General features: G+C 36.4%; 5 protein-coding genes and 1 long non-coding RNA gene across 6 annotated transcripts; 3 read left to right on the top strand and 3 right to left on the bottom strand.

Annotated features, from left to right (window-relative positions):
- Nucleotides 1-2453: 2453 nt before the first annotated feature.
- On the bottom strand, nt 2454-6024 carry LOC126824178 (sodium-dependent glucose transporter 1-like; the record flags this gene model as incomplete). Its single annotated transcript, XM_050553362.2, has 2 exons — nt 2454-2510; nt 5008-6024. Coding segments are annotated over 2 exons (1074 nt in total), but the record flags the coding sequence as incomplete, so codon positions are not given.
- Nucleotides 6025-17622: 11598 nt separating this feature from the next.
- Nucleotides 17623-20354, top strand: LOC126824177 (toll-like receptor 13; the record flags this gene model as incomplete). Its single annotated transcript, XM_050553361.2, has 1 exon — nt 17623-20354. A coding segment is annotated over one exon (1839 nt), but the record flags the coding sequence as incomplete, so codon positions are not given.
- Nucleotides 20355-28896: 8542 nt separating this feature from the next.
- On the top strand, nt 28897-31394 carry LOC126824838 (uncharacterized). The gene is made up of 3 exons (XR_007681647.2): nt 28897-29303; nt 29859-30137; nt 31069-31394. It is a non-coding gene; the product is annotated as an uncharacterized LOC126824838 (long non-coding RNA).
- A 6372-nt stretch (nt 31395-37766) lies between these two features.
- LOC126824821 (uncharacterized) lies at nt 37767-40625 on the bottom strand. Its single transcript, XM_056101664.1, has 4 exons — nt 40591-40625; nt 39757-39896; nt 37974-38123; nt 37767-37777 (listed from the first exon to the last, which is right to left on the bottom strand). Exons 1-4 carry the CDS (start codon nt 40623-40625, stop codon nt 37767-37769), a joined length of 336 nt encoding a protein of 111 aa, XP_055957639.1.
- A 12926-nt stretch (nt 40626-53551) lies between these two features.
- Nucleotides 53552-57651, top strand: LOC126824824 (coadhesin). Its single transcript, XM_050554227.2, has 4 exons — nt 53552-53824; nt 55078-55254; nt 56177-56551; nt 57388-57651. The coding sequence occupies exons 1-4, from the start codon at nt 53611-53613 to the stop codon at nt 57603-57605; spliced, it is 984 nt and encodes a 327-aa protein (XP_050410184.1). The 5' UTR covers nt 53552-53610; the 3' UTR covers nt 57606-57651.
- Nucleotides 57652-70797: 13146 nt separating this feature from the next.
- Nucleotides 70798-76341, bottom strand: LOC126824176 (uncharacterized). Its single transcript, XM_050553360.1, has 6 exons — nt 76337-76341; nt 75131-75348; nt 73804-74036; nt 73331-73484; nt 72512-72690; nt 70798-70827 (listed from the first exon to the last, which is right to left on the bottom strand). Exons 1-6 carry the CDS (start codon nt 76339-76341, stop codon nt 70798-70800), a joined length of 819 nt encoding a protein of 272 aa, XP_050409317.1.
- Between the last annotated feature and the right edge of the window lie 36146 nt (nt 76342-112487).

Raw genomic sequence — 112487 nt, 5'->3', positions numbered from 1 at the left:
TGTCAAAACAACCCAGCGGCACAATAAAATATGCAGTGGGTTCCTTTAATGTTTTATTGTATGTTAATGCTTGTCTTTAATGTTTTATTGTATGTTAATGCTTGTCTTTAATGTTTTATGTATTGTTTAATGGTCGAGAGCGAGACATTGCGTAATATATTGTAACAACAAGAGGACCGTCAGGTCCGAGTGTTTTTACAATATATTACGCAATGTCTCAGCTCGAGACCATTAAACATCTTAAAATACAGACACTCCGCACGTGCGTTTACAGTGAAATACGTCACTCGAGTCTAATATTTGACAAGGTACGATTGGCAAGTTGCCCGTACGATTATTTGAAATAATGGTACGCCAACATCAAAGGGTGACGTCACATCTGTATTTTAAGTATTGTTTAATGGTCGAGAGCGAGACATTAAGTAATATATTCTAACAACATGAGGGCCATAGGCCCTCATGTTTTTACAATATATTACGCAATGTCGTAAGCTCGAGACCATTAAACATCTTAAAATACTGACACTCAGCACGAGCTTTTACGTCACATTAGTCCAATATCTCACTGGTTTGAATAAAGTACTATTGGCAAGTTGCCCGTACGATTATTTGAAATAATGGTACGCCAACATCAAAGGGTGACGTTACATCTGTATTTTAATGCATGTTAATGCTTGTCTTTAATGTTTATTGTATGTTAATGCTTGTATTCCATTCGGTATAAAACGTTAACGAGAAAGCATTTGTAACATTCATCCGTAAACTGTATAGTGTAAGCAACTGTTATGCGCGTGTTCTCGTCCTGTTGGTAGTCTATCACCACGAACGACAAGTAATTTTCATGGAGATGTGTCTAGTGCTGAATGGGTTTAACATCAGACCTGAGCTGAAAGGGTTCTACAAAACCCCTACAAGAACCTGCTCTCAACCTGCAGGAAAGATAATATCCAAAATAGATTAGTGTCAAAACTATACAAATATCAGACCCATTAGCTTGTACCAGTATTGTAGACAATGATTCCCAATTAGGATATCAGACCTGTTAGCTTGTACCAGTATTGTAGACAATGATTCCCAATTAGGATATCATCGAACCCAAAGTAGTTCGCCATGTTTGATTAGTGCAATTATTTGTTTGTGAGATAAAAAAAAATAAAATCATTTCCAGGAATTATACCTAAGCCCCGATCATATCTATTGGACTAGATAATGTGCTTGTAACGACCTCTGGTACCAGTTTCTTTAACCAATGTTTCCCTAGTAGCTCAGTTGATCTGGCATTGGCTTTTAATACTACACATTTCTTATCAAAGTAAGTGATGTTTAACAATACTGCTCCAAATATTTTCTGTACGCTTTCTATGTAATATTGCTATACACAAGCAATGTGTCGATTAATATATTGATAAGGAAGTACATGTTTATATAATATAGGGAGAGGGTGTAAACAACTAATACAAGGAGGGAGTTAAGTACCCTTTCATTCTGTCTTGTCCTAATCTCGATCCTTATTGCCTTCGCGTCGCTACGAGTAACACAGCGAAGTCAAGAAGGCAAGAGTAGTGATAACCGGAAGACGAGGTGAAATAATTTCTTGGCATCGCCTTGTCATTCCTTGCCTTCTTGGTCTCGCGCTGTTAACTCCTAGCGAGAATTGTCTTGCCTTATTGCCGTCGCTTCGCTATGAGTCTATAACCGAAAGGCGAAGGGAAGAAACCGTTAAGTAATTTTACCTTGCCGATTATGACAACTGGGACCAAAGAAACTAATTTGATACTAATGATTTCCTTTTTTTAAAGTTTATAAAGATATGTCTATGTCTATATCTTCAGACCACTTCCTCTGTCTGACCATGTGTATCGATTCTTCCCTGGAAATCAGGAAGAAAGGGAGGCTATTACAAAACAAGCAGCCGATGATTGGTTGGTGTTCCTCAAACACAGAGCAAATGAATTAAAACAAGGTATTAGTTTTAGGGTATAATAATTTATCCATCATTTTGTATCTTTCAACAATAATAATGAATATAATGAATTTGTATAATCACGTCTATAAATTGTTTATGATCTTTTTTGTCATAACTTAAACTTTTCTTACGGTATACTGTGACTGTAAATATATTTAGTTGTCATTATGAAGTAATAACTCATGACAATCCATACAATACTAGATCTATGATACAGGAGGTTGGGGAGTTTTCTCAACAATTGGAGAGACGGAAGCTACATCAGATAAACCAGCCATGATGGGTCCTCACGATGTATTTGCTATTATGGATGACATTTGGAAAGGTTTCGTTTCTAAGGGCCTGATAACTAAGGTTAATAATGTTAATCCAGTTTTACAATATCAGTCTTTAAATCCAAGCATACTGGCTGTCAATCACATGGCATTTGCTGTTGGGGTGGTTACATCGGTGGGTCAATACAGAATACAGTCGTTGCTCATTTGTTTCAGTAAGAATACAGCCGTTGTACATCTGTTTCAGTAAGAATACAGTCGTTGTACATCTGTTTCAGTAAGAATACAGTCGGTGCTCATTTGTTTCAGTAAGAATACAGGAAGTGCTCATTTGTTTCAGGAAGAATACAGACGATGTTCATTTGCTGCATGTTTTAGAAACGCACGTGAGTTACAGGAACCATTTAACTCTGAAGAATTACGGAAAACTGGTTTGAGATTTGATGACGTTAAATTTGCTATTCTCCCTTGCTTCTACACCACAGAAAAAGGTAATTATCATTTTGTTATTGCCCGTCATCATTAGCCCAATCGGAGCAGAATAGTAGGACGTTAACCCCCATTCATTTTATGTGTTTTCTATTGGTAGCCATCATCGGTATGTTTTAACATCACCATGACCGCCGTTCAAGGTGATCTCCTTCCCGCCGTCCTTGTAATTGTAATTTAATAATCCCCATAGCTGTAATAAGAGGGTTTGAACATCCCCTCTACACAGTAGGATCAGATCGGGTCTAACACGAGGCATACCTTTATTTCCTTCAGATTTCAAACATTTGTCTAGTTGATTAAGAACTAGGTATAAAGTCTTAACCTAGACACTGGAGCCGCCCCTTGGAACTATAAACTTATTCTATAATATGACACAAGATTGATGGGTACAGAGTTGGCAATTAATAATTGGTCATCAACATTATTAAATAAAATAAATAAATAAATAAACCCGGATTATGCAATGGATCATTTAGAGATTACAAGAGATCACCATATACATGGTACTCTTTTTGACTTTATACTGTTCTAAATTCTTTCAGAACAGAAATAAAATGAAATGGGGTTTAAAGCCCTATTGTTCTGCTCCGGCTGGGCTAATGACGATGGACATACGCCATACAGTGAGCTATGGGACACCGCGGCCTACTCGTAATTTGAATTCCAACTGTCACAGGACCTCGGTTTTCATTCCATTCGATCGACTATAATTTGTCAATTGCCACGTCCCCGTCCTGCACCACGGATAATGGAAAACCGCACTGAAAAATTCCGATAAACCTTCCCAGCTAACATCGGGATGGAACAGAGGACCCCCAACGTATGAAAGACGCCAAGAGTTAATTATATCCTGGGATAGTTTACCACCCAATACGGGTAACTTGTCCAGCTTTCGACACGGTTGATCCTTCTATTCTTTTTCGTAGACTATATTTTAAAATCGGTATTAGTGACTCTGCACTTTAGCTTTAGAAAGCAATCTTGTGGGTAGTAAATAAAGGATTTTAGTTAAGTGTTGTCTGAATCTACTTTATCATCTGTGGTTCCTCAAGGTTCTGTTCTTGGTCCGATTTTATTTACTCTTTATGCGTCACCATTAGATGATATGGTCAGAAAATAAGCTTTCATTTGTATGAAGATGATACCTAATTATATACTTCATTTACACCTAATTGTCAGTCTTTTTTGAATTTATCAAAACTGCAACTTGCAAACTTATTAGTAAAATAAGAAAAGGGAAGCCAAAGAACGCCCCAAAAATAAATAATGATAAAGCTCATAGATAAATTACAAAAAAGTACAGAGCACTGCAGCTAGACTTGTTACTTTTACTAAGAAATGTGATCACATAACGCCTTTTTTTTTTATATAATTTACACTGGTTATCGGTTAAATATCGAACTGATTTTAAGATTATACTATCACGATATCCCGCTTTGCCCGGGGCCCAAGATCTGCTTGCACACTCACCTGCTAGCTTATATCATACGTTACTATTATTAAACTTAATTAGCATAATAAACAGAGTTACCTCCCCGTTAACCATTAATTGCAACTAATAAATGATCTTGACCTACAGCATTCACGGGATCATACTGATTAATTTGATACCAGATATGTGGGAGTGGAGCACCGTGATGAAGCGTGATGGGCGAACATACAAACATACGCACCCCCACGCACACACACCATCATACACACTTTGATTTTATGTATATAGACGAGATAAATATTACTCTCAAATTCCTTCCTTTCACTGCCCGTTAAGGTGACCCGAGGGTCTGCAGCTGTTGGCAATATCACATCGAGGTGGACGCGGGCTTTAAATTAATCTGTATTACACACGTTGTAATTAAAAGTGACTGATAATATGTTTTCGAGTTATAATAAAAATAGTTTAAATCTCGTAAAAATCGTATACGTATTTCCTTTCATTATCCATTCAGCAGGAAGGAAAAGTCCGTCCCCAGATAAAGCTGGAAATATTAATACTCACAACAAGACAAACAAAACGTCTTAAGGATCCATATGATCCAAAATATATTTAATAATAAACATTCCTTATCTGTAATTTGAGGTTTATAAAATCATAACCAAACAATTACAATTACTAAAATTATTTAATATGATATTTCACAATTCAGATGATATATTATTTGATATGAAATGTGTGCAATTGTTAATAGATTCTGCATGCGGAGAACCAACTTCTATTGTGGTAGTTGTGATGATACGTTTGTGTACTAAAACAAATTTAGCCACGAATAACAAAACGACAAATATTGCAAGACATAAAATACTCTCACCGACTAATAGATAACAGTACCATATGGGAGTTAAATCTTCCATCAAATGCCCCATAATAATAGGATTGATCATGGTGCCGGTTGACGCACCTATTAATATAATAGATGTTACTTTACCATTTACGTTGAGGAGGTTTTCTTGTGCCCAGGTAAACCCGGTTGGATATATAACAGACATTGAAAGCCCGATACAAATGGCAAAAATCCAAATTCCTACGTGTATTTGATAATGCGAACAGAGTAAAAAGCCAGTCAAGCTTAAAATTAAACTTGCTAGGAATACAAATATTAATACAGCCGGTCGAAAACAACGTATGACACCAATTCCTGAAAATCGCCCTACAGCAAAAGAGGCCCAAAATACGGCATTGACCTGCGTTCCCTTTGCCTTACTCCAGTTCAGTTGCATTACCACAAAAGTCATTAAGTAAGCTGTAAATGTGTCCTCTACAGCACAATACGTTAAATAGAACAGATTTAAAAGGACAACGGCCATTATACAAAATTTCCAAGGAAGATCTCTTGGTAGTCCGTCTTCATCCTGCTTCTTTGGCTGATTCCTTTTCATCTTCTGTGACTTGTAACGACAATATATCACCATGAAAGGAATGGCGGATAGTAAGGTTACAATACCAGATATTATATAAGCATAGATTAATTTAGTTTCAATAGGTTCAGCAATGGTGGTGATATTGTTTTCTAGAGTTGAGTTATCATTGGTGATGTTATACTCTAATAGCGCAGTATTCAGCACAAGAGTAGAAGGTAGGGTCGTCCCGGCTGTAAAACCTATTGACGAGGAGTTGGTTGATATCTCTTCCGGTTTAGGTGCAAGGAATGGTGCTGTCAATAAGGGGGAGATCACTCCACCAAATGCAAACGCAAACGACGCGGCCTGCATGTATGGCCTACCTTCCTTTTCTCCCCAAAGAGAAATAAGTCGAGCGTTTCCAGCTGCAAAACAAATTAAATACAGGATTATGTAATTCCGGTGATGGTGGTAACATTATTAACCTCGACTATTCCAGAATATAGTCTCTACTTCGACTACAACGATAATAGTTTGAACAAAATATAAAATGTCAAGGGTCATTCGGAGATCCGGGTCCTCAGAGTCTTACAATTTGTTGACCTGCATCTTGTATTCCAAATATGCAGACTGCATTGTCAACTGATGAAATAAAACATATCCCATAAGTAATGACCCGAACTGTAAACCCAATTCATCCGCCAGGCATTCGGTTACCATATAAACAACGGTTTTTATTCCGTCCAGACAAAGACTATATAGGCCTAGGTGATCGAGACACATGTAATCCGTGATTTTACTATGATAAAAACAATAATAGACATGATGAACATAAACAGGACAGTTAAATTCGATGATAGCTTCTGCCTTTATGGCGCCCAGAAGTCACCGATGTACTCACTGATTCTTCTGATCTCGTCGCGTTTACCCCAGGAGAACAAAGAACGAACGGTGTTTTAACCTTTCTTGTATGGATAGACATATCGACCAAAATATGTATTATTGTTTTATTAATACAACATATTTTTACTATTTGTCGGGCGTAAGCTACCAAATTTATTAATGAGGCCATTTCTTAGTGCAAAATGATAGGTGTAGCAGTTCGGGCGATAAATATGAAATTTAATAAATCCAATTCCATCGATTTAAAAACAGTTTGACGAACATCAATTATTATTCCTGTATCTGATTAATCTACCTGCTTCCTACCTGTATCCAATCCGCTCATAAAACACGAATTAGCCCAGAAGATCACCATCATCAGACCATATGATGAACACAGTGGTAGTGCGGCGACCGTGACAGCCATGAATACTAAAATCAAACACAGTAGAAGCGTCTTGTTAAATCTGTCATACAGCACGCCACCTAGTAAGGAACCACACAGATAGCCTACAGAAGCAGCAGTAAAAAACGTGGAAGCTTTCTCCACATTAGTATTAGTGATGAGTTGGATATCCAAGAATGATGGACCCCTCTGACCAATTTGAATACCCTAAACCAAAAGAAACAGTATGGGCTATACGAATATAGAAGTGTGCTAGACAAAATAAAAAGTTAAAGAGAGATTTGTTAAGAACAAATAAAGTATTTAAACTTCTTTGATGTCGGTTTAATAAACTAATGAATTGAGTGTGTTGTATGGATTAGTGGCGTGGTAAGTATACACTTTAGATCCTAGTATAAGAATAAACTGTAGATCCTAGCATAAGCAAGCTGTAGATCTTAGTACGCGCATAAACTGTAGATCCTAGTATTAGTTGCAGATCCTAGTATACGCATAAGCTGTAAATCCTAGTATAAGCATAAGCTGTAGAAGCATATGTTGTAGATAACAGTATAAGCTGTAAATCCTAGTATAAGCATAAACTGTAGATCCTAGTATAAGCATGAGCTGTAAATCCTAGTATAAGCATAAACTGTAGATCCTAGTATAAGCATAAGCTGTAAATCTTAGTATAAGCATAAGCTGTAGATCCTAATATAAGCATAATCTGTAGATCCTAGTATAAGCATAAACTGTAGATTCTAGTATATGCAACTAAAATACTTGGTGGCAATAATTGATATTCAACCTAATAAAGTCAAATTAGACCTAAAAAATGAAATGGGGTAGAAAGATTAGGAAATCTTTGTCATCCTATGTATATTTCTATGTTCCTTTATATTTGTTCTAACATGTTTAGCGTAACATGAAAATGAATGCTTTTATCGATATTCCGTAATGCTAATGGACGCTGAATATCGATCGGGTTAAAAACTTTATTTTCTAGTATGTTCACAAGGCATCTTATAAGGTTCGTCCTTTCACCACCATGATGTGTCGTATCAATTTAAAAATAATCTGAAAGATGGAAACGGTGGCGGGATATTATATCGTGGATACAAAAAAATTAAAATGACTTCCGGTCAATAATCACACGTGACTGCCAAGGACAACCCATGCAGTGACAGCACCTACTACTCAAAATCACTGAGTTAACATATACTACTATAGCTAGAGTCGCAAATACTACTATGGTCAGAGACGCATATAGACTACTATGGCTAGAGCTTACTCAAGTTACTCAAGCATCAATGGGGAACGTCAACAAGAAGAGAAGAGACGAACAACGGCATGCACCAAGGAAGGGCTTCTTACTTGTAAGATATGATTTCATTTTCTCATGATGTCAAGAACAGTTGATTCCAGTAACAAGTCAAATTGTGGTCATAAACGTTTCATTCTGTTGGCAAGTCATGTTGGTGTCATAAACAGTTGATTCCAGTAACATTTGAGTCAAGTTATGGTCATGAACAGTTGATTCCAGTGACAAGTCTCATTGGTGTCCTGAACATTTGCGTCCGGTGTCCACAAGAAAAGAAAAATGGTTGCCGCGATTTGACCCCGTATGGTGCTTAAGGCATTAGATAAATCTTATTGGGTTTTGCTCTGCTACGATCGTTACCCATCGCATCAGTACGCGTCAGACCAGTGAGGGGCACTTTACTGACATTTATAAGTCCATATCAAATAAAGATTAATAGTACTTACTAAACACCAGAACGCAAAAGAAAGTGAAAGACTCTGAATAAATTTGGATCTGTATGACGTCTGTCTAAGTTTCTGTATGAAAGACTTCGTTTTAGATTCAGCTTGTGCAGCTTGAGCTGTCGCTTTACCAACACTGATAGGTGATGCCATAGTATTAGTTTCCAATACCGACTCGGACTTAGTAGTGTAGAAAATACCTAAGTAAAGATAAATGCAAGCTACGGATTTTAGTATCGCCGGGCTCTTAATTACCGAATCGGAATCAAAGTAACAAATCAACCAAAATAAACCCCTCTCCTCTTCTGGTATACGTGTCCGAGATTGTTTACTTCAATTTGCCACGAAATACATTGAAGTAGTGGTCAAAAGATGTGTAATTCGGACAGTGGATATCCGGACAGACTGGCACGAGGGGTAACCTTTCCCAGGCATGGACGAACAAGCAATCTGGGCCCTCTGGACACTTGGGCACGCTGGGCAGTTGGACGACAATTTGGGGGGGGGGGGGCAAAGAGCATATATTTGTTTATACAATTGACTTTTACAACTTTGATAATGGTGCAAATTTCAACTGAAGCTTGGGTTGCGGATATTTCAAGTTTAGCCATTGTACCGTGTTAGGAGACAAAAATACGCGTACAAACCCTTCCTTTAATACAATATTTCAATCGAACTATTTGAAAGAAAAGGATCGCTTATTGTACTGTGATTTTTTGTCAAAGATTTTTACTAAAGAAGAAGAAAATTTAGGACCACGAGGCCACACGGCATAGATAATGTTTTCTGTAATTCAATGTTAAATGAATTGTTCGTAATCCCGGGCAGTTTCAATATATTTACATCAAGAAGTTAACAAAACGACAGAATCATTCTCTTGTTATTGAGAAGATACTCTTGTAGTCTCGAACACTCAGAACTCATTATTTTCAACGTACGGAGGGTCTGGGCCATATGTCCACATTTGACGAAATTTTAATGGATAAGCAACCGCATAAAAAAAAGAAACTCTCTGTTACGCATAGGCAATGAAACAGTTCTTTTAGCTAAAGTCAAGAAAGAGTTACGCCCCCTCCCCACCGAAATAAATCCCACCATTCATGAATTGTTATAAACAAACATGTGACAACGAATTAGGATTGATAACAATAAGTTTTATAATAAAAAGATTAGGAGTGTTGTATGTTTAACGGACAAAGCAAATATACTTTTCTAAAATAGCATTTCTTAATCACGTTACTTCCATTATGACTAAAGCTTACATCAAGACATTGTTCATTCCGCTTGTATATTTCTTACCTTGTTCTCCATTTTTACGTTCGGGATCAAAGGCCAGATTATCCATTGCTACAGTATGATTTGATTCCATGTCTAACTAATAAAACAACAGTTGAGACTAATGTCGACCAAGATAGTTTAATATATAGGCATAACATTCATCTATATTATAGTCTGTCTGTGTACTGGCATAAATTCATCTTATTATTGTAATTATCTTATGATGTAATACACTGAAAATACACTAGGAGAGTTGCTTATCTACGTTTCGCCTGTTTACACATTCAAATTTGTATTACCTAAATGGATGCAATACAAACAATAGTGGTATTTATTTATGTATTATAAAGATAACATCATTGGCTTTAAACTATTTATTCGTCATTCGACGTACGAGATAGAGAAACCAGACATACTCTTCAAAAAAAGTAGGGGATATTGAAATGCAAATACCTATGGAGGTTGTGATATGATAAATAGTCATGGACACTTGACAAGCTTTGAGAGTATATTCACAGAAGAACTTATCGCCCCAACAGAACCACTAAGCTTTACGTACGACACGCAATAGCGCCATACACGTGGGAGGGGTTCATTGTCAAATTGGACACTTCAAGGAAAGGTTGATGAAAACTGCCGCGTGCTGGTTTATCCTATCCATGTTTGCTTTCTTATCGGTTCTTGCATAAGATTTAGCGTATCTTTGCTTTAGTGTGTTACGTTTAATTTGCAATAGGATGTCTTCAGCACGATGGACGTCTACATGCACTACACAAGCCCAAGATCGATACATTCGTACACAGGTCCTGCGAACCCCCACCCGATTAGAATTTATTACATATTTCGAGAAGGTATTTGTTGAGTAATAAAACCTTCTAGTAGTTTATCGAGGGCTGGCCGTCCTTACCGCATGTTCAAAACATGCATGTTCAAAACATCATGTTCAAAACAAACGCCAAGGCTCTGCGATCTAACCTGGAAAGTTGTAATGCCCCGCCACACCGGAGTGGCGTCCTTACTGCGCTGCAAAGACCGTACGGCGAGTAGAAAATGCACAAGGTCGCCGGCAAATGTGAACACAATGTACGAAAATGTCCCAAAATTTTACAAACTTGAAAAAGAAAAAAGGTTTCACATGTTCCAGGGCAGATCGCAAAACCTTGGAGTTTGTTTTGAACATGCTCAAAACAAACGCCGTGACTCGGCGATCATTTGCGACCATCGGGACCACAGCGCGATATCTGGCGTTTCCACCACGCTTTTACCACGCTTATGGCGATCTTGACGCGCTCTGAGGCCATGTGCCGTCGCCGTAGCAGCGCAGTAAAGGCGCCACCCCGGTCTGACGGGGTAAAGAACGCGATTTTTTTGAAGTTTGTAAATTTTTTTGGACATCTTCGCGCGTTGTGTTTACGTTTGCCGGCGACACTGTGCATTTTCTAGTCGCTGTACGATCGCAGCAGCGCAGTAAGGACGCCACCCCGGTCTGACGGGGGCTTTAGGGGCATGCCATGACGAATTGCTGAATGTCTGAGTATTGGTGGAGCAAGTATTCATTATTCAGACAAAAACGTCCATTTTCACTTTTGACAGTTTATCTCTTTGTGAGTGAAATGGGTCAGACAAGCCGCCCATATGAACTGTTTATGTTCGTGTCTAGGCAATTGGTCTGTTATTATCATACACTGGTTACCTCTAATAAAAACAGCAGTGCATTTCCGCAGTTTTGGATTGTTTTTGAATATCCCCTACTTTTTATGAAGAGTATATATTGTAAAGTGGTGCCTTTTATATTATTGTATTCATTGTAGATTTCAACACCAAGATTGTGAGCCTAATTAGTTTAGAAGCTGAAATATTTGTAGATAGTAGGAATAGGTTTTTACATAACGGAAGTCTTGGAGAAATTGTTGCTTATTAAAAATAAGAAAGCTAGGGTAATCGGAACGTCTACGTCAACTTTCTAAGCTGCTTTTACATAGCGCAAGTCTTGGAGAAAGTGGTGCTTATGAAAAATTGGAAAGCTGGGGTAATCGGAACGTCCACGTCAACTTATTAAGTTGCCTGACTAAATAGTTTTAACAATCAAGACGACATTTATCTCGTTTTTTTAAAAATGTATTTAGAGCCCCTTGATCTTACTGTAGCTAAGTGAGTAAGACGCTAGCTTGCTAGTCCGGAGGTCGAGGTTTCGATCTAGGTGTTGGCCGAGAAAGTTCATCGTGATTATCCGACATGGTATCCCCTTGTCAGTGGTGCATGACGGAGATCTAGTCGTTTGGATGGAACGAAAAACCGAGAATATTTGTCTGAATGATAGAAACCGTCTTCATTTAGTCCAGTCGGAGCAGCACAGTAGGATTTATGTATTAAATCTATTATTTACATATGCAATAAGAGCCCCCCCCCCCCAATTTGAGAATGCAACACGGTCCACCCATTTTCCTCTGTATTCATAGGCGTCAGGCCAGCACATTCACTTCCCTCGGTATTTCACAGGGTGTCTAACTAGTACATTCACTTCCTTCAGTATTTCACAGGGTGTCTAACTAGTACACTCATTACCCCCAGTATTTCACTGGGTGTCTAACTAGTACACTCATTACCCTCGGTATTTCACAGGGTGTCTAACTAGTAGACTCATTACCCTCGGTATTTCACAGGGTGTCTAACTAGTACACTCATTACCCCCAGTATTTCACTGGGTGTCTAACTAGTACACTCATTACCCTCGGTATTTCACAGGGTGTCTAACTAGTACACTCATTACCCCCAGTATTTCACTGGGTGTCAAGCTAGTACACTCATTACCCCCAGTATTTCACTGGGCGTCTAACTAGTACACTCATTACCCCCAGTATTTCACTGGGTGTCAAGCTAGTACACTCATTTCCCTCCGTATTTGACGTGGCATCAAGCTAGTACACCCATTTCCCTCAGTATTTCACTGGATATCAAGCTAGTACACCCATTCTCATTAGTATTTTACTTTGTGTCAAGCGAATGCATTCATTTCCATGCGTCAAAAATAAATCCCGTAGTTTTACGTAGTTGGTGTTTATTTCTGAATTACCATCACAATTATGCAATATTCAAAAATGTCGAATGGCTAGTGAGTTGTTTCCCGACTGACCCGTGCTACAGAACAGAAAACGCAAAACCCGACCCATGTTATTTCCAAAATGATGCCATCGTTAGCTAAATATGGGTGGTTTTATTACCGTACTGAATCACAGAGGTTCGTTGTTACGAAGAGAGGGAGAAATTGGGTTTAACGTCCACTCGACACAAACTAGGTCATTTCGGGACTAACATATAGTTTAATTTTATTTACATAATTCGCTTGCGCGTAGGGAGTTTAGCAGTGGGAGGAAACCGGAGGACCCGGAGAAAACCAACGAGATTGGACAGGCGACCCTACTCATTATCATGTACAACCGAACCGGGGATTCGAAACTACACCGGATGACTCAAAGACAGGCCTTGTGATACAGCGCGCACGTGCTAACTATTCGGCCATCCACCCCCCCTCGTTGTTACAAAGATAAGCACTAACATAGTGCATGAGGAAAGATTAAAGATGTAGATAAAGCGCTGTTAGTTTCGATTATCCATTAATTATTAAATGGCGATTGTTTTTCAATCTGTTTAGAATCACTCCCACCCGGAGATCTAGAGAGTTGATTATGGGCTTGTCATGTGACCAAACGAAAGATCTTTAATAGGCCGATTTAACTCTTACGTAATGCATCTTTAATATGCAGGTCATTCGCGAAGTTTTCAGGAAAAATCAGCAGGTGATGAATCACCAATAAGGATGAATTTAAACTTTCCTAGTTTCGATTAGTTGTAAAGGTTTATAAATTATGCGTAACAACTTACCTGGAAGATTTTAAATACATTCATCGGGAGACGTGGTGACTTAGTTAGTGAGTAGTTGAATCACTAACATTATGGCCCGGTGTCCGATCCCGGTGTGGGCCGAGAAAGTTCATAGAGAATTTAAGTAAGAAAACAAGATCAAAAGACCAATACTAGATAATTTTTCAGCTTGGAGTCAATCATTTTTATAACAGGCATATCATTACATTGTCGTGCAAAAACAAAATTGAACCACATTCCTATTATAGATTCATCTTTTATAATACATTAGTTTACAGGTGATTTATAGTGCTGTTTAAAATGACACATCATGACTTTAAAGATACTTTATTGCTTATTACAGACCATTTTATTTAAGAGCTAAGTTTACCTATTGCAGGCCTTTATTTTAGGCTCAAATGGTATATATACATTATTAAAATACAGATGTGACGTCATCCATTAATGATGGCGTACCATTATTTCAAATAATCGTACAGACAATGTGCCAAGTGTAACTAGTTAAAATATTGAACCAGAGTGACGTATTTCATTGCAAAGCACGTGCAAGTGTCTGTATTTTAAGTTGTTTAATGGTTTCGACCTTAAGACATTAAGTAATATATTGTAAAAACACTCGGGCCTCATGGCCCTCTTGTTGTTACAATATATTACTTAATGTCTCGCGACCATTAAACAATACTTAGACATTGATTCACATGACAAAAAACCATAATCAGCTCTCTAGTTCTTCGGATATGTGATTGTAATGAATTGAAACACAATCTCCATTATGTTTGAATTAAAATTCGGAAATCGGGGCTTATTGCCATAGCAATGATAGCAATGGTAACCCAGACTACACTAGTCTAATCAACATCCATAACTACGTTGGACTCGTGTTCTTTGGAATCATTTTCAAGTTTCATTATAGTCCTTTTTCATTATCTATTTTACAATTATTATAGCGAGAACTGTCAGCTATTTATCCAAATCGTACATAGCCCACTGCACCTTTAAAGTACTTTAAAAAAACAAATACTGTTTATCTTCTATTCCGGTTACTCATCTCAGTTATGTTGTGGTTGTGTTAGCGAACGGGCACCTGTTATATGTTGAAAGGTAAGTGAAATATATAAATATCTCATAATATGGCAAGATATGGGACAAATATTATCATTTCGGCAAAAGTAAAATTGGTTATTTCCTTGGATTTCATGTTTTGAATTGAGAGAGAAATGTGGTTTAACGTCAACTCGCCACAAACAAGGACAATATTGTTTCAATAAATTTGTCACCCACAAGCGGGAAATCGAAACCACTTCACTTGACTCAACGACAGACCTTTTTTCCTTGTGAGATAAAAAAAATTGTTTGTTGTAACATAATATGAGGTCTGTAGATAAAACCAGTATTATACAATGTAAATAATACAAATGTCATTGCAAACAAACTACAACTTGGTTCAATTGTAAATTATACCCCTGTGTTAACTCACCGACACTAACTTTTGGCATTGTTACAGGGATTAACTTGTCATGAAAGTATGTTTAATCCTTATGGTGGTACAGTGCACGCACAATATCCCCTTGCAGATATAGTTCGGTGAAGTGTAATGCCACAATAAAATTCCCCCACTCTCATTTCGTTTCAATTCTCAAATGAACCCTGTCGGAGCTGAACAGTTGGACATCAAACCACATTTCATTTAATTTCTCAAATGAACCCTGTCGGATCTGAAGAGTTGGACGTTAAACCCCATTTCATTTCATTTCTCAAATGAAACCTGTCGAAGCTGAACCGTAGGACGTTAAACCTCATTTCATTTCATTTAATTATAAAATACTGACGAGACGTTTTACCCCTTTTCATTATTTAGTTGGCAAACAGTTAAAGGTGTATTATTCAAAAGCTAAATCTGTCTATTGCAGGCCTTTCTCTATCCCTTAAACATTATATAAATCATATAGACATTTATTTACTGAACAAGACCATAATCAACTCTGGATGCCATTGGATATTCCAGATTTTCAACAGATCTAAATACCAATGACGGTTAATAATTCAATATAAAATGGATATTCGAGACTTTGTGTATTACCGTAACAACTGTATGTAGCAATGCCAATCGTTTATTAACTGGCCAAGACCATAACCAACTCTTGATGCTATAGAATATTTCAGATTTTCAACAAATTTAAAAATGGATAATTGAGACTTGTAACAATTTGTGTAGCAATGACAGTCGAGCTGTTATTCTAACGCGAATAATGTTTCACTATTTTAGTGATAACAGATATCAGTTTAGTAAATACAACAGGAACATAATATTAAACAGAAACTAAACTACACCAGGGACATAAATAATGACGTCAACACGGTACATTAATATAGTATATGACTATATTTCAACCATTCCGCCCTTCTGCCTCGGCAGTGGCTGAAATCGGATGAGCCCATTCGCCGGTCAATGTTTCTCTTCGCTCCCCGCTCGTCTCTCATCTGCGTCTCTTCTAACTATAGGAAGCACAGGGTCGTGTATTCCCTCGTATAGCTAACTATGCAAATTCTATATAATCAAGAACATTGTCACTACAATTATTATGTACGTAATTAAAAACGTGTATATATGTATTTGACGTGTAGTGGACAGTATATCTTATATCGTAGATCTATACCGTATGGGGTTCAATGGGTTCGCACATGTGGAGTTCAAATTGGTTCTATGCATTTAAATAAATACTTTACAAAATATAATCTTAATATGATACGAGTTATGGAGCACTTTGTCACAATAACTCGGCTCAGAATTACGTTATTGGACTGCAATATTCAATATATTCATTTGTCATTAACTGTAATCTCTGTATCTAAATCTTACATAATGCCCTTTAAATTAGCCATTGGCTAAAAGCGTCTCCTAATAGTAAATGTAGGAGGACCACATCACCTACACGCAAACTAACCCGCAAAACTTCACAGATTTCACTCGGAATGACAAAACAAATAAAAGTTTCCAAAACGCAGCTTATCCGAAAGACAGCATGGATGTTGATCATATTTGATAAGGGGGGTCCGGTCCTTCAAAGAATTTGATTTCTATCATGTTCACAAGCTTGACAATAACTCGAATAACGAACAACACACTAGCTCGTTGTTCGTTACTATTCTATATAAAACAACTAGTTATTTAGGCAGGTGGAAAGACAGTTTGTTAGAATCTTTTTCTCAAGACGTTGACGTGTTATAAACCGATTAGGCTCATACAAAACACTCCCGATATCAGGTCAATAACGAACAACAAACGAACCACAAGTTAACGTCACGCCATTGCGTTAAAGCCCATTTTATTTCAACCGTCTAAAACAAAATATATTTCTTTTCAGGAAATTGTTTTAATGGTAGATCCATGTAAGATGTTGGCTGTTATCCTTGCTCTTTGTTTGCCATCTGTGGCAGGTCAGGATGCGTGTTCAACCGGATTATGCAGGTGTGCACACCAGATTGTTCACTGTTATAATACAAACCTTACCTATATTCCAAAATTTCCCAGTAACACCAAATCAGTCTACTTTAGATATAACCATTTACCCCAGCTAGGTCCAACTACAGTTTTAAACATTACCAACACAAACATATCAATCCTTGATCTACGCCATAATGAAATTCAGAATATTGACGAAAATGTGTTTCAAAATCTATCGCAGGTTCGCATATTGGATATAGCTGATAATCTACTCACTTCAGATTCGTTGAGGAACTTATTCTCTAGTTTCCAAAGAAATAGCGAACTTTTCAAGATATGTCTCAAAAGAAATCGCTTAGAAGATATTCCACATAATGTTTTTGTTAACTTTAAATCCCCGGAAAGGATAACATTGGATTTATCTCAGAATAGTATCAAGCTACTTAATATGACATCATTTAACTCTATAGAAAAATTGCAACAATTGGACGTTTCGAATAACAAAATATCTACCGTCATCCTGGGTGTTAGCCACTACCTGCATTACCTCTGTATATCCAATAATAATTTGTCTGCTTTACCAAACTTTTGTCTTCGTCGAAACTCCTTTCCAGAGTTAACAACATTGCAACTACAACGTAACAAGATTAGTAATTTAGTTCCGGAATATTTAAACTGCTTGGAAAAGCTACAAAACCTCGCTATTTCTAGAAATAGTTTAGTTGCTTTACCAAACTTTTGTCTTCGTCGCAACTCCTTCCAAGAGTTAACAACATTGAATCTCGAAAGCAACAGGATTGGTTATTTCGTCCCGAAATATCTAAACTGCTTGGAAAAGCTAAAGTTCCTCTCCCTTTCTGGAAATAGTTTGGCTGCTTTACCAAACTTTTGTCTTCGTCGAAACTCCTTCTCAGAGTTAACAACATTGCTTCTAGGAAGCAACAAGATTGGTCATTTCGATCCGGAATATTTAAACTGCTTGGAAAAGCTAAATCACCTGGATGTGAGTTTAAACTACATTGACTCATTAAAAACAGATTATTTTCATTCTTTCAAGTCTCTTAGCTCGCTGTCTATCTCCGAACAGAGTAGAACATTTTATATAGAGGAATGTGCGTTCAACAACAGCAATCTTCTAACTCTAAGTCTATCAAGTAACAAATTGACTACTAAACGTCTGCATGAACGTGCATTTTGTGGATTGGATCGGTTAGTAAAACTAGATCTGGCTAAAAATAGTTTCATTAAAATGGAGGATAAACTAAGTAAAATTTTAGCCCCTCTGAAATCTCTTGAAGAATTATTGCTGCCGGAATGTAAATTACAGAAAATACCTACTGTCATCAGACATTATCATAATCTCACGTATTTACATGTTGGCATAAATCTGATTAAATCCTGGCCAAATAATTTCTTTGAAAGAAACAAAAAGTTGACGGACTTAAATGCAGGATATAATTTAATTCAGACCGTTACAAGTAAAATGTTGCCCGAGGTGTTGAGGACAAGATTGAAAACAATAGCTTTAAATGATAACCCGTTTGTATGTAAGTGTGAATTGGTTTGGTTAATTCAATGGATTCATAGCGAACCACAGAAGTTTTGGCATTATCCAAACGGCTATATATGTCTAAATATTACGGAGAGAATTTGTCTGAATAACACTGGAGCGTTTATCTCTGTGACAACAGTAACGTGTGTTTTTATCTGTATTATTTTGATCACATCTGTTATCAACAAATATATCTGGCATATTAAATATCATATTTATATGTGGAGACACAGACCTAAACAGCTGTTGGATATTGCGGAGAAACACTTTGTTCATGACGCCTTTGTTGCTTACTGTGTAGAAGATGGAGACTGGGTTTTACATGATCTTCTACCTATCGTGGAAGAAGGTGAAAACATTAAGTTATGTATCCACGAAAGAGATTTTCTTGGTGGACAACTGATCATTGATAATATTGTACAACACATGGAGAACAGTCGTAAAGTTCTTGTTGTTTTGTCCAATGATTTTGCTAAAAGTAAATGGTGTCAATTTGAAATGAGTTTAGCTCAGAAATTGGTTATAGATAGGAGTATAGAGTCTATAGTAGTAGTATTATTAGAGGATATAGCGGCAGTTAATATGAGTAAATCACTGAACGCTCTATTGAAAACTACTACTTATATCAAATGGCAAGTTAATGACAACAAAGATATATTTTGGAAAATGGTAAACACATCGCTGAAACGTCAATATGAATTATAATAAAATTAAACAACATGAATCTGTTTATCACAGTCGTTTCATGGTCCGTGGTTCAATCGCCACAAGACCCCCCCCCCCGCACACACACACACACACACAATCTGTGACTGTATCCATTCCTCACGTTCCGTTCGAGTACAGAAATGGATCCAGCTTACCAATTATTATTTCTACACCGTCACCCACGAAACAAGTGTTAAAGCTAGTTTTAGCCCCCCCCCCCTTTTGCATTGCGATCTTTGTTGATTTTTTGGTGTAGAATTGAAGAAAGGGGTTTGAATATACATTTTCTGCGAGGTTTGGTGAATATTCATGATTTTGAGGATACAGGAGTTAAGTGGTTGGATAGGTAGAAATGTAGGGCGGAAAATTGCACGTCTCTACTTCCAGTTTGTGTATCTCGAGTTTTTCATGATGAACCTCATACGTGCTTTTGAGCAATCTGTGGTAGAAAGCGTTCTACCCAACGAAAATTTGGGAAAAGTTAGAGCCGGTCTAAGAGACAAGAATTAACATTAAAGTCAATGGGGAATTCATTGGTGATCTGTGGCCATATTATTGAGTATTATTAGCTCTCTTTACTTAAATAGCTGAATTTGAATATAAAGCATGCGATTATAATTTATATGCATATTCTACGACACATTTAAGGTAACTAACATGTACGTTTTGTGTGTCAACTTTATCATAAATCAAATTGTGCCCATCTGTTAAATAATCGTGAATTTATGTTGTTGACAATGCATACTTTGTTTACTTAAGGCGCGTATACTTTATAATTTTGCATGACCTGGGAAAGAAAACTCAAATCCATTGCCATCCTGTCGAGTCAGCCAGGCAAACGTGGGTCAGTTGTTCTTACTGGGATATCCGTCTCCAGGGAATCCTCGGTTTGCCCACTATACCCTGGATTACCAAAGGGTTTCCACGATTTCAAATTATCTTCCCTGGCCTTTATTGTAGCATGAGTCTACATTAAACGGCCTTTGTTTCGCGTTCGTTTTTATAAGGGTAGATAACCCTATTCATATCTATTTACTGAATGATTTATGTATCTTATATATATATTTGTAATTCATTTATATTTTATTGTATTAACAAAATCTGTAGTATGTTTCGCTGATTCATATATATATAAAGTGTATATGTTTCACCTTTTTATAATTATTACTATTCGTTCTTTGTCTGAAATATTTCTAAACTGTTACCATTCTGTTACGCTTATTTTTTTTTAACACATTTTTGGTAATTTTATTACCTTTAGTGTAATGGTGTTTTAACCCTACCCTTTTCCGAAAAGAGTGAACCACCAATACCATTCGGGACTATTCGTTTAAATCGTGTGGTTAATGTGTACAGTCCAGGTTAAATGTATTTAAGTTTTTGTAGATATATTAGACCAATCTATTTATATTGGCTGTATACCCATAGGCATATATGTCTATTTATATGTGAATGTGCCTTTCTAAATTTATATTTGATGTCCCGTTTAAGAAATAATGTTCGGAAGTATATTTATTGACGAAAAGTTTCATGGAATAATTAGAGTATTAAATAAATAATGACAGAATGACAATCAATGACAGAATCAATCTGAATGACAAACTAATATGCAATAGCTGATCAAATTATGTACAGATTTGAGATGTACCTGAAATTTTGAAGTTGGGTTTGAATAAGTGAATACAAACTAGACGATACATAATTAAGAACAAAATCAAACTCGGGAGGACGTTCCTTCTCGTATGATAGCATTTACACAAGAATAAATGTGCTGATTATATTAATATGTATTTCCTATACCTTTATAAGGACTGAAAGCGATCGATAACATTAACAAAAACACAACTCATCTTGACCAACGTCCTCTAAGTCAACATGCCTGTATGCTAGATCTTCTTTCGTAACGGTATGTCTTCTATTACAACACCCTTAAATCATGTACATTTATATGTACAGTATAACATCCGTCTATTTTCGCCTTACCTGGCCATCACCATGATTTGGACTTGGACTAGAGTCTCAAAGTCATATTAGCTCTACTTAGCTAAATGAACGATACAAACACGAATTTTAACGAATCAAAGTAGAAACACCCCAACTTTATCCTTAACTCTGCCGTCCTTCCACTCTGATCCGGAGACACCATTAATTCTTTATTTTATTCCCTATTCCATATTATTGGTATTCCTGATATACCTAAAATTTGGTAACCTACTAACTATAGGCTCACTTTAAAATTAGATAACTCTAATTTGACATTCCTAAAGGTAATCATATTACATAAATATTTAACCTACTTGTCCCACTTCATTATGTATCCTAAAGTTATAACCCTTATTTTATAATTTAAATGTTACTGAGCATGATCTGGTCTGTTTTTCAATTTATCGGAAAATACATTTACACAATTGAGAATATTTCCACCAATTTTTCCACCAGATTTCTCTTCCACCAAATTTATTTTCTTCCCTGGATTTTCTTCTAGACAAATTCTTCCAGGGGACTCGATCCTGAGGCACTGCAAACAAATCAAATAAGTTTTCATCTAGATTCCCTTGAAGGTTGATTCTGGTCACGAAAACCAAATCAAATATATAGCACCATGGGTCTTTTGTCAGACGTGGAGAGCGGGCGTATAACCCATGGATCGTTTCTTACTACGTATTTTAGAACAGCCCATGATCGTCTAGTATTGTCTGGTCCGTGCTACAGAACAGAAAAACGCAAATCCAACAGTGTTTCCACCAGTGTAAATCCAGTAATATATCTTGGTTTAATACTATTAATGCGAATCAAAATTCGTCGGATGAATACACTCCCGCGACGAACCACGCCTGATGCCCAATTTACAATGCCAGACAGCGACTGCAATTGTTTCTTCGATAAGCGCTTTTTAGTTAAACCCGACTCAATTTTGTACTTTAAAGATTCTAATTTTTCCGAAGGTAAGCATAGCGACATAGCATTTGAGTCAATGTCGATGCCGAGGAATGTAAGGTGTTGGTAAGGATCAGTTACCTTAGACCAGTTAATAGAGACTTTTGCCAAGCGTAATTTTTTTCCCATCCGTATCACGTATCCGGATCTTCACGGGATACGTTGCGTCAATGTAAATGTAGAGTTTTAGTAGATATTCGTGCCGCGTACGTATGAGTAGCTGAGCTGAGCTTAGTTCAATTACAGCATGGTGGCAGTTATTTATCAAGATCAACACCAGCACCAGTCAAATGCCTAGCCTACAAATTCCTGAAGGGAGTAAAGTCGCTTGACAGTTGCTGAGCTATTTAAATTTAAAAAACAAATTGTGTCGAATCTTATTAAAAATCTCGGACCTCGACTCGACAGCAATTTTTGGTTTCACTAATATATCATTTCAGAAAATATATACCCCTTTTACCGATTTACAAGGCCCCACCTCCCTACATTTAGCACAAGCATGCAGACAGGATACACACAGATTCATAAAAACGCTATGTGAAACAATTCAGTGTCTAAAAGTAGCAAAACATACGATAAAAAGACAACCTTTTCCGTATGAAAACTGTTCGAAACGTGCTGCCGTATCCGTGTGCTGTATCACATATGAGAAATACACACTCATTGATGACGTCACACGCAAAATCGATACGCGATACGGACCAGGAATTTACGCTTGTCAAATGTCTCTAATGATAGATAACGTAAAACCTCAATAAGATTAAGTATACTACTGCTGAACATTGATCCATAGTGGGATAACAAAGGAAGAAATCACCAAGATATACAACAGTATTTTCATAGTCTTGGCGCATCATCAATCGGCGAACGGCCTGTATTAGTCGATGGAATATTTCGGGTGCGAGTTTAAAACCGAATGGGAGTTTTGTGTCAATAAGGTGCCTCCATACACCGTAAAAATTCCACTTTAAACCCGTTACAGTTTGACTATGTTTACTAATTGGTACAGACCGATGCGCCGACTTCAGATCTACTTTGGCCTTGAAGTAACCCCTTCTTTGCAAATCTAGCAGCATCATCCACTGTCTGATAACGATGCTTATTTATATCACTTACATAGTCGTTTATAGCTTTACTAGAAGAATAACTACAGTCGTGAATTAGCCTAATGCCATCGTTGGATTCTGGTATTATACCCATGGGACTTGTAATTAGAGGTTTACAAGAAACTGCTAAATAATTCCCATTAATAATTTCTTTTGTGATTTCTTTGGTGACATTTTCGTAGTACTCACTACTCAATCAGGCAGCTTTATGATAATGACTTTCACAAAATTTAGGACTCGATTTTGAATCATTTATATCAAATCCATTTGAAACGCCATTTAAGATAAAAAGAAAACCCTGCCCGGTGATGGTTGCTGGGTACAGCGTCGATGGTTGAGTTGAGTTCCTATACGTTGTTTGAGTGTATCTTCCTTGTGGATAGTATTTTGGCATAAAATGAATCGTTCGCAAGTGCGTCACAGACATGTCCCAACAAAAGCCGAACTGGCTCTGCAGAATGCAGTATTCCTTGTCATAACGGAGTACAGGTACGTGTTCGTATCGCGTGAAAACTTAGAGTGTTCGAGTTGTATAGGCGAAAAAAATCTCTGATCTCACTAATGGTCATCACCCCTTTTTTCAAAAAGACATTTAAGTATTGCGATGTTGGCGAGGGACCACTATTCGAGGGATATTGACTCAAACTTTGGTTTTAAAACTCCTGGTCTGAACACTATGCCCTGTCCCCAATTTGACTTCAATACAACGTGCTCTTTAGTGTCGTATATATTAGTTCTAGGTATATAATCTACAATATAGAAAAAAGTCCGTGCATTACCATGTTTTTATTAAGTATAGAATGATTAAACACACGTGAATGTACGGACTGTTTCTATTTTTCTCGTGTTTCCTTATCTAGTGACATTTAATTACTTTTTTGAATTATCAGATAACCTCTCATGGGCTCACATAACAACTTTTGGTCTTCGAGGAAATTGTTAGTGAGCAGAAATTTGCCCGTGTATCCGTTATCACTCGTCACTTCAGTCAGTTATATAGAAGGATAACTCCAGTTTTCCTTTTACGTTCGCCACTTCCTTTTATAGAAACTTTCATTACGCATCTATCGTAGCAATGGTCTCTGTGTTAAAATTACATCTGGAACGTGTTTAACTAGTTCTATGACATATATGATAATGACTGACACCAATATTGCCCTTATTGAAGGTTGAGTTCGAATTTCGTGAAAATCGAAACAAAACTGCCCGTAAGATTGGCCGCTCCTTGTAAGCATTTGTTTAAAAGTATGTAATACGAAGGTTGTGGATCCTCTAGAGGTCACAATTTTTGTTCGAATTTGATGAGACGTAAAATATTTCTTTATATCCGAAAGATCTCACCCCCTGTCAATATTCGCGCATTTCAGACCATAACGTCCTGGATTATGGTCTCTGATTATACGAAAAATCGCATTTTTATTAGTTTGTTCTCTATCCATTTCTTGCAAAATCTGGGCCTATCTTTTAAGGCAACCGTTTGTTAATATCATCTTTTAGCACATGATTGACGATTGACGATTTAATAAACTGTTTTTTGTTTCCTAAGATTACTATAGTAAGTGCTGTAGGACTACCCTACGTAAACGCAAACAAACCCCACAAGTCACACCAACCAAGCTACATAGGCTTCACTCAAAATGAAAAACAAATAAAAAGACGGCAATGTAAAAAGGGGCACAAAATTGAGCTTATCCGACAGGCACTATGGATGTTGATCAAATTTGATAAGGGGGTCCTTCAAGTTATCTGATCTCTATCGTCTTCACAAGCTTGCAAATCCTTTAGAAACCGTAGCGTCTAAAACTTTACAGGGTTCATGAAACAGAAAGTCGCAGACCACTCAATATTTGGAGTGATCGTCATCTCAAGACCATAATTGTTACACCATATTTTAACCTAACCTATTCAAGGCACCTTTATCATGTTCATAAAGTTTTTGGAAAAAAGAGCCTAACATTGGAAAGCTGAATATCAATAGGGCCCATCCAGTGATGGCCTCAATTCTTTGTTAAAAGGGGGGGGGGGTTGGATGGCTGACTGGTTGGTTAGCACGTGCGCGCTGTATCATACGGTCTGTCATTGAGTCAACTGGCGGGGTTTCGATTCCCTGGTTGTACGTGACAAGGAGTGGGGTCGCCTGTCCAACCTCGTGGGTTTTCTCCGGGACTCCCGGTTTCCTCCCACTGCTAAGTACCTCTACGCGCATACGATTTATTGAAATAAAATTGAACCATGTGTTAGTCCCTAAATGATCTAGTTTGTGTCGCGTGGACGTTAAACCCCATTTCTCTCTCTTTGTTAAAATATGTCAAAAGTTGCTCTCTTGAAATATAATGAGCGGCGTGCTGTGCTGGTACATACACTATCGACCACTCCTTAACTGGATCTTATGTATAGTGTAATCATTTGTTAAAATTTACAATATGTTCAAAGTAGTTTTATTGAAATATAATAACAATTGCACTGTAAACATCATAAAGTGGATAAAGGTAACAATTTATCACAAGTCCACTTATTTACGCTAGAGTAGCAGATTATGTCTTTATTAATTATTATCGTCACGAGTAACAGATTGTATGTTAGTTTAAAGAGAGCTTCACAAGTATCAGATTATATCTCAGTTTAAAGAGAGCTTCACTAGTATAAGATTGTATGATAGTTCAAAGGGGACTTCACAAGTAACATATTGTATGATAGTTTAAAGGGGAAGTCACGAGTATCAGATTGCATGTTAGTTTAAAGGGGAAGTCACGATTATCAGATTGCATGATAGTTTAAAGGGGAAGTCACGAGTATCAGATTGCATGATAGTTTAAAGGGGAAGTCACGAGTATCATTTTGCATGCTCCCTTAAAGGAAACGTCACGAGTACCAGATTGCATGCTAAGGGGAATTACACCCGAAAATCTCCATGCTAGTAAAAAGTCACACAATGGTAGTCCCGGGTAGCCCACACTTGAGAGTGGCGTTATTGACTACAGGAACGTATGAAGGGGTTATTGGCTACAGACACGTATAATGGGGTTATTGGTTATAGGAACATATATGGGGGTTATTGACTACAGGAAGGTATATTGGGGTTATTGACTACAGGAACGTATAATGAAATTATTGACTACAGGGACGTAAAATGGGGTTATTGGCTACAGGAACGTATGAAGGGTTATTGGTTACCGGCGAAGCTTGTAAGTATTAAAATAAAACAAACATCCGAGGCTGTAAGTAAGTCGGATCAAGTAAATATGATTTTACGTACAAACTGAAAGCTTCTGTAATTATCAATGAGGAATATAGTGAAAGAAACAAACATATTTCGTTCGTATAGCCCACACATTACAGAAGATATAATAGAAATATACAGAATTGCCATATGCTAACGAATGCATTAAACTATTTTAATATTTAGCTATCACCTGACCAGTCTTCAAGTAGACTGTTTGATGAAGGCTTGGGCCTATGTCGTACTCACGTACTAAGGTGCAAATTCCGACAGGTTTTATATACCCTTCTCGCCAGTATTAATACACTCTGAAATAATCAGTTTATCAGATTGTGTAACATGTTTGATAATAAGATATGAGACGGACAAGACGGGGGTTAAATAATATGTTTCAATAGTTATTGCAAGTTTGCGATAAAGAAAAGTTGGGGGATATTTATAGTAGCAGTGTAATTATTGTTTGAACTATTACCAGCGGTGACCAGTATATACCTAGAGATATTTATAGTAACAGTGTAAGTATCCACCAATCATTATATAGGACAGTTTTTAAAACACGCCCTATTTATATTACGAATATATATAGATGTTTAAAATGTTACTAGCGGTGATCAGTATATACCTAGGACTGGACCAAGAGACAGTAAAAAGCAGAAATAAGACAAATAAAGAAACAGGTAGAAATGATATTATTTCATATAACTTATTGTATATCTTTATATAGCAGACAAGCTTTCATATATGTATTTCATATCTTTATAATAACTCCATTAATATTTCATATCTTTATATAGCAGACAAGGTTTCATATATTTATTTCATATCTTTATAATAACTCCATTAATATTTCATATCTTTATATAGTAGGAAATCCTTCTGGTATATGTTTAAATAGTAGGACATCCGTCATAATAATGAGCACCTGAGGGACGTGTCCAGCAATTTGAACATCGTGTCTGGGTGGCAAGTTAAAGTTTGTCTGTACATTTAGTTAAGATTGAAGTGAACCGTTTGAATCCTAGCCTAGAATTTATCTACCCTTGATATTGGGATATCGTTTACTTTCAAATACAATATGCAAGAGCTAAATCTGCCTATTGTAGGTCTTTCTTTATCCCTGAAATGTCATATAAATTAATCTATGAATTAGATATTGATTAACGTATCCAGACCATAATCAACTCTCAATGTCAACACTAGCCTGCGATATTTGTTGGATTATGATCCGATTTGCTGCATAACTTTCCTTCTCGATTTAACGATTAGGTGGATAATCGAGACTATGATTTTTGTCGTATGAACTTTAGTAATGATGAACGAGGCTATGCGGAACTTTTGATCGCTTATTTCTCGGTTCATGGTGGTTCAATTTGACTGAAACTTTCAGCAAATTGCCTTTACATTATCTAGTTTTTAACTATTATAGTGATAACTGCCAACTCGTTATCTAATCTCCCATAGTGTATCTTTAATTAAATGTTTTGTAAACTATTTTGGATTAAGCCGTAGAAAGTTTGATATTTGATAGATGCCATTCAAACTCGTTTATATTTGTAATTGAATATTCACAATAACCACCTATAAAATCGCACTGTTTTTTTTAATTATTCCTGTTAACTGACTTCATTACCAGGGTATGTTCTGAGACCCTTCTCCCATTACAGTGTACTATTAATAGTTCACTTCGTTTCGCAATACACTTCTTGAAATAGACTGTAGACCTGTTAACCTTGACCCTTCTCCCATTACAGTGTACTATTAATAGTTCACTACGCTTCGCAATACACTTCTTGAAATAGAATGTAGACCTGTTAACCTTGACCCTTCTCCCATTACAGTGTACTATTAATAGTTCACTACGCTTCGCAATACACTTCCTGAAATAGAATGTAGACCTGTTAACCTTGACCCTGTCAAAATATTTTGAGACTAACATATGGTATCAATTTACTTCAATTATATGTCACTTCCGATCAGTGGCATTTTTATAAGGGAGCAAATGTCCGTCTAAAACCACCTAGCTGCTTTAAACTGATTTTCATAATTAATTTGACTTTAATATGTAAATAACAAAGTCCTCAATTCGCCAACCAGCAACTCTGAAATCCCTAAACTTAGATGCGGCCAATAGAATTTTTAACCTTAATACAAGACCACACAGATCATGTCTCTACCACACAGATCAGGTCTACACCACAGGCCAGGTCTCTACCACACAGGTCATTTCTCTATCACACCGACCAGGTCTTTACCACACAGGCCAGGTCTCTATCACACAGGTCAGGTCTCTATCGCAAAGGTTAGGTCTTCACCACACATCAAGGTGTCCACCACAGAGGTCCGGTCGGTATCACCCATGTCAGGTCTATACCACAGAGGCCAGGTCTCTACCACCTTACTCCCAGAACACATAGATCAGTTTATAGAAAAAAATCACAACTAAATGAAATCTAATTTCAATTACATATTAGTCAACGTGACTTGTTTCTTGTTTTCTAGAATTTGAGATCAGGTGATACCTATCTAAGTCCAGTATAGAAAATATAAATCTATAATCAAGATGTCGAGCAATCAAGGTAAGTTGAATCACATGATATTAATATTCTACCTACTTTATTCTCAAATTCACAGTGATGCAATTTAATATATTGCTTTCAGACGGCCAAATGGCTTTTGTCATGATTTTTGTTTTTTAACTGTCCTTATTTCAAGTGAGTCTTCGGAATCACTAATTGTTGGGTATAAATATGGACCCTGACAAGGAAAAACCTATATTCGTTCGCATGGGACGAAAAAACCGAGGCCCTGTGTACACATTGGATTGAACGTAAAAGATCCCCCTGACAATTGGAATTCGATATAAGAGTAGGCCGTAGTGCCGCTGTCCGGGCAAAATTGCACTCACAGCAAACTGAATGGCGTCTGACCGTCTTCATTAGCCCAGTCGGAGCAGAACAGTAGGACGTTACACCCCATTTCATTTGTCCATGTATATTGTGTTATGTCCGTGGGTTTGTCTTGTGTAATTGTGTATTATATTATATCATACAGGTAATAGTATTGAATTGTAAATAATTTTATCATACAGGTAAAAATAAAACCAATCTGTTGTAAATAATTTTATCATACAGGTAAAAATAAAACCAATCTGATGACAGAACAAAACAAGACAAGACATCAGCTAGAAGACTTACATAAAGATCATGACCTTATTAAACAGGAATTAGAGAACCTGAAGAAACAGATGGAAACATTAAAAACAAGGCAAGATGGAGATTCCAAACAGATGTTGAAGAAAGTCGAAAAACTTGAAACATACAAAAAGCAAACTGAAGAGAAAGAAGCTCTGACAAAGAAGAGAATTGATGAGTTGGAGACATGTTTTAAAATTCTAACCCTAAATGAGGAAGGTAGGTTGATATTTATTTCAAATATATTACGTTATACACTCATTCTCAAGAAAGCCTTATAAAGTTACGACAGCTCATTTACAGGCGCCATTTTGGGACCCAACTAACTCCTCTCCCTGGACACAGATTTTGGAACACCACAGGACCCACTCTCTGCTTCAGGCCGATTTCACCCCAAACCATTATTCTTGGACCTCCCCACGAGTCTCGTTCCATGACACATTGGTTAGAATAACGCTGGCAACGTCGACGCCATCTTCTGGTCCTGCCATCCACCTGTGGATGATACGCAATACCGACTCTTATTTGTGAACAAAACAGCTCTACATTGCCTGTGTCGCCAGTTCTGGTGTTGTTGGGCAAACTGTAGACGTTCACGACGATGGCGAGAGAGGAGGATCGGTCCAGGGTAAGGTCTACGACAATGGATGTTCTCGCTGGTGAGACGTCGGCGCACTCTATCGGTACTGATGGGCCTTCCGTGTGTTCCCACTGTCTGTGACGTGCTGTCTCAGATGCCTATGTGGGGGGGTTCTGCTAGTGCTGTCGCACAACTTTACCTGGAAATGATTGGCAACTGCTTTGGCAGTGTGACCAGCGTCGAGTCTTCCGAGCGACTGGATCCTCTGAACTATCGTCAGTCGCGGCCTGCTGCTGACGTTGTAGTGCAAATGATTCAACCAGGTATGGGAGTGCATTTTATAGGGCTGGACCCGGTGAACAGCATATGCAGCATGAGCTACATGAAAATCATGTAGAACACATTACCATCTCAGAAGTCAGATTGCGTTTTTGAGAACATTTCCTGGGTTCAATTCTGTGCTTGGGAAGGAACGTTATTGCTCAGGTAAAGTTGGAGATTTTGTCACAAATATACAATAAAAACGTTTATTTTGCTGCTTAGTATAGTTTAACGTGTTATATATTACAGATACACGTCAACAACAACAACAATTATTTGATGCCTGTCTACATGGTACTTTGAATGATATAAAAAAGATAGCAAACATAGATGTTAACGTCAGAAACAGTGACGACCTGACACCGTTATTTAAATGTTGTGAATCAAGTGTAAGTCCTGTAGATAAAATACAATTTCTAGCCAGTCATCAGGCCGATATTAACGCTAGAGACCGTAATAAGCATACCATCTTACACTGGGCATGTTGGTTTGGTACTTTATCTACAGTAGAACATCTTGTTGATGATTTAAACATGAATGTTAATATAGAAGCTTGGCTATATCATACGCCGTTATTTAAATGTTGTGAATCAAGTGTAAGTCCTGTAGATAAAATAAAATATCTAGTCAGTCATCAGGCTGATATTAACGCCAGAGACTGGAATAATGATACTATACTACACTGGGCATGTTGCTATAGTACTTTATCTACAGTAAAATATCTCGTTGATGATTTACACATTAATGTTAATACAACAGGTGGTTATAACCCTACACCATTATTTGCATGTTGTAGATCAAGTGTAAGTCCTGTAGATAAAATAAAATATCTAGTCAGTCATCAGGCCGATATTAACGCTAGAGACAATGCTGATGATACAATCCTACACATTGCATGTTTACATGGTACTTTATCTACAGTACAATATCTTGTGGATGATTTACACATGGATGTTAATGCAACAGGTGTGTTCAATCGGACACCGTCATTTGACTGTTGTAGATCAAGTGTAAGTCCTGTAGATAAAGTAAAATATCTATTCAGTTATCAGGCTGATATTAACGCTAGAAACAGTAGTAATAATACCATATTACACGCGGCATGTGGCGAAGGTACTTTATCTACAGTACAATATCTTGTTGATGATTTACACATGGATGTTAACACCAGAGGCGGTATAGACCTGTCGCCGTTATTTGACTGTTCTACATCAGATGTAAGTCCTGTAGATAAAATAAAATATCTAGTCAGTCATCAGGCCGATATTAACGCCAAAAATAACAGGAATGATACCATCTTACACTGGGCATGTCATTATGGTACTTTATTTGCAGTACAATATATCGTTGATGATTTACACATGAATGTTAATACAGTAGGTTCTAACAACCGTACACCGTTATTTGACTGTTGTGAATCATACGAAAGTCCTTTAGATAAAATGAAATATCTAGTCAGTCATCAGGCTGATATTAACGCTAGAGACAGGTTTAATAATACCATCTTACACTGGGCATGTAAGCGGAGTAATTTATCTACAGTACAATACCTAGTTGATGATTTACACATGAATGTTCATACAACAGGTTATAACAACCGTACACCGTTATTTGACTGTTGTGAATCGAGTGTAAGTACTGTAGATAAAATACAATATCTAGTCAGTCATCAGGCTGATATTAACACTAGAGACAGTGATAATGATACCATCTTACACCTGGCATGTAGGTATGGTACTTTATCTACAGTACAATATCTAGTTGATTGTTTACATCTAGATGTACATGTTAAGGATAAAGATGATAAAACACCTCTAGATTATTGTGTGGGATCAGAATCAGAAGAAATGATAAAATATTTAACAGATCAAATGAAATTAAAATAAATAATTCATGTAAACTAGTCAAAATAATGTTATTGTCTCTTAGTCATACAATTTACAGTTTTATTGTCTCTTGTCAACAGTTAAAACTACTGATGACGTATTACACTGTCTCTAGTCAACAGTTAAAACTACTGATGACGTATCATACTGTCTCTAGTCAACAGTTAAAACTACTGATGACGTATTACACTGCCTCTAGTCAACAGTTAAAACTACTGATGGCGTATTACACTGTCTCTATTCAACAGTTAAAACTACTGATGACGTATTATACTGTCTGTAGTCAACAGTTAAAACTACTGATGACGTATTATACTGTCTCTAGTCAACAGTTAAAACTACTGATGACGTATTATACTGTCTGTAGTCAACAGGTAAAACTACTGATGACGTATTTGTACTTTATCTACAGGACATATACTGTGTATATATTTATTGTTTATGGTGTTTAATTTATTCAAAATGTCTTCAATATTTTATTGTAAATATATATAGTTTTTATGAATCATAATGTTGATATATATTTATATATTTAATTTTAATGTATGACACCGTTGATAAAAACTTATTTTCTTATTTATATTCTTTGATAATAAATGGTCATTACCCAGATAACAACAAGCTTTAGGTATCAAGATTTGTAGGACATGATTGATCAATCCCAATGAATTGTTGTTCCTTATTCCTTTTCAAACAAAATATTTGGAAACTAGAATCTTGTGAAATTTAAGCATAATACAAATGTCTAAATGATCGATAACAAGGAATCCCGGTTTCGATCGAGAAATTTCTCAGAGATTTGCCGTGTGGTTTCTAACCTTTCTCTCTCGTTGCTGCAGGATGGAGGGCATTGTCGGATCGGGTGGGATAAAAACCGAGGTCCCAGGAACATGTTAGCACGCCCGTAAAAGAAACCCTTGGCAGTTTGAATTCCGAAAAAGTGTACGAATCAACGCTACTGTCTAGCAACAAGTTAGAAGAATTTTACCAGGGTGGGTTCTAGTTGTTACTTGTTAATGACGGAGGGAAGGACAGGCACGGGGGGCATGGCAAGAACGGAGGGGATGGCAAGGACGGAGGGTATGCATAGTCATCTAATATTTTGGCAGTAGCGTCGCTGTCCGGGAAAAGATTTTCCTTATACCACACCTTATAGCGTATGCCCGTTTTCATTTGCACAATCGATCAGCTGCCATGATCTCACAGGGAAAGTCGGCTTTGATACACAAAACCTCGTCACTACCGTCGACACACAAAAGAGCTACAAACGGCTGCGATGTGTGTCTATCAATCTTACCTCTTCAGACTCTGTTTGTACAATGTTGCCAAGCAACTTAGCATGCTTCTCTCCCCGCTAGGCAAGGTCGCGTCTTCATTCATTACAGATTACACCATGGTTTGCGAAAAGATTAGAAATATAAGCGACCCAGGAAAATTGGTATCGCATGACTTATTCACCAATATTCCCAGGAATGAAACCTGTGACAGTATTGGTTCTTTAATCAGGTTCGGATGACAAGACTAGTTTAACATCTTAAAATACTTTTATTCTCTGCTTCTTCTAACATATTATATACAAAACTTAAAGACTCCATAACTAACTTGTATTGAGGGAGCCATGTCCTAGCTCGGCTAGGCACGAGTGTGCCAACTCCAAACTCTTACATTACATGGCCTTAACTCCAAACCTGCGTGGCCTGTCCTGGCCGGACCTCTCTTGTCTATTTGTTTCTTAATCTGGGTTTATAAACCCTTCCAAACAAAGGATCTTATTAGGCATCTGGCTAATGTATCATATCAAGTTTAACATTCCATACATGCTAATCAGACAAAGAAAGTTTAAATAAAACATGCCAGCAAGTTAACGTTTACATAATCATTACATAATCACATAGACCAAGAACTCCAGGCATGTCGATAACGAACAGGTGTCAAGTTGGCAAGAAGCGTCTTTAACATCAGATAATCTGATTATGTAAGATTAGAAGAACCGTTGGAAACCAATTTGTCAGCAGAGAATATAGTTAGTCTAGTCAGTATGTGCATTAACTCTACCTACTTCACCTGGGGAGACGAAACTTATCAACATATCAATGGGCTACCAATAGCAAGTACTCTATCACCACTCATCTCAGAAATCTACGTAACAAGAACTGAAGAACGTCCCTTAAAATCATGTCCTATAACCCCTGTATTTTATTTATGCACGGTGGACGACACTTTCGTCATCCTGGAGGAAGAAGATGACGCAGCAGCTTTCTTTGACCACCTCAACAACCAGCACCCGAAGATAAAATTCACTATGGAGATAAAAGTTGAACAACCACGCCCCTTCCTAGATGTGCATGTCCACAGAGTAAATAACACCATCAAAACCAACATGTAGCGCAAATCAATATATCAACTTGAACTCCACACACCCCAATTATACATAGGAGAAACGAAAGTACCACTAGACGAACAGATTGTTGAACACATGTCTAGTGCCAAAACCAATGTATCCGCAATAACAGAACACATCAGCAAGAACCAGGGCCAAAAACCTGATTGGAACAATGTCCAAATCATAGCCGTCCGCAAACACCAGATCCCTGCATTGGCCGAGAAAGTTCATCCAGATTTTCCGGCGTGGTTCTCCCTTGTCAGTGATGCAGGACGGAGGGGCTGACAAGGAAAGCTGTCTAGTCGTTCGGATGGGACGAAAAACCGAGGTACCGTGTACACATTGGCGTGCACGTAAAAGATCCCTTGGCAGTTGGAATTCGATATAAGAGTAGGCCGTAGTGCCGCTGTCCGGGCAAAATTTCCCTCATAGCACACTGTATGGCGTATGCCTGTCTTCATTAGCCTAGGTTAGGAGCAGAAAAGTAGGACGTTAAACTCCATTTCATTTCATTTCATTTATACATTCCAAAGATGGAGAAATCACAATATAGTTACGCACATAATTAACTATTTTGATAGCTTAATTTTTAATTACATTTCTTTCATTTTACCCCTCTCTCAATCAGTCCAAAGATGTACATTCAATATTATTATAAGTCTATATATCTTGGTGAAACCCTAATCCTTACACTAAAATTAATATTGTGTTAGCCCCAATCATAATCCTCTCATAAATTGTCATCATGTTAAACTAACAACAATTAAGGTTATATATTCTAGTATTATAGTTATCTTAATCAACAGGGTTTCACCAGTTGTGTTTATTCATGTCTTTCCTTACGTACGCTTTGATTATTTGTTAATTATTTATTTAAGTGTTAACAATGTCAATTGAACCATTTATTTTTCAGTCCAATGGGTTTGTTTTGTATAACTATAAATGTTACCTTTTAGTTTGCTAATTATCATTTGTACTTGAAAACGATAAGATAATAATTGTCGAAACGTCGTGCTATATGTCTATAAACCAGTGATTGGTTTTACATATAAATTGTGTTGTGTTTTTCTTACTAAGAAAGAAGCCTTCGCTACACCTCTGTCATAATCACTTGTGCCATGTTTTCAGAGTCAATCATTTCAAGCAAATCGAAAGTAGACAATAGAATTATGTTTACCCAAGGTTGATAGATGGGTCATTCTTGTAATATATGCTACAGTACGTACATGTTAAAAATCATGAATTTTCTATGTTTTTGATATTGAATCATAAATTAACGGTACCGCCACGATCTGATATTGATGCATAATTGATAACTACGCACAAACTATCTTTAGAAGGTTTGGTTTCATGATGATCAGGTAACCAGATGTATTCTAATTAGTCTGTTTAAATCGGCAAAAAATGACGAAAAATATTAAAGATGGGCAATTGACAGATACGCGTACATGCAACATTTTCCCAAAGTGGACGGCTCTTATACATGATTAGCTTTTGAAGAAGAGATTTTAGCTATTTTCCTGTGTGAGTCGATTTTTTAAAGCTAATTTTACAAGAAACCAACAAAGATGTGGCTTTTAATAATTTTTGTTCAAAACAATAAGCATTGATATATTATACATATGATAAGTAACAATTTCTACTATAATTTATATTCATTCATACGTTTATAATAAGAACATATATAAAATACATTCTACATTCAAATTGTCTACTCTAGTATTGTATAATTTATCATTTTAATGCCACGTAGAACGGAATGGGACCACTAGGGATAGAGAGAGCGAGAGAGATAGGGAGAGAAATGGGGCTTAACGTCCACAAACTAGGGCATTTCGGGACAACCATATGGTTCAATTTGATTTCAATAATTCGCTTGCGTGTAGGGGTTTTTAGCAGTGGAAGGCGACTCCACTCATTGTCACGTAGAGCAAGGGAATGGAAAGCACGCCAGTTGACTCAATGACAGACCTTATGATACACGGCACACGCGCTAACCATTCGGCCATCCAACCCCCACCACTGGGGATACCGACGATGATTACATTTACTATAGCACAATAAAAAACAACTTAAACACATTTATTTAAACGGAAACTGTATATATACAACGTTTAACATGTCCATAATCTTGATCTTATATTTGAAACGTGATGAAAATATGCTGTAATAATAATAATAATTTGTTCGGGTATCATTGGAGCTGTACATGCCTGTTCCCAAAATCAAGTATTGTTAAGATTCGCTCAATAATCAAACAATTCATGTCATATTAACGGGTTAATACAAATGAAATGAAACGGGGTTTAACGTCCTACGCCAACTGGGCGAATGATATTAATTAAAATATCTGCAAATACAATGAGTTTATTATAGTGCTTAATTAAACACCCAGATACAGAAATGGATGAGCCAGTATGTCTTGTTCGATCAGTCTAGGTTGCATAAGATGACATCTTAACTATACACACGGCTACCCGTGGAGGTGAATGGGTCAGCTTATGATTAGTTCAGGTTTCTGTAACAACAATAAAATGGGGTGAAACGTGTTACTTTTTCTATCGCTGATGCAGATGGGGATTCGAAACAAGTGTAACTTTGCCTCCAACACGATAAGACGAACATTCTCAGATGATATACTGTATTTAAAATAATAAATAGAATCTATATCACATTATTTAATAACCAACTAAAATTATTTTATAGGGAATTTCAAAGTTCAGATGATACATTATTTGGTACGAAAGGTGTGCCATTATTAATAGATTTTGCTTGCGGTGACTCAACCTCTATTGTAGGAGTTGGAACAATACGTTTGGGTCCTGATAAAAACTTAGCCACGAATAGCAAAACGAGAAATATCGTCAAACACAATAAACTCTCACATACTAATAAATAACAGTACCACATGGGAGTTAACTCTTCCATCAAGTATCCAATAATAATAGGATTGATCACGGTGCCGACTGATGCTGCAACTAAAATTAAAGATGTGACTTTGCCAGTTATGTTGAGGAGATTTTCGTGGGCCCAGGTAAACCCAGTAGGAAATATAACCGACATTGAAAGCCCGATTAAAACGGCGAAAATCCAAATTCCTATGTGGATTTGAAAATGTGAACAAAGTAGAAAACCAGTGAAGCTTAAAATTAAACGTGTTAGACATATTATTAACATTACAACTGGTCGTAAACAACGTATAACAAAAATTCCTGAAAATCTCGAAACGGTAAAAGCTGCCCAATATACCGAAGTAATTTGAGTACCTTTCGCCTTGCTCCATTTGAGTTCCATTACCACAAACGTCATTAGGTAAGCTGCAAAGGTGTTGTCCACAACACAATATGTAACATAGAACAGATTTAAAAGAACAACGGCGATTATGAAATATTTCCAAGGAAGATCCCTTGTGAGACCGTTCTTGGGCTGGTTCCTTTTCATCTTCTGTGACTTGTAACGACAATATATCACCATGAAAGGAATGGCGGATAGTAAGGTGACAATACCAGATATTATATAAGCATAGATTAATTTAGTTTCAACAGGTTCAGCAATGGTGGTGATATTGTTTCCTAGAGTTGAGTTATCATTGGTGATGTTATAATCTAATAGCGTATTATTGAGTACAACAGAAGAAGTTAGGTTTGTTGACCAGGAGTGGGTTGATACATCTTCAGCTTTAGGTGCAAGAAAAGGTGCTGTCACTAAGGGGGAGCTAACTCCACCAAATGCGAACGCAAACTGAGCGGCCTGCATATATGGTCTACCTTCCTCTTCTCCCCATATGGAAACAAGACGAGCGTTTCCAGCTGTAAAAGAAGTTATATAATTGTAGGCATGGATTAAGAATAAGGTTTTGGTTCCTGTGATAGTGACAAAATTATTTATTTCGAATCATTCCAGCATATATTTTCCCTACTTGTTGACCATCACCCTTTATTGTCAACTGATAGAATGAAACATATCCTATAAGTCATTAGGCGAACTGTGTACCCAATCCGTCAGTCCACAGCGGCTTCTATTCTGTCCAAAGATTAGTTGTAGCCGAAGCGTAGACTATATAGGCCTGGGTGATCGAGACATATCGTTAAATTCTTCAGATTAGACACATTTCATCCATGATATTACTCTGATAAAAATAATAATAGACACGAACATAAACAAGATGACAAACATATAACAACTTTTGCATTTAAGGCATCCTTTTAGTGGGTCCACGAGTTCAGAGTAGGATGATCTCTACACGTGTCCCCAAGAGAAAGAACGCGGCCGTTACAACTTTTGTTGTATGGATAGATATATTTACAAAAATATGTATTATTCGTATACAACATTGTGACAATTTGTCGTATGTTTTATACCATAATTTCTTAAAAATGGCTATTTACATTGAATTCGCGCGATATATCTCACACTTTTTGAAATCAAGTAATTTGCAATATTATGTTGTAGTATTGGGTAGTATGTGGTGAAATCGGGTGGTATTGGGTAGTATTCGATGGGGGTATTGGGTGGAATTAGGTAAATCACCCCGCCGGCCATAGATGATGGAACGTCAATTAAACAAAATATAAATTCTATGTCCAAATCCATCGAATACACATTAAACAAATTCTAATCAATTTCAATTTGGATTTCCTGTCTTTGATTAATATATCGGTTTCTTACCTGTATCCAATCCGCCAATAAAACACGCATTAGCCAATAAGATCGCCAGCATCAGTTCATATGGTGAACACAGTGGTAGTACGGCGACCGTGATAGCCATGAATACTAAACTCAAGAACAGTAGAAGGGTCTTGTTAAATCTGTCATACAGCACACCACTGATAAAGGAACCACACAGATAACCCACAGAACCAGCAGTAAAAAACGTGGAAGCTTTCTCCACATTAGTGTTAGTTATTAGTTGGATATCCAAGAATGATGGACCTCTCTGACCAACTTGAAATCCCTAAACCAAAAGAAACAATATGTGCTATACAAATATACAAGTGTGCTAGACAAATTAAAAATGATTAAAAAAGATAGATTTTTAAGAACAAATAAATGGTTAAAGCTATTTGATATCGTTAAAATAAAGTAGTGTTTGATATCGTTAAAATAAAGTAATGTAACATTGTGAATTCAATGTTCGATAATTTTGGGCCAAGAAATAATATATACATGTACATGTATAACAATACCTCGAATCAGAAAATAGCTTAATATACTTTTAAATAAATAGCTTCACCTCAAGACCTTGGTCATAAAATCGCAATAAATGACTTGTTAGGTTTTGTTACGATCGTCAAGTAATGACACACATTCCATACCAAATACAGATTAATAGTACTTACAAAACACCAGAAAGCAAAAGAAAGTGAAAGACTCTGGACAAATTTGGATCTGTATGATGACTGTCTAATTTTCTGAAGAAAAGTTTCCGTTTTGGTATCATTTTGTGTTACATCTTTACCAGCATTTGGTAGCGCTTCGCCTGCAGTGACAGGTGATTCCAACAGGGTACCATTCGGTATGATGGCGTCTTTATCCATGGCTTGGGCTTCCGATATCGATTTTGACATCGGAGTATAGAAAATACCTAAAATACGAAGAGAAAAAACTACGCCTACCGTTGGGTTCTTGACAATCAATGTAAATCTACCTATCAGAACCGTTCACACCCACACCCCCTCCCCTTGTCATTGATGCAGGACGGAGGGTCTGACAAGGATAGCTATTCAGTTGTTCGGACGGGAGGGAAAACCGAGGTACCGTGTACACATTGGAGTGCACATAAAAGATCCCTTGACAGTTGGAATTCGATGAGAGTAGGCCGTAGTGCAGCTATCCGGGCAAAATTTCTCTCATAGCACACTGTATGGCGTATGTCCGTCTTCATTAGCCCAGTATAGGAGCAGTACAATAGGGTGTTAAACCCCATTTCATTTCATTTCATTTCCGTCTACGAGAGCAGTTTATATGTATCCGTAAATTTGGCAAGACAGACGTAAATAACCCGAACCCTACCTGGACAGACTGACAGAAGGGGTAATCTCTCCGAGTCATGGACAATTACGCGGTCATGGTCCAATAATTTTGTGGTTTCCATCTATTTACACCAATAAAGAGAGAGAGAGAGAAATGGGGTTTAACGTCCACTCGACACAAACTAGATCATTTCGGGACTAAAATATGGTTTTAATCTTATTTCAATAATTCGCTTGCGCGTAGGGGTCTTTAGCAGTGGGAGGAAACCGGAGGACCCGGAGAAAACCCACGAGGTTGGACAGGCGACCCTACTCCTTGTCACGTACAACCGGGGATTCGAAACCACGCCAGTCGACTCAATGACAGACTTCATGATACAGCGCGCGCACGCTAACCATTCAGCCATCCCCCCCCCCAATTTACACCAAGAAGAAGTTAACAGAACGAAATGCTTGATCGGAATAATTCTGTTGTTTTTCTTGGGATATTCTTGCAGTGAAATGGGGTTTAATGTCCCACGTATCTGCACTATACGCCCTACAATATGCTATGAGGGAAATTTTGAACAGACCGTGGCGCTACATTTATATAGAATTACAACTGTCAATGGTTCTTGTACGTGCGTGCACGCCAATGAGTACACGGGACCTTGTGTTCTCCCTATATGATCAGCTAGACACAGCTGCAAAATTACCAGATAATTTTTCCGCCAACACGATGGCGTGATGTCAACCCTTTTCTAAATGGCCTTCAAGATTGTGATTTAAACAGTTCGAATTGTCACATATTGTCAATTAAGACAGGGGGGACGCCTTCTCAACCTCCAGGGTTTATTCAACCTTCGGTGGAAGCGGAGCTTAAACAAACAACAACCACACATATTGTCAATTGAGAGATATGGATTGAACTGAATCAAAAACACTAAAGCCAAATACCACCACTAGCGGCTATGATTTCCCGTTTCTGTACAGTTAGATGACCAATGGTCCCATTAAACGATTAGTCACTGAGTAAAACTTACATCAAAACAGTGGCCATTCACGTGAGGAGGGCTATTAAACTATTGGCCATTCCGCATATAAATTTCGTACCTTTGTCTCCATGTTTAATACCCGGATCAAAGGCCAGATTATCCAGTCCTGTTGTATGATTTGATTCCATTTCTGCTGTATGATTTGATTCCATGTCCAACTAGTAAAACAACAGTTGAATCCGTCCTAGATGTAGTATTTACAATCAGATAAATGCGGGCAAACTTACAGGGTTTATAGTATAATTCATAGTTTATAGTCTGTCTGTGTACTGGCATACATTCATCTTATTATTGTAATTATCTTATGTTGCAACACAGTGAAATACATCTGGAGAGTTGATTGCTTATCTACGTTTCGCCTGTTTCCATATTCAAATTTTTATTACCTTAATGGATGCAATGCAAGCAATAGTGGTATGTATTTATTTAAAAATATAACATCAGTGCTATTGAAATATTTACTCGTCACAAAATGTAAAGGAAATAATGTTCTGTAAATACTATTAATATGTCACAATTAACATAATGTTTTGTAAGTACTATATCTCACAATTAACATAATGTTTTGAACTAGTATTAATATCTCACAATTAACATAATGTTTTGTAAATACTATTAATATCTCATAATAAATATAATGTTCTGTAATACTATTAATATCTCACAATTAACATAATGTTTTGTAATATTATTAATATCTCACAATTAACACAATGTTTTGTAATACTATTAATATCTCACAATTAACACAATGTTTTGTAATACTATTAATATCTCACAATTAACATAATGTTTTGTAATACTATTAATATCTCACAATTAACATAATGTTTTGTAATATTATTAATATCTCACAATTAACATATTGTTTTGTAATACTATTAATATCCCTTAATAAATATAATGTGCTCCCATTGTGTGGACATGGTTGTCGTGGGTAGCCGCCATCGGTAAATTTTACGATTCAATGTATCCCGACGCTATTTGTATCGCCAATGGCGTCATCAGGACCGGATTAAGTTTGCATGAGGTCATTGACTGATAATGTGACTCGTGTTCTTGTATATCAACAGTGAACAGGGAGCATATTCTGGTTATTCTCCGTCACACCTTCACAAATACAATTTGTATGTCATTATGATAGATAGATGTATTTGTATGCTAGTATGACAGATATATAGATTTATTCGTATGTCAGTATGGTAGATAGATTCATATCGCATAAACATATACACAACATAATAAATGACAGATTTATTTATGGTACAAACTTTTTTTTATAATTAATTTGGGGTATCCCCTGACGCAGCCTATTCCCCCCCCCCAGCTTTTTTACATCGGAAAATGAATTTCTCCTGTAATACAGTTTGATAACCAGTATCAGTTTGAATAAGACACATTAAACAATAGAAACTACAAATCAACATTGTGTCTGGAAAATGGAGTGAAATTGTGATAATGACTCGTGAACACAGCAAATCCGTCATTTGGAGACACGGGCTATTTTGCCTTATTACACTATTTTGTCTATACCGTTTTTTTAGGACTTCGAATTTTGTCTAATGGTTTGGATTGTTTATTTAAACAATTCTAGTGAGACAGACGGACGGACGGACGAACGCAGCCATTTTAATAGTCCCCTACTTTCGTTGAAGAAACAATGGGAAATACACGTCACCACTGTGTGTGTAAAATGGAATACAATTGAGTTCAAGGACAATGTTTGTGTCCGCCATTATTATATATGTGACAGAACTGGTTAAGCACATTCCTAATAATCCAAATAATTATCATTTTAACACAGAGATGCGTAACGAATATTTGTACGAACAATCACGTTTTTAGCTTGTGGACCCTATAGAGGTCACAATTTTTATCCGATTTTGTTGAAACTTGAAATGTAAGTTTATAACCCAAAGATCTCAGTTCCTTTCGATATTTGCGCATATCCGACCGTAACTTCCTGAATTATGGCCCCTGATTGTACGAAAAATCACGTTTTTAGCTTCTGGACCCTATAGAAGTCATAATTTTCATCCGATTTAAAAAACCGTTCTGTTATATCACCGTTACATCCTAAGGATGACTGAGTTCGAATTTCGTGAAAATCGGCCGCCATTCGTTCCCAAATAGCGTAAGAATATGGTATATCAAGGTTGTGGACCCTATAGGGGTCACAATTTTTATCCGATTTTGTTGAGACTTGAAATGTAAGTTTATAACCCAAAGATCTCGGTTCCTTTCGATATTCGTTCATATCGGATCGTAACTTCCTGAATTATGACCCCTGATTGTACGAAAAATCACGTTTTTAGCTTGTGGACCCTATAGAAGTCATAATTTTTACCCGATTTTAAAAAACGTATTATTATATCACCGTTACACCCTAGGGACGACTCAATTCGAATTTCGTGAAAATCGGCCCAAAATTGACAGACAAAATGGCCGCCGTTCGTTCTCAAATAGCGTAAGAAAATGGTATATCAAGGTTGTGGACCCTATAGAGGTCACAATTTTTATCCGATTTTGTTGAAACTTGAAATGTAAGTCTATAACCCAAAGATCTCGGTGCCTGTCGATATTCGCGCATATCGGACCGTAATTTCCTGAAATATGGCCCCTGATTGTACGAAAAATCGCGTTTTTAGCTTGTGGACCCTATAGAGGTCATAAATTTTATCCGATTTAAAAAAACGTATTATTATATCACCGTTACACCCTAAGGACGACTGAGTTTGAATTTCATGAAAATCGGCCAAAAATTGACAGACAAAATGGCCGCCGTTCATTCTCAAATAGCGTAAAAATATGGTACATCAAGGTTGTGGACCCTATAGAGGTCACAATTTTTATCCGATTTTGTTGAAACTTGAAATATAAGTTTATAACCCAAAGATCTCGGTTCCTTTCAATATTTGCCCATATTGGACCGTAACTTCCTGAATTATGGCCCCTGATTGTACGAAAAATCATGTTTTTAGCTTGTGGACCCATTAGAGGTCATAATTTTTATCCGATTTAAAAAACCGTATTATTATATTACCGTTCCACCTTAAGGACAGTTGAGTTTGAATTTTGTGAAAATCGCCCCAAAATTGACAGACAGAATGGCCGCTGTTCGTTCTCAAATAGCGTAAAAATATGGTATATCAAGGTTGTGGACCCTACAGAGGTCACAATTTTTATCCGATTTTGTTGAAACTTGAAATGTAAGTTTATAACACAAAGATCCCAGTTCCTTTCGATATATGCGCATATCGAATTGTAATTTCCTGAATTATGGCCCTTGATTGTAGGAAAAATCACTTTCTTGTTAGCTTGTTCTCTATCCATCTCTCGAAAATGTGGGCGTATCCTGCCTGGCAGCCGCTGGTTTCTTCAATCTAGTCGTTTTGATTTGCATAAATACTCCCACAAAACGATATCAGAGCCACTTGTTTCCAATATTTACATATTTTCGTCCATTTTCATTCTGCCACAGACTCCGTGCGCTGACGTCACACAAAACGATCCGCAGTGAATTTTAAAAATCATAACAAATCAAATTAGCCACAAATAAAATTCAAAATAAGATTAAAGTGTGTGTTTTGCATTTTTAAATGCATAATACAAAACTTCACACAGTGGTTAAATAGCAATTATGAACAAGCACTATCAGGGGAGGATAACTCGCTGTCATCGCCTGTCTAATTATGGAAAAAATATTTGACACCGTTGTTTATTAAATACATTAAAATTAATATTTCTGATATTCATATTTTTTCTTCGGCATTTTGACGGGCCTATACCGGCTTTTAAATTTATTATTTTTTCTAAAACATTGTGTGGAAAATCAGATGAATTATTTTTTCTGATTTGTTTGTAAACTTTTAATTTATGAAGCGTCAATACTCGAATATGTGCAGGATATACATATATACATATAAAGTTTTTTTCTTTTTTAAAAATGCTGTTGGGTAAATGGAACAAACTACAAATGGTTTTGTTGAGGCCCTTAAAAACTGAATGGACGATTTATTTATTATATTTTTTTTATTAAATAGTACTTAGTAGGCCTATGCAGAATTGAAATTTTTACATCTGTTTTATTTTTTTCTAAAATACGAAATGTTAAATCAGATGAACTTAACTACAAATTATATTGGTATCACATAATATTGTATTTATAAATATTTTTTCAGTTAAAAGACCTGTCACAGCTTGTGTTACACTGCCAAAGCCCTATCAAGTGGATTTTTAAAAAAAAAAACCCACAAAATTAAGCAAATTTTATCCTTTAGCCCCCATTTTAAAATTGCTTACATGAAAAGCTACTAAAATGGCCGAATGGTTAACACATAATAAGGAGTAGCGTCTACTGTCCAACCTTGTGGATTTTCCCTGGGTCCTCAGGTTTCCTCCCACTGCTAAACATCCCTACCAACAAGCTAATTATTGAAATAAAATTGAACCATATGTTGAATGATATAGTTTGTGTTGAGTGGACGTTAAATCCCACCCCCTCTCTCTCGAGACCTAGCTGTTTGTGTCAAGAGGATGTTTTAACACACAACTCGTTTCTCTCCCACATCAGATGACTGATTATCTAAAAATAACAGAGCAGAATGCCGAACAAATTTTTTCATCTTATACATGAAAACCAGTGACTAAATAGTATAAAATAAATGGCTATTGAAGAGCCTTTTCCAAACTTTTATACTAAATACTGTTTTACCAAAATTATTTTGAATTTTTTGCTCTACCCTTGCTCTTGCTTTTACCTTTTCCAGAACATATCAGACAGTGCCATCTGGAGTTTTTACGAAAAAAAGAAATGGCGCACCCCCTTTTAATTTTACACAGTGGTAATGAAACCAATAATTAATATATCACATGCAATGTTCTCATCTAATATGTCAGCTGGTTCCCATAGTTTATTACATTGTTTGCATATGGTTGTATCAGTGCCAATAGTAGAACTAGATGATGTTGGGGGTAACAGAGATAACCGATGTATTGGCTGACGGTTCTGTTTTTTTCTGCTTTTCCCCAAGCGCCGTCACCTTTGATCTCAAGGCTTGTCTTTTGTTTACAGTGAATATTTTGTTTGAATTCTTTAATAGCATCAACAAGTGCAATTTTAATAAAGTCTTCAGTAAGTGCCCTAAACAAATCGAAAAGCAGCGAAATGAACACTTCATCATCGTCACTAAATTCCCCGAATAATCCTATCCAAAGGTCAATTACTTCATTTTCATTAACTACTAAATTTCGATATTTCTTATGTATGTTTTCAAGGTTGAGATGTGAGTCTCCGTTTTCAGGCATTTTTGTGGAACTGAAATAAGTTTAACAAAAACAATTGAACACAGGTTCACTAACAATAAATAAACCCCTAGTTGGACCTTGCTTGTGTTGAATTTCAAGCATAGTGTCATCATAGGTACAACTCACGTTTCTCTTCAGGAATTCTAAGTTGCTTTAGAATAAATTGTTTTTTGTAATTTTATAAATTGTTTCAAAGACTTTGGAGTATAAAAATTTAAGATGATCCCTCAAAGGTTGCCCTTGCATAACATTTTCTGGGATATGTTCCATAAACTCTCTATCCAAGTTTCCAGGGACATTCTAGTCGAGGAAGATTAATTTCTGCATTTGTTATACTGGTGGTGTTGTCTAAAGGAACGCCTATTGATTATAATGTATATTGTGATTCCGGGTGCTTCAAGTTAGCAGCTTTCATATTGAAATTCACAATTCGTTGCCCTTTCTTATTTGTACATCTATCTATAGCTGTAAGGGCCATCTGTGTAAGGGCCAAAAATAAGAAGCAGTCAAACTCAACACACAGTAATGTTTGCCCATGTACTTTATGCACTACAAGTGCAAATGCTAATTTAATATGGTACTGTAATCTTGCAGCCAAAGTCTTTTGCTGTCTTGCATCAAATATGTCAAATCTGAATTTTCCTATAGGAATCGTTTTACTGGATCTCTTTCGTTTTGCATGTTATGAACAGTTTTTTGCATACCATTGTATACTCCAGCAATATTCGTTGTTATCATTATAAGAGCCCCTTCCTTCAATATCAATGTTTTAGAAGCATCACAGTGTTTGAGGAATCTCCTACCAATATGTATATTCTGGATAATCAATCATGTAACATTTCTACTACACTGCAGCATTCATGTAGAAGTGTAATTTTACATATACAGTGCCTTTACCCTAATAGTACACACTTCTTAACAGGTTAGATAGAATTTTAAATGTGTTTAACTTGTTTTTTAAAAATGTGACATCACACCAGTTTGAGAAATTAAGTCAACTGGAAAGTAATGTGATATCATAGATGAACCAATAAGTTTGCGGGTGAATATTGTGTTTTATGTGCCTGCTAACTTTTAAAGGATGAAGGAATGAACTTGGAAGTTTTTAAAGAGGAATTATGTAAGATTTAGATAAAGAGCTGGCCGTTCTCTCTTTAATATTTCTAAAATAGATAATGCAAAATGAAAATATTGAAAATTTCATTCACATTAGCTTATTTTGAGCGACGTTATCAATGGTTGTCATATTTAAATTAAATCATTAAATGGCCAAACCATTCTAATCTACTGAAACTCAGAGACAGCTGATGGCATGATTATGGTCTTGCCCTCTTCATAAATGTTTTATGAATAACTTACAATGTATATAACATTTAAGGCCTCAAAAAGACATGCAATAGGCAGATTTAGCTCTTACATAATGCCTGATTAATATGTAACAATAGATGTGTTTTATTCTTGGTCTGAGAATTTTTCAAATTTACCTGCACTAAATTAATATGATACGAGAGTGCCAATACACATTTTTCACTCTAAAAGCAATATGCATCATCATTATCAAATCTGTAGTTTGGAACAGTAGGTAATTGCTTAAAGTCACCACTTGCAATGATCTGATAAAAAGAACAAAATAACCTAATATATTTATATAATTATCCAAAAGCAAATATATACAATAACACAATAAATTCGAATCACTTTTCGATCCTATTGTCATGCTTTTCGTCGATGACTGTCTCTTGATTTTAAATTGCAGAGACATGAAAAGACAATTTATATGTACAAACCTGGAGTCCACCAACAACAGTCAGTTTCTTTCACAAATCTGCAACAGATTCAACCATTTAAAATGTCCTCTTAGACAGCATCCTAATCTCATCTATATCCTAATCTCATCTATGACTAAAACGCTTGCTTTCTTTATTCTTTCCTTTGCAGCCACAAATCTGTCGTCATTTTTAAATAGTTCTTTTAGTTTTTCTATACTACACCAGTTGTGTATTGTCAATCCTCCAAAACCAAATGAAAACTGACTAGTCCGGTTGTAGCACATCCATTTCTGGATCCGTCTATGGTTTCAGAGAACAGATAGTATTAAAATATCATAATTCTATCTTAATTCCAAGTTATCACTACAAATATTGCAAAAAGGGACCCATTATTAAATAAAATGACATATATGACAAAATCAGGAATTTCTTTGAAAAAATTACAAAACAGGAAGCAACCACTATGTGTGGACGTATAAGAATTAATACTGTTTCCACTTTCAAGCCTGCATGTTAGTCCCAAAATGACCTAGTTTGTGTCAAGTGGCAGTTAAACCCCATATCTCTAAATACGACCAAACTTTGTGTGGGCGTATAAAAATTAATATTTTTCCGCTTTCCAGACCAAACCGGCATGTAATTCTTTGTGCAATTTTATTTATTTATTACCATTTTCCAACAAAGAATGTTAAAGCCAGATTTGGTATTCTATATAATACTTGTAAAAACAAATGTTAAATACCGACCAACCCTATAAGACATTTAATAAGAATTATTTCAGGTGGCCTGTAGCTTATTTTAGTGCATATCCAGCAACGGCTCATCAATTGTATAACACTTTCTGGGAATGTGTTGACCTAATAGGAGAAATGGGGTTTCCAAATGCTTATTATGGGCATCTACAAATAGAACATTCACCAACATGCTTTTTGACGGTAGCCCTAAAGATTTTAACTTTCAGTTCAGAGATTTCTTCTACAGAGAACATTTCATTTTTACCATACAAGATAGTATGCACTGTTTGAAAAAGGACCGTAATAATCTTGAATCCAGCAAGAAAGCACACAAGTCCTCAGCTGGTACATGTAGGTATCTTGTTCTTAATGGCAAGGTTATTGTATGGGATCACTGGATGGAGTGTTATGAATATAACTTTCAAATTGGATTCAAAATCCCCCGACATTTGACACGGGAACATATCTTATGAAAGCATACCAACGAAGAATTGAAACTTCAGAAAGATTTGCATCATCAATTGAGATATTGGAGCAACAACTGTGTTAGTCGACATATTTTGTGATAAAACAGACCAATTTCAGACTTATGTGATGGAAGATTTAAGTGCTTAAGGAAAGTTAATGGTTGTTTTCTGTCATGGGAAAAGGATGTAACAGATTCAGTTACTTTAGATGTCAGAAAAAACTTATTTACACGTGAAACAAGAGAAGACTTACAGTCATCAATAACTGGGTTCATATCTCTTTGTGAACGAGTGTTAATCCATGGAAACAGCATCAATCCTGGATATCTGAACTCGGATATTGTAGAAAACCTGTTTTGTCAACAACGAGGCATAAGAAATGGGATGAACACTAATCTAACACTGGCACAATATGGACCATCAAATTCTGCAATAATCCTTGGACAAACACCTGCATCAAATAAAAGTAATTCTGAAATCCTGCGACATTTTTTTTTACAGCCACGAGACTACGTGCCCTTAATCCAAACCAAAATAAAACTGTGTAATGAAAAGTTAATTATAACTTGATAAGAAATTCATGCAAGCACCATTAAATATGTGTTTGCCAGTCCCACACCGTGACCGGTTACAATCACACCGTCGCCCTTTTCACACAAATCCTTCGCCTTCTGAGTTTCCACCATCTGTTTGCTTTTAAAGTTTTGCACGATTCCATTTAACTTCGTCCATGGTTTATTTACACATAATAAATATTAGTACTTCCTATCATTCGGCAATTATTGGGTAATCCGGTAACCCCGCTACAAAAACACCAAGGTCTGCCGAATGCGTCTAATCAATGCGGATCGTTTTGTGTGACAAAAACGCATGGAGTCTGTGACAGAATGGAAATGGACGAAAACGTTGGAAACAGGTGGCTCTGATACCGTTTTGTGGGAGTATTTATGCAAATCAAAACGACTAGATTGAAGAAAAAACATATACGAGTGAATCGGCAGAGGTTAAATTCCCTGACATTACGAATTGTTGAATAAAACCGAGCTGAAGCGAGAGCAGGTAAAAATGAGTCTTAAACAGGCATTCCATATATTTTTATTATATATTGTCTGGTTGGACATGGTGTATGCATATATATATATGCGGATAGAAGGTCAGACCCCTGTGTATAGAGTTAGTCCAATCCTTATATTACCCCCCACCCCCCAAGTAACAATTATAATACGACAATTGCGCATCGATGGAGGGACTTCGAATTTTTACATGACGTCACATGGTGGGTTCCTCGCCAAATATAGCACACTAGTCCTTAGGTAAACCATTTTCTAAACTGAGCAGCTCTCTTTCTATTATTGTGGCACGCACTATGTTGAAGTGTCATTCATTAATTTCTAGCTATTTACCCAGCGTTGCTCGGTGGAGTTAAGTAACGGTTCATGTCGGATTTGAAGTTTTGTGAAACAGGAAGTAGTAGTGTAACTCAGAAACAGGAAGCGGAAGTGCAACGCCACCAGGTTTATGTCACTGCCCGACTCGAGCCAATGATGGATACGCCTGGATCATCTAGACAGTCGTCTGACACAAGTATTTTGTATACGAAAACATTACTTTCTCTAGTAAAGGAGGATCTCTGAGCATTCATTATTCATCAATATCCATCCTTAAATTTGCTTTTTTTTTAAACATTCAAGTCTGAATAACGAAAAATGGGTTGCTCGTCTGGTAAATTCTGTGAATCCACTGCTCTGACATCTTCATACATGATTATGTTAGATTATTATTTGATTTAATTAAATTTCTTCCTGTGTGTTTTCTGCCATTTTGCGATCTATGATAGGCTAAACGGCAGTTACAAAATATTTTATTTGTCGAATGAAGTCATGATTTGTACGACAACCCCAACACTATCTTTCGCTGAATCTAATCGATGGGCATGATTGTAGCCTAGGAATTATCTATCGTGGGTATTTTGATTATATTGACTTTTAAACATGTTAACTAATATTAACCAATCAGAGTTCATGACACAAAACATTTTAACTAATATTAACCAATCAGAGTTCATGGCACAAATTCAAATTATGAACAGTTAAATGAAAAAAGAAATGCGATCATGACTTCCAGGATTATTGTGACATTTGATGTGTATGACGTCATAAGTGACATATCTTCATGCGGCTTCTCTTTGTTTAAGTTTTATTGCTTATGTTATGAATTTATTGCAGCAATAGATTTCTTTCATTTATTGATTTATTCGCATGACTGCCATGGTGCATATCATAATCAAATTTTATACATAAAATGGTGGATTAAGTTACCAGGAAACATAATAGGAAAATATAATTTATTTAAACATACATTATGCAAGAGTTAAATATGCCTTTTAGGCCTGAAATGTTATCTAAATTATTAATTAGGCATTAATGATCTTATCCAGACCATAATCAACCCTCGATGGCCTAGCTAGTCTGCGATGTTTATTGGATTACGTTTCGATTTGCTGTTCGACTTCCATTCATAATTAAATCAAAAAATGGATAATCGAGACTTGTTTTTTATCCTATCGACTTTAGTAATGATTATCGAGGCTAGCCCCAATATTAAATCGCTAATATCACGGTTCAGAGTGGATCAATTTGACTGACATTTTCAACAAATTCCCTTTAGCCTAAGTTATCCTTTTTTAACTATTATAGTGAGAACTGTCAGCTCTGTATTTAATATCCTATGATGTATCTTTAAGTTATCTATTTTTTAACTATTATAGTGAGAACTCCCAGCTCTTTATCTTATCTCCCATAATGTATCTTTAAGTTCTGGAAATGTTTAATTTGTTGATTTATTTGCATGGCTGTCAATGCTGGATACGCCTGGATAATCAAGGATGACCAAAGCATTTAGGTCATATTTCCGAGAGGGGCACTATTTGAGGGGTGGTTCCGTGGTTTTTGGGCCAGACACTAGTAGACCACATGTCGCCCGACACAAGTATTTGTTCCACGAAAAAATTGTTTACGTTATGGGGGTATGTAACAACACAAATAATTTAATTTCTACTTGATACTTCCTCACATGAAAATAAAAGTAATATTAAAACACGGAAACTCAATTTAATTTTACCGGGAAACAAGAACATCTGTCAACATCTGAAATCTGTTTAAAAGACGAGGTATTCCCAATGTTCAACAGTCGTCTTCCAGTTGGTTGTACACGTTGATACAACTAGAAGATACATCAAGATGCGGTTTATATTGGCCGCAACTCTGGTTCTTGTCATTATTATAACGGTTGTTGATGCGGGTAGAAGACACAGGGTACGAAATGGAATCCGTCTCAGATATTCTTATGGACGTCAACTGTCTATGTGGAGACGGTACCACCAACGTCGGACACTGAAACAGATAAGTTGCGACCAAATTAGAAGATCGCAAATTTGCAGCAGATGCTTTGCTGGTGAGTTCTTTTGTTATTTTTATTATTGATGCATCCGCGAACATTTGAAACGAATTCATGCAAGAGGGGAAAGAGATGAGACGAACGGCAACCCTTGTAACGACTTCATTCAAGTGTGGAAGAAGATGGAATCATGAAATATATGTAGTATATCTCGACGAAGGTTGCAGCCATAGTCTCATTAAAATGTAAAAATGACACAAAGTATGCAAAGTTTTATAAAGATTATTAAAATAACAAATTGTGGATGATATTAGAAAAGGTTTTGAAAATTATTTTATAGTATTAACGTGAAATTATCATTGGGTGTGTGTGTGGGGGGGGGGGCGAAATACACCAAGAATTGTGAAAGCCGAGTTTCGAATGCCGATTACAGTGGGTCATCATTAACCAATACTAACTCATGCTGTCGAGATCTTTGCCCTAGGATTACATAGATATTTGTAATTTGTCAATCATCTATTTACAATAGATATATTAATAAAGCTGGTAGTCTCACTTGAAATAAACTTTACGGTTTAACGACATAGAATGACATCGGGATTTTTATAATCATCCAAATCAATATCATACTCTTCTGAACATAATGTCCATTTATTGGATTTAATCTTTTTCTGAACATAATGTCCATTTATTGGATTTAATCTTTTTCTGAACATAATGGCCATTTATTGGATTTAATCTTTTTCTGAGCATGATATCAATTTATTAGATTTTATCGTTTATATAAACAAATGTCAATAAATTGAGAACCATAATTATATTTTAGCCGCCAGTAGATGTTTCGGGTGTGAACTTGTCTACTTGTATTGCTGAAACGATGGCCGTCAAACTTACGGAAATAATTATTCGGTGCCTGTGTTTTTTGGACAGTGAATTACATGGTGACCTCTCTTTATTCTTAATCTGAATGCACCTATCATATTTCCAAATACATTTCATTGAAGGTCAAATGTGCGTATTTGAAAATTTAGCCTGACAACCAACCTTACTAACGAAAAGCAAAATATTACTTTACAAATTTATTGACAGGATCACGGACAATTGATATTAAACTGATGTCTAAATTTTAAATGACGTTTAAGTTCGGACATAAGCCTGATTATCAACTTGTATATGATATTTCCAGTAGGTAGTCACTAGGGATAAAACAAATATTATTAATGTTTTCAGTTAGTCTTGACTTGGGATAATACGATATGATTGAAGTATATGTCCTCTGTGTCCTATAAAAAAGATTTACAGTTTTTCAGTTGACGGTAATTGGGGAACATGGTCTGAGTTTAGTACATGTTGTTCTGTATGTGGCGTTGTTGAACAGAAAAGGAGTAGAGTATGTGACAACCCTCCCCCGGAGTTTGGTGGAGCTGACTGTCCTGGTGATCCTGGTGAAACAAAGAGCTGTAACAGTAATGCTTGTTTGGATAATGGTAATGATCTTAAGACTGTTGTATCGCCCGAAATAGGGTATCTATGATAATAGGGACTTTTCGCATCGACACGAAAACGTAAACATGTGTTCTCTAACGATAATAGCTAGATGGCGTTAATTTCACCCACGTACGGGTTTACGTCACAATTGCACATGAAACGATGACGTTTTCGTATTCGTTTTCTTACCGAATCGATGACGTTATCGTACTGATGCTAATGGTCCCTATTAGGTCTCTCCACCTGTTTTGCTCAGGCAATAGACATGTACTATAGCTATATGATCATAAGTCTCGCACTCCTTTATTCCCAAGCAAGATACGTTTAGTAGCAAACGTGGCATCTACGAAATATTAGTTCTGTCAATCGAACCCCTACCACTTATCTCAATGACAGACCTTATGGTTTCACACCACGCGTTAAACCACTAGACCACCCAATCTCTGGTACTGCACATCGCGAAAGACTTATGAACCTGGTGTGGAAGGGTCTAGTGATGGAAATCCAATCAGATTCGAAGTGCATCCTCTTTCGTAGTAATAAGGAAGACCCTGGATACGAAGAGTGGAACAGATAGGGCTCGGTATCTCATGATCCCAATATTTAACACCAATTAATGACAAAGCAGTATACTCTTCCAAGTTTATCAGACTTTGGAATGGGGGGGGGGGATACGCATGAACTATAAATCGATAGGATCCACCATTTCGTGACTCCTAGTGTTTCTCACTAAGGATTTCAACAACAGTCTCGTAGAGATGAAAATCAAACGGGGAAGTTCCACCAATGACCACTATGCTTCACACCAAATTTGAACACAATCCGCTAAAACTGTAACCCATCCCTCTCTCTCTCTCTCTCTCTCTCTCTCTCTCATGTACAATATAAATGTTTTTATATGTTGTTTTTTTGTAATTACAGTAACGAGACCTATATGTGCGAACCAGTCTTTTGAAGTCATGGTTCTCGTTGACAGTTCGGCCAATATAACTGTTGAGGCGTTCGGACAAGAAAGGGATTTATTACAGAATCTTTATACTGAACTGAGCATCGATGGTGATGCTAGGCGCTTCGGGTTCATCGCTCATGGTGGTGCATCTCCTATTATAGATTCCCAAAGTCTTTTCTTAAGAGAGACGAACAATATCGCAGCACATCAGGCTCGCATCAATGATCTTGAAAAGATAGGAGGCTTGCCATTTCTCGATGTGGCAATAAACGCGTTGTTAAATGTTTTTGAAATTAGTGAAAGGTTCAGATTGCCAGATATTCGAAGAATTGGTATCTTGATAACAGGTAAATATATTATATTTAATCTGATGTAGCACAAGGCATAATCTAAGACACCTGATATATTTAGCTAATCCCATGTAGGTTTGCTGGTACCATAGTAAGTCTAATAGCCAATCGCGTTCTCGTATTCAGAATCATGATCAGAATCATGACGTATCTAATCTGAAACGATTTTAGTATAATTAATATCGGCCCCCATGAAGTACATTGTTTAAAATTATAGTTATATAAAGAGATTGATAATTATAAAGCTATAAATGTATATTGTCAATAAACAGTTTAGAAGTACTAATACGACTACTATCGTTAGGTAGAGCCGTTTCTCAGCCCATCACTAGCGCCCTCTGTCGTCAATAATATTCAATTAAGATGAATAGAAAGAAATGTATCTGATAAAGGTTTTGCAAGATTGGTATTTGGAAATTTGTTGGTCTGCGAAATCTGATGAAATCTTATCATTATATTAAAATACAAGTAAATTATAAACAAAGAAACAATTTACAAATTTGATATGACAAATTTCTGATTTAAAAAACAAATATTGATTTTATGATACAAATGTTAATTTTAGTATACAAATGTTGAAATACAACAACAAATGAAGAACTATGAATTAAGAACTATGAATTAAGAAGTGTTTGGTCTTCCAAACGAAGCAGGTTATGCTCACCCTTTGTTTGAAATGGGATTAGTCTTTTTAGACGAGTGTCCTGTGCAATAAGGGCTATTTGGTTGTGTCTTTAGATACGAGATAAGGGCTTGCAAATCTTTTAGGTGACAAGTAACCTTCAGAAAAGGTTTATACAACTCTGCTGAAATTTATTTCTTTGTATTTTCAGCTGCTGGGGAAACCCCAATAAACGAAACAACCATTTTGGCCAATGATGCGAAGGCGCAGAATATAACTATGTACGCTATTGGTATAAGTGATCGAGTAAGTGAAGAATTTGTACAAGCAATTGCCTCCGATCCATCAGGCGCCATTAACACGGGATACAGTCTACTGAACGAAACAGCTACCCGATTGAAGCAACTGATCTGCTTCTGTGATAAATAAAATAAAATAGAGTCTCATTTACTGTGGCTCAGTCAGTAAGACGTTGGATCAGTGTTTTTTTCCTGTGTTGATCGAGAAAGTTCATTGGGGTGTAACACGGGGGCGGGTGGGGGGCTGGCAAGGGACAACATAGCCGTCCGTATACACACTGGAGTTCGATATAAGAGTGAGCCGTAGCCTCGCTATCCGGGCAAAATGTCCCTCGCAGCAAACTGTATGGGGTATGCTTGTCTTTATTAGCCGAATCGATGCAGACCAGTAGGACGTTAAACGCCTTGTTATTCCATTTTCCATCATAATTCCGGTCCCTAAAAGGTGCTTGTCAACACACTACAGGTCTAAACGTAATACATCGAAATGAATCAGAAAACTAATATTGGGATTATTCAATAATTATAAAAAATCAAAGAGAGAGAAAGAGAGGGAGATTGGGTTTAGCGTCCACGCGACACAAATTAGGTCATTCTGGACCAACATATGGTTTAATTTTATTTCAAAATTTCGCTTGCGCGTAGGGGTCTTTAGCAGTAGGAGGAAACCGGAGGACCCGGAGAAAACCCACGAGATTTGACAGGCGACCCTTCTCCTTTTCACGTACAACCAGAGAATCTAATAAAGAATCAATTGGAAATTGGGATAGTCCTTTGTGGGTCTCGGTCATGTGTTCGTTTCCGGTGTTGGTTTAGAAAGTTCATCGTGATTCTCCAGTGTAGTTTTCCCCTTGTCAGTAGTACAGGACGAAGGGTCTGAGAAGGAGAGCTGTCTAGTCTTACGGATGGTACCATCAATGGAGGTCCCGTGTACTCATTAGCCGAGTCGAGCAGAACAATAGGACGTTATACCCCACGGGTCTCGCGTTTATAAATCAATTAAAATTACCCAAAGGAATAGAATATTGTAACATTATATTTCTCTTAACGTTTAGTCTTTGAAATGATCTAGTTTAATATAATGCCGGACGGGGTACCTGGCAAGGGACAATAAAATATAGTCATTCAGGTGGGACGCAAAACATGGGAGAGAGAGAGAAATGGAGTTTAAAGTCCACTCGACACAAACTAGGTCATTTCGGGACTAACATATGTTTAATTTTATTTCAATAATTCGCTTGCGCGTAGGGGTCTTTAGCAGTGGGAGGAAACCGGAGGACCCGAGGAAAACCCACGAGGTTGGACAGGCGACCCTACTCCTTGTCACGTACAACCGAGGATTCGAAACCACGCCAGTTGACTCAATGACAGGCCTTATGATACAGCACGCACGTACTAACCATTCGGCCATCCAACCCCCCAGGAAAACATGGGTCACGTGTACATATTGTTATGCACGCCAAAGATACCTTGACAGTTGAAATTCGATACATAAATAAATACGCCGTAGTGACAGGACAATCCCATCACCCCCTCCCATAGCACACTGTATGGTGTATGCCCGTCTCCATTAGCCCAGTCGGTGCCGAACAGTAGGACGTTAAATCCCATTTGATTTGATTTGAAGGAAACTCAAATGTTATCACGCTCTTTTAAATAGGGACCCCTCCCCGGAATCGAACCTTGATTCCGCGTTACATATCAACACCATGGTATGTAGGTCACCGACCATGCCCAATTGATTAGACAGACATTTCATGGCAAAGTCGTCGGTGGCCCTGAAAGGCTCCCCGGTCGGCAGGGGGCATAACTCCGACACCGTTATTCGAGATATATCTCGTGGCTGTCACATTCCGCGACTACGGTCCCGCAGAGATGGTAGCCGGGACACGCTGATTTAACAACCGACCGAGTCGGTCTGTTCCATCATGTGATTTGATCGTGTCTTCACGGGAGCCCTGAAGTGAATATCCGCACACTGCCGGTTCTGGTCCGAACGTAGAAGGCCAGAAGTTTTGAATTTGATCTGTATTGAGCTTGTGGTCTTGTGGACACTCTTTCTGGTGGTAGCATTTTTTCTTTTTTTTCTTAACGAAACAAAACGTTCACATATTTCTTGTGTGAGTTTAAATTTCGTGAAAATCCGTCAAAATGGTTGCCCACTGTATGCAAATAGTGTAAAAGCATATAATACGTATATACCACAGTTATGTATCCTCCAGAGACGATTTAGATGAAACTGAACATATGTGTGATAAGGATCAACAGTTCTTGGATAAGGTCGATTTTGGTCCGCATCGGACCTTCCGTGTCTGATTTATACCCCTGCCGTTTACGCAAAATGCAAAACTTGAAATATGTGTTAAGGACGAGCCGTTCTTGATTGAACCCAATTTTTGTGCGCATCGGAAGTTTCGTGCCAGAGTTATGCCCCCTTCCTTTCATGCAAAATGCGAAATATGGAAACAAAAATGGCAAACCCTTCAGAGGCTACAACTGTTGTCTGATTCGGATGAAACTAAAGATCACGTCTTAATTTAATTTCAGTTGACAACGGACCTTCCCTGCTGGAGTTATTTCCCTTTACCCGAAAACTTTGTGAATGCAAAACAGGATATATTTGTTAACATACGTTCTTCATATTTAGTTTGAAGCTTTCTGGTTATTTGAGGCGAAACCGATTGATAATCAGTGACCCGTAACCGTTTGTTTCCAGAGTTATGACCCCTTACCTAAAAACACCGTGAATACGATAGATGTCACAGATCTATACTTGGTTTTTTTTTTTTTAGATTTGGTGTGAATCATTGTATTCATCAAAGGACAAAACCAATATCGATATTTAGCGATCCATGACATTGCGTTCTGAATTCACCCGACGGGAATTGATCGTTTCCGAGACTCCCTGTCGGCCGAGAGGACATGGCGGTATAGTACCTGTCTCAAAACGTTCGAAATTGTCGAGTCCTTTCTATGCGCAAAAGATCAATTTTTAAAAGATAGCGATGGAAAGCGATGGAGTCTGTACATTGTATATTTCAAATTTGGTGTGACGCATTCCGTTGTGACACCCCTTTTTCCAAAAACTTGGGTACCCCAGGAGTAGGAAAGCCAACAATGAAACAGAAATTAGCAAACAAGCCGATCATTAAAAGGAAATAATTATACAAGTAAGACCCGTATACAATTTTGAACACCATCTGTCAAAACCACCAGAATGAAATGTATTAAAATTAAAAATACGACATCCTATAGGTTATAGTAAACGCCCACATTGAAGTGTGGGCGTATTATGTTGTCACCTATGACCGTCGGTCCATACGCCCACAATTGTCCTGTTTTTTTTTATTATTATTTTATTTATCACAGTTAAAATATAAAACAAAATATAATGATAAAATCAACGACTAAAAGAATAAAAATATTACATATAATAATAAAATAAATATATGATTATGATATTCTACTAATTAAATTTCACGAGGATTTTATCATCAACAATTTCTATATATGGATTTAATTGATATAAAAGTTGAAACTTGTGTAATAATCCATGATGTTTCATATAAATATAAACATTATTCATATGAGCTGTTAAAATTGATTTAAATACGGCACGTATTTCTAACTTATGATTTTGCTTTAAGAAATACAACCTTCTCTTTAAAACTGCCAACCTAGCAGCCGAGAAAAAAATACTAAAAATAAATTATCAGCTTCCTTTCTGATAGGATATCCAAACATGAACCAAACCACATAATCATCTCTGCTAAACCCTTTGCTTTGAAAATTCACCTGAATCATGTCATATATGAGCTCGTGTCATGATTTGACATATTTACAGTCTAGTAAGATATGCCGCAAAGTTTCAACGCATTCATCTTTATTTAACATACAAAAAGGATCAGGAACTAATTTGATAGACTACTCTACAGCCATTAACGGATTTGGTGTGAAAAATTGTGGTCATAAGAGGTTGCACTCTGCCGACTTTCAACGCCCCGCAACGTGTAGTTCCCGATCTATCTGAGGATCATTATGTTCAGTTGCTGGTTCATATAGTACGTTGTATTTCGGTAAACACTGACTATGGTTGGTCGAGACATTTCATGATGTAGGGTCACCCGCCCAACCTAGTGGGCTTTCGCCGGGTTCGTTCTCCTACACTTTAGGGTCCCGACGCACAAGCGAATTATTTTAATAAATAAAATTGAACCATTTGTTAGTGACGAAATCACCTAGTTTGTGTCGAGTGGACGTTGTATAGACTATGTACATTGTATTCAGAATAATTACCTGTAAATGTAACCATATATGAAAAGACCGTTTAAACCTAGATCTCGCAAGCAGCAGTGATCGTAAGCGATCATGTGTTGTAAAAAGGGTAAAACCTCGACGGCTTACATCGGAAAACGTTGATATCTTTGATATCTCAGAGACAACTCATATCATTTCTGAAGAAAAATGGTAACTACACGTCACCATTGTGTTTGTAAAATGGAGTGAAATTGGGCGAAAGTAAGTCGGTCATCAGGCGACAGATTACGATATTTATCTATGGGTATACCTACAATGCGAGACTTTCCATGGACAGTGTTGTGTCGTCGTCGAGATATATAACTTAACATTGCTTGTTACATACGACGTTACGAGAATTTCTACGAACAGGGACGGTTGTTAGTCGAGAGATATAACTTAACATTGCTTCTTACATATGACTTTACAAGATTCAAAACAACAATGCAATGATTTAACTCTTACTCTCTTGTTGGTTTATATAAGTTCAATATAATTTACTTATTGTGCCACCAAGAAAGGCTTTTCTATATGGTTCAAAATAAATTTAATAATCAACATTATTTAATATTTATGACATTTCTAGCTAATGAATGTATAAACAAACAATAAAATTGTTTTAATACGGAATTTTACAGTCCAGATTATATATTATTTGGTATGAAATCTGTGCCATTATTAACAGATTCTGCTTGTGGCGACGCAAATTTAGCCACGGATATCAAAACAAGAAATATCGTCAAACACAATAACGTCGGTGAACTATCATAAGATTGAATCCCGGGGAAATTAGTCAAATACACTTTTTTGCAATTTTAAAATCCCCCAATTAATATGCACATTTCTGTCTAAGCTGTGTATCTCTACGCCAATTAGAACTGTTCTGGGTATCATGTGTCCAAATATTGTATCTTGATTTGTGGATATTTTGAAGTGCAGAAGTTTCTTTTTCTTAATCACAAGAAATTCTTAGATACACCCTTTTGACACTTCACCGACGATAAACTCTCACATACTAATACATAACAGTGCCATATGGGAGTTAACTCTTCCATCAAGTATCCAATAATAAAAGGATTGATCATGATCATGAAAACACACCCCTGATTTATGTTGGCACAGAATTTCTAAACTTCTTTTTCTTCAACAGCCCAAGACGGGCATGCCTTACAGGCATGTAGGTGATATGTTGCTTGCTCGGCGGACAACAATAACACGACAAACCTCACACACCGTGGAGAGATACAAACAACCACACGGGTAATACCATACTGAATTGAAAGTGTGACTTTTTCAAGATTGGACAAATATAAAAATTAATTATTGTATTTAATATGTACTAAGAGGTGTCCAAATCAAAAGTCCATTACATAGTATAATGCAAAATCGAGATAGGAAGGATTGGGACCCTATTATCGATTATCGAAGTATTATCAGCTGTTCCGGCAATGAGCATACTCTGCCTTGGGCTATAGCGAAGTTGATCTAATTTGGTGTCATTCGTCTTTAAAAAATATAATGCTTAGTTCGCCTGACTTCATTTATGATTGTATTAACATAATAGTAGCTAGTCTTATTAGATGCTAGGTGGTGTTTTATCGCTGTTGTTCATTAAACGATAGTATGTGAATGTCGCACAAATAGTCCACATGGGTCTATGGCCGTTACTGTTAAAAATAGTTGTCGTGTTTTACTTGTATCTGGTAGTCGAATGGAAATGGAAGTTTCTCTCGTCTCTTGCCATTGTATTACGTTAGCCGAACCGGATATAGTCCCCAGACTGACTTCATAATACATATTCTTCCATGATGTATCGAACACACCTTTCCAGGAGATTTCCATAGTTTTGTCATCTGTAGAAGCAACGGTCTGTATTCTAGACGAATCTAAAATGAATAAAATACATATCAATATAATAAAATTACAGACTGACCTATTCCATAGTTTTTATTAACATGATCCAAAAACAGCGACAAGTGTGGTGTCCATTTCAGACAAAAACAAAGAACGAAGTCTATGATATGATATATGGTTTCAGAGAAATCATTTCTAGCCCAAATCATAACAGCGGACAAATATCGGATAGTGGTCTAATGATACTAACCTTTTAATACAGGTGGTTGTCCTATGGTAAATATTTTTCTACATATAAAGTTGCCCTGTATGTCCAACATGTTGATGGTAGAAAAACTGATATTATAATGTGTTTCAGGTTGTAGTGATATACCTAGTATTATGGCTCGATCATAGTCCAGATCTGTTAGACTAATGTTATTATATAGTGCTGTTGTTTCTCCAGTAACATGAATCTAAATAAAACAATAAATACATTTAAACAACAGTGGCCAAAGTATCAGCAGTTATTACAGCAACATAAATATAATATAATGCAAATGCTGGCCGGACTGATAACATATTCATGGACACATATAGACACGTGAAATCCCCAAATGATGGGTGGCCATGGTATCAGGTATTCTAGAAACAGTAAGAAAACCCTGCCCCATGCACGACAAATGTCACTACTTATAGCCAAATTTAGCAATGATTTGGCCATGATCACAAGATCAGTGATTTAAATACAAGAGTACAACACATTTGTTAGCCATTTGAACTCTTCAAATGAGAGGTAACATCAGGTGTTTTATACCTGTTCTACACCTGTTGTCACTTATAGCCAACTAGACAGGTCCTGGGTAGATGATAATCTTTAAGGACAAGGCCATCAGAACAGCGGTTAAAACATTACAACTGTCACCTATTATCATTGTTCGGATTAGCGTTGTGACCTGTCTGGCGATCCACATTAGTTAACAGCGCCTGAAACCTGGGCTAACTTTCATATATCACAGTGCGTAAAACGTATACGTAAAATTTCAGAAGGGCGTCGCCCATGACGGCATGACAAAATAAAATTTTCATTAAGTATCATGGTCAGCAGTACGACCACAGATGAATGCCTGCAATTATAAATAGTGACGGGTGTTGTGCATAAGACAGCATATCTTACTCTTTCTAGAACAACTGATGACACATCTAAAACTGTATTGTCTGTACTGATTATACCTGTATAGTCTTGATGTCCACTTGATTGTCTGATAAATCCCAATGTAATCGTAAAGAATTGGTCAACACTTGGCACTCATCACGAACAGGGTATACTGATACATAATCTTTAAATATAATTATTTGTCCAGTTGAATTTGACGCCATCTTGTCTAGTATCAGTACGCCATCTGTGGAAGCTATGGTTGGTAGACCTGCTTTATTAAAGCATCTAACAGTTGAATAAATATGTCTTGAATTTTGAAAACCAATTTCATTTATAACCGTTTCAGCAAACGACTGACCATGATCTACCCGTTTGAATGATTGGATGTCAAAACTCCCCACAGTTGTACCTAGAAACCAAAAGCAATATTCTGTTAAAATAATCATCCAGGCACTCAATAGTCGTATTTACGGGTCTCCAGCGTATAAAATTCAGCCCATTTTCTACCGTACGTAAATAATGATACCTTCATAGGTTTATGACATTTTGAGTATTTCAATTCGTTTATAAATTATTCTGACATAGTTTGATACAAATAACTCTACAAATAATTGGTGAAACAAGTTCAAATACGAGCTTGTCCGCGCATAATTGGTGAAACAAGTTCAAATACGAACTCGTCTACAAATGAAATGAAATAGGGTTTAACGGGTATAGGCCACGCAGTACACGGGACCCCAGTTTATGGCCCCATCCGTATGACTAGACGAATTCATTGTTCAGGTTATATGAATATACAATATCCTACCTATAGCCCACATACAGTAATCTATTCCACTGTCGTGATCTTCGATCTTCCAGTTGACTGATACATGCAGACTTGATTGAAAGTCCACATCAGGACCTAAAGCAAACAGTCATGAGATAAAAACAATTTTGATGTACTTGGATAAATCCAGTATTATCCTAAAATATTACGTCAGTTTATTAAACTGCCTAAAGTTTGAGAAAGCGAGAAGAAGAATCGCATTTGTTCAACTGGAGAATTTAATGATAATTAGGATCATAAACTATATAGTGGAATACTAATTAATTTTGAAGAGGGTGAATTAGCATAACCTGTTATAGAAGATCATTAAGCTCCCGAGCATTCAATTATATTATATTCATACCTAAGCCATCGTTTATCTCGAATATTATAGGTGGAGTCATATCAACAATTATACTCTGTGATTGGCTAACAGCTGACAGCCCCGCAGCATTCGATGACATCACTGTGACGTACAGTTTAGTATTATGAATAAGCTTCAGGTCCGATATGGTTACATGGTGACGTGAACCTACACTTGTAAAACTTTTAATCTGTGTCCCACCTTCTACAGTTCCTAGAAATATACCAAGAATATCCTTTATTGTAGGTCATTAAATAAAATCGAACAGAGAGCAATCTGAACCCGAGTTATCTCGTTCCATGTGCTTTTAATACATAATTCTATAGTGATAAATCTCTTAGTTAAATATAGTGGTTTAGACAAAAACATGCATCTAATCTTGTTAAAGGGCATTAATAGGTTTATCATTGTTTAATTTGCTTCAATTCATTTTCAAGATTTACAGACATCCATATATATTTGACTATTATTAACGCTATTGTAATTCAACACGCCCAATACATAATCTGATATGTACGTTTGTTGTTTGTGATGTCGGTATAGATTTGTCTTGTTTGTGTGTGGTGCGGTCCTCCTGCACTTTCTATAAAATGTATTATTTATAATGTACATCGGAAAAAAACTTATGATTTCACTCTCAGTGAAACTGTTTTGAGCAAAATAAATATGTTTAAACTAAAACCTTTTTATGACTGCATAGAATCTTAGAAGAGAAGATAAACTACTACCTTTAGAGATAAAAAACATTTACCTAGTGCCCATTTATTTTCAATAATAGGAATCTCATTATCTTCAAAATGCCACGCAAGGTGTATTGATGACCAATATGGTGTGAAGACTGTGTGATGTATTAAATGATTCGATTCACTCCGTATATCTACATAATCAACTTCAAACAAATACAGATCATCTATCGCTAACTCCATATCTAAATTAACTGTACCAATTATAATGTCTTCTGTAGTAGCTGTAGGATGGACAACGTACATATATCTACTCCATAAAATTAAAGACAACGACTGAACTTCATCTACTCCTTTAGATAACTGTGGGTCAAGGTTGAATGTCTGCCGTTCTTTCCCAAACTGGACGAAGCCTTCCAGAACATGATCCCGTATACTGACGTCATGAGGATATCCAACATGGACGATCAAATGATAGACATTGCCTCGATGTAAATTTGAAACGGTCTGTTCAATTCGTCCTTTCACTTTGACGTAACTGTTACCATCTTTCGACGAGTGTGATTGGACCGTTTTAATACAAAATGTTGGATCAATCTTCCAATTGACTGGTGCTTGTTCATCACATGTCGTGGGCTTGCTCTGTAGTCCTTGTTCAAAAGATGGATTAAGGATAAGATTATCGCCGATGTATTCGACATCAACAGGATAAGGTGGTGTAATATCAATAGTTATGCCATTAGATACCACTACATCAGATGTTAATCCAATTCCATCTACAGCATAAACCCTGTGATAGATTGTTCTACCTTCTAAGTCTGTAACATAAAAACATACCCTGTGCTTTCTATTTGATGTAGACACAATTATTCAAATCAATATTAAATGATGTTGTTAAAATGAAGATTATGAAATGAATCCGAATAGTATTAGCGAAACACATTTATGATATACTCACAAGAGAAACACAAATGAGTTACCTAAAGTTCGTTTCTGAAGTTGTGAGGAACATACGGCCTGAGATCATGTTGTTGATATCAAAAATACAACTAAATAGTATTATAATGGTGTGATAATCTGCCAGTCGCTAAGATAATTAATGTTTGAAGATCAACTGCAGCTAGTAAGTCGTTAACCTGTCATCCATTTCAAGCCGTCATTAGGTAACGACGTTAATCCCATCTATTGTTTTTGTTGATTTATTATATTTATTATGCATTGTTCATTTATCGACCTATCAGTTTTAATTACAACATTTACCTTTATCCTATTATCTGATTGTCCTTAAATATTACAAAATATGTACATTGAATGCAGTCACTAGTTAGGATCCCTAACTAAGTGCAGTAACTGGCCTGTCAGTACTGTATGAAGATATATGTATATTTATGTTCCGGTATATTAAAGAATTGAAGAATCATTCGAAATCTGTTATATCCGAAGAGAGAATCTTACACCTCTAAAGTATTCAATAATTTAATTAACCACAGTTGTCTTTGGTATTCGAGATAAACATGGTACCATAATAAGATTCTAACCTTGTTTTAATAATGTAGATATATTTCGATAACCTCTCGTATATAATCCCATATTTTCCCAGGGTTTAATACTACAATCAGTAGTACTATCATCTGTACCAATACACCAATAATAACTCTCTATACCAGATCCACTATCAGTAAAACCATACCATGATGCTGATACACTTGTTATACAGCTTGAATAGTCTGTATCATATACAGCTGAAATAAACGTTGGTAACTGTATAAAATATTAAATCACAAAAACTATGTGCCCGAATGGGGTAAATATGTATTCTAGTGGTACAATCCTACCTGAGACAGACAACTAGAAACGTTTTGAAAGCTTAAATTATGATATCTTTAACCCAGTGTTCGATTCCGGTTTCGGGATATCCAGCGTGGTTCCTCCTTGTCAGTAGTGAATTACGCAGGGCATGACAAGGAACAGCTATAGTCAATCATTCGAATGGGGCGAAAGCCCGCGGTATATTAGAATTCGAAATAAGAGTAGTCTGTAACGCACATGCATGGCGTATGTGCCTAGTCGGAGCAGAAACGTAGGGCGTTAAACCCCATTTCATTTCATTTTCCTTATTTTGAATGGTGTATCACCAATATATGTCAAAATATTTGAAAGGAATGATCCCCATCAAAAATAGATTGATTTATACCATAAAGATATCTCAACAGTAAGCGCAGGAGAACCGCACTATACGCACAAAGACAAAACAGCGGACAAGACAAACTGTATAGACACCGCAAGAAATAAACAACAAATATCAAATCATGTGAATGGATCCTGGAATTCAGCTATAAGCTGTACAATCCCGGGCATGTAATTCACTCAAATTGAAACAAAAGTGATTTACAAGAACGACGCAACAGAAACACTAACAATACATGTTTAAGCAATACTCACAGTCACCATCGTGAACCAGTCCAGATGAAGGTTGTTGATTATCTAATATGATACCATCACTACTCGCCCAACTAATTAAACCTACTTTATTATAAGCTATAATTATCGTATAATATTCTCTGTTTTCTTCTAGCTTTAAACTATTAGCTATGTACATATTTTCAGATCCAGCTACATCGATTACTGATCGATGGATATTGTGCCCTGAAATAAAGAATCATTTATCAACACAAGCATCGTGAACTGCACATGGTGGTGGTAACATTTGCCGAAGTTCGCCACAGATTAACTGGATACGGAAACAAAGATCTCCCCAAATTAACGAAAAAAAAACTTGTTAACCTACCCTATTCGTAAGTGCCCGTGATCAAAATTAGCTTATGATCGCCTTGATGAGGAAGCGTGTCCAATTGCTAAGATGCCCCTGCATATGTGGTGTAATTCTTAAACTTACCCATAGGATGTGTACTAATATATATCCTATAATAATCCAGACCATGGGCTCCTTCTCTGAATTTATTTTTCCAGTTAATGATCATGGTATCAGTTGAAGCTTGATAATCTATATCTTTACTGCTTGAAATATCTCGTAATTCCTTTACCTTAATAAAAATAATCAAAACTTAAAATCATAATTAATTAACTGTTTCTTCGGGAATTTTATTGATCGAGTTTCCAGCAATAATAATATACGTAAAATAAATTATTCTTTTCTTAAAAGTTTCATTCCTGGCGCTCAGTAAGGTGGGATATCGGCCAATAAAACAGTTTGACCCAACATATATTGGATAAATGATTTATAACTCACCGCAGCAGAGGCTAAATAACTAACACTGGGCGCCGACGTCAGTACAATTATACCAGGTGATTTAAATATAGCATATTGTTCAGAAGTATACCAGGCTTTTACAAATATACAATATGACACCGACTCCTGCAGTACATCTCCTGGAAGAACAGAGATATCGGAAAAACAATAAAGAAAAACAAATAAAAATACACTCTCCGTATTCTGTAATTCGAAGTTGGATAATCGACACTTTGTTATTATCTTAATAACGGTAGCAATGCCAATCAAGGCTACACCGTTCTTCTAACGACGATAACTCGGCTCAGGGTGAATTAATTTGACTGAAATTTCCGAAATATTCTCTTTTCATTATCTATTTTATCTATAGCGAGAACTGTCAGCTGTGTACCAATCTTTCATAATACCCCTTTAAGAAGTTGATGATTTCGCGTTTTACTGACGTCGGTTACAGCAAATGACGCAGATGAAAGAAAACAGGCGGTTTGACCTAAGTAGTAAACGGTATAGTCTTAGCAGTAACTAGAGTTTGGTTCGTGTGATCTGTTCGGGTTAGCCAACCTTTGTTTAATTAATCACGTTATTTGTACATACTGACCAATACTAACCAACTGACTTACATGTAAATACTCACTTTATGAATATTACTGACCAATTATAGGAAGACGGATAACCCGTATTCTTCTCACGCGTTTACAGGTTCTATAGTGATATCAGGGCTTGTCACAAAATACCCAAGTTAATAAATACTGTAGGATCGATTATCCATAATATGATTTTTATCATTTTACAAGAGGCAAATTTAATTAGGCAAGAACTAATATATAAATTGTTTACCTTTAGCTAAAGTAAGAATAACTTCTGTAGTTTGACCAACATCAAACCAGGCGCGTTCTGTGTGTGTTTTATAGATACCAATGGGTTTTGATTCATTTAAATAGCCAGCACTCACTTCGTATCTACAGACAAATAACAAACACGATAAAGTTAGTATGGAGTTTTGGAAATTGGGCATTTAACCCAAAAACAATACTATTCTAACTGTTGACATATAACTCATTTTACTGTTACGTGTATAGGGTTTAAGTTTAAGCAGTTTGTGGTTAACAGAGATCAGAACAAAATGAAATATATATATATATATATACCAAGGAAGATATAATCAAATATTATCTGTTTATTTTTATTTCGCGTATCCTTCATTATCAACAAATATGTTTTATCAATAAATACCTTATAACCGATAGACCTTGACCACTTATTGTTCTCCAACTAGCAGCCAAAAACGTTTCAGCTGAAGTGAATCTTTTCGAAACTGACGACGACAGCCATAAATCGGTAACAGCGACTACCTGGATGATATTATTTGTATTTCCTGTATAGAAACGAAAGACACATAATGTGTAGTTTGTTTAAAAGAAAAATAAATTTATGTACTCATAATGTCAAAATAAATAATTAGGCATAAATAACAGGATTTGCATTAATGATCATTACTGTACATTTGATGACGAGTTGCCTTTAAGACATTTAAATAAAAATACAAAATACCTGATGTTATATCTTTACATCTGAGTTCATCTAATGTTGGTTTTGGACATTGTCTATCTTGTGGAGCACAAACACATAGTCCATTACAATTATAAGTTACATTACATCGTCGGACTAAATCCAGAATCCCTCCCTCCATTAGCACAAATTCTGAATGAATTGGTTGACTTTTTAACCCAACCTGTTAAAAAAAATTAACACAAGTAAAGCAAATCTACAAATAAAATCATGTAACATAACCATAAGCGGTAACGTCCATTCTAACATGTTATTGAATCAACATTAATATACGTAAAAAAAACATATTAGTCATCATTATCTATATTATAGACGTGTATTGCGTTATTGGTTCCTCTATCTCATTGTTTATATTTACGAGCAAGTTTATATAAACAACACTAAGCTTTAAGTACATATCATTTTGTTCTGATCATTTTGTGTGATATCAACATTTTATTTATTAGGGATTACATGAAGATTAGTTTAACCTGATAGATTTCATGTTCCCGATCGTTTAGTTCATTACTTACCCCATTGACTGCCCAAACAGACATAAACACGGATTTAACGGACTGTAAATTAACACTTTCTACAGTAACCATTTGTACCACACCCTCATCATCAAAGCTGTCTCCTGGTACGTGCCGAAACGTTGATTCTGTTTTATGCTATGAATAGAACAAACAAATAATAAACAACACTGCATGTAAGGGTTAACTTGAGTTCTTTTACAACTTTGGAAAATCTATGTAATGATTTTTATTTAAGGACACGGTCAGTCGTTGACGATTCTTTATCTGGTACACAGTTGGTTTGCTCAACCTGAAGTACAAGGGTTTGGATGTGTGGTGGTATGGGAGGAACTGTCAGTCAATGTTTATCAACAAATCAGTTCAATGGCTTCTTAGTTTTAAAGCGGGCGACAGTTCGACCCATAACGTCACGGTCAGTATGTTCTTTAAAGATGTGCCGACTTTAATTTTTCTTGGTAAATATCCGCAACTACTGTATCTAGTCACGGTCAGTAGGTTGTTTGTAGATAATGTTTCTTGATAAGTATCCCCACCTATTGTATCTAGTGTTATATATTACCTTTTGAAGATCACAAAAGAATGGCTGAGTTCCCAAATTAACAATATATTCTTTAATACCAGTATGTAGATCCGAGAATCCCAGCCATGATATATTGATAGCATTAGTTGACCATCTCATCCAATTATCTCGGTGACGATTTAAATTAGCAGCATGATCAGTAGAGATAGCAAACATTCCTAGGAAGAAGAGTTTAAACTATCATCAATCCGTTTAAAGACAACCTTCCATCATACATGTTTCTATTGTAGTTATTAGTAAGTGTACGGCGACTGCACCACACAAATAATTACACAAGACAAACCTACGGACAGGACACATTATACAGACACCACGAATAACAAACACATATATCAGATAAGGCAAATGGTTCCGGTGGTTAGTGATACAAAATTCATTCAAGATGAAACCAAACTAGATGGGGTTTTCTGCACGAGACAAATTAGGTAATTTCGTGAATTACGTATGGTTCAATTCTGCGGCGGACCAGGAGAAAACCCACGAGGCTGGACATGCGACCCATCACCTTGTTACGTACAGGCGGGGAATCGCAACCACGCCGCTTGGTTCAGTGACAGACTTTATGCTTTCAAGCGCACGCGTTAACGATTCGCCCCCCCCACCTCTCCTAATGAAGACAGTTCGAGAAAACAAGTGGACTGTAAAAAAATGATACTCAGCAGCATGTCCAAAGAGTTCAACAAAAGTTGATGGCACTTTCTTGACAACATTGATAAATTTCGGTGTGTACAGCCAATAAAGCTGAGAAAAATGAAAACACTAATGCCATTTAGTAAAAGTCTTTTATATAACTAATACCTCTGGTTGGTGGTGATGAATCGACAGTAATATCATCAATAACAGCTGACTGACACAAACCAGCTAAATTACATCCAATAAGTTTCACTTTATATTTACTGCCATCATGTAAATCCAGATTTGAAAACTGAAACTCAGTTAAAACACTGGGAATCTGACATAAAAAAACAACAAACATATTTAGTTAAAGTCCATTTCATTATATGGGTAACAACCACGCTATTTCATCACTATATCAAATTCATCGATAACCTAAACAAATGTAGCCGAAAATGTTACTTTGGTTAAGCATATCTGAACTCTACGATTTTGGTATTTAGACATTGCTGTACGGCTAACGTTGGTAATTTGGTGGACCCGAGGTTGTAGGTATTTCTGGGTAAAACAGTATATATAATATTAAATTCCTGTACAAAGCTACACGACAGATTTTACAACTTCCCTGGAAGTGATAACTAATTATTGTATCTTACCATCATTGCTGAAGCGTTGAAGTCACCCAAAACATGTGGAGAAATAGATATGTATTGTCGTTCTATATCCGAATCATCATCAGTAAATTCCCATTCAACTTTAATACTGGTTCTACTAATGGTTGTATACGGTAAAATACTACCGAACGTTGGTGCAAGTATGGGCTTCTTTCTTAGAACAGGAACCGTTACATCAATAGTAAAACCATTAGAGGTTGATTCGGTATATAAGCCTAAATATATAGAATAACACACAATCATCAACATACTCTCGTACAGTGAGACCAATTCTTGATACAATCTGATCGAGGTATTGGTGTGTCAATGACTCCTCCCCATAATTGTGTCAATGATTACTCGACATAGTTATGTCAATGATTCCTCGCCATAGTTGTCAATGATTACTCGTCATAATTGTTCCAATGTTTACTCGCCAAAATTGTGTCAATGATTCCTCGCTATAATTGTGTCAATGTTTACTCGCCATAATTATGTCACCGATTCCTCGAATTGCAGTGGCCCACGATGTGCTTGATATACATATTTTGAAATATTTTCTCAATTAAAAGAATGGCTATCATATAAGAAGTGATGAAATACAGTGACATGATACACATTCAATAATTAGCTTTCGATTTCAATTTTCGATCAATGCCAATTTATTTTTATATATTTCTATTGGAAGTCCAATACGATATGGGAGGCCGCGGTGGCTCAGTGAATAAGACGTTGGTTTGGTAACCTAAAAATTCCGTGTTCGATCCGTTGGACAGGATGGGACAAAAACAAAGGTCCCGTGTACACATTGGCGTGAACATAAAAGATCTTTTGGCAGTTGGAATTCGATATAAGACAACAAAATTTCCCCCATAGCACACTGTTTGCCGTATACTCGTCTTCAGTTGGAGCAGAACAGTAGGATGTTAAACACCCATTCCATTTCACTTCACCATAACGATATTAAAGAAGGCACCCGTAACACCATTTTCCGGAGTCAAAACAATTCAATTATACATTTCCTTTCAATCGGGGACAATTGTCAATTAAAACAGCCAGTTTTATCGTGCAATATCGGGATGTTAAATTGTAAATATAAATCGATGATTTCAAGTAACCCATTGGTGACAAAGAGGCTGTAAATGGCCGAAAATATAACACTGCCATCAGTAAGATTATTTATCATACAGCAAACTAGTAACAGGATAAATATGATAATAAAGAGACGAGATTTTACCTGGCCACTATCAATACGATAAAGAGCTAGATTTTACATGGCCACTCCCAGTCACCATATAAATATGATAAAGTACATGCATTGTAATCTTACCAGCTTTATTATAACATCTAACGGTTATATACATTCTTATACCAAGTGGCAATAGTTTATTATTCGGTAGGTTCGATATATAAGTTAGTTGTACAACAGGCAAAGCTTTGGGTGGTAATATATCGTCTCCCCCAACCGTTGTACCAACTCTCCATTCATATCTTTCTATACCAGATTCGGCATCTTTAAAACCATACCATTTGGCACCTATATAATCTCTGTATCGGAAAATGCATATGTATATTAAAAAATTACGAAATGGTTTTATTTCTGGGTATATAAATCAACCCAATAAAAAAAACATTCCAGAAAATGGATAAAATAAAAAAAACACCCCAAAATGTAAAGAAAATGTTGAACTTGAAAACTAAAGTTAAGTTAAGGGCATTAGTCATTGTATTGGTTTCAGATTACTATTTCTGTTTCAGATATTTGTTTTTGGTTTTAATTTATTGAAATAAAGATAATACTTTACGAAACTACCTGGAAACTTGAAAATCTATATCTAAATCCTTCGTGCCATCTAAAACCCTGCCACTTATAGGTGGGGTGACATCAACAATGACACCATCAGAAGAAGCATGCGCACACATGTTGACCATATTGCATGCGGTTACCGTGGTAATATATTTTCTACCGGGTATAATGTTGTATTGTTGAAAGGTAAAAACTGAAATACGAAATCAATACAAATATTTGTGACGGTCGTGTGTTTGTCTGTTGTTTGTCTGTTTGCCTGTCTGTTCAGAGTTGACTCTACACTAGGGTTGTCCCGGGACTGATATTTGGCGTATAGGGTAGCTCGAACCGGGTAGTAACATAAGCCGTGCAGCACCGGTTAATAAATTAAGATTTTTGTTTGTATTTATTTGGTGTTTGTTTTTATAAATAGTGTATAAATCAAACCTATAATTATTATGAACAGCATTGAAGATATAAACTCTTACATGGGTATGCTCCAGTTTCGATTTCTTGTATGACGTCATCACAATTTGGGCATCTACCCAATTTCAGTTTATAGTATTTTATTGATGAATGCGGATCGTGGAAACCCTGCCATCTAACGGAGAATGTTGATTGGTTAGTTATATAATCTACGTCAATTCCTGTAGAATTGGAATGAAGAACTTCAATGACGTGTCCCGTTACAGGTGGTGACGTATCTACTGTTATCGGCCGCGAAATCAATGTGGATGATAAACCAACTCCATTCGTGGCCTGTAAAATATTTCAGACATTAAAATTTGCTTCTAATGGATGTATGAAAGAAGCGAACACATTTCATACAATATTTAACACTGTCATCTCTAAAACATCCCAGACGATTGACGCCATGGCTTCACAAATTTCTTACAATGAACTGAACTTACCTCTACCGTCACATAATACGCATGACCATCCCGTAAAGTGGTTTCCAAGGTAACCTCATCACAATCAGTAGACGTTATAATATGTTTTATTATGTCATGATGTCCTGGTCTACTACCAAACGACCATTTGTATTGAGTAATACCACTTTCGCCATCTTTGAATGAGCCGCTCCAACTAAGAAATGATGTTTTGATCAGTATTTTTCACTACTACATAAGGCCATTTGATTTCACGAAAATAGTTATATTTGAAATAGTTTATCTCTACATTGAGATTTCTTGCAGCACATAACCAATCACGAATCCATTAGTGTGTCATATTCATTTATTCTTAACCCTTCTTCTTTAGCATAGTCGCGGAAGTACAGACTGGAAAAAGGCGAGGATCATCTTTGTTGGCGCGAAGACAACGCAATAAATAAACAGTTGGCCACCAAAATGTTACACGATAACCCATAGCAAAACGGAGCCGGATGGGGCTTTCTTACCTTCCCTTCGTCGTGTGTCTATACCAGGAATGCGACGACAAGAATAAACGTAGTAAGGCCACACCGCTGTCCGACCTGAATCTGTATCGATGTCATATCACTCCCAACAATATATTACGCAAGAAAAAGCGCTTAAAATACAGATGTGACGTCATCCCTTGATGTTTGCGCACCATTATTTCAAATTATGTAGAGGCAATTTGCCAATCGTACATGTTTTATACTAGATGAAATATTTCACTGAAATGTACCCGATGATGTCTGTATTTTAAGTTTTTAAGGGTCTCGTACAAGATCTTGCGTAATATTTAGATATAGTCCTCGGACTTTTGTCCTCGTGGAATATCAATATATTACTTTATGTCTCGCCTTGGCCCATCAAATCTCACGTACATAACTAGAGCAAATGACTTTGCGCCAGCGTCCCCTAAAACCCAGGCAAGCCACTAGCACGTAAACACACACCATACAGTCAAATCACGGCAAAACCTGTTTTACTGACCATGGTAGGTCTCCGCTTATAGTGACATTATAAATTCTAGAAAAAATTAAACATACTTTGCTTCGTCAATATTAGCAGATATACTTTGTATTTAACTTACCAGACAGAAACTATATTAGTAGACTGCAGATATGTATCAGTAAACTGAATTGGTTTAGACGTTACAAGTGGTGGACTGTTATCTACTATAAAACCTTCCGAATAAACGGTATGCGACCTATTCACAAAATCCAAAGCTAAAAGATAAAGATTTATACTTATTAGTATCATTTCATTACAGGAATGTATGTGCATCTGGGAAGATGAAGATACTATTAATTTAATGCAAATGCTGAAGAAAACTTTGATCAAAAGGCAATCTTTTCCGATAATTCTGGCAGTCAACCGTGATGGTTTTCGGTATATTCAGAGAAGGATCTGGCCGACTGTGTTAAGTGGGCTGTACCAAAAAATACTCTACAGAGGACCTCTTGGGCTATAAATACTTTCAAGTCTTGGAGTGCGTGGAGAAATAATCGAATTGTGGACGATAAGAAAATTCTGAAAGATATCTTAGACATCGATAACCGATCTAAATATGCCAGTAAGTACGTCGTCTATTTCGGTTCTGAATGCTACAAAATGTACCATACACATTGTTAATTGTCAAAAGAATAAAACATTATTTCTGTGTTCTTTGTTTTATGTCGATCATCAACATCATCAGCGGTTGATATGAACCATATCCATAGCTTATTGGGCAACAAAAACTATGAACGGCTTTCGCATGGGTCCCAGGACATCGTTCAAAATATTCGCGCAACACCGGTTCTTTCAAATATAGTTACAGACGACGTATGAAACAAAATTGTGCCTGATTGGAGACACAAATTAGAAAATTACATTCCATACGCGCGATGAGTCGCAACTAACAGCAATTCGCACCACATTCGTGCAATATGAGTGCGACAAAGTTTCGCAAGTGTAAATTCGATGAGATTAGAAGTGAACAGTGCCGCTAATTCGCGTATTATCTCACAATTTTACTTTGGAACTATTATGTTTAATCCCATCGTTCATTCTGTAATATATATCTTACCTACCTTCTACAGTGATGTAATAGGTGTGGCCATCTTGTAGTGGGATATTATTGATTACTTTATGATTTATTAATCCAACATTATGTTTCGTTATTACGTCTTCTCCTCCTTCTATAGAACCTGCAGCAAAATAGCACTTTATCAACAAGGTACAATAGAGGGGATTCTGTTTAGTAAAGTAAAATAAAGATATTTAGGAATATAATAGAAACCGAAGTGTCCGAAATGTAATTAAAATTTAGGAAGCACATTAAAATACTTTTAATTGAATAAATAAACACAAAACCAATACTATACCACATTGTCATGTGAAATGATGCAAACTCGCGTACAACGAAATACAGTAGTTGCAAAACAAAATCAATTTCAATCATAGGTATATTTAAATGCGCGATGTATTATCAATAAAAACTCTAGATTCAGTGAGTATACCAATTTAAGGGACAGATAGAACACATAACGCCGAACGCATATTTTATTACATAAGTGTCTTTTGAAAAAGAAAACAACCCGTGAGTTTATGATCCTGTGAATAATATCAAAATTTTACCAAGGGCTATATTATACTGGGATATTCCACTAGGATGAACTGCAAACCCGCCATCATCTTCAACATCGATAAAACTATCCCAATAAATTGATACTTCGCTATTAGATGACTGAAGAATAATGAATTAATGTATAAATTCTTCAAATACATTTATAATCCCCATCAATAAATTAATTGATGATACAGCTTCGTATGTCTAACGGTATTGAGTTACAATTGCATGCGTTATAGATTTTCCATAATTCCAGACTGAAGGTGGGACCACCTTAGACTTTTGTATTAATCCAGTTATGATCTTCACAAGTATATTAAAATGAATGTATGCACCATGTTATAGCGGCACTAGTATTACTCAGTATATATTATTATAAAACTACCTGATATTTTGAATTTCTTAAATGTTCAACCCAAACTCTACCACCAGTAGGGGGTGTTAAATCGATAGTAACACCATTACTACATACACTAATCTCTGGTAACTCTTCTCGCCATTTTTCATGGTCAATGGATACATACATTATATCGTAGGCCATGGATCAGTGCTTTCATCGGTGAAACATTGATGAAGTTATTTTCTATGAAATAAATATATAAATACAACATGACACAAGTTGTCATAATAGTTGTAAATACTAATCCTTTGTCAAAAATAAGGGGATTGGGAATGGGATCGATCTGTTTAATGAATTTGCTGTAGACCTACGATCTAGTGTGAATCAAAGTTCCATCTCAGCTTTGTACTTCGACACCTTTGTCAGTTAGCAAATTATTAATGATCTGGATAATAATTGGACAAAAGAAAAACGCGATTGGTCCCAAAGTTGCCATTTCTTAGATTTGTTTTGAACAACGATCCTAAACCCTTGGACCGTATGGCATAAACGACCTCCTAGTCGCTTACAACTACTATACTATTTCTTGTGTATATAATAATCAAATGCGATTTACTGTACGCCAGTGTGTTAATTAAGTACAAATCGAAGTATATCTTACTGGTCACTCCACAGGTCACAACAGCAGGATCTGAACAAGGATCTCGTAGACCAAATCTGTCCTCTATAAAGTGTGCTACTGTCGTGGCTGATTGATGTTGTATTAAACCCCACGTGTATTTACTGTATTTTAAGGTTGGCCAAACAGCTGATATGATATTTACGTAAGGGGTATAATCAATGTCTGTTTTATACCACCATGCATTATCATCTAATGAAATTGGACTTCCTTGTTGATTTGTGTTCCGGTCTGCAAAATATAATTCGTTTTTCTCTGATGTAGTAACAATTTGTTGTAATGCATAATTTTTTTATGTTAAACCAAACACTGTCTTTAAAGCATAATTATAATACCTATTACGTATCCCTATCGAGCACATATTGATATAAAATGATGGTCGCCATGTTGTCTCTCACGGCGCCTTAGGCCTACATATTTTTACAATATATCTGCACCATTAAAGTCAGTTCGTTGATACCAACTCTATTGTAACAAGCAGGACATAAGAGAACTGTACGTACCTTTATCAACCGGTTCTCCCAAGACATCTATAACCACTGGTGGTATTATTAATCGTGGATCGATAGCTGAACAGTTTTTAATATCAGTTGATACTGTTGTAGATAATCCAACTTTGTTAAATATCCTTACCACTAATCTTCTACATTTACTGAAATCCACCTCCCCAGCCATATCAATATGAAACTGAAGCTAAGAGTATAAATTATGTACACTTGGGCTGACAATAAGGTTCTTGTCAACACAGTACTTTTGTCTGATTTGTAAAACAAATATTGATTTTAAGAACTAAATGTTAATTTTAGTGTACAAATGTCGAAATACGACAACGAATAAAGAAATAAGAATTAAGGACTATGAATTTTAAAATAAGGACTAAGAACACTGAATAATAAAGGGCTGGTTGGTCTTACATAGTAATCCATTTAAACGATGCTATTTCTACAATTTAAAATGATATGAAACCGAGGGGTATTTTACCTTTTGTTTAGTGATGCCTTGCATATTTTCGACAAGATTCCATTTACTAGATAATTGGCTATCCTCTTTGTTATCTGTTATAGCCCACATATATTTATCTACAGATTTAACATACGAGCATAATCCATCATTTTCATCGTCTGTATATGCCAATATTACCTCCAACTGTAAAACATAAAATCTTCACTGCGGAGTTAAATATTTATATCCGGATTTTGCCAAATTGGAAATAAAATGGGGTATAACGTTTTACTGTTCTTCAACGACTGGGTTAATGAAGGCGGTCATGTACACGGGACATCGACTTTTCTTCTGATCCGAACGACTTTAGGGTGTACCTGGCCAGGCCCTCCCTCCTGCACCACTGACAAGGAGAAACCACACTGGAAAATCCAGATGAACACAAGACCTCCTGTTAGCGAGCCAACATCTTACTAACGGAGCCACTATGGCTCCTTGCCAAATTGGACATCAAATACAAAAATAGCATATCGGTTAAGAATCATATCGTAACAGACTATAAAACAATATGGGCTGCTTTCGGTGTGCTTGGGGCTTCTGAACAAAGTTTAATATTTCATAAAGGTAATATTAACCACTGTACTAAGCCTAAGACCTTAAGGTAATGCGATTAGGTGAACACTCATAGATGTACCTTTGAATTGTGATCATTACTTCACATAGCCTACATATCCCTTTATTGTGTAAATATAACATTACCTTAGAAACATGGGTAAACGTATAAGATATTTTCATGTCGGGTCTAGTAGGTGAACGTAACACTGTAACCCCGTCACTAACTACAGGCTGGGTGCAAACATTGTCTGAACAAAACCTAATACTACTTCTGTAGGTTTTACATTCCTCCAACAATACAGACTCAATGATTTGATCCGGGTTATTAACAATTGACCTCTCTTCTACGTCACTCCATAAATCAACTGTGGAATATATGAAAACATTTAAATAATATAAATTTAATATAAATTAAATTTATATAAAATCGTCTTTGATAATATGCAACAATGAAAAGGAAAATACCTTACAATTATGCCTAATGAATTAATTTTATCTTTGCTTTGTTATCAAAGCTTGATACTGAAAATTGAATCGATTAATAATAAGAAACGATTTTAACATTCCTACATTGACACAACGCCTCAAAATAATCATGCTATGGCCTTTGTTTGTTCATGATTACATATTTATTATAGAAACATTTGAGCATTATCAAACGTATATTATGAGAATTAGAATTTAAACCTGGTTGATTTTTATTTTGTTTTAATTGAATTCGTACCTGTATGTTGTAGTTTAACTTGTAACAACCATCTAATATCGGGATAAATATGTTGATATATAGGTGGCAATATCCAGTGGGCAGTATATATAGATGTAGATAATTGATAGTCAATATCTGATTCACAATCATCAGTATTATTCTAGTAAAACATTTACAATAACATATTTATATCTACGTCATTTACTACATTCAGTATAATACCAACTTGAATTTGAAATCAAACTTAAACAGCGAAACTTAATCTGTGAACCGATTTGAATATAACAGAAGACATGCGGATTTTAAACCATCATACAATAAAGAATTCTGAAGATCAGATTAAAATGTACCTGTTGATTATGATGATTGGGACTCCATATCAAACCATCGTCTGCCAAATCAATAAACAAAATTTAAATAAACAAGGCTGCGACAGGAAGTGAAATAGGGTTTAACATCCTACTGTTCTGTTTCTGTACTAACAGAGCTAATAAAGAGCGAGGGAGGGGGGTGAGGGAGGGGGGTAAGGGATGAGGGGATGTAGGCCATGCAAGTTGAATAAGTGGAATTTTAGATTGCCACTGCCTAGGAATATTTTACGTGTATGTACTGAGCCAGTGCCATATTTGTTAAGCAACCATGACTTCCAAAGTATAAATTATAAAGCGAGTGTTAAAACTATAAATTTTAAAATGAAACTGTTAGGTTTCTCACAGTGAGAATTACTAATACTTATCAGCTGTTTAATGGTGACATTAAAAATACAGAAACGTTAATAATTATATTTGGGATTTTAGAATAAGATATAACTTTGAATTAAATGTAATACTTTACTTTTCAGCTGACAAGGTAGTCCGTCCATCAATTGGACTTCATCTTGAAGATTAAACCCTTCCTTAACTATCGTCACACCATTGGATGAGACTGAGGTAACTCCACCATTACTTCTAGCAGTAACCATGGTGTAATATGTCTACAAATAATCAATTGTATTAATAGTCCAAAGTATTAATAAATACTAGGTTTATACACTGTTTACATTTATTTTAGCTTGGATAAAAATAGCAGATATATGACACATCTTACCTCGTGAAGTGTAAGATTTAGTCCCCGAAAAGTGTGTTTTGTTTTGTCTCCAACACTAACTGCAGTAAGATCTGTTGTACCTGGACTTGAACCTATACCAACACGGTATGTTACATGTTTCAGCAAATCATCTGACTCAAAACCATACCACCTCACTGTCAACTGTTTGGTTGATATTTGAAAACTGCTATCTTCCAATACCTTTAAAAGAACATAGAAAAATATATTTCATTTGACTACGTAGATGAAGGTGGTCAATTTAAAATTAGTTGAATAGCTCTAACGAAATTAAACAAACTATGCCTTATTACCGCCTTAGAAATATATCCATGCGGCCTAAATGTTTACCTACCAGGTGGTCAAAGCTAAAACTCCCTGTAACCGAAATGTTTACCTACTAGGGGTCAAAGTTTAAACTGCCTGTAACCTAATTGTTTACCTACCAGGAGGTCAAAGTTCAAACTGCCTGTAACCTAAATGTTTACCCACCAGGAAGTCAAAGTTCAACCCCTCATAATATTTTCCTTTAAAATGAAACGTAGCCCACTAATATATAAAGATCCCCTACATTGGACTTACACTAATATTAAAATCACCAACTTCATCAGATTGAACAACTTCAAAGACAACACCAGTGGATGGTTTCCTAATGTTGTGGACATATGGTCTAGATATGAAGACACTGTGTAATCCTACAATATTCTCAACTTTGATAGACACGTAGTAGGTGAAATTATGATGCAGATCCCAATGAAGAGTGTCGACAGTAAACGCTGTACAGGTAGGCGGATTTGTTATAATACATCCTCCAGCAGCAAATAACGGCGAATACGCCATTACATCTTGAGCACCTGGTGAGCTACCTAGAATTCAACGACATTATAATTATACATTCAACATGAATTGTGTTCGTACTCTGTATTTAAAGGTTCAATACCACTCTTGTTGTAACAGAATATGTCCCAATCTTTATTCTGGTCAACAAATTGTACTATTTTACAGTATTCCAATTAATTGATGATACAAATATCATCTTAACACATCTAATTTTAAAAATTGGAAAAATTCAACTAAATGATTTGAAAAGCTTAACGTAAACCTTTTCAAATGTGACTTGGATTTAAAAATATTTTCGAACCCTCTGGACAAGTAAAATAGGATGTAATGGATACTTTACACAACAGGTAGGACACTTAAACATCTAATACTTAGAATAAGGCTAATATTTATTTACAGGAGCTGTCAAGCCAGCAAGTGTGTTATTGTCCCTTTAAAATGTTTACAAAACGTACCCACGGCAGTGTCAAATTTCAGGTTCGTATCATCTACATCAGAAAACGTTCCATTCAACCAGTTGGCTATTAAGGTCCGATTGTAATATTTAACTAATATCTCGCCATCGAAAGTTGGTGGTCTTTGGTGAACAACAAAAGGTCCCAGATCCTGTAGAACGTAAAGATAAACATCAACAACTACCGTAAATTATGAAACACAAGCATTATGTTTAACATTTCAACTTGATTTCACAAATATAATAAAGGATATACCACCAATATACATAGACAGGATTGGTAACACTTGACCATCATAAAGGATATACCAACAGTAAATGGACAGATTTGGTAACATTTGACCATCCTAATCTTGATAGCCATAATATGTTGAAAAATGTGTTAATCAGGTTTTTAAAGATTAAAGGAAGGTGTTTTATATACTGTTGAAAATAGTCATGTTTGCTTTGTTGCTCATTCTGTGATTATCTTAAAGAAGAAGTGTGGGGATTGCGAAATAATTGTAAGATAACAGTGTCGACTGGAGGGTGGAATGATATGAATAATAAACCTGTTGGATTAACAGAAATAAGCATGGGACATATATAATGGATAAAATCTCTTTTCGTGTTACGAATCTCGTTGATAGAGAAAGAGATGGGGTTTAACGTCCACTCGACACAAACTAGGTCATTTCGGAGAAAACCCAGGAGACTGGACAGGCGACCCTACTCCTTGTCACGTATAACCGGGGATCCGAAACCACGACAGTTGACTCAATGACAGGCCTTATGATACAGCGCGCGCGTGCTAACCATTCGGCCATCCAACCCCCCGAATCTCGTTGATATTAATTGAATTTATGTGGCATGTTCAACTGTACCTGTGTTTAGTTAAACAGCTTTCCTGCCTTTTCGAATATTAAAAAAACAAAACCTTACCTGTATCATTGATACGCCAGCCTTGTTTATAGCTTTAATGGCGATGAAGAATTCAGTACCATCACCGAGTTGTGGATGATAAGCACTGTACCATGAATGGTGGTGAGTTGAAGTAAAAGGCAAATAGTCAGGAGCAGAAATTGAACTTTTAGTAGATGCCAGACCAATCTCATAATCATATATTCCCGATTCAAAATCAGACCCAGTCCAATTCATATATATCTGAAATACACAGAAACGTCTAATGTAAACCTACCAAGTACAGGTTTAAATTAAAGAGGGAAAAATGAACAACTCTCGATTCGTCTATTTAGAGCAATTCTCTCTAATTGTGTGAAGGAATTAATGGTGGTCTGCATCCTATGACATTCAAATCTAAACCCGATAATTTTAGTGTTGTGACGGTATTATTCACCTTTTCATACAATTATCTAGTTACTTTGACCATCTTTTATTTATGAACACGGATCTAGAGATAATAATTGTACTTACATGCGAATGCATTGCTAGATAGGTCTTTAATAAGTAAGCGGTTGATATCGGTTCCTTATAACAAAACTTGTGTGCAGACATCGAATGAATGGAACCATTGGAAAATCTTTCCAGAGGAAATAAATACAAATCGGTATAATGTACAACGGTTGCTTTATTTCTGAAATGAAGACACGGGTTTAAATATAGTTATTTGCTGTAATGCTGAATGAAAAATGTGTTTGTATGTTGAAACACTGTGTTAAAACATATACTTCACATACGGCCAGTGAATGTGACTGTAGTGCTGTCACTCGGATTTATACTCCATATGACCAGTCGAACTATTCGGTAAATTATCAGTTAACACTATACCAATATAGCGAATACATTGGAACCAGTCCACGAAGATGTTATATGCAGTTTGTACGGATTTGTATATTTATAAGGTAAATGGTTGAAATTAAATGATTTTTTTTTTGCCACACCCGGAGTTATGAAGACGAGCATATCCCATGCAGTGTACCATGAGGTAAATTTTGTCTTAAGACTTTCTCTTATTTCGAATGAGAATTCTGAAGGGTTGGTTCAGGTGCACGTAATGTGCACATGGGACCTTCGTATGTCGTACCATTGGAATGTCGAAGCGCTATTCCTTACACGTGGGGTAATCACGCCGTAAAATACCGACAAATGTCTCAGTCAACACCAGGTTGACAACGAGGTTACTCACCGTGCCCCCACCCCCTACCCATGTTAATTGGTACTTACACACAATTTATATCCTGACAACGAGGTTACTCACCGTGCCCCCACCCCCTACCCATGTTAATTGGTACTTACACACAATTTATATCCGGGTCTTTGATGATATATCTACGTCGTGAATCTGATATATAAAACACGGTGCTATTTACTCTAACCAGACCACCAATAATCCTGCTACCGACCACATCTATTTCACTTACAATTGGTGGTGTAATATCTATAGTAACACCATCAGAACAAACTGGTTTAGATGCTTCTAAAGCACGATTATACGCTACTACAGTGATGAAATATTTAGAATCATAAGGAGCCGTCCACGAAGCATGGGTAGCAGTTGTTCGCATAATGTCCTAAATAAAAATAACATACCAAATACAATCATTATTATTAATTTATTGTTGGTGATGCAATATTTGATATCCATGGTAAGGAATTCGTTTTTTTTTTGTTTTTTACGAGCCAAATTGATCATTGTTTGAGACATGTTAGGGAACAGGTATCACAAATGTCTAAAACAAACCTCAAATTAAACACGTTTCTTCCGAATATGATTAAACATCATGGGAAAGGGTAAGGACGTGGTAAAACAAATATTGATTTTAAGATACAAATGTTAATTTTAGTGTACAAATGTCGAAATACGACAACAAATGAAGAAATAAGAATTAGTACTATGAATTAAGAACTAAGAATTTTTACTAAGAACTAAGAATTAAGTGGGCTGTCTGGTCTTCCATATGATATTACGTATATATATGTTTTGACAATTTTGGAGGGACTTCTGGAAGATTAGTTGTTGCAAACTAAATAAGTTGCCTCATTAAATAAAGTTTGTTTTTATTATTAGTAGTATTGGTCCCCAGACAAGTAAGCCAACAGTAATTTCAAACGTTGAAGCCAATTTGTATTCAGGGACCTCTAACTATACCTTTGTCTTACGTTGGTCTAAAGCGAAGTGAATGCTATCCAAACAACGGGACGCGAATGCATATTGGTAAAATTTCACACCACTCTCTCTATCAAAGAACCCTTCCCAGTGTCCAAAGAGTTGCAAATCTTCTTGAAAATCAACTTCCGGTGTTCCATAAATCCCATCATTCACCACACCTTCATGGGGCGGACTAGTGTCAATGGTAATCTGGACAAACAAATGTGTAAACAGAAAGATATTATTACTCTCAAAAAGAAAATATATTATATTATATATTAAAATCCATGAACGCCGCCAAATCATGCATACGACTCGACAGTGTATACCCTGACGATAGCACACAATCTGGACATTGCCAATGTAAACCGAAATTACGTTTTACTTACCAAAAATCCCCCACAGTTCAAGTACATTTTTAGCATACACTTTAATTGTCGCCATTAAAATGTTTTTGATTTCATAAATTTAGCATAAGTTTACCTTTTTCGTTACCGTTGTGGTTAGTTTAGCATTGTTTGTAACAGTCACATCTATATGGTAATCATGGTCGTGACCGCCTAGATTCAAATCACTAAATATTCCATGACCCGCTTTCATTGTAGTGGCTGGTTTTATTTGAAAGCTTCTATGGAAACAATATCCAGATGGAATACAGTAGCACTTAGCCCCCCTTGACATATTCCTGTTTAAAAATATACACTCTTCTATCGACTGAAATAAACATTTTGTAATGTTGAAGCATTCAATGTGATATGTGTTTACATTTGCTAGGCAGTCTCCAAGACAACACCCAGTCAATATCCTCGGGATGTAACCTGTCAAATTCCTTAATGCTATTACATTAAGCATGTCTTCACCAAGGAGGATATCAAGATACTTTGCTAGAAGACAGCGTTTACTAACTTTTAAACATAAAAGTAAAATAAATCAACAATATCAGATTGGCCATTGAATTGTTATTGGGGTGGTGTAACTACTTACTTCAGCCTCCCCTTGTGGTGGTATTTTCTGCGACCCGTGGGTTATCTGAGTTATATTATCATATATTTTCCATTCTACTGCCACTAATCCGCTATGGTCATCATACGCTTCCCATTCAATACTGTTAATAGAACAAATTAAATTTAAACAAGACAAAATATAATACATTGTAAACAATGTACACGTCTCAAGTTAGAAGATATATTTCGTGTTCTAGAATTCGGCCATAACTTGAATGTGCTTCTGCTGATATACTATGGGGGTTAGCGCGTGCGCGCAAAATCATAAGGTCTGTCATTCAGTCAGATCGTGGGGTTTCGATTCCCCGGCTGTACGTGGCAAGGAGTGGGGTCGCCTGTCCAACCGCATTGATTTTCTCCGGGTCTTCCCTAGTCCTCCGGTTTCCTTCGACTGCTAAAGACCCCTACGCGCAAGCGATTTATTGAAATAAAATTGAACCATATGTTAATTCCAAAATGACCTAGTTTGTGTTGAGTAGACGTTAAACCCGATCTCTTTCTCTCTCTCTTTTTCTGGAAATGTGTCCCAAATGCGTTTGAAAGACCAAATTGTCTCTGAAATCAGTTTGTATTTGTAAACAGTGTGAATGAAAAGGGTATGAACATGGTATCGTCAATTGTATATATTACAGTAGCATACTTACACCATCTTGTCTAATTCTTCAACTCCATGAACAGAGATGTTGACTTCATCACCTTTAGTCAGCCACAGATTCTCAATAACGGGTGGAGAATTATCAAAATGGATTGTAACCAATTCTTGGCGATAATTTAACACTACGTCATAGGCCCTAATAAAATATTGTAACGTATCGCCATCTTTTAAATCAAGTTCAAGTGTGATCGTCTCATTCAATCCTATATCATCAAATTCCTCATCTGTTGGTTGCGTTACAAAGCTTTTACCAAGATTCGTCACATTAAAAGCCGTTTTAAATCCGATGATACCTTTAAATAAATAAACATAGGACCTAAAATTATCTTACTTCCGTGAATTGCAAGTGCAGGGACAATAAGGGGTTATGATTATCGTATTCCCCCAAATCCCAAGTAAAAGCACAGCAACGGACTATTTTAAAGCTTATTTTGAAAATAGAGCAGTAAATCAGCAGAACAGTAATGTTTGCTGTAAATAAACAGGAATATGATATGACATACCTCTAATATTGTTGATAGCTTTAATGGTTCGTAGTCCAAAATGATCATCATATTCATCATCCACTTGTGGATTGGATTTTACTTCAGCTAGAAACTGTCCACTTTGATGAAGTACGTTTTCATATCTACCAGCCCAGTGTATAGTAACGGAGTTCAGATCGCGTTGCCATTTATAATTAGTAGAAGGTAGAGCAGATGTAGCTCTTAGAAAACTGTTGTGGATTGCGGTTACGTTGGTCGAATCATCAAACACCACTATTCGTCGAGCACTTTTATGATTACCGGCTTTATCTAAAGCTGATAGAACAACAGAATAGACACCAGGGCGAGATGGTAACGTTATGTTAATAACACTCTGAAATATTTCATAGATAGGGTTAAATACCGTTAAAATATATCGCCGTGAACAAATTTTCGAGAAATATCTTAGTGGCGAAATGAAATCACAACTTCTCAGCATTAAAATAAAATAAATGATTCTGTGTTTTCACTCCTTTTTATTTATTTTATATTACAAGATTATTTGGAGTTTGGTTACCTGAATTGTTGTATTGACCCCCATAGTTATCCTTTATAAGTATTTTAAAAATGTTGTCCACAGTGGGTCGTTTCATAACCTTGATGCACCTTCATATTTTATACAATATACATATTTTCAAACATTTTCATATTTATATATTGACATTGTTCAAATATACACACATATAGTTGATGAGGTAAAATATTGGACTACTGAAACTAACCGTAATCTTTTATACCCCTCCCCCACCCCATTTCGTTTTATATTCCCTTTTTGATTGCACTCTGGGTTATTTGACAAGTCATGTACTGTAGAAAATCAGAACGACAAAAATGAAACTGAATGGTTTGTGTAAATGATGTTAGCTCCTCCACGTGAATAACAGGAACTTCTTACCAGACTTATTTTACTGTCCATCACACTTCTCTTTGGTGCCAGAACATTATCTGTATAATGTAACTCGAATATTTGATATTCATATTCACCAATACCACCATCATCATCTAACCATCCATCCCAAGATAAACTTATACTTGACTAGAAAAGAGAATCAGTTTAGATAAAATAACAATCCTGAAAAAATAATATGTACATTAGGGATAACGGGAACTTCCACATTTAGAATAACTCCTCGTTTCACACGGAGTCTCGCTATGTTGCAGTTATAAACGGTTGATTCAGAAGAAGCGGGAGAGGACGAGAGCAGCGATTACACTCCATGTGGCTACCACCACCGGATACGTTCTTTATCATTCCCATTAGAACACGTCATGTCCGTGTTATATAACCTTATATCTTGGTTCCTGTTCTCCCTGCCATTAACCTATGTTTTGTTCCTGTAAAGTCAACTGTATTGTCATTTCTTCTGTTCCCCAACAATACATGTTACCAGTCCCTGTATCAATATTATACAACTTGCTCGACCTTTTTTTCAGACTAGTCGTAAGGAGAAACATTGTATAAATTCAGAGTTACATAGCGTGGGTATATGACTCGTTGACAACCATTGCTATGACAAATGGTATTGTTTACCTTTCGTGTAGAATCAACAACAGATAGCATATCCTTGGTACAGTTTAATACAGGATTACAATGATATGGTTCCTGTGTATCAAACCCAAGAAGAAATCTATGGGTTCGAGTGGCACTTTTTAAATATTTCGTTATGTTAAGTTTTCGTTCTTTGTCTTCAATCAGTAAATAGCCACCATTGGATACAGAAATGGAGAATTCTAGCCTGAAATCGTTAAGAAAAGCATCCTCAAAATATTCAACAATCACCCGTGTTTCTGTTGCGAGATATGGCTACAATTGTCATTGAAACACACATTTGGGGTCATTATAGTATTTCTATAATACTATAATGGTACATATCTCCCTGTCGTACTGAGACACCTTAATTATGTTGCATGTAACGTCACTTTTTGTTGGTAACGTTTGTTGCTGACCCAGAAGCCATCCAGGTAGATAATTCGATTTTGAAAAGCGCACCAATAAGATCAATCGATGTAAAATGGTTCTGTATCTACCAAGAAACATTGACGTGCGAGGATCTTAAAGCCATTAAAATGGCGTCATGACACGTACCGAATAATTCTAAATTCATTATACATTTCTATTTTGTTTTTTTTAAAAAAAAATACGGTTTGTTGATATCGCATAAGTAAAGTACTTATTGTTGAATATCCCCACCCCCGTCATCCGCTATAAACGCCATTAAAACTTTAAAACTTACGTATCTTGGTGATAAAATGGTGCAGATAATTCTGATAAATTTGTAAGGGTGTTTTTACAAGTGATGATGTTCTGTATTGGGTTAAATTTACTTGCGTTCACAAAACAGGGATAGTTGATAATATACGTATCATACTCGGCTACAGAAAAATAACATTCAAACATTATTCATACTGTATGATTAACCAATTATTTTTGTTTTATATATATTAGGTATTTATAGATATTACAATAAATATCTGGAAGAAAAAATATATGCATTTAAGAGATTATTACATTGGCGTGTTCTCCCAATAAAATCCGTCTGCCATTACACCCATTTGTATTTTTGTGTTCACATGTGACACTATTGCGGTATTTTTTTAAAAAAAAAATAGTTAGAATGAATATTTATTTTATAAAAGGATGTGCTGATTGTAATTACACTTACGGATCAATCGTTCAGTAGAGTTTGATGAGTTATATTGACTATTAATTTCCGCCGTAGTCGTGGACTCATTATAACCTGTTTCGTTATATACACCATACGATTGTTCAGTAGTGACTAATTCATGGGCGCTGTTTGAAACTTCAGATGTAGGAATGGATGTAGTATTTGTAAAGTTGCCATTAACGTCTGTCACATTTCCACTTGTGAGATTTGTATAGCTCAGTCTCAGAGTCTCTGTAATAGATGACAGCTTAAACAATATGTTAATGTCTCAATGCGCCATTTTTGTTCTCTAGGAATAGCAACAATATAATGAAAAATGAATCTCCAATATAAATATCAGTCCATTTACGCCTCAATTCTGATCAGTATTCACAAATTGTATAGAATTGAAATTTCATCGATATACACTGATCGCTATGCAATACACCTGTCGCCATTTTGTTGTGAGCTAAAATTAATTGACAGGCCTTTTCAAATCCGTTTGAATCCATGTCGGGACAGTATATTTATTTTGTTTTTTAATTTAATATTAAATAATCAAACTGACTACATATTAGCGTGATGAATCTCAAAATACAAGACTTGCTAGTACTGACATTTCCTTTTTTGTTTATTCAGGATCACATCATATCCTATCTGTATTCGGAGCTAAGTTGCAAGAACATTTTCATGTTTATCACTAAATAATGAAATTAGTATCTTGGTTCTTCCAAGTTAGTTATGGATACCATGCATATATCTGGTATATTTTTATCAATCAAATAATTAATCGCTCAGTCCAGAAACCATAGAGATGAATGAGACCAGGGACCAAGAGAGATATTTCGGAGGTTAGCCGCTAGAGTAGGTTGAGAGAGACCGAAAGATATTTATTTTTTTACTAATAATATTTGGAAACAACTTATTTCCTATATTCACAATAACTCACCAGTACAAGAGTATGAACATATAGCCAAAGAACGCCGTTGTTGGTTACGTTTTTGTTATTGTATCTCTCTACTGAATATATACTATTCAAAAAAAGTAGGGGATATTTGATTTTTAAGTGTTATTAAAGTCACCTAATGAAACTGACGAAGAAACAAATGACAAAATGAAATGAAGTTCACATTCATCGATTTATTCCAAATGATCGTTAGACTAAGTAAGGCACAGACTGACCATTATAAGGGTAAAATGATACCCGGGGTCAAACAGCAAAGTTACCACAGCATCACAACCAAGTCAGTAACGGGTAAATCCTCCTCTGTTTGCCAAACAACCATTGATCCGACGTGGCATACTCCTAATGAGACGTCTAAGGTCATTTTGGTCCAGATTGTCCCATTCCTGTTGCAACGCAGCAGCAAGTTCTTGGACATTGGCAGGACGTTGTTGACGTTGACGTAACCTCTGTCCAAGCATGTCCCAGGCATGCTCGATGGGGGAGAGGTCGGGACTCAGTGCTGGCCAAGGTAATGTGGTGATGTTCTGTTGTTGGAGGTAACCTGTAACGATCCTGGCCCTGTGACATCTTGCGTTGTCATCCTGGAAGATGAAACGGCGGCCATGACGTCGTGCGAACGGCACAACATGGACTGCCAAGATGTTGTCCCGGTAGTACTGGCCTGTAACACGCCCTGCAACAACATGTAAAGCCGTTCTTCCAGCAACAGTGATGCCTCCCCACACCATAACAGAACCACCCCCAAATCGATCATGTCTGATGACGTTAACGTCTTGGAAGCGCTCGTTTCGACGACGCCACACCCTCCTACGTCTGTCCAAAAAATCAACAGTGAACCTTGACTCATCTGAAAACATCACATTGCTCCAGCGTCGATTATCCCAGTGTTGACGATCCCTACACCAACGACGTCTTGCCTGAATGTGATGATCTCTCAAACAAGGGATCACGCAAGGACGTCGGGCGCGAAGGTGACCCCTATGCAGTCGATTCCGAATCGTCTGGCCACTCACTCTCACACCAGTGTCTGTTTGAAGACGAGCGCTGATCTGATTTGCTGTGATGACACGATTTCTCAAGGCCAAGGTACGGATAAATCGATCCTGGGCTTGAGTTGTCGCCCTTGGTCGACCTGAGCGTGGTCTGTCCTGTACAGATTGTGTATCACGGTATCTGGACCATAGCCTGCTTATGACAGACTGAGAAACATTCATCGTCCGCGCCACAACCGCCTGTGTTGTGCCGATCTGTAGCATGCCAAGGGCACGTAACCTTTCATTTTGGGTAAGCCGACGCATATCAAAATTTGTTTTCTGGTCACTAAAACAATTAAACTGATGTTTCCACCCTGGAATTCAATGCCACAATGACTGTAACATTCAAAGTCAGAGTCGTGCAAATCTTGGGTTGGACCCCCATGATGATCCCAAGCATCACCTGCATTCCATGCGGTAGCTATTGGTGCGTTTGGGCGTCACATGTAACTGGAAATGTTTCTTCTGTTAGGTTCTATAGTGACTTTTTTCGTAGTCATTTGCATATTTTAGTATTATGCCCCCAAAATCAAATATCCCCTACTTTTTTTGAATAGTATATATTTTGTTCATTTGTCATTATAGTGTATTCTGTTCATCTGTCATTATAGTGTATTTTGTTCATCTGCTATTTTAGTGTGTTTTGTGCATTTTGTGTATTTAAAGTAGATATCACTCTCTGAGCACTGATCAGAGCACTATACCAAATTGTCAATAATAATACTAACAATATATTGTTGCTGTAAGGTATCACATCAGATACCACATACCTCTTTTCAATGTGACTTCTCCACCAATTATACCCACTTTGGAATCTTGTATATACGCCGGACGAGTGCTTGGCATGTCAGGTTTAAATAAGGCGGTAAAACTAAACGTCAGACTGATCGGATCAAGAATATTTGTCCATGTTGTATCTTGTGGTGGTCCAGCGTTTATATTTCCAGGTACATCCGTTTTATCGCCATTGCTTGCCGTCAAACTTAACATATTTTGTGTAATATTTGGTCCTTCCACAACTGAAATATTAAAAGTCGAATCGCGTTGGTATAAAGAATCATAATTTATAATATGACAAAATGGTTGGATATAACGTTTACCACAGCGGAATTAGTGGTAGGACCCCTCGAAAGTCTCACCTGGAATTATGCATGGACTTCCTGATCGAAGCAAATTCACATCAGTTCGACGTGGGATCCACTGAACGAGTTATCAAAACTGGCGCGAAACCCGCGATATACTAAGTGAATTTTGACGAAATAGTGATTATCATTTATCAAACCACCTGGAACTATAATCTATAACTTACTATTATCACACATGGTTCCATTGAATCCAGGGCTACATATACAATTAGCTGCCAATTCATCAGTGCAGGTTCCGGGAAAACAAGGTGTACTGTCAGCTCTCCAAGAACAGGCCTCTTTATAAAGAACAACAGACAGCAAGTAATGAAAACATACGCAAAACATAATACATTAAACATACATTATTCAAGAGCTACATCTGTCTATTGCAGGTCTTTTTTTGGGGCCTGAAATGTTACATAAACTATTAATTAGGCAGTTATTAACATACCAAGGCCATAATCAACTTTTGATTTATCAAACAACCAGTAGGGCGGTTACAACCAATGCACACATCTTGTCAAACCTTCAAAGGCTAATATCTTTGCTCAGAATATAGTCATTTGAGTGAAATTTTCAATATATTCATTTTTGCATTATCTAGTTTTGAACCAGTGTAGTACGATCGACCAGATCGTTATTTAAATCTTACATAATGTATCTTTAACAATGCCGATCGGTGTTTGGTAAATTACAATGATTTACTTGAATAATTAGCCGTGTATTGCCTTGTGTTCGGTTGTGGGTCGGTGTGGATGTGGAGTGTTTATTTTAATTTGTCTTCTCCGTGGTAGCTAGATTAAAACCGGGTATGAATATAAAATCAATCTTGATTATTAATACAATTTGGATGTTACTTTAAGGTGATTTTTAATAAACTAAGAAATATGTATTTTTAATTTGGTTCTTTTAATGTTTAGTTGACACCATAACTACATACTGGAGCACATTTTCTCATCTTTAGATACAACATATGCTCTGTATCCAGCCATTTCAGTTACCACGCCTTCACATCTTTTACAAATTTGATTTCTTTTATTGGTACACGATTCCTGGTTACAGTTGGCAATCGGCGAACAAACTGTGAAATGAAATGAATGAAATGAAATGCCGATCGGTGTTTGGTAAATTACAATGATTTACTTGAATAATTAGCCGTGTATTGCCTTGTGTTCGGTTGTGGGTCGGTGTGGATGTGGAGTGTTTATTTTAATTTGTCTTCTCCGTGGTAGCTAGATTAAAACCGGGTATGAATATAAAATCAATCTTGATTATTAATACAATTTGGATGTTACTTTAAGGTGATTTTTAATAAACTAAGAAATATGTATTTTTAATTTGGTTCTTTTAATGTTTAGTTGACACCATAACTACATACTGGAGCACATTTTCTCATCTTTAGATACAACATATGCTCTGTATCCAGCCATTTCAGTTACCACGCCTTCACATCTTTTACAAATTTGATTTCTTTTATTGGTACACGATTCCTGGTTACAGTTGGCAATCGGCGAACAAACTGTGAAATGAAATGAATAAATGTATACATGTTTCGGCACACAACAACCTTTTCGACTTGCTTAAAACAAGAACTCATCGTGGAACGTTCTGCTAGTGATACAATTGCCGTCTTAAAATGCCCCCCCCCCCAGCTAAATTGCCAACAAATATATATCCCAATATACCCCATGACTTTGGAAATGAACTCTTGTAGGTTAAGAATTAACGTATCTTAATGTTTAGTGATATTCTAAACATTATTCTCCCCTAAAAAGCCTCTTACTCATCTTGCCGTGAAAATATGGGATCATAATATCCCATATTGAAGACACAATGAACATTATAAAATCAATACACCGGATCGTATACTCTATGGTTTCGGTCGCAATATGTAATGAACAAAGAAATGTATACCCTACAAGACAATGCAGACGTAATTAGTAATGACATATTCACGGCGACAACATAATAATTAAGACAACATGTGGAATGGACTAAGCAGTTGTATGCGACTGTTCCGTATTTCACCGAACATAATTGATTTCAATATATTTTTCCTTAAAGACTGAATGTAAATCACTTTATGTACATTCATATTTTATTAATATGTGAGTTTAGACATATTTGCGTGTATTTTAAGTTTTCAAATAACAGGGTTACACGCCTTTCAATGGTAAAATGGGATCAACACATACCTCAGGACCCAATTTAGACTGTTTCCGTAAATGTTGACGACCATGCGCCAATTGTTATTTCAGTAAGAATATGTGTGGTTCGCAATTACTTTCGAGGGAGCTCGATTGAATTACAAGATAGGATCCGAGAACCAAGTACAGGAATAAATCAATATTAGCGGCCTTATTATAAACGAAAAAGCGTAGAAAATAAATAGGACAAAATGACAATTAGATAATAAATATATACTTACTATCACATGTTGGTCCTGTCGAATAAAATCCTGATGAGCATCCCGCACATCTATTGGGACTAGAACACCTTCCACCAGGCCTCCTTTTTACACTACCGTCAGTGTTTATTATGTGGGAATTAGAGAAATATTTATTACATGCTTGAGGTTCAATTTGACCATTGCAGATAGCTGTATATAAAGAAATAAATCAGTTATATTTTATGGTTAGGATATTTATATTTCAAAGAATTAGAATGCGCCAAATTGGATCACTATAAACCCCAAATGAATTAATCTAAGAATTTGTCTATTTCTATTTTCTTATTCTAAGAACATGGCGAACATAATATGTATAAATCAAATGTACTTATATGTAACAGTTTATCGCAAACCTGACATGTATTGAAGAATGTTCGGTGGTCGTGGCGATCTATTAGTATTACAAATCGGAATTGTACAATATTTATTACTTATTACGGAAATATCAAAAATTACAATAATTTAATACTCATTACCTTTATCACAGTTATATGAGGTATATCCAGGACAACATCTAATTTGACGTCGGTATTTATCTCTGAAAATGTACAAAAGACAGTAGACTCCACACGTCAATTAATTCGTTTGCAAAGCCCCAATATCTCTACATATCTACATAAGGAGAATATGGGGGGGGGGGGGGGAGGCAACACACCAATTAGATAATCAGAGAACCTCAGCCGTGAAAGGAACCCGAAGACATCCTGACAACCCATGTGGTTAGGCAGGTAAGCCTACTCCTTGTTGGTATAAACCCTAAAAAAATCGCAACTACAATCATGTAATGTCTTACCTATATCGTGGACACTTAGCACCTTTGTAACCTTCAACTTCCCACCAACCACACCAATCACGATACTTTTCTTCATATTTCACTTGATAGCTGCATTGGGAACTATCAGTTCTACAAAAGGAATATCGTTCACGTTTATTTAATTCATTTTATCTAAGACCGTACCGACCCCCACATGCGATTATGAGTCGGGCATTTTAATGTTTACAATTTCCACTCACATTATTCAACCGAATTAACGACAGACGATCAGAATGTACAATTCCAAGGTCCACGTGACTATCCTTGTATGCAATTCAAGTCTGTGTGAAATGTAAGTGGCGGTGTGACAACCCGAGTACTATCTGAGTATGACATTGGAGAGTCCATGTATCCGTGTATGAAATTCGAGTCCATGTACCTATCCGTCTATGAAATTGATTCGAGGGTCCGTGTGACTATCAAGTACGACATTCGAGAGTTCATCCACCTGGCTACCTATGTCTAAAATTTATCAGTATTTCGGACCTGCTATGAGAATAGATTCGATGTTTGGGAACTTAGAATGAGTTCATAGCAGTTAATAAACACCCTACATTCTTACCTACATGTAATTTGTCATTACGTTATTTTCCGAATCCATAGTCAGTGTGTATGATTGGGTATTTTTATTACCTGTAGGATTGATCATGATTCAAATACTCACTCAATTACCAGATTCCAACAAATGAACAACAACACCCCGATTGGTTTTATCATCGAGTATACGCCCTTCATGCTGCCAGAATTAGACAATACATATCTGAAACAAAACAACGTGTCCTCGACGATATTTATATATGATTTATATATGGTTTATTTGACCAAATAAAGTTCTATAATATTTTTAGAAACCATGTGATTTTCAAACGATGGTTTGGTATTCGGGATCAAGATTATCGATTTTTTTAAAAACATTCCTATAATACGATATGAAAGGATTTTATATCTTTAAATAGTGTATGAACTCCAACGTTCTTTTACTTTTAATTAATATTGATATTTTTGTTAAAATAATTAGCAATTAACAAGTGATGGAAATTTCAGTTCAACAAATGTGTTTTATGACACCAGCTTTACGTAAAAAACAAAACGGCCATTACCAGAAGAAAGTCAGGTTGAATTTGATATGACATACTTTTGAGTTACTTACCATTTGAAGTTTTCACACAAATTAAAACAAATTCTTACTATTCTATTGCAATTCAACAGAACTGTCATGTAGCGATGAATGTAGAAATTTGTCGATTGGCAGCATATAGAATGTTAAAATACTGCATCGGGGTCATAAATAATTTAATATCATACTTAATTATTTTCTATTTATTTTACACTACAAATATTGAATCGAGATAAGAATATGCATGTCTTTAAATATTTGTTTTAATCTTATTGAACTCAATTTCAAATAATTTGTAGCTTGTAAATTAAACTGGATATGTCTGTATATTTGTTTTACAATATATTGCATGACCTCTTTCACAAGTCTTATTCTGCATCATGCTTTTAACAAGACATGTATGTGTAGCTTGACCAGAAAAATTAAATATTTAAAAAAGACGCAGAAATATGTTTCGCAATATCGGAGGGGGGGGGGGGGTCTCTTTCACAAATTCGGCTTGTGCCTTAAAATGCTTTGATGTGTTGATTTTCTGACAGTTAAAACTGAAAACGAAACTAAACTAAAATCAATAACATAAACGATTTCCCCCTCAAATGGTACTGAATCACAAAGAATTAACTTGATTAAAAAACATCAATCAAGGTTAAATATCTTTCATCTGATCTTAATAGATGAATAAATCATTGAGAGGGTCCTTATTATACTATCTCAACCAGGATGTGTTTTCTGATGGTTGTAAATTATTACTCTTTATACATGGTAGTATCAAGACGTTTTAATACGAATATTTACCTTAAAGGCAACCTTTAATTACCAACGGCACACCGTGGATAACATGAATAATAACGGCACACTTTGCGAAATATATATGAAAAATATTTGAATTTTGCAAAATAAAAACATGGTAAGTCACCCGGCATACAACCATAGGCAAAGACTAGTCATAGACACATAGAATGACTCAAACTAAACAAAGAAAAACACAACTAAGAACTTATAAGTAGGCCAGTGAATACTCAATTAGGACCACTTGGGCTTTTCTTAGTGTGCTGTTCAAAATTTCAAGACACACCTGTGTACCGCAGTAACTAATCACTGATAATGTGATATATACTGAGCGCCATGGAAAACGCATCACTTTTTTCCCCCAAATATTTTATTACTAGGTGGTTTGTATGTATAATATTATGCAATACTATGAACTATTGTTTCACACAATGCTGCCAAACGCAAAAAATATCGGCCCGTGTGCAAAAAAAAACAACAAATTGCACGAGATGCACATGAAAAACCCAATAATCACGTGCAGCATTGTGTGTGAGCCCTTTAAAAGCATGTTTTCAACTTAATGTGCAGTACATGAACTGTGAAACGTCAATCTGTCGTAATGTTTTGTTGGACGTGTGAAGGAATCAAGCTAGAGATGCCGAGACTTACTGAAAATCAACGGAATTAAGCCATGGGAATGTCCAGGACAGGCATGTCTACACGTGCTATTGCCAGACACTTCAATTGTCATCAGTCCACTATTGTAAGGTTGGTGGAACGTGTTCGAGTTACTGGATCAATACGTGATCGTCAACGTCCTGCTCCACAACGCGTTACAACCCAGGCTCAAGACCGCTACATCCGGGTCACTCATCTGCGTGACAGATTCCGCCCATCGACTCGAACAGGTGCAGCAGTCGTCGGAGGACAAGGACCAGTAAGTGCCAACACCGTAAGACGTCGTCTAAGAGAAGTAGAACTCCGTGCACGACGACCTTATGTTGGAGCTATCCTCAGGGATCATCACCGTCAGCGGCGTTTGATATGGGCCCAATGACACCAGACATGGAGAAGAGTAGACTGGCAAAGTGTGCTCTTCCGTGATGAGAGTCGCTTTCATCTTTATCACGCTGATGGCCGTCAACGTGTGTGGAGACGTCTTGGGGAACGTCTTGCAGACTGCTGCGTCTTCGAAACGAATCGATGGGGTGGGGGAAGTGTAATGGTGTGGAGAGGCTCCACATTTCATCACCGGACCGCCCTACACATTTGCAGGGGTCGCGTTAATGCTGTAGCCTACCGTGATGATGGCTCGTGGAGGACACACGCGCTACTGACATCTGTGTCGTACTTTTGGTTTTGACCCCTTTGACTTTGTACCCTTGATTACAGATTAAACATCCATAAGTGTACAAATATGTTGTTATTGATGTGTTCCCATTTGAATATTGTTCACAATAAGGAGCAAAATAAATAAGATATGTTTACAGGATCATTTTGTTATACGAAAAACTAAGTGATGCGTTTTCCATGGCACTCAGTATATATCGAATTTGTGTGTCATTAAATTGCAAATGAATCGTATTTAAAGCCCACGTCTACAACAACGTATATTAGGATCAAGGGTATCTGGCATATTGTGCATTATCATCCAAATAAACAATACTTCAAACTTATTAATTAATGGATAAGTTGTTAAATCTTTCAAGTACATCATGATCATCAGACTGTTTATATATTGATGTAATACAATTTATATCTACACACAATTCATCTAGTAGTGTTTTTACTGAATGACATGATTTACAAAATCAATTACACAGAACAATAGCAACGATTCAATTATTTTTTTATTAAAATTTGGAACAAGGCATTGTCTGTTGAAAAGCAAAGTGTCCTACACAATTTCAAAAATGTTTAGACCTCAAAGATACTGGATCTTAAAAACATAAAAAAAAGACGGGAGAAAAGTGAAACAAATTCTAAGTACATATATAAATAATATAAAGTTTTAATTATAATCATAAAGAAAAATTTTGTCATGCTATACATTACCCGATTATAAAATTGTTAAAAATGATGTAAATATTGTTGACTTTCTTGGTGTAATATAGTGGTAATAAATCAAACCTTATCTTGTTTATCCTTACCTTGCATATTTTAATTATATACATTATATCTAGAAAGAGAGAAGGGGTATGTCCACTCGACACAAACTAGGTCATTTCAGGACTAACATATGGTTCAATTTCATTTCTATAATTCGCTTGGGTGTTTAGCATTGAGAGGAAACCAGAGGTTGGTCGGGCGCCTCTACTTCTTGTCACGTACAACCGGGAATCTTACCACGCCAGTTGACACAATGACAGACCTTATGATATAGCGCGCCCGCGCTAACCATTCGCCCCCCCCCCCCACACACACACTAACTATAGACAAGGAACCAAATATCGCAGCTAACTCGGAATTGTGACGTCAAATCAAAACTAGATGCCCAAGAAACAGATCTACCAAAATACGTGTCGGTCAGCCTTTTACATAGCACAATCCATGCATCATGTCCGTCGCCATTAGCCCAGCCTGAGCAGAACAGTAGGGCGTTAATTCCATTTCTTATCGCTAATCATTACCAGTTTAGATGATGTCACACATGTCCGTAACGAGATCTTTGTCAGAGTAGCAAGACCGTAGTATTGCAATGGTAAGAGATCGGGATAGTCTACGACATCAATACGCGAGTATGGAACATGTGGTGGCAAATAACAGACAAAGCGGTGACTGCGTAGTGGCAACGTATTGAGAGCGGGACAAACGCCCATGGCCACACTATAGGCCATGCAGATGTATGCTAACGATTAAAATTCAACAAGGGTAGCATGGCAACCATATATTTTACTGTTTACCCTTAAAGATAACAAATGTTCTCATAAATAAAATGTAGTAAGTTAGAGACGTTGATTCATTCGACAGTGTATTATAGCACTAGAAGAAGAGTGAACGTATTCACAAGACAATGGCCCTCCCTATCAAGGGATGGAGATTGTTACTTGTCTGTCTGTCAACTCTGTCAGGCATTAGCCATAGTTTTATCAACTTCCTGCCAGGATTTGAATATCAATACAAGATAGATGGTAGATCTTCTATAAAAAGTACTGGTAACTTTCATATGAAGGCGAAAGTAGGTTCCATTTTTTTCTTCATTATTACACCCAGATATCTTGATATTAGTGTTCGGAGATTTTTGGTAACAAGGTGCTAGGTGTACATTGTTTTTAAAACAATGAACAATGCTGTTACTTGACATATTAAACTATATATTCAGAGATACAATGGCGCAATGAGTATGACGCTGGTCATCTAATCACGTTGTATCGGTTTCGATCCCGATGATATCAGAGAAAGTAAACTTCCCCATTCTGATTTATTAGTCTGACATGATGTAGTGTTGAAATAAGATGAGTACTTTATGCTCCCTTCAGACCGGGGTGGCGTTCTTACTGCGCTGCAGAGACCGCACGGCAACCAGAAAATGCACAAGGTCGTTGGCAAACGTGAACACAACGTGCGAAAATGTCCCTAAATATCCCAAACTTGAAAAAAAAAATCGCGTTTTGACATCTTTTCAGGGCAGATCGCAGAACCCTGGCGTTTGTTTTGAAAATGCTCAAAACAAACGCCGTGACTCGGCGTTCATTTGCGACCATGGAGACCACAAGGCCAGGCGATACGTTTCAAGTCAGTAGCTTGAAGCGTATATATGGTATTAGTGTCAGTGGCCTGTGGCACGAAGTAACAGTATATTGTCGCATACATAATATATTATGTCAACGCTTGGGCGATATAATATATTATGTCAACGCTTGGAACTAGGATGGAGGTGACTAGGCATGAACTTGCAACGATAGATTTAATTGGCGCTTTGATAACCAATGAATGCTTTGGAGACATATTTTGGCGGTATTTTCCATCATGGAATCGGTAAGTTTCGATTGTTTTTTTCTTTTCTGTTTTTTCTCTCTTTTCTGTGTCCTAACCCTAACCCTAACCCTAACCCTAATCCGAAAGAAAAGTGCCCTTTTTTGAAATTCTGACATCACAGGTGCCCTTTTTCTGATAAGGATGCCCTCTTTTATTTACAGGGACACTTTCTATTGTTAAGGGGGTGGACCGGTCCCCATGGTCCAACCCCTGGATCCGCTCTGATGACGCGTACATTCCACTGAGTCTACAGGTCTAATATGCTAACACGCTTGGAGCGTCAACACAATATATTATGTCGCCCAAGCGTTGACATAATATATTATGTATGCGACAATATACTGTTACTTCGTGCCACAAGCCACTGACACTAATACCATATATACGCTTCAAGCTACTGACTTGAAACGTGCAGGGTGACAAGGCGATATCTGGCGTTTCCACCACGCTTTTACCACGCTTATGGCGATCTGTACGCGCTCTAGGGTCATTGTCCGTCGCCGTAGCAGCGTAGTCTAGGCACCACCCCAGTCTGACGGGGGTATAACTTGATGGGTATAATCATAATATGCCATTGATTAGAGTTTAAGCACATTCAAAGTTTATTTAATATGATTTAGCCTAATTTAGTTCTATATCATTTTTATAGGTAGGTTTTATCAATGTAGATGATAGAGAAGATAGTCAAGAAGTATTTTTACGTATTCACACATTTATTATGTCTCAGGATTCATCAAGTATGTTTAATAAATATTATACTCGCGTCCATTGTTTTAATTAAAAAATGATTCAGTAATCAAAATATAACGTCTGAGTTTGTTCTGCAATATGAAATATCACAAACCTGGTGGTCATTTATGTTTTCTCTTAGCTTTGTATAGTTGTATATTCGATGAAGAATGTAGACAAGGTTTTTAAATACATTCTTGATTTTATTCTTACAGATCCTGTTGGACATGATGTGGATTTCTCAAAGTGGTAAGTAATGGGTAGGTTGCAATTGACGGGAAAGACATGTTCACAACCTTTTAACAAAAGATCCACGAAATAAGGCATGCCTTATTTACATAGTTGTGGATATTCATAGTTTTTGCTGTAGTTAAAGCGGAAATGGTTTTGGTATGGTTAACACGCCTAATACTTTCAGGTTCTCGTTCAATATAACTAGAGAAGGGGAAATCCTGTCCGTGTTATACGACAGAAATGAGGATGGGGAAGTAGTTGCTTTCAAAAAAGGAGTAGCAGCCATGTTTGCTGCTAGATTACACAAGGAAGATGAGGTAAATGCTATATGTTATTCCTGTTGAAGAAGAACGTTAATAGATTTTTCCCCAATTATCAAATATAAGAGATGTGTTAGTTACCTGGAAGGTCAGTTATAGTTTCAGTGGCGTTGTGTGGTGTATGGAAGCGCTGGACGAACTGTAATGTCCGCTCACACCGAGGGTGATATTGGCTGTATATCCCACTGTTGCTGTTCTTAATTTTTAACACCCGCTTCCACCTACGGTGATATCAGTTTTATTTACTTAGCGCACGCACAGTGGCGTTTCCAGGGGGAGGAAACCTGGAGTAAAAACAAGAGCCTGAGAAGGCACCATTATCTCCAAGCCACATACGCTCTAGCCAGGAATCAAAACCACAGGGGTGACCGATCAGCTAGAGCTCGAAGAGCGACACTCTAGACTACCCCCCCCCCCCCCCCACAGTAACCATGCAAATATCCGCCCGATATTGCAACGTAACTAGCCGCTCGATTCTATAATTAGTTTTCAGTTCTAAAGTTATCAATGTGTATTGACCCATCAGATTATAGACATTCATAAGGCTTATGAGACATCAGAACGGTGTTAGTTTGCAGTTTCCTCTCAGTTTATTGTAAGATTATTACTTTAAATGACATTTTGTAACTCGTTATTGTTTTAGAAAACAATGGAAAAGACAGAACAAGGGTGGCAGTATCATGTGCGGGAGTTTGGACACGAAGGTGATTAAAATTTAAAGCATAACTTATCTGGTCACACAATAATCGTTATGACAGATTTGTATGAAAACGATAGCAGTTTTTTTCTTCGTCATGTAATTGGGACATCAGAGCTATACATACCGTAATACATTTTCAATGCAGGTCACCATAATGCTACATATGTGGTTCAACCACACCCAGATGGTAAAATGTTCACCAAAACAAGGCCAACACATCCACTACCTCACGCTACATCCAAATATACCAAGGTAGAATAATTATTTACATACATACAAGAATTGTGATAGATTTTTAATTTTACTCACTAATATATGATATATATATATATATATGTGTGTGTATTTTTATGATTAAATTTAGTTTGCCTCGTAAACCGCACTGTATGTTTTGCGCAATATAGGCAAGACGTACTGGAGTTTCAATTAAACGTTAGCATTTTGCTTTTAAAATATGGCATATGTTTAGAATATACTTCAATAACTACTTGTTTGTTATTACAGAGGATGTATTACAACCATGATTTGGGTCATATACACACAGTCCATGTTAACGATGAATTTTATGCCTTGAAACAAAGTGCACCTGGGTAATGTCTCCTGTATATTTGCACATTTATTTTAGTATTTCTATAAACGTGAAACATTTCTTGGCAACATTTTAAATGTACTACAGTAAGATAAGTTAATCACAAAATGTACCACCTCATTTTCCATCTCTTTTTATCCTTGGCGATTTTGCTGACATTATGATGATTATGTATTTATTGTTTGATATGATGCAACTAAATGTGACGCTGTAAAAATTGTGTTTTTTTATTATTTTGCTTCAGTTATGATCCACATAAAAACCAGAGACCAACTAAAGCAGTCAATGGTTTCTCCGATATAGGTAGAGTATTGTAGACGGGTTATCAGTATAACACAATTTATTTGCCGATTCGTAAGAATATGTTGACAAATAAGAAAATCACGCGAGGAGAAAGACAACTGTGTGTCATTGGTATAAAGTAGTTAGTTTACATTAATCATGATAACAGTTCTTATTCTTAAACCTAGCATACAGATGGAATTCGATGCCGTAAATCTGAAAGCGTTTTCTAAATTGAGTGGTCTATAGATCCCCTAAGACAGATCCTTGGGGTACTCCATATGTGAGGCGTTTCTAGCGAGAAATAATGTTCTGAAATGACATACAATGCATCCCTGTAGTGTGATTAATATATAACTGTTAAATGTTATTACTTCTCATAAACTGAGTGCGGACAGCTAACAAACATTTTGTGTTGATTTTGTGTTTAATAGAATATCCAGAAATGTCGGGTTTCGGTAATGGGAAGCTAGAATTTATTACCAAGCATGAATTACATCAACTGCCAGATCGTAAGTGGATCGATGTTGTTTCTGATACTATCGATGTTCATAAGGTAATGTATTTAGTTTCAATAACATGGTCATGTGTATGCAAAAAGATATAATTCATAAAGTCTAATAAATAGGAAAATTCCCAAAAAGAATCTAATCAGACTAGAAGCTATTCAGTGTAAATAAAACTAAATAACTGTACATATTTAGATATATCTATAAACCTCAGTACCATTTTAGGTTAAACGAAAACCAATGAGAAGTACCACACCTGAAGTTGTGCTGGGTTACATTAAAGGGAATTTGACCATTATGAGACAACAACCAGAACACGCAGGTAAAAGGGCAACATATTAAATCATTAAAATATATCTTCGCCGGTCAGTAATACATCAGCATAGACAATTAAATTGGTTATACTCAGATGTGACTATATGTAAAGTTTGAAACCCAGTTGCCAATGTCTATTTTGACGTTCATTTTATGATACTGGTTTAATATTTAGTTAACAGACGTCCCACGATTGTAGTCTTAAAGGCGCATTATGGGAGATTTAAAAAAAAGAGCTGACAGTTAATATAATAGTTAAAAACTGGATAACGTAAAGAGAATATGCTAAACATTTCAGTTAAATTGCTCCACTATGAACCGAGATATTAACGATTGAATTTTAGGCCTAACCTCGATCATCATTACTAAAGTCGGTACGATAAAAAACAAAGTCTCGATTATGCATTTTGACGTTAAAGCATTCATCAAAAAAAAATATTGAAATCCAGTAAATATCACAGGCTAGCGATGACATAGAGAGTTGATTATGGTCTGAATAAGTTTAATAAAGACCTAAAGTAATACCTGTAATATGCAGATACAGTTCTTGCATAATGTATGTGGATAGTATCACTTGGACTATTTTTCTTTTTTAACCTCAGCTAATAACGTACTGCTGGAATCCTTTCATAGATTAATGGTTTGTATCGAATTGTTGACTGATGCAGAACTTGAGAAATTGGCTGATTATCATCTTAACAGCGAACCAAAGTACGTATATATCATATAATTTAGATATAGCAATTTGACATGTTAACATGTTAATAAGATGACCGACTTTCCAAACACATCGCTTTTTAATAATAATGCCGATGCAAATAAATACTTTCAGTCTATGTTATTTGTAGGTCAACTAGTCAAGCGCATGATAGAAATCATATTATGGATGTCATAGCAGCAACTGGTACAAACAGAGCTCAGATTGTACTGGCAGATAGAATCTTAGATGTTCCATATCCGGATAAAAACCTGGTTCTGCGATTACTTGTTCACATAATTTCCATGGACGAAGTTCCTCATAAGGTAATATTTATTATAAACAGATCCGATGAGAGTACCAGATATATTTCCAATCTAGTCACATAACCTCCAGCATAGCATACGTGGCTATTACAGACACCAGTCAAAGTGAACTACTCCCGCGGTGTGAATTTAACAGTCTTCTAACCTCTGCTACACTAATTATCAATGGTCTACCCTGTTTGGTGACCAACTAGTTAAAATGATTGATACATCGTTTATTTGTGCTTTATGTTTGATAGAGGATAAATCTCTTAGCAAACACATATAACGAATAGAACCTCAAATCACATGTTGATCAGCCAGATGTAAAATACATGTATTTAAACAAATTACTTCTTAGATTACAAAATGCAAAAAAAACCCTTGCTTTTTTGTATTTGACAGAAAGTGTTTTCAAAATTATTACAACTGGCATTTCAACCGGAGAAGTCGCCCGTTGTGTTACGAACAGGTAATGTATATCATCGCATCCTGCTAACTCTTGGGTCCATTGTTCGTAAATTGTACCAAGCTGGTCGATATGATGAAGCCACACAGACTATAACAAAAATAGAAAACATGCTAGGATATCACGGTTAGTATTTACAATAATCCCTTTCTTTGTGTTCTTGAAATGTATCTCTGCACAGATGTATGGGTTCCCGTCAGATGGATGGTGTATGCACTTAGACAAGATCTAGATGTGTCTGCCATAAGCTCACGGATACAATACGAATGTATTATGCCTAATTCCTCGAACCTAGTTTATATTTTGTAACGTGTCGATAAGCGGTGTGGAATTTAGAGCATTGTCATTTTTATCGTTTTTTACTTTCAGAAAGTTAACTTCATAGGGTGTTCTCTCTCTTTTAAGTATAGATCCCAATTGATAACCAACTTGTCTACATGCCGTACATGGCTAAACTACAAAATGAATTGCGCATCCCTTTAAAGGGGATTGAAAGGTCCAGTTAAAGACGGTCGATGGACTGTTTGTGTTTATATACAAACTGGGGTAGCATTGTCTGGCAACAGTTATGACAAATATTTAAGGTCCATTTTTTCCGAGTTTTAGATTTATGAATTGATGACAATAACAGAATATGACAATACAGTTCTACAGAACAACTTGTGTAACATGATTATGTCGCAATTTTTGGTGTGTTAATGCTTTAAGTTTAAAACATGTTTGATGTTTTTCATTAATATTAGATCCATATACATTTCGTCAGAAAAGATCGGTGATGTCAAAAGAAGAGATTTTAATGGATGATACATGGCGGGTCAATCTACTAGGTGCTCTGGGTAATGCTAGAATGAAACAATCCTATGAATTTATCATCTCACATATCAACTCTAGTAACTCACAATGGATAACACGAGCTGGTGTGCACGCCTTGCGAGGATATTATCACCAACACGTACGTTAGTTCTTTTATCTGTAGATAGACTATAGCGTAAATACTACAATGACCAAAATGAAAGTTATGGTTGTTCGCAATGTTAACCGTGAAATATAAGAAATATAGAGTCCTCAAAATGAAATATACAATTAGAGGATAGCTATAGAATGACTGCGGCTTTAACCGGGTTCGTTGTTTCAGAATAACGGCGATGGTATTTGAGATTTATAACCCATTTTGTTTAAGTAGTGTACATGGTCACCTCATGGAACCAAGAGCAGTTCAACTCAGATTAATACTGTACTGTACCTTTCCGTTTTATTAGTGAACTTATTAATTTGTTCCCACAACAACAAAAAAAACCGGAAAGCATTGACAGCATTATACCTCGACTCATGTCGGTACAATACATTTTAATTGGCTGTTCCAGGCTGCACGAATGATGTTAGAAAGAGCGATGTATGACGAAAATCCAGTAGTTAGATACGAAGCCTTAATACAATACCAATCTCATCCTAAAGCCAAGACACTAACACCGTATAACAATAACAGGTAAATATTACTTGAACTCACTCGCTTTCTCTATGGAAATGAGTAAGTTCATTGTCAGTCATGTGGTTTTCTGGGATTTCATCCAACGCTCGTGTGAATTTTATTTACAATTCATTCGTTCGTTCGTTCATAGGTGTAAACGTCTTATTCAACCGACCGTGATATCACAGTCGTACATGGGAGACGGGTCCGGTATATGGTGGGAATGGATAGGTGAGAAGCAATCTTCGTCGCCTCCAGCACCTTAATTAATGACACCATAACGACTTTTTGAGCGTAATGACTCGTCTGTTCTTGTTTCAATCCAGAGTTTGATGATACTAGATAAATGATAGTATCATTTGATATAAACCTCGTCTCGTGCCATCCGGTGTTTGATATGCTGATGGTCGGCTGGCATGATACGTCCCAGTCATCAGGGATCTATTGTCCCATATACATCACCTGGGAACCAAGCTGAATGACCTAGATGTTACAGATTTGGTTTACACCTCAACAACGGAGCACCTTAGGCAAAGGATGGGAGAAAGAGTATCACTTTCCAGCACCTCTGCTCCATCCATGGCATTATCCGTCATACCTGTTGGATACATGTAAGAAAGTAGATCCTGGACACTTTGTTTGATAGACTTGAAGAGTGCTGAGGGGGAGTGCTTAGAGAACATCCCGGCTAAGCCAGATCACACGGCTAAATGCACCAATTCCTTAACAAGAAAAGTCCAGGCGCAAACTGATCAGCAGTAATTATTTGTTTGGTCGCTACTTTCGTATAAGAGAAACGTCTAGTCCATTGCACTGATATTATGTCCATTTATTTCTTATATTTTCAGTTTAGGAAACAGTTCTATTTATTATAACCCTTGGGATATTGATTCCCATAGACTTATGCGTCAGAAACGTGGATTCGAA

The sequence above is a fragment of the Patella vulgata genome, chromosome 6, assembly GCF_932274485.2.
Source record: "Patella vulgata chromosome 6, xgPatVulg1.2, whole genome shotgun sequence".
Taxonomy (NCBI): Eukaryota; Metazoa; Mollusca; class Gastropoda; family Patellidae; genus Patella; species Patella vulgata.
The sequence above is the reverse complement of the archived record's forward strand: the minus strand, read 5'-3'. Positions and strand labels throughout refer to the sequence as shown.

Bases quoted from the DNA above. Each gene is read 5' to 3' on its own strand.
- LOC126824176 (XM_050553360.1), bottom strand. The intron at 74,037-75,130 runs GTAAGATTACAA...CTATATATTTAG, and splicing joins TAGATGTTATAATAAAGCTG to GCTTATATACCGAATCAACC. The intron at 70,828-72,511 runs GTAATATATAAC...ATTTGTCTGTAG, and splicing joins TCTTTTGTGATCTTCAAAAG to ATACGAAGTGAGTGCTGGCT.
- LOC126824821 (XM_056101664.1), bottom strand. From the start codon at position 40,625: ATGGATAAAGACGCCATCATACCGAATGGTACCCT. The intron at 39,897-40,590 runs GTTGGAATCACC...GCTGTATGACAG, and splicing joins ATCATACCGAATGGTACCCT to ATTTAACAAGACCCTTCTAC. The intron at 38,124-39,756 runs GTAAGAAACCGA...CTACTGGGTTTA, and splicing joins TATTGGCGGATTGGATACAG to CCTGGGCCCACGAAAATCTC.
- LOC126824824 (XM_050554227.2), top strand. From the start codon at position 53,611: ATGCGGTTTATATTGGCCGCAACTCTGGTTCTTGTCATTATTATAACG. The intron at 55,255-56,176 runs GTAATGATCTTA...TTGTAATTACAG, and splicing joins TAATGCTTGTTTGGATAATG to TAACGAGACCTATATGTGCG. The intron at 56,552-57,387 runs GTAAATATATTA...TTGTATTTTCAG, and splicing joins AATTGGTATCTTGATAACAG to CTGCTGGGGAAACCCCAATA.